This window comes from Esox lucius, chromosome 3 (genome assembly GCF_011004845.1).
Source record: "Esox lucius isolate fEsoLuc1 chromosome 3, fEsoLuc1.pri, whole genome shotgun sequence".
NCBI lineage: Eukaryota > Metazoa > Chordata > Actinopteri > Esociformes > Esocidae > Esox > Esox lucius.
In genome coordinates, this window is record NC_047571.1 from 30,152,729 (window position 1) to 30,296,907 (window position 144,179).

General features: G+C 40.6%; 3 protein-coding genes and 2 long non-coding RNA genes across 6 annotated transcripts in view; all 5 read right to left on the bottom strand.

The window, feature by feature from the left end:
- Positions 1 to 26,395: 26,395 nt before the first annotated feature.
- Positions 26,396 to 43,716, bottom strand: LOC117594241 (butyrophilin subfamily 1 member A1-like). Its single transcript, XM_034291349.1, has 6 exons — positions 43,599 to 43,716; positions 33,995 to 34,140; positions 33,677 to 33,842; positions 33,136 to 33,420; positions 32,837 to 32,977; positions 26,396 to 26,723 (listed from the first exon to the last, which is right to left on the bottom strand). Exons 1-6 carry the CDS (start codon positions 43,714 to 43,716, stop codon positions 26,578 to 26,580), a joined length of 1,002 nt encoding a protein of 333 aa, XP_034147240.1. The 3' UTR covers positions 26,396 to 26,577.
- An 18,150-nt stretch (positions 43,717 to 61,866) lies between these two features.
- Positions 61,867 to 99,434, bottom strand: LOC105008737 (GTPase IMAP family member 8). Its single transcript, XM_034291350.1, has 5 exons — positions 99,344 to 99,434; positions 93,940 to 94,584; positions 93,788 to 93,856; positions 91,665 to 92,852; positions 61,867 to 62,786 (listed from the first exon to the last, which is right to left on the bottom strand). Exons 1-5 carry the CDS (start codon positions 99,360 to 99,362, stop codon positions 61,867 to 61,869), a joined length of 2,841 nt encoding a protein of 946 aa, XP_034147241.1. The 5' UTR covers positions 99,363 to 99,434.
- A 14,115-nt stretch (positions 99,435 to 113,549) lies between these two features.
- Positions 113,550 to 116,498, bottom strand: LOC109616823. 2 transcript variants are annotated; one of them, XR_004575620.1, is made up of 2 exons: positions 116,126 to 116,498; positions 113,550 to 113,811 (listed from the first exon to the last, which is right to left on the bottom strand). It is a non-coding gene; the product is annotated as an uncharacterized LOC109616823 (long non-coding RNA). The 2 variants fall into 2 exon arrangements; XR_004575619.1 differs by lacking the exon at positions 116,126 to 116,498 and adding an exon at positions 115,665 to 115,691.
- Positions 116,499 to 126,604: 10,106 nt separating this feature from the next.
- Positions 126,605 to 128,853, bottom strand: LOC117594259. Its single transcript, XR_004575621.1, has 3 exons — positions 128,748 to 128,853; positions 128,597 to 128,665; positions 126,605 to 126,954 (listed from the first exon to the last, which is right to left on the bottom strand). It is a non-coding gene; the product is annotated as an uncharacterized LOC117594259 (long non-coding RNA).
- Positions 128,854 to 141,603: 12,750 nt separating this feature from the next.
- Positions 141,604 to 144,179, bottom strand: part of LOC109615260 (putative selection and upkeep of intraepithelial T-cells protein 1 homolog) — an 8,826-nt gene continuing 6,250 nt past the window's right edge. The window contains exons 3-6 of the mRNA XM_020044170.3: positions 143,565 to 143,909; positions 143,018 to 143,302; positions 142,660 to 142,850; positions 141,604 to 141,956 (exon numbers count right to left, since the gene is read on the bottom strand). Coding sequence (XP_019899729.3) covers positions 142,666 to 142,850; positions 143,018 to 143,302; positions 143,565 to 143,909 — 815 coding nt within the window. The 3' untranslated portion in view covers positions 141,604 to 141,956; positions 142,660 to 142,665. The remainder of the gene's footprint in view (positions 141,957 to 142,659; positions 142,851 to 143,017; positions 143,303 to 143,564; positions 143,910 to 144,179) is intronic.

Sequence of the window (144,179 nt, forward strand, 5' to 3'; positions counted from 1 at the left end):
AACTAAGCTGATCTTTCTTGCCTGTTGACCAAAGGTTTCCTCTATGTGGTCTAAAGTGTTCAGCTCCTCTTGTGTGATTCTCCCAATACTTAACACTATGATAAACACATGGGGTCCAACATGGGGTTGACAGGGAAACACGCTTGACTATCTCCAGTTGAACAACTTCATTAGATAATCCTGTGTCAAAAAAGCCCAGTGTGTCCGCAACAGCAACTGTTCTTCCACTAATCTTGCCAACTGCCTTCTGGAAAACTCTTGTTGTAGAATCAATGCTGGTTTCAAACAGAAATTCCTCTCTTCCCAGGATGGTGTTTCCAGAGGCGCTCTTCCCATTCCCAGTTTTCCCAGTCAGCACCACACTCAAACACTCTGTAGTGGAGGACTCTGTTTCAGAAAACATTACACTACATAGAAATCTGGACTTATTTATTTCTTATATAATAAAGTCATTCAGAAATATTAGATTATCCCACGCATCCCTTCCTCCTGAGTGAGATGTGTGAGATACAGAGCAGGCATCTCAACGACAGAGACCAGCTGACCACATTTTTCACCTTCTCTCTTTACACACACCCATATTTGTTATTTCATAGTTTTGATTCCTTCACTACTATTCTACAATATGGAAAACCAAAGAAAAATATATACCCTTGAATTAGCAGGTGTGTCCAAACTTTTGACTGGTACAGTATACAGTATATATCTTCTGGAAGTATCTAGACGCAACAACACCCGCGCCAGGAAGTGGAAAACCACAGAGGGCGGTCACAGAGTGGTGAAGAGCATAGTGTAATAATAAAAAATAGCCACCAAATACTCATCACAGAATCACGCTTCCCCATCCGGCAGTGTTTTATTCTGGTCCCTCTGTGTTAAGCCTATTGCCTAGTGCTTTCGTGTCAGTGACCGAGAGCGTGAACAAGACTATGACAAAGCGGCACATAAGAGGTGTTAGATTACCCGGAGAGCAGACAACCACACTCAAGAGAAAAACTGATGATGAAACCGATATTGAAGAGGAAACAAAGACTGTTCCACGAAATGTGGAGGTCTGGTCGAGAATGCCCGGCTTTTTATTGCGCGCATCACTCACTCCGACACTTCGTCCGTCCATGGGTGTCATTGTTCATGTAATAGAGAAAGGTCTGTTGAATTAGTACAGCTCTAAGTGGTGTCTGTCTGTTTGTCATGTAGCTCCTCTGACAGCCCTGGTGTAGCTCCTCTGACAGCCCTGATGTAGCTCCTCTGACACTCCTAGTGTTGCTCCTTTGACAGCCCTGGTGTAGCTCCTCTGACAGCCCTGATGTAGCTCCTCTGACAGCCCTGGTGTTGCTCCTCTGACAGCCCTGGTGTTGCTCCTCTGACAGCCCTGGTGTTGCTCCTCTGACAGCTCTGGTTTTGCTCCTCTGACAGCCCTGATGTAGCTCCTCTGACAGCCCTGGTGTTGCTCCTCTGACAGCCCTGGTGTTGCTCCTCTGACAGCTCTGGTTTTGCTCCTCTGACACCCCTGGTGTTGCTCCTCTGACACCCCTGGTGTTGCTCCTCTGACACCCCTGGTGTTGCTCCTCTGACACCCCTGGTGTTGCTCCTCTGACAGCCCTGGTGTAGCTCCTCTGACAGCCCTGATGTAGCTCCTCTGACTGCCCTGGTGTTGCTCCTCTGACAGCCCTGGTGTTGCTCCTCTGACAGCCCTGGTTCTGCTCCTCTGACAGCCCTGGTTCTGCTCCTCTGACAGCCCTGGTGTTGCTCCTCTGACAGCTCTGGTGTTGCTCCTGTCACACTGGCTTCAATAGTTGTCATCCTCAGCCTGTCCCAGGTGGCGTCACTCACCGGCCTGCCTTTGAATCTGGGCTCCATTGCTGTGGCCTCATACAGGTCCTCATTCCAGTTTTTGGAGGATGGGTGTGATCTGTCTACAGGTGACATTCTTTTCACATGACACACAGTGTGGATGTATAGAGGATTCTCATGAGCTGGACAAACTCCTCAGCCTTATGGAAGTCCTTTCCAGGTTGTCCTTGGTCATTGCTCGTCACAGTCATGGGCCCAAGGCTGATGGAGGGAGGGGTACATTTGGGGTTGAGTGCCTTGCTCATCTCCCTACAGTAAAAATGTGTTGGACTTTCATTATTGAATTATTGTGTTGCTGTGAATTGTATTGTGGAGTGATGGTACATACAACCCTTTTATAATACTATATCCTAAAAATGTATACAACTCAATATATACTGGCATATGTTACCTAAAGCCCTTAGCCTCCACTGTTGCAAAGGGGTGTAGGCCTTTCACTATGAACTTGATGGTGGCATCATTCATTCATCCTCTCCTCAGTCATCCTCTCCTCAGTCATCCTCTCACTCGCTACCAGCAAGGTGCTTTGGGCTTGTCTTTGGTTTGGACCAGCAGTCCATTAGAGGGAAGAGTGGGTTGGTTCATTGTAGCTGTAACTTTGACAAAAAAGTTGCAACATTTTTAAATGGGTGATTGAATTTATGAACGCACCCATAGCTAAACAATCAGCTGGCTAATGGTTACTTTTGATCATGAACCCATGTTCGCATCATTTAGTTATCTCTGTGTGTGTGGTCTAGGCTGCTAGCATACATACCTAACATAGATCTAGCAACGAGAGATGAACAACAAGCTAGGCAGTCGGAAACCTACGCGGTCTCGTAAAGGGGAGGGCGCTCATTCTAGGAACGCCCCCACCAACCGCGTTGTGCTGAAGTCACATCCAAAGGAAACAAGGTGAAACTCCCACAATACAAACAATACCCCCAAAACACTGTTCATCAATAAAACCAATGTTTCATCAATGGACCATTCATTCTTCCCCAGGACAGGTCACTTTCATAGTGAAACAAAGTCAGTCAGTCAGACAGACACATACACAAACTCCCAGACCCAGACAGACAGACAGACGGTAACAAAGAAAGACAGTCACACACTCAACCAGGCGTGTTATTCAGTAAGCTGCATAGTGCAAAGTTCCAATACAAAACCACAAATAGCAGAGGACCCCCTAACTTCCAGTTTCAGTTGATTAAATGTTAACAGAATTCAGTTTCCTGTCATTAGGCTACAGTATAGCCGATAGATACGCAAATGTGGAAATTACGAGGGACCGAGAAAGCGGGATTGTGAAAAACACTGAAATCACCTGGAATAAAGTTGATAATACAGCTCAGAAAAGGGTTCAGCATCCTAGCATATGTCACGGAAGGCAACTAAGACTACACTTTGATTCATTTTCCATTAATTAATTACTCAACTTTTGTCTAGTATTTATGAGTTAGTGTTTGTTGTTATAATAATTTGCAGTGTTTTAATGTGTAAATTATTTTAGTTTGGCGGCATGGTATTGTGTGTATGGGTTGGTCATATGAGTTGTTTTGGGTTCGTACGCATGTGTTTTGTTTTGGTGGCATGGACTTAGTTTTTGTTGCAGTTTTGACAGCTCTTGGTTTGCCACGCCCACTCCGCTTGATCGACATCTGCCTTCAACTAACGCAGCTAATGAGACTGCTGCAATGATTGGCCAAGCAGCGAATAAAAGGATATTTGAAATCCTAGCGATGGAAGAGGGGGAGAACGAACGGGCCAACCCAAACCAGAGAAAACCACTACCTGCGGGGTACAGCCAGTAGATCCCTGGAGATCACACAAATAGCGATTTGTTGGACATCAGGCGAGTACCTGTTTTATGCGCTCTGTCAAATCAAGTCTTGTAAAAGGCCGATCGGGGGTGCTCTCTCTTCCTCTCTTCTCTCCCCGGTCAAGAGAGACCGGCGACGCAAGACAGACGACTGCGACTTCATTAAGTGAGCCCGGCTTTGTACTTTGCTAGTTTGTGCCCACCCTTAAAGAGACAGTACCGACGTCTACAGCTCTGCCTCTTTGACCATGGAATCCCGGATGTCCGTTTTAAGAATGTTTTAACTATTGTGGATACAGACTTTGTTCACCTTTTTTGAGTAACTTTTAATATATTTATTAATACATTTTTCTGAGTGAATTATTGGTCTGTGTGTGTGGCAAAATCCAGAATAGAACCAGATTTAGTTCTCTAGTCTAGTGTAACCCTAGGTGGTGACACATACACTGTTGACATTTATTTGGTTTGCCTTGATTTGTTTGGATCTACAAGGAACAGCCTTCAAGTCATAAAGGAGGGGTTTTGGCACCACCTGCTGGATGAAAGGTATTACACACATTGACTGGCTCCCAGTACTCAATTTAGACTGCTCACTTTTAAAACATCCAGGAACGGAGGCAAAGTTTCAGGAGAAGGACCTACAAGCCGTCTCACAGAGAGCAACACTGAACCACATCTGCACTGCCTGGAAGTCTGCAGTGTTCAGCGCCCAATTACACCCAATTACCTCACAGCGAACGGCCGGACCGTGTTTTAAATGCCCAAACCTTAACCCTAACCATTGGCCAGGAGATCACTTGTGTTTATCTATGGGATTTCATCTCCCTTGACTGTAACATAATTTCCAATAGAAAGTGTTGTGTGAACTATGAAGCAACTGAGCAGTGACAGTATACATGTAGAAGCAGGCGGTTGAGTCGCCTATTCTGTGTGTGTGTGTGTCTTTAAAAAAACAATACACAGGACTCACAGGAAGACATACAGGAATGGATCGGTTCACACAACGTTCCACCCAAATGGCTTCCCCAATCCTACAGTCACCGAATTCAGACTGCATAACTTATCCATAGCCCATTCATTGGGTATGGTAATGTTATAGAAATGTATCAAGCTGATGTATTATGAACTCTAAAAATATATAATTACAACAAATATCTAAGGGAGTAGAGAATTACTAGTTTAGTATTGGGCTGATTAGAAAGGTAACAAGCCTGTTCTTAGACAAGTGGGAGGAATGTAAGATGTTTTAATGGTGTCTTAATTAGGAGAGTGACAACACATGGGTGGACAATTGAATTCAAGAGGTATTTCTAAAATGCAGGTGGGCAATTTGCATTTGGGTAAATTCTAGGGTGGAGAGTGAATGTCATAAGAGGAATAAGCCTAATTGGTTTAGACCTGATAAACACGTATTGATGACATTTCTGTAATCTTGTGAGCTGTTGTCACACCTTACCTATATAAAAATTAGTTTTTTTAACAGTACTTCAGACAGACTTTTTCTGATCGTGTCTCTCTGTCTCTATTTGCAAATAATTGTAAACCTGTTATAGAGTATTTTGATCTCTGTCTCACCTATCTTAATGAGTTCTGATCGATCAATTTGAGAGTTTGTCCAGTTTTCCTAATTTGACCTTGCACCTGGTTACATCGTGCCCGGCCAGGGAGGTGTAGCCTTGTACGTGGTGTAGTGGGGAGCGCTGGTCTGGAGTGGGTTGTGTGGGGTGTAGTGAGGAGCACTGGTCTGGAGTGGGTTGTGTGGGCTGTAGTATGGGCCTCACATTTACGGCCACTTCCTTAGGTAACAAGACAGCTTCCAAAAGTTTACGAATAAGTTGGCCATGTTGGATCTGTGCACCAGAAGAAATAATAAACCCCCCCATTTTCCACAATGTACCAAAGTCATGTTCAACACCAAAAGCATATCTACTGTCCGTGTAAATGGTAACACATTGACTCTCAGCCAGGATGCAAGCTCGAGTGAGAGCAAACAGCTCCGCCGCCTGAGCAGAGAGTTGGTGTGGCAATCTGTGATCCTCAACCACATCATGATCAGTGACAATGGCATAACCTACATTATTAAGAGGAGAAGTAGGAGATTTACAGGCAGACCCATCAACATAAAAAACAAGATCACTATTTGGTAGAGGTTCATCAGACAGTTCATCAGACAAATCAGACAAATCACCTTTTCTCATAGAGCTCCACTCCTGTGGAATGATCTGCCAATTAAGGTTAGAAATGCAAACTCAGTGCAAACTTTCAAGTGTCTACTAAAAACTCATCTCTACAGCACGGTTTATAATTAGGTGTAGCCTGGCCCGGGGGCGTGAAGGTGACCAGTAGGCTTGATACTGTCCACCCTCGCTGTCTTGCCAGGTGGGCTCTCGTCGCCACTGGGATGCCCTCCCTCCAATGCCCTTCGGGGGAAGAGTCACTGGCTTGTTGTTGACTCTCTATTGCGCACTTGTGCAGTTGGGCTGTACGCTGCTAGCAATACTCGGCCCTCATTCAGGGGGGTTGCGGTTGGTGGGTGTCCCTTTGGTTGATGCCTGGCAATGTGGTTGGATTGATTTCCTGCCTGTTGGGCCCTGTCCGGGGCCTCCCCCGGGTAGGGCCACAGTGTCGCCGGACCCCCCCGTCTCAGTTTCCAAGGTGTTACGCTGCTATATTATTGTGCTGGGGGACATGAGGGATGTACTACTAACTTTTCTCAGTTTCCTCCAATTTTAAATTTTAGAAGGAGATGAGGTCCTGGTCCACACCTGCGGATTACCTGGTTTGGGGGGACCGTTGCTGTCCCTGTCCTTGTCCACCTGGTCATACTTCTGACCTAGTCTAAAATCGAATATACTCTGGATTTAGCCAAGAGAAATTTATTTATTATTCCAATTGGACTCTTAATATCTCACCCGGCACAGCCAGAAGAGGACTGGTCACCCCTCTGAGCCTGGGTCCTCTCTAGGTTTCTTCCTAAAATTTGACCTTCTTAGGGAGTTTTTCCTAGCCACTGAAATTCAACACTGCTGTTGTTTGCTCCTTGGGGTTTAAGGCCGGGTGTCTCTGTAAAGCACTTTGTGACAACTGCTGTTGTAAAAAGCGCTTTATAAATAAATTTTGATTGATTGATTGATTGATCACGAGGGGTACACTGTTGATTAATAGCAGAGAGGCAGTCATGCGGCTCACCATCCACCTCTGTGGGGAGGAAAGTGGCCAGGTTCAAAACAGGACTCCTTACAACAGTGACATGGGGTAATGACAGTAAAATGTTATGGTAATGCAGAAACCTAGCACCTGACAGATGACTAGTCTTGTGTTCCAACAAAATAGAGGCAACAGAGTGAGGAACTCGTAGCTCGAGTGGGTGATAACACACCAGAGGCCGTGACCGCAAAACAGCATCCGCTCCCGATGTCACAGCCTTCAGACAATAGGCATCCAGTTTAGAAGAGAAATATGCAATTGGCCTCAACTTATCACCATGTTTCTGCATTAAGACAGAGGACATATAACCATCCTTCTCACACACTGCTTGAATAAACGTCTTCTTAGGATCAGGGAGCCCTAAAGTAGGAGAGGTAGCCAAGGCCTGTTTCAAAGATGTAAAAGAAGCATCCCCCTCAGGAGTCCACACTACTCTATCATGTGATTCAAGCCTCTGGCCGTGGGCCATGTCCTGTAAGGGCTGTACCAAACAAGCATATTCAGGAACCCATTGTCTACAGAAACCTGTCATGCCCAGAAATGACAGAAGTTGGGTTTTAGTGAGAGGTCTTGAGATGCCAACAATGGCTTCTATCCTGTCTTTAATGAGACTTTTACCCTCTGGCGTTAGTTTATGGCCCAGAAAAATAACTTCCTTCTGGACTAGCTATAGCTTATGTAAACTGGATTTATGACCTTGTGAGGCCAAGTACTGTAACAACAGCACAGTGTCTTTTTCACACATATCTTTATCTGGGGAACAGACAAGAAGATCATCAACATATTGGATAAGGGTGCTGCCATGTTTAAATTGGAACCCTTCCAAGTTATCTTTTAGCGCGGATGCAAAACAGCAGGAGATTCACAATAACCTTGAGGCAATCTGGTCCACGTGTACAATTGACCGGAGAATTCAAATGCAAACCAAAATTGTGAATCTTTGTGCACAGGAATGCTAAAGAAAGCGATGGCTAAGTCGACCACTGAGAAAAACTGACTATTGCTCAGGACTTGAGTCATGATTGTATATGGATCAGATACAATCGGTGCGCGCGCATATACAGCCTTTAAAAACGGGAGCTATCCCTTCAATAGCCTCTGCTTTCAGTGGGTATTGAGCCTGGCATGGTCTATGGGGTCCTCTAGGTGTAACTACAAGAGGCTGTGCATTGTTAGTCAACCCAACATCATATTTATGCTGTGCCTACAAGGAGGGTGGAACTTCCACTAACCTAGGATCTGTAGCAGCCACCTGGACTGCACAAACCTGACAGACCCAGTCATCATGCGGCACTAGATGTACTTCCTGTTTACCCAAAACGATGCACCCAAACCTCTCTCTATAGGCCTGGGCTGCCACGGAAAATTCCACTCCCACCGGGACCCAGCCCACTATTTCATTGCACCCCCTCACCCAAGGACCCAAGCTTGCCCACGTGCCAAACACAGGTTTATCTAGCGGGACATGGGGGTCTGACCCCTCGACATTGAAAAGGCGAGACACCTCTCTCACATTTCAAATAGACCATGCACAAAAACCTTCCAAAGACCAGTATACATATTCAAACGTCAAAAAATCTTATCTTCCGTTGTCAAACCAGACTTTCTCAAAACCAACATCCTGACTTTCTGAAACCTTCGCCGATCAACGCAAGTCGCCCACATCCATAAACAGAGCTGAACCCCTCTCTACTCTATTCATCGCCTTATTTACCAACTCATGTGAAACAGCTCTAGGCCCTGTTCTTTCTAAATCCCACGAATAACAATAATCAACAGGATGCGCACCATTTTGAACTGCTTGCAAAATAGTATGTTTAATTCGCATGCCTTTGTCTGAACATTCTAGAGTGATCCCTAACTGTGTCATCAAATCCCTAGCTAACAAATTAACTGGACAACAATTGGAAAACAGAAATGAATGTCTTGGATAACGCTTGCCCTCGTCGTCTACAACCGACAGAGGGATAGTGAATTGCTCAGTGGTCTGTCCGCCCCCACTAGCCCCTACCGTAATTATGGTTCTACCACTCAATTTCGGAAGCGGATCCCATTCCTGGACTCTAAGGACAGAATATCCCGCCCCAGAATCAACCAAAAATTCTATCTGTTTACCATCAATTGTAAGAAACATTGTGGGTTTAACTTGGTACTCTACGTGTTCTCTAAATGCTTGTATATTAAGTGTCTGCATAACATCAATATATGCGGGGTCATGTAATGGATTGATCTCACCGGTAGATGTGTCCCTTCCTGCCCCCTCTGACAATATCCTTCCTTTTGGTTGGTCCCGTTCCTCATCTTACACTGTTGTTCCCAGGGAGAATCATAAGCCCCATCTGGTTTGCGGCCCATCCCGCTGTGAATTTCAAATTCTTTCTCAGATCTATTATGATAGTCCGTTATTTTTTCTCCCTGTTTCTGTTTGCAGTCGGAAATTATCTCCCAGTTCATCCGTCTCTGGGAAAAAAACACCTATCCGTCCACACAGTGCCATGATTGTTAAATTATATTGAGAACCAGAGTCCCCATTGTACGGGGCATTCTGTACGGGCCAGTCTCCTTTCACCCGTCCCCAGCTGAGCTGTAGGGCTTTTATCATTTCCACTTCGACGATATTTGGTTTATATTGTTCAGGCATCTGGAGAAATACACGATTTAATTCTTCTCCTTCTTTTTCCGGGTTGGGTAGCGAGGCGGCCACGTCTTTCAGGTCGGCAGGCGACCATGGGCGGTAGACAAAAATATTTGGGGGCGCGTAGTCTTCACCTCCTGGTAACGGATTAGCTACTTCTACCATCGGGAAATGACCTTCAGGCTTCCCAAACGATGTGACGCTCCTGGTCCTCCCAGCAATTGGGGATGTCGCACCAAGGTCGGCCGCGAGCGAAGGATAAATCTTCCGGGCAGGAGGGGGACTATCTCGAAACAGCTTTGGCGACATTTCTGCTCGTGGTTCAGGACCTGCTGCAAACTTACGAACTGAGGAAGCAGCATATGACGGAGGTCGGCCAGACGGGGGGCAGTCAAGGTCCACATCTACTTTGGTAGGAGAAGCCAGAACACATTGGTCAGTAGTCCCTACACTACTCTGCCTAAATCTTTTATCAGTCTCTTCTTTCCATATACCATAAGCTTTCCAATCTACTTTCCGTCTCCCCTTGTGCATTTTCTTAATTTTCCCCTGCTGGTATTCCTCCAACTTCTCTTTCAACCCATGCAACTCTTTAGTCTTTGGCTAAAGCTGCCATTTTTCGGAAAATCTAAAAACTCCCAGAGATACAATTGTTCACAAGACCATACTTATCTTTCATTATTTCAGCCTGTCCAACATAACTCTGAGGGACGATGGTTTACTGCCGCACTTACCCATGTTCCAGATTTACCCAGTAAATCCTTTACTGTAGATCTAAAGAGATCCAATCCCTCAAAAGGCCCAGCCTTTGCTACAGATTTTGAAAGGTCTAACCTTACTGCAGGTCTAAAGAGATCCAATCTCTCAAAAGGCCCAATCTTTGCTGCAGATTTAATCGATAAGGTCCGACCTTAACTGCAGATTTTTTGTGCGGACCTAACTGAACTGTATTGTGCTCTTACCTCCAAAATTCAATTTCCTCGAGAAGCCTGTACTGACCAGGCACGAGTCACGGCTCCAGACAGGCACTCTTTCTCAACCCCTCAAAGGATAGCCCTCTTTCGGGGGATACTAGAGCTCCAGAGACCTCTCTCTGGCCGTGCACGGTTAACCTGTTTGGAAAAAGACTTGAATCGAGCAGGATTAGGATCCCGAATGAGCACCCCAAATGTGATGGCAATTTCTAAAGTCAAAACGATTTACGAAATGGGGGTAAGACAGAGGAAAACTCAAATGCAAAATTAACAGTTTATTCTTGCAAGGAGAGAATACAAATGTTACAAAGTAACAATGAATAATCTCTAAATAAGTACAGGACAATCGTCAGTATATAAGGGAGGAAAAGGGGTGTGGCAAGATGCTGCCCATCTGTCTTATGTCAATACAACACATTCCCTTTGTTCTATTACATATCCTAGGCTTCACACAAGTCACATGTTGTCCTCCCCCACCTGGGTAACCTTCTCAACCCTTGAGGAGGACTTAAAGCATCTGTACAATCTACAGATAGACACTAATGGGTTAGGCAGATTTACGATTAACCCTATAATCTGCTGATATCAGTCAAGAATGCCCCCTTAGACAAATACCAGATGCCCCTCTCCCACATTCCTCTACTTATCTAAACAATGGGACTCAGTCCTTTAATCAGTAAGACTACATCCGTTTAAGAAATCTCCCTGACACACCAAATCCTCTATAATTGGTATCTGCATCAATCATCAGCTCTAATAAATCCAAGTCGGTCGACCACTAATCACAGGTGACATATCCTCCTCCATTGTCCTTCACCATCTGGTCAATACATGTCATTAGGTGATTACGGTCACTGAGGTTAACCAGGCATGGCCTTCCTCTACATTCTTGGATCATCAGGTTCAGAGCTTGATTTCAATGATTGTGTTCTTCCTTTTCTTCATGAGTTGTCAGTACCATTGAGTAGTCTAAGGATCGGTCACTGAGTTTGTTTAAGATGTTCTTTATTCTGTTTCTCTCTTCTGTGAATAATTCAGGCTGCAGCACCAACAGGAACACATGAGGTCCAGGTTCAGAAAGAGTTTTAATCAAATTCAGTTCCTCTGAGAGTTTGTCACGTGAGATGTCAGGGTCTAACAGGTCTGGAGTGTTGATCACAGCTATGAGTCTTCGGTCCACTGGATGACTGGCTTTCAGACATCGTTTGTATTCAAGGTCCTGGTAGAATGCATCAATGTCCAGGATGAGGTTTCCAAAAGTCCTCTTCCCAGAGACACTCCTACCCAGCAGAACAATCCTTAGATCTGTAGGACTTTCAGACACTGAAACATAAACAGCATCACAAACAAATGTTACAAATTCGACAGTAAAACATATTGAGCATGTAGTTACACTATGAACAACACTGCACAGTACATACAACAACACCTCTGTATAATATTATCCGGTCAATATAGAGATGTTTTATGCTGTTCCTCTTTTACCCCATACTATAACATCTTATATTTAAATGTCACAATACTGCACAATAAAACAATCCAGGCATTCCTGTGCTTGGCAGACAGCAGTGACCACCCTCTAGGTTGTGTCCTGCACAATTATGCCCTAACTGTTTGCCTACAGAGCCAACAGGTCTGTGGATGACATGGTCAACATGGCTCTTTACTTCATCCTCCAGCATCTGGACTCCCCTGGAACCTACACAAGAAGAATCCTGTTTTTGGATTTCAGTTCCGCATTCAACACCATAATTCCCGCTTTGCTCCAAGAAAGCCAGGCAGGCGGATCACAGCCTTCCTGTCCAACAGGAGGCAGCATGTGAGGCTGGGGAAGAAACTGTCCGATCCCCTGACCATGAGCACTGGCTCCCCTCAAGACTGTGTCCGGTCCCGCCTACTCCTCTCCCTGGACCCCAACAGCTGCACCTCCAGTCACCACTCTGTCAAGCTCCTGAAGTTTGTGAATGACACCACCCTCATCTGACTTATTTCTGATGGAGACGAGATTGGAGAGTGACCATCTGCTGTCCTTGTACACTGCCAAAGTCAAGGGCAGACTGCAATACACCATCCACTCTGCAGAGAGGGTGATTGGTTGCAATCTGCCGTCTCTACATGACCTGCACACCTCCAGGACACAGAGGTGAGCAGCAAATTTTGGGGCAGTTCCCACTCTCTCTGCAAATTGATTAGTCACAACTCTCCCCTCTGGCGGTCTATCAGGACCAAAACCTTTTGCCACAAGAAAAGTTTATTTCCTACAACTGTAGGCTTTATGAACATGCCCCCAGAGCCAAACTGACTATAGCCCACTCCCCACATACAAACACAACCCTCAACTAGACAAATCTATAACCCCTCCCCACATACACACACAACCCTCTACTGGACAAATCTATAACCCCTCCCCACATACACACACAACCCTCAACTAGACAAATCTATAACCCCTCCCCACATACACACACAACCCTCAACTGGACAAATCTATAACCCCTCCCCATATACACACAACCCTCAACTGGACAAATCTATAACCCCTCCCCACATACACACAACCCTCAACTGGAAAATTCTTGCACCTTCCATATTTTTTAGTGTAATTTTTTGTAATTCATAGTAGCTCAGTCTACTTTTTTTATGCTCAGTCCACTATTATTATTATTATTATTTATTTATTTTGTATAAATTGCTGCACTAATGGACCAGAACAAATAAACAAATAGTTTGTTGTGAAACTTACATGGCAATGAAACTCTTTCTGATTCTGAACAGAAGCAATATCAAAGACAACGTCTCAGAACATAGTCGATACAATATGTTTTGCTCAAGCATTGCAATGGTCAGTCAATTGTAATGTACCCTAACATAATGTATCATGCAATTTCGGGTGTTACAGATTTACAGTTATTCAGTTAGATCAGCGGTTCCCAAACTATTTTTCCTGCGCACCCCCTTCTATGTCCCAACCGAGCTGGCGCACCCCCAATCCCCACTTCAAAAAAAAATAAAAACGCAACAAAGCTTTGTTTTATCGCCATATAAAGACTCATGTGATATCATGCGCAAATAACCAGAACACGCATGACAATAACAACATCAACAAAGTTTCAATATAATGCAAAAAAGCTACGCACAAGCATACTTTTAAGAGGACAAGTGACAGACAGGCTCAGAAAGCACGGTTATTTTCAGCTGCGTAAAAGAAACATTGCAGCAATAGCAGGCTAGGCCTATTTAATGACCGTGGAGCTAGCATCATCATCATCATAACACAACGGTTATGGAAATTAGAACGACAGACAGTACAATACATTGAATTAAATTGCCATGTTTCGTGTGCAGGTGACGACGGAGATAAGACGGCTTCAGACAGCTGTTTGCTAGAACTTCACTGCACAACCCGCACTGAGGCTTCGGGCAATCTGTATCGCCGATCCAAGTGAAGCCCAGAACCAGATAATTGTCATCATATTTCCTTCTTTTTTTCCCCGTCTGGTGTTCACCCTCATCACCTTTTTTTGCCATCTCCTTCCCTCCTCTTCGGTTTCCTCCGGCGCAACTTCTGACTCCCGCTCATTTTCTTTATTTTCTCCGTCCCCGTTGCCTCCAAATCCTCACTCTCTCTTGGTTCCTCTCCTCTTTCGTGACTAACAACTTTATCATTTGACGTCCCACTTGACAGTTTCCCTGATTTCAGCCAGTTAAGCATATTTATTATATGTATATGGAATGAATGAATGAATGAAACGAGTCGGCACGCTTATAGCGGCTGCAGTGCATAAAAGAAAAGCAGTGCGTAGAAGAAGACAGCAGCTGGGGGTGCGCGTACCACACTTTGGGAATCCCTGATCTAGAGTGACTCATAGTGCAACTACATTTTGCTGTATGAAGTACATATCCAATAACACATCTGAGGAATTTGTTTACACTACATGTTTGGTAGATCTAGGTTGGCCACCCCCACCCCATAATTCAAGACAGAATGCCAAGCATTTCCTCTGGTGCATCAATTTTGTAAGTCCACCTTTGCTATGAAATATGTCCTCCAATTGAGGGCACCAGTAACCAAAGAAACCTGAGAGTCACGTGTCAATACTGTAGTTTATCAAGGAAAACACTTTACTGTATTTGTAAAATATACTTTTTAAATTAAGTCTAAATCTTCTTGAAATATGTTCAGAATTATTTTTGTATATATTGTTATGATACACTTCTGACTGCACCTCACACTGGAAAAACATTTTAATTAATCTTGATGGTTATTTGGTTTTTCTAAAAATGTATTTCTACTGATATATTTCAATATTATGGAAAAAGCCTTTAGCTGAAAATGTAGCTATCTGGCAGGGTGTGTATAAGATAGGACCCTTCTTTGTGATAATTAGACATGCCTACATCAGGGTGTTCAAACCAACACCAGGGAGTCCAAACCAACATCAAGGTGTCCAAACCAATAGCTGGGTGTCCATACCAACAACAGGGTGTCTATATCAACAACAGGGTGTCCATACAATGAATGGAACAGATACGACACACATAGTGACTCAGTTTGTGGACAATTCTTCTAATTAACCAAACACAACATGCTGATAACATTAAACACCATAGGGCCACAACATTCACTCAACATTAAAAACACATTTTATTCAAACAACTTCCTTTATGATGGCACTTTTACTGGGTGTTGTTGTTCATGTAATGTAGAAACGTCTGTTGAATTAGTACAGCTCTAAATGGTGTCTGTCTGTTTATGATGCTTCAATGTCTCTGTAAGCAGAAGAGCAATTAGCTCTGAATTAGCAGAACCCAGCACGGTCCCTCAAAATCTGTTTGTGGAGGTGATTATAATGCCTGTTGAGAAGAAAATAACATTAACCAGATTTTTGTCAGGTCCTGTCTGGGGGCCTCTAGGCATCTCTATGTGCCTGGGGGCCACAGCCAGAGCCAGACAGCAGAGGTGCCTCTAGGTGTCTCTGCGCTGCCGTTTTGGTGCTCCCTAATTAGAGGCAGCTGCAACGGGTTCCAGTTATCCCACAGTCGGTGTGGTTCATTGTTTGTGTGATAGTGTGTTACACTGTGTTTTAGATGGGTTCATACCTTTCTTTATGTTGTTGATCAAAATAAAGGAATGTTCTAGTGCAGCTCTGCTCTACGTGTCCTGCCTACCTCCATATGTGACAATTATAACACTTCTGTTGAAGTCTGTTTATAAAGCAAGCAAGTTTATTTATATAGCACAATACATACAGAGAAGCAATTCAATGTGCTTTACAATGAAAAGATAAATATAAAAATGCAATAGAATTAAAACAGTCAGATTGTTACAATCCTTGTTACAGCCCATGCTGACCCGTCTGCCGAAAGCACCTACAATGGGCACGTGAGCATCAGAACTGGACCACGGAGCAATGGACAAACCAAAGAAGGTGTCCTGGTCTGATGAATCACGTTTCCTTTTACATCACGTGGACGGCCGGGTGCGTGTGCGTCACTTACCTGGAGAACACATGGCACCAAGATGCATTATGGGAAGAAGGCAAGCCGGTGGAGGCAGTGTGATGCTTTGGGCAATGTTCTGCTGGGAAACCTTGGGTCCTGCCATTTATGTGGATGTTACTTTGACACGTACCACCTACCTGAGCATTGTTGCAGACCATGTGCACCCTTTCAAGGCAACAGTATTCCCTGATGGCATTAGCCTCTTTCAGGAACAGATTAACATTCCCTTTCCAATAATTAGCAACAATGTTTTAGCACTTTATTGAGCCAAACTGAATGACAGCATTTAGGGACATTTGGGAGGGACATTGGCCATCAAACATTCTGAATTTATCAATATAATCTTATTGATATCATCATGATCATACCCATGTCTGGTCGGACATTATATGATCAAACCCATGTCTGGTCGGACATCATATGATCAAACCCATGTCTGGTCGTACATCATATGATCAAACCCATGTCTGGTCGTACATCATATGATCAAACCCATGTCTGGTCGGACATCATAATATAAACCAACGTCATGAAGTTAGATAATGCATAATTCACCATAACACCATAATTATCACAAAAATCTGCAATCATAACAGCATTAACAACAACAACCACAATTACAATAATAATAAAAAGTGAAAAATTATGATTGTCTAAGGTGATGATTGTCTTTGGAGTCTTTACACAAAGCATATTTTAGGTGTTTGGAAAATGACACATTGTACATTAAGAAAAGTAAGAAATAATTTGTTTTATTAAGCTGCCTTAACATTATTAGTCCACTGCTGCTCACAATACTACAGTAAATTCATTGCATGTTCTTGCGCATCTATCAAATATTTTGTCTTTTCTTCATATTTTGTGTCATGGTATTATGTTGTCTCTTCATTGTAGGTGAGGTATCTACATTCGTTCTCTTCTACCATCTTTTTTATCTTTCCTGTTAACTCTTTGTGGTCACTTCCTTTTGAGTCCATGCGGTAAAACCTTCCTCCACATTCGTCTATAACTTGATTCAGTTGAGGATTTCCTGCTTCCTCCTTGTGAGTAATGACCACCATTGAGTGTTTGAAGGCATCTTTACCAAACAGATTCGGGATCCACTTCAAAGTGTTTCTTTTCTGTTCTGTGAACTCTTCAGGCTTCAACACCAACAGAAGAACATGAGGTCCAGGGGCTGTCAGGGTCTTACAGTTCTCCATCTCCTTCATCATGGACTCCACAGACATAGAAAACAGGTCTGGAGTCTTTATGACAGTTATTGACTTGTCATTTACCTTTACACTGGCTGACTTACTTTGCTGTTCATAGGGTAAGAAACGAGACATAGCCTTAAATGTTTTTTTTTGTAGGATCATGTTGCCCAGCTTTTTCTTCTTATCGTCACTCTTGAAGACACTATAAATCACATTAATAAACACAGTAATAAATATAAAGATTTGCAGATGAAACATTGTAATGTACCTGTTTACCAAAGTATTCACACTTATCCAAGGGAATAATTATTCACCTTCACAAGTCACTTTTCATTATTCCATTGTCGTAACATGTTAGCTCATCAATATTACCCACTCCATTGTACATGGTGTCTTTCATTATTTATGTGTAACTGAGTGTTGTCTTGTAATTGTTATGCCTTTGGCCATGTTGTCATATTAAGTGAGAAACAAACAGGATGTGTAATAAACAAAGACCAAACCTTACTCAGTTGTAGCCAACAGCTCTTCATATATGGTGAAAACATTTAGGATGTTTTGAGCGCATTGAAGTATACATGTGAAACACAAAACCATTGCCAATTGAATCATTTAAACTCAAATGGAATAACTTTTTCGTCCCTTTCCAAATTCGCCAGGAGTTGGAGATTTTGTGTAAATTAGTCTGTCGTTAAAATTTGACCCACATTTGTTTCCAATGCTGGGTTGTTCATATTTTTTTCTGAAATGATGCCAATCTTTTTTTCTGAAGTGATGCCAATCTTTTTTTCTGAAGTGATGCCAAATTTTGCAATAAAACACATTTACTATTTAATTACACTATGAACAATACTGCATGGTAAATACAACACTTCGATTGTAAAATATTAGCCTGTCAATATTGACATTTTGTGAGGTTATGTCTTGTTCTGTAAAAAAAATTATGTTGTTTTGTAATATAGCCTGTCTTTTTGGTTATGATTGTTTTCACCTGTTTGTTGTTTAGTCCTAATTAGCTCCCTATTTAGTTTGCCATATCCTGTTAGCCCTTTGTGAGTCATTATGTTTTTGTGCCTCTACCTTGCCACCAGTATGTGGTTTTCCTGCCTGCCTGTTTTCATGCCGTTTTCCTGGTTGTTCCTGTCTCTGTTAAACCTTTTTTAGTGCGGTCTGCGTGTGGGTCCGTCTTCCCAGAATCGTTACACATTTTGAAAACTGATCTTTAAAATAATGTGCACTAAGGACATAAAGTCTCCTTAAACAATTCTCATTATAATAATATTTCATGTTTCATGTCACAGTACATGTTACTGCACATTACATAAACAGAGTTGATCTGGTGGACATTTCATAACACTGATCACTCACATTCAGGGGGCAACAATTCTGCACTGTTGAATCTCTTGAGTCCTGGTTCCCCAACTGAAAATGAATCAAAATTATCTTAATTAGATTGTTGTAAAGTTAAGTGAAATTTATAAAATGTTGCCACACCTTATATGTTTTTCTTGTGTGACATTCATGGGATACATTTTGTTTACCAAGCCTTACAAAAGTATTCAGACTGCAGACCATTTTTATTGGCGAAAGGTCCGTAACATGATTGAGAATAAAAGATCATTCCAGAGAGGATGAGTCTTTCAGAAGTAAAGATGGGGAGGGGTTCACCACTCAGTTAAAGACTGCACATGGAAATAGTGCAACAATTTAAGAATAATGTAATGGGACCTTCCAGTAACAGGTGCATTTGACCTCAAATCATGTGAAACACTTTGATTTCACACAGGCAGATATCATTCAACTAATTACATTAATCCTATATACAATTGGTTGGACCACAGCTCATTCTGGGGTGTCATACAGCAGTACAGGGGTTAAATGCAATAAATTATTTTCTGTTTTATATTTGTAATTCATTTACAACTTATTTTTCCCATTGACATTATGGAACTTTCTGTGTTAATTAGTGGCAAAAACTAATAATTAAATCAATTTCATGCTGTGCCACAAAAACATGGAAGAGACCAAGGGGAGCGAATCCTTTTGAAGGCCACAATAGATTAATGAAGTCTTTATCCTGCTTCAACTACTAGACCTTAAGTGTCTTCAGGTACCAGGTATTGGTCTCTATAATGACATTTATTTACTCACTAGGTGCACGTGCAGCGTACAGTCTAAAGCCTGGGAAAATAAGGACATGAACAGGAATAGGAGTGTAAACACTCAAGTAAACATACGCCAGTATAAGTGAAGTCCAGTTGGGTCTCATATCTACTCACACCTTAGTCCCGTGGGGACTCTTGCACATGTGCAGAAGGCACCGAAAGTTCACTCAAGTATGTCCCCTGCCCCTGTATGTAATCAATGTCGGTTATTGGTTGTCCCTTGCTCCCTGAGAACAGATATGAACCATTGGATCTTGATGCCTTGTATTCCGATTGGTGTTCTCTCACATTCTGGTGTGTAAAGATGCCACGTTCACTGAATCGTGTAGCTCTGTCCGAAACTAATAGAAGGGTACCTCCCCTGTTGTGCGTAGAACGATAGTTACCAGAATTTTTTACTTAATTTCTGTGAGTGGAGTGGAGCCCCATGGGGTTTTAACTCAGTCAGACACCCAGTATCAGCTGAAGACAGCTGAAGACTGACCCCCAGTCAGCTGAAGGAGTGGCACTCATACACAGGGTCTCTTAAATATGCATACATTAAAATCCTCTCAGGCTAAATTCTCAAACCAATGTTGTACACACTTTACACACTGGATAAGATCAAAACTGTCCTTTATTTCTGTTTGTAAAATATGCTGTCATTCCATTCCATTTCAAACATCTCCAAAGTGACTAGTCACAGAGTATGACAAGAAGACTGTCTGCCATGCTGATGAAAACAGAAACGCCCTCCTGATCTTCCGGGAAGGATGCCATTTTAGAGCTTTTTCCACATTCCAGAGCCTTCTATGACAGGTACTGGCACATCTCAGTGAAGCTGACTAACCCAACTGGTTATGTTATGGTTACTGTAATTGGATTGGCACTTGACCAAGTTAAAAACAGATCAATGCTGTGGTAATTTAATGTTTAATAAAAAAATGAATAAATCATTATCTAGATTGTCATCAAGAAAAATCTACTCTAAACTACTCTGGTTGGAAATGGAAAGTGATGCCTATTATTTATTATAAATTATCAATCATAAATAACCAGGTGGATCATAATTCTGATATTAGCTTAAGGGCTGTTGATTTTATACAACAAAAAATAAATAATTCACTGCCTCCAAGGCTGGTTCCTTGACTTAGTTCAAATGCTACATTACTTGATAACATGCAGAAAGTAAATTTGAAACCTTTGAACATTTCCAGGGATTACACTGTAAATATACTCTACTCTAATGGTTCCTGTGTAGTGAAAGCCTCATTGAGAACCCCTTGTTTCAGGTATTCCCAGTTAATGTAGCGACATATTCCAGTTATAATGTCTCATAGAGACTAGTGTAGGCCATTTTCAATGTAAACGTTAGAGCCGTTGTCCAAAATGAGCCAGCAAAATAAATGTAGTCTGTTCGTTAAATTCAGTTGGAAATGTGGGCCAACAATGCAAAAGGGAAATTACAGACAAAAATAAAGTAAATATATTAATATATATTTTACCTTTTCCTCCAAAATATTTGCCCTCCGCCATTTCATCCAGTTAATGTCTCCACTGACACAGATAGATGAAAGTGAAACCTTTTGTTCCTACAGTACCTGTCAAAGTGGTTGAACAGGTTTTAGCGACCGCAATCTACCTATTGAATAACTTGTTACCAAACTACAAATGTCCGCATTTCTAAGACTGAATTTTCTCCTCTCATTTTACTAAAAATCGCCAGTGTATTAATTACATGAATATTTTAATTCAAATGTATTTTAATTCAAATTTAATTAAATGTAAAAGGAAAAGACATGTGCTGTACTGTATATGACCTACACAACAAGAAAAATATATTTGTTAGAATAACAAACAATGGCTTCAAAATGTTACTTTAGTTTGCAGTCACAGTTTACCATAATATGTAAAAATTGCGTGGTGTGGTCTGTGTCCAGTTCACGTTTCCGTGCACTCCACCTGTCATCCAGATCCGACTCACTCCCTGAATCCCAACCTTCCCAACCACCTGAACGCTGCGCTCTTCCTGCCTCACGTCACCTGAACACACATCACCTGTTGTCACCTACCTGTTCCTATGTTTGTCACAGTATTCAGTTCTGTCTCACCCCCCTGTCTGATTGTGAGGTGTTGTTTTGTACATTACTAAGTTGTTTTTAGTGTTTGTTTTCCTCTTTGTGCTTTTGGATTAGTAAATTCATAGCTTGTTCCTGCATGTCCAACAATTTGTTTTTCATTTATTCATAGTTCTCTCTATAATTATTCAATTCCTTTGCATGTCTTCTGGCCTTTTCTTTATATTTCACTCTCATCGCCTTGCTTTTGCCACCATTTCCTTAATTTTTTTCTGCTCCTGTGTCCTCCTGGCTTTATCGTCCTTCTATCTCCTCTTCCTCACATTCTTGTCTGAAATGTTCCTCCACTTCCTTCAGTCTTCTCTCTTCCTCCTTTCTTTGATTTAGATCATCCTGATGTCTCCTTTCCCATTCCTCTCTACATTGTCTCTCCAAGTCTTCCTGCTGCTGGGTCAGTTTGTTTGTCCACTCTCTCCGCTTTTTCTTTGTACTCTATGTTTCTGGTCCCGATTTCTCCTCTGCTTATTCTCATTCAAAATTCTTCATTCAGTCTCTTTCGCTCTTTCAAACTCCTCTCTGTCTCCTCTTTTGTTTCTCTTGTTGTTTAAAACAGTCCTCAAAAAAATTAAGGGGATACTTAAATCACACATTGGGTCTCGATTATCAAAATATTTACTGTACATTGTGTAATTCGTTGAGAACGAAATGATGTGACAATGGTCAATGGAAACCAAAGTCACCAAACGATTGAGGGCTGGATTCAAACTCACACCAAAAATCTAAGTAATTATCCTCATTATCCTCCACCAGGATGAACCCAGTACCCACTGTGTCAGCGTGAGGTCTGACGATGGGTCTGACGATGGGTCTGAGGATGGGTCTGATGATGGGTCTGAGGAGTTGTCTGACAATGGGTCTGAGGATTTCATCCCGGTACCTAACAGCAGTCAATCTGGGTATCGTTGGCTAGCATGTGGAGGTCTGTGTGACCCTCCAACTATATGCCTCCCACCTAGAGACCATCACTGACCCACCGCCAAACCGGTCATGCTGGATGATGTTGCAGGCAGCATAACGTTCACCACGGCGTCTCCAGACTCTTTCATGTCTTTCACATGTAACTTAAGCTCCTGCTATCCGGGCCCCAATAATAAACCCTCTTTGAAAGACTCTTAGATCCTTTCCTCTTGCCATCTTGATCCAAAATCTAAGTCAACTGGGCAGTTTTATACATGACACTGATAGGTTTTTAATTGCTTGATTGTATCATGCAGTACACCTGTATGGAATCTTCTACATTCGTTATGTTCCTCCACCAATTTATTGCATGTTTTCCTTAAAGTTTTCACCCGTCTGTTGGTTCACTTATTTATGAAACAGAATGTAAAGAACTTATTCTTTACCGAAGTACAACGTCCATAAAACAATTTGACATAATGTGACAATTGACAGTGTATTTTGTATTGCAAAACGTTGTTCAAAAACAAAATACACGTTTGTTCATTCAGATTATTTTTATTAAATATAAAGTTGTTGAAGACGTGAAAATATTGACAGAAAAATGCATAAAATCTGGAAGGTATTTTACAGCATTGTACCTACATCATCTTAGCATGTAACACATGACAGAACCATTGTTATGAGTATTTGTACACTATGGTCGCTTCAAGAGTTATAGCTGATGTCCTAAAAATTATTGATAGTAAAAATAAACTACATGAATCACATACAAATGTTTATAATGTCATAAAATTTTATATTGGCTCTATTCGGATTAGTTCTGAAGGACACCTAATAAACAATTTAAACATACCGTGCTTTCTCCCATCTCCAGTCTTTAATAAAAGATTGATACCACCATCAAATCCATCTGCAAAAGATAGGAGTACTGTACTGTAATGGAGGTTTCATGAATAGACCTGCTAGATTTACTCATTCCAGATGCAGGTTATAAGAATAGTGGTTTGGCCCACCAGGACCTGAAATGACTTGTAAGGGCTTCAAGATGTTTTGTAAAAATGCTTATGTAAAATTTTATTCAATTCAAATAAATTTTGTACTTTTGTTGTTTTTGCAAAACCAGTATAAACATTTGGAGTTGACAAATAATCTTCTTAAACATCATGGTTCTGTGTTTAATCCTGATTTGTCCAGCAGAGAGAAGTGCACCAAGTTGTACTCCTTAATGGTCATTCAGAATAATGTCTGGTGGATATTAGCACCACCTGGTGGTTTTATAGTGTTACAGCTATAGAGGACTGAGGTGTTATACATTGACATTTTTGGCTTGTGTTTATCTATTGCAGGAGGTGAACTGAAATGAAGAACAGTTAAAGGAAGCAGGTATCATTACAATGAGGACAGCTGGTATCATTATGCTACGTTACAATGAGGAGAGCTGGTATCATTATGCTATGTTACAATGAGGAGAGCTGGTATCATTATGCTATGTTACAATGAGGAGCATACAGGTGCTGGTCATAAAATTTGAATATCATCAAAAAGTTGATTTATTTCAGTAATTCCATTCAAAAAGTGAAACTTGTATAATGTATACATTCATTCCATACAGACTGATATATTTCAAGTGTTTATTTCTTTTAATGTTGTTGATTATAACTGACAACTAATGAAAACCCCAAATTCAGTATCTCAGAAAATTAGAATATTGTGAAAAAGTTCAATATTGAAGACACCTGGTGCCACACTCACACAACTCACACAAGCAGCTAATTAACCCAAAACACCTGCAAAGGTCTTTAAATGGTCTCCCAGTCTAGTTCTGTAGGCAACACAATCATGGGGAAGACTGCTGACATGATAGCTGTCCAAAAGACGACCATTGACACCTTGCACAAGGAGGGCAAGACACAAAAGGTCATTGCTAAAGAGGCTGGCTGTTCACAGAGCTCTGTGTCCAAGCACATTAATAAAGAGGCAAAGGGAAGGAAAAGATGTGGTAGAAAAAAGTATACAAGCAATAGGGATAACCACACCCTGGAGAGGATTGTGAAACAAAACTCATTAAAAAATGTGGGGGAGATTCACAAAAAGTGGACTGCAGCTGGAGTCAGTACTTCAAGAACCACCACGCACAGATGTATGCAAGACATGGGTTTCAGCTGTCGCATTCCTTGTGTCAAGCCACTCTTGAACAAGACACAGCGTCAGAAGCGTCTCGTCTGGGAGAGGACTGGACTGCTGCTGAATGGTCCAAAGTTATGTTCTCTGATGAAAGTAAATTTTGCATTTCCTTTGGAAATCAAGGTCCCAGAGTCTGGAGGAAGAGAGGAGAGGCACAGAATCCACATTGCTTGAAGTCCAGTGTAAAGTATCCACAGTCAGTGATGGTTTGGGGTGCCATGTCATCTGCTGGTGTTGGTCCACTGTGTTTTCTGAGGTCCAAGGTCAACGCAGCCGTCTACCAGGAAGTTTTAGAGCACTTCATGCTCCCTGCTGCTGACCAACTTTATGGAGATGCAGATTTCATTTTCCAACAGGACTTGGCACCTGCACACAGTGCCAAAGCTTCCAGTACCTGGTTTAAGGACCATGGTATCCCTCTTCTTAATTGGCCAACAAACTCGCCTGACCTCAACCCTATAGAAAATCAATGGGGTATTGTGAAGAGGAAGATGCGATACGCCAGACCCAACAATGCAGAAGAGCTGAAGGTCACTATCAGAGCAAACTGGGCTCTCATAACACCTGAGAAGTGCCACAGACTGATCAACTCCATGCCACGCCACATTTCTGCAGTAATTCAGGCAAAAGGAGCCCCAACTAAGTATTGAGTGCTGTACATGCTCATACTTTGGGATTTTCATTAGTTGTCGGTTATAATCATCAGAATTAAAAGAAAAACACTTGAAACATATCAGTTTCACTTTTTGAATGGAATTACTGAAATAAATCAACTTTCTGATGATATTCTAATTTTATGACCAGCACCTGTAATTGTAACCCAAATTGTTTTACCATTAAACCCTAAGACAGTAACAGCCTGTTTTCCCCCCATTTGACCCAACAGGGTTTAAGGGAAACAAAATAACATCAAATGTTCATTTGGACTCAACTCATTTGGACATACACAGTAAAATACATATTGAAAAAAATACTTTATTTCCTGATGTAAAACTGTAACAGTAAACCTTTACATTTTTGGCTGGAAACCTTCGTTTTATTTATAAATACTGCACTGATTAATATATAGAGATGATCATACATTAAATTCACATTGTAAAAAACATTGCAACTCCATTACAGCTTTTGTATTCATAATAATAATAATGGTAAAAACGAATATATTGTAAAACTAGCAGTACCATATTTACGACTTACCCTTTAATGTCCTGTTTGTTCCAAGGTGCTAAATATACAAATACAGTTTTGAATAATGCCAGTTAGGGTTTTCAAACCGTTGTGCTCATAAATTTGCATAGCTTTAAATTCCTCACTCAACTCCTGGTTGGGTTAAATAATAATAATAATAAATTCTTTGTATTGCACTTTACATTTTATCAAAGTGTTACAAAGCATATAAAAATACAATAGAACAACTATCCTGTAGGTTCACTGTGTTCCAGGGTGCTTTAACTAGCTGCTATTGTATCATACAGTACAGAACCTGCAGTGTGTTACTGGGACAGTTATTAACAAAACGGGCAGGAGCAAGTCTGGGTGTCTTATACATTCAGAGAAGGGATAGTTACAATATCTATGTACGTTTCATTGTAGGTGAATGTGCCTAGATAATGAGAACAACAGAAACATCTCTGTTTAGATTATCTCTCTGTAGGTTGTGCTCTAATGACCATAGGAATGTTTAGTGACCATCTGGCATGGGGGTTGACTTCTAAAAACATGATCTGTGCTAGGTAGAAATGCCCTTAATGTATAGACTAGCTGGCAACTAACATTACATTGAGAAGATAATGGAACATTCACAGAATGACATCTGTGCTGCAATTTTCCAATAAAGGTGAGCCAACTTCCCCCTCGATTTGATACGTGTTCTACATTATTTGACCACAATACGTAATCGCCGATTTCTAACAATAGTAACCAGTTAAATGGCAGCTGTCTGGTCAAAACTTCTTCCCTGAGCCATGTCCGGACATCACTTTCCTATTAGATAATTCCAGGTGCAGCAGGAATACTGAAGAGCTGCTGGAATCCGTGTCCTAGACACTGTCATCGGCATGTGGAATGTCACCGTTCAGCAGATTCCCGTTGGTCCTTCCATTCCCATTCAACAGGGAATTCTGATTCTCCTGTGGATTTTCATTCCGCTCTGACGTCCCATTTGTCTGAGAATTCTCGTTAAATCCTGAATAGAATGAGAAAGTGATTAGAAATGGCCAGCTAGGTAAGTGTTACCTACACTAATAGGAACTAAATAAACAGTCAATATGGGCAACAAGCAAAGATTTTGTAAAAAAAAATGCAGAGCAAAATACCCACGGAAAATGATTTCTCTAAATGAATGACTGAACTAAAACTTTTTGTAACTAAACCAGGAAACATTGGACATATTTTTTGTCTGTTATCTTATTTTCTATTAGATCCTGCATTTATCTCAAGATCCGACTGTCACACACTCTCTCACAACCTTTTCATCAAACCTTTTTAAATACAACTAATCAAACCAAATCTAATGGTCTGAGCCAGAGCTCATCAGAGTAAAATTATATTGACAGTAGCCCATGAGCTGTCCAACGCTCCAAGTTGATGTGCTTCTCATATCAGAGTCAAATCACATTTAAACACAGCAAGTAGGATGAAATAAAATAACATCAAACATACCAGTCATAAAGTGGGAAGAAACATTATGAAAACATACATTTTTGATTTTATTAAAGGTCCTGGGACCTCATGTATCAATCTTGCGTATGTTTCTAACTAAACTTGGGCGTATGTGGAAATCCTACATTTGAAATGGCTTGCTGCATTGCAGTACAGAAGCAGTTACAGAAAGTTTGGGCTTGTGGATGTGTTTGATTTTTTGTTTTCAAATACCTGGTCTGTAGTATTCTCTATTGGAGTTTAAGTAAATGTTCGTACCACACTATTAAAGTGTGTGTGTCCTTTATACTTATATTCTGCATCTCTCAATAGAGTCAGTGGTTGGAGTTGGGTTAATACTCCTTGTCAAGTTCTGTTGCTGCTTTCTGATTATGTTTCTGGCTACATTAAATAATTGTTGACAAAGTGCTGAATTGTTTGTTTTCAACTTCCAAATAGGTGTCCAATGATTGATAAGTAATCGATAAATGATTGTACCCTAATTGTAGCTGTTTAATATCCTATTAAAAAGTGGCTGTTTAATAGGATCATGATTTTGCATATCAGTGCATGAATGACTGCCTGACACATAATTTATACTGCACCACTGGATTACAGTATGCCCACTTCTCCGGGTACCACTATACAACTGGATTACAGTATACCCACTTCTCCGGGTACCACTATACCACTGGATTACAGTATACCCACTTCTTCGGGTACCACTATACCACTGGATTACAGTATCAAGGTTATGGTCAACGAAAACGAACGAAAAAACATTGTCGTTAACTGAAATAAAAACAAAAACGAGGCATTACAAAAAAACGATAACTAAAACTGTAGTGTGGTTGACAAAACTAACTAAAATAAAATTATAGAGTAAATGTTCTTAGTTTTCGTCTTTGTCAATGTCTTTCCTTTTTTAACGCTATTTAAAACACGCAGAATATTCGCTCAGCTGTGTTTCCTTTCCCTGCTCTCCCTCCGTCTCTCGGTCACTCACTCACACACACACACCTCCCCTCCGTGCACACCGCGTCTCCATGAGAACGAGTGTTCGACGTTGAAGCAAGTTCGCGAAAGGTTGGTATCTCGTGAACACCTTTACACAATCACACATTAAAAAGTGGTATAAAAATATTTTTAATTCTGAATATCATTTCGTCAGTGTGTTAATGTCTACCCGAGAAGGGATTGCGCCTTCTTTAGAAAGTTAACTAGTCGCAAGTTTGAGGTAAAATGCACTTGGGTTGTCGATGTCAAAACACAATAAGCTGTGATTCAAATATTAAATAATGTTATGTCATTTTTATTTTTACACTGAATGTTTGCTGCTTCAATCCAGATGAGTAGGCAGAAGGCTATTGTATACATTTAGAATAGGCGTACAGCTGTGGTATTTGTATAGAGTGTAAATTCGGTTTAGAAGATGTGTAACGTTAGATTTTTGGTACGGCGTGTGGATTAACGTTAACGTTAACGTTAAAGGAATTTCAATGGGGTGTGAATTTGGTAGGCCTCTAGGGTGTTAAATGTGTTTTAATTATCCCTTTCAGATACTTTTTTCAAAACATTAAAGCAAATCTACTAAATAGCGATCAGATGGCTAAAAACTTAGAACTCAAAATGCAGATTATCTATTTTTGCTCTCGGCAAAGGTCATAACAAAACTAGTGCTAGACATATAAATGTATGATGATTCATGGTTATCACAGGTTTTGAGTGCTAACATCTGTGAATCTGTGCCTTGCTCCAAATATACATATCATAACACTTTGCCCCAAAACAACATAGTTTTTGTTGAGTTATTATTACACAATACTTTTTCTGACCTTTTTGAATCTTGCCCCTGACAAATAGCCCATATTACAAAAAAAGACTAAAACTAACACTAAAACTAATAAAAACTAAACTAAAACTAAGCATTTTCACAAAATAAAAACTAAACTAGCAAAACCCACTTTAAAAACGAATTAAAACTAAACTGAATTTGAAAACAAAAAGTCAAAACGAAATAAAAATAATTACGAATAAAAAATGCTTAACTATAATAACCTTGTACAGTATACCCACGTCTCCGGGCGTAGGTGTGATCGAGGCGTCAGACCCATACTATACTTCTGCGTACGTGAACAAGCTTACGGTCTCCGCCTAAAGAACACCTAAACTTACCCATATAAGGTATCCAAATTAGCCCTATTGACTATAATTTCAGTTGATACATGAGGCAAGGTGGAGACCGTTCTGAATTTTTTTTTCAAACATTTAGTGAGAAATTAATGTAAATTCATGCAATAACTTTTCCAAGAGTAGTGTTCTGCTGTACTCAGAATTACAAAACAATAACATCTTAAATGTTAAATATAAATGTTTAATATAATGTTAAAATGTTAAATATAAATGTTAAAATGTTAAATATAAATGTTAATGCTAAATATAAATGTTAATGCTAAATATAAATGTTATTTTAAATGTAAATGTTACATGTTAAATCTAAAATCTTCAAAACGGGCTACAGATTCTCGTCTTGACTCCACTTCTGGATGAGAGTATCTGCTGGCTTCGCGTTGGATTGCCGCTTCTCTTGGAACTGTCTAACTCTAACAAAGTGAATCTGTCTTCTCTAAAATGTTCAGTCGTTTTACAGTTTTTTGTTTTGTATTGCCTGCTGCCGGTGCGCCTGTCATCTGTTAATCGTCCGTGTCTCGACTGCGTTGCTGTGATTACCTCCAACTGGATAACTCACCTGATCGCGGTACTACTCATTGTGATCCTGTCTACCCTCTCTGCCCTGTCCTGGAATATACTACTGTTAGATTTCCACGTCTCCTTCTCTGGAATACCACTATTTGACTCCCTTTGTGAACTCTCCATCTCGTTTTAAAGTCTCTTGTCAACAACTCCGCTACCACACATGCCGAATGGCTACCTAGCTCCACGACATCTCCACTGTTCAATTCCCTCGGGCTCACGCTGGCAAGCAGGTCTTGCCATCACCTGGGTCCCAGCCGTCAATTACACTCAGTAAGTCCCCACTTTCCCTTTGGTTTTCTCTGTTGGTCTGGGTTGGTGTTCAGAACGTGGTTTAACAGTGGCTGCTAGTGTTAAATGATAGGTGGTTGCGTTGTGGGCTGATTGAATGTCCGATTGGCAGAGGAGGTTCCCCTGTGAGTAACTCAACTACTATTGATTTATTCTCGCTGCCATGTATCTGCCGGTTGACTCTTAATCTACTCCTTTTGGCAATCCTCTATCCAGCACTACTGTGGTTCCCACCAGACGTTTTCTTTCTAACAAAGTATTGCTCGCCTGACGATCTCACAGTCCATAAACGATTGCATTTCTTGATGTAATGGCGCATGCCCGTTCGTCTGGCATCCTATGTCGATGCCCCTACTTACACAGAGGCTCACGCAGCAAACTGTGTGTTAACTCCAGTCCTTCAGGCAAAATTACCTCCGAAAATCGGGGCTCACTGTTCACACTGATGTCTACAAACACCACCTTTCAGCTAACAGAGATGCCCTCAGTGCTGCTAGGTCCGCCTACATCTCAAACAAAACAACGGGTCCTTTATGAACTCCTGGACCCTCTTCTCTACTTCAGCCCTGCAATGACATTTCTTACCGTTTTTTAAAGATAAAATAAACAACAAACTCCTCACCATCTACCACAGCCCCCCATACTGTTAACCTCCATATTTGTCCACCTGCTCCCCAGGACTCTCACCACTCCTCATTCAGTCTGGTTGATTCCCCTTTACATCACAACTTATAATGACATCCAGAAATAAGACCTGCTCTCATGATCCTCTTCCCAGATCTCTGTCCACACATCACAAGCATAGACAACCTCTCCCTCACCAACGGTACTGTCCTCTCCTGCTAAACTCTTTTATTAGGAGGTAGGCTTGGAGCTGAGGAAACAATTCTTTTAAGAGTTTTTGCCAGGAAGGGAAGGTTGGAAATGGGGCAGAAATTATTAAGGATATTGTTGTCTAGTCCAGGTTTCTTTAGGATGTAGCAGGGGTGTTGTTCTGACTCAGTTTTCAGATTTTTTGTTAAAAAGAGAGAAACAATCTTTCATCCTTAATAAGGGCATACTGTATTTCATGGTAAATGCATGACAATTTAAACAGTTGACCTTGCTTTAGCCAAATCACATTTCTCCTAATTGGGATAACTGATAACCAGAAAACTTAACATAAAACACTGCAGTGTCATTCTAGCTGTCATTCTGAGAGCATATCCACTTATGATGTTTGGTTTTCATTGAACAGGTCTTAGTTGCCTCATCATATGTGACTGAGCCATATGGAATTTCTTTTGGCCTCACAATAACAAGGTCCAGTGTCGGCCAAATTCAGCTGATCACTCCTGTCTTAGTAGTGCATGGGGAAAAGTATATCTTAGCAGCCTGCATGAAGCAGGTGATCTGGTACTAGTTGGATACTTTTTAACATATGTGGGGCCCACTTGGTTTTTATTTCATCCCTTAATGGATTCCCACCCAGTCCTCCCTGACCTTTAACAGGTCCCATGGGGCTCATGGGTACAACCAGGAAGCACCGGTCTGCAGGAGTCTGTTGACAGCACAGTGTTGTAACTATATATCCATCCTACAAAGGACTTTTTGTCCAAATGCAGTATGATTCTAGTCATGCTGCCACTAACCAGCCACCCTCACCTTCAGTCTGACATTTACCAATATAGCTGCTTATCAATTTTAGTGATATTAGTTTCGATCTGAGTTGGTTTCAAAGTGAATCGTTTTTGCTGCAATTCACCCAACTTCCACATGGAGAGTAAATCCTACATACATCCCCTTTCAATGTAATCCTTTACAGTAATGACGTTTTGATATAGTCTCTGCAGTTCAGTTTCTGAGTTAATGTATAAGCACACACAGTGATCAATAATTTAAGCAACACTGAATTGTTTCCACATTTTATAATAATTTTGTACTATTGTTAAATCGCCCGGATTTGCCGTTTTGTGGCAATAGCCTGATGTGGCCGATTACCGTAATGTCAGTAATATTCCGTTTTGAAGATTTACCATTTACATTTAGATTTAAGATATTTTATAATTTGCATTAATGCAGAATTTTGCATTACTGGAAAAATTATTGCATGAATCTTCATGAATTTCTCACTAAATGGTTGAAAAAGTGACAGTTGAAAATTGTAATGCATTTTTTTACATTTGGCAATGCTAAATGTGAAAACACTGAGCAGGATTATAGAACGTGCAACATTTTACAAATGACAACCCATACGCTAGTAGCCTAAAAGCCTATGATGTTGCAGTTTGCGCATCCCTTTAGGCAATTCATATTTCTATTGATAAGATTTTCCCCATGTGTTTCAGTTGACAATCCTCTACCAGCTTTTCCAAAATAGCATGGTATTTCTTCAATTCTTCATGTGCATACGCATGGGTTGAACGATGCGTAGAGATACACACACTTTCCTGTCAAGTTCAACAAAGGCCAACTTTTGCGTCAAAACTGGCGTATTCATGGTTTACGTACGCACGAGGCCCCTGGAGTCATTTAAAATTTCAAAGTGTCTGCTTCTCCAATAACAAGAACAAGACAAGAACATTTTAAAATTATAAATCAGCACCTGGTGAGGAACTCCCATCAATGACTTACCTTTAAGTAGACCTTTTCTCTTCAGGATGTAGAGAACTACAACAATCAGACCTAAGATAAGACCCCAGGTCAGACCACCAAACCCCCAGCCCCACCACCAGCCATTCCACCAGGACTGGGATGTGTCAGGAAACATTCGATCTGAAACACATAAGCCACGTAGAACAATTATAAAAGCCTAATAGTTATATTATAAAACCCTATTATATAATAAAGACACATCCCCAAACACCAAGCGGAATCCATCAGGAAAAAAAAAGGTTGATGATATTAAATGAATGTATCAAAAAACACCTCACCTTTAACACAAATCTCTGTCTCCATTGTGTGGTTGATCTGCTGCTGTAGAACTCTACAGGTGAACGTGTTGTTGTCAGTCCTCTGGACGGTGACATGTCCTCTCACAGTGTATCGACCCTCTGAGTCGGTCTCGATCTCTGTAGGTCCATCAGCAGGGAGGATGTTTCCATCACTGTCCCACCAGGTCATCTCAGGTCTGTAGATCAACCCTCTGGCCTCACAATCCAGGACCACGCCAGTGTAATCAATGCCAACCATAGAGACGTCTGGCTGAGATACTGCACCTTCACAGATATGGATATCTGACCTCGTAAAGGGTTAGGGTGGCTGTGCTAACAACATTAAGTCATTAAGTGTACTATAATTTTTAGTGAGTGACTGTGTGCTTGCTTTGTAGCTAAAGGCATGATCCTGAAAAGGCTTGACATAAGGAGGACAAATGCTTGAATAGTTATTAGTTATTTATTTAGGGTGTATATTTGACAGACTACCCAAGATAAACCTCTGACAATCCATGTTGCCAAAGTTTAAATAACTCACCAATAATGAGTTGAACCATGGCTTTTTGAAAAGGGCTCTTCAGTGTTGGAATGAAGCAGGTGTAGTTTCCAGCATCAGACTGTTTCACTCCGGTCAGTTTTAAGGAGACGCTCCCGTTTTTCATTTCTCCTTTGAAAAGAGCCGTTCTTCCTGTGTAGGATGGATTCTGGTCATCAAAAAATCAATCAATCAAAATTTATTTATAAAGCGCTTTTTACAACAGCAGTTGTCACAAAGTGCTTTACAGAGACACCCGGCCTTAAACCCCAAGGAAAGCATGTCATCATTGTAGTCGTCACGGTTACGGTAGAAATGCACCTCTTTTGGTTGGAGGTCAAGTCTCTGCCACTCCACTGATTCCTCAACAGCGTTGACGGTGCTGCTGGAGGTTCTCAGAGTACAAGGGAGGATGACATCATCACCTACGTTGGCAACAACTGGTTCAGTCTGACCAACAACCTGAACTGGAACAGAAATAACAGATGACATTATGACAAACATTTATAACACTTGTTTATTATTTATATCATGGATGCAGATTGTCAGTTATTCTGTCATGTCTTGATCAAAGACAGATCTACATTCTATGGGGCCCCAGGGCATGAGCATCTTTGAATATTATTTATTATTGGCTCACATTCATGGACAAATCTAATATGAATACTGTATATAATATTAAATACATAATATTAAAAATATCTATTATCTAACATGCTGCCAGTTAGAGGCCCCGGTATTGGTTGTGGCGGGACCAAGGGGCCCCTATATAGGTTGTGGCAGGACCCAGGTGGAGTTGTGGAGGGTCCTTAGTATGGGTTCAGGTGAAGCTGAGGGACCCTGGTATGGGTTCAGGTGAAGCTGAGGGGCCCTGGTATGGGTTCAGGTGAAGCTGAGGGGCCCTGGTATGGGTTCAGGTGAAGCTGAGGGGCCCTGGTATGGGTTCAGGTGAAGCTGAGGGGCCTTGGTATGGGTTGTGGAGTCTGAGGCCCTGGTAGTCAGGGGGCACTTGGAGCACCATTGGTTTTTTCATTCACAGTAGATTGTCACAGAGGCCTTGGACCATTAGGGTTTGATTTTAATCAGATAAGGGGTGGTGAGAGGGTCTTCTGCTATTCATTCAAGCATTTTTTTCCATTGGGGATATACGGCTCAGGAAAATATTAAGAGACCACTGCACCTTTTCCTTTCCAAAAAATTTGAAACTTTCCAGAGCTGTATAATAGTCTAGTGTGTTTGTGTTTCAGTGTTACCTTCATACTGTGCTCTGCAGACAGGGAGAAATGTCAGAAGACAGATAACTTGCATCCAATTATCCTCCATTTCAGCGTTGAAGTCAACAACAACACAAATTAAATCCAGTGTAGGGAAGGACCTGTGGGACCGGAGTTTTCAAAGCGTGTTCGTCCCCTGGCCTGATCCTACTGACTGTAGAGGGATGGATATGAAAGTTGACCCAAGTTTCTTGATTCTGTCAGGTTTCTTCCAACTCCAGAGTGAGATATATAAGAAAGAAGTAGTCCACAACTGGATGCAACAGTTTACTCTGTAAACACAGGAAAACATGCAATTGGTCAGTTTGATGTCATTGCTGTCCTTGACCATTTCATTTAACACATTTACAAATGTTGTATTGATTATGATAGCTTTTCAACTAGAGAACGACTTGTAAAATGGATTGGGCCAATATTCGCCATTTCTAGTCAAATGCCTGTCGGCCTGCTTTATCAGCTTGTGATCATCTGCCTTTTTCTCGACATAGCAATCATAGCAAATCCAAGCACATTCAGGTTGCACAGGTAGTCCAGCTCCTCCAGGATGGCACATACAGTATATCACCAAAGTGAGTATACCCCTAACATTTTTGCAAATATTTGATTGTATCATTTCATGTGAAGAAACACTGAAGAAATGACACCTTGTTACAATGTAAAGTAGTGAGTGTACAGTTTGTATAACAGTATAAATTTGCTGTCCCCTCAAAATAACTCAACACACAGCGATTAATGTCTAAACCGCTGGCAACAAAAGTGAGTCCCCCCCTAAATGAAAATGTCCACATTGGGCCCAATTAGCCATTTTCCCTCCCCGGTGTCACGTGACTCGTTAGTGTTACAAGGTCTCATGTGTGAATGGGGAGCAGGTGTGTTAAATTTGGTGTTATCGCTCTCACACTTCCTCATACTGGTCACTGGAAGTTCAACATGGCAAAGAAAATCTGGAAAAAATAATTAATAAAAATGGCCTAGGCTATAAGAAGATTGCCAAAACCCCAAAACTGAGCTGCTGCACGGTGGCCAAGACCATACAGCGGTTTAACAGGACAGGTTCTACTCAGAACAGGCCTCGCCATGGTCGACCAAAAAAGTGGAGTTCCCGTTCTCAGCGTCATATCCAGAGGTTGTCTTTGGGAAATCGACGTATGAGTGCTGCCAGCATTGCTGCAGAGGTTGAAGGGGTGGGGGGTCAGCCTGTCAGTGCTCAGACCATACGCCACACACTGCATCAAATTGGTCTGCATGGCTGTCGTCCCAGAAGGAAGCTTCATCTAAAGATGATGCACAAGAAAGCCCGCAAACAGTTTGCTGAAGACAAGCAGACTAAGGACATGGATTATTGGAACCATGTTGTGTGGTCTGATGAGACCAAGATAAACTTATTTGGTTCAGATGGTGTCAAGCGTGTTGGGCAGCAACCAGGTGAGAAGTACAAAGACAAGTGTGTCTTGCCTAGTCAAGCATGGTGGTGGGAATGTCATGGTCTGGGGTTGCATGAGTGCTGCCGGCACTGGGGAGCTACAGTTCATTGAGGGAACCATGAATGCCAACATGTACTGTGACATACTGAAGCAGAGCATGATCCCCTCCCTTTGGAGACTGGGCCTCAGGGCAGTATTCCAACATGATAACGACCCCAAACACACCTCCAAGATGGCCACTGCCTTGCTAATGATGCTGAGGGTAAAGGTGATGGACTGGCCAAGCATGTCTCCAGGCCTGAACCCTACTGGGCCATCCTCAAACGGAAGGTGTTGGACCGCAAGGTCTCTAACATCCACCAGTTCCGTGATGTCGTCATGGAGGAGTGGAAGAGGATTCCAGTGGCAACCTGTGAAGCTCTGGTGAACTCCATGCCCAAGTGGGGTAACGCAGTGCTGGAAAATGATGGTGGCCACACAGTATTTGACCTGTTGCCCTGCCGTCCCACTTGGGCGGCAGGGCAATCTTCTTATAGCTGTCGCATCTTGCATAATGAGTTTTCAGTAAAGCTGCGGACGCGGCCAGGGTAAACCACTAGGAGCTAAAGCCCCTCTAGGGGGCTCTGCTCCACTCATATAACCGGAGTTACATTCCCAGTAATTAACGGTTAGAATGGTGAATCATTTGATAAGACAAAAATGATACCATTAAGGCTTATTTCATTATTAATTAATTTTCTGTAGACATTCTTGCTATTTCATGATAATTGACATGTACAAAACTATAAAAAAGTGTATTTCACCTTGAGGTGTACATGCTTAGTATACTGCATAAAAAATGACATTGATGTAAGGCTTGTTATATTTGATAACACTTCACAGCAGGCCTGAATATACAACCACACTTTCAAAATGTTAATTGACATATTGATAACATCACTTTTAGCTGTAAATGTACATTTTAGCATTACATTTACAAAATGTGTTTCATCTTAGTCAGCAAGATATTCTTATGTACCTTGGTAAACCACTAGCTTATCCTTGTTTGGAGCAGTGTAGGTCGCCCGACAAGATAGCGGAAATTGCGGGTTCGTAATAGCCATGCATTTATAGTAACGCGTTTTTTCGAAATATATTTAAGGAATCCAATTGCAACACTTTGACATACATTTATCAAATACATTGAAATAATATATTTAAAATACATATTTTCCGTATTGTTAATATTGAGAGAAGTCCAACACATTGAATTGGCAAACTATAAGATCACAGTTACTTTGACTGGCTGTGCTAGCTAACGCAAACATGGCATTTGTCATTGCAACAATACAGTACTAAACCCGTTAAACAACACAATATACTTGCTTTCTGCTGCTATTTAAAAAAAAAAATCGCAAAGATCACAAGGTTAATATTGCAGCGCCAACAAGCTTAGGTTAATTGACGCTTTTTAGAAGGAAGACCATGTCGGGAGCGATCGAGGAGCAACAAGTGCACGAGATATCACACGTTCTGGTGAAATAAATAAATATTCGATAGCAGCGTATGCGCACTTTCGACGGGAAAACTGAATTCGCACGGTCACTGAATTCTTCGAACCACCCGTACCCTGTAGTGGAATAGCGTGATGTGATCTAAACAGTCATGGCCTGTAAAAGTATAAATTTTTACCGGCTTGTGCTCTAGCTTTATGGAATTCCCAGAGTTAGAAGCCATCTTTTAAACATTTTTGCCCACCAGTCAGACAGTTGCAGTGTTTTTCAACTCTGCTCCTGGAGGGACCCCGCCCTGCATGTTTTAGAGCTCTCTGCCCTCTCATACCTGATATGGCTCTTACAGGACTTGATAATGATCTCATCATTTGAATCAGGTGTGATAGAACAGGGAGAGATCTAAAACTTGCAGTGCAGGGGGCCTCCAGGAGCAGGGTTGAAAAACATCGAGTTAACGGAATCACGCGACTGAAATAAACGGTGGCAGGTGGACTATCCATTATAGCCGGCGCTAGGTAGCTTACCTAATAACAAACCTCACTCCTAGTTAGCCAGTTTGGTCATTACCGGTGTACTTTGAGGAGTGCATCTATTTAATATAAATAAAATCGTTAAAACAAAAATACAACTAAGACAATTGGTAGAAACAAAATACGGCTGGCGAAGGCAGTTAAACAGAGTAGGGTTGTAAATCTAAAGTTAACTGTGTAAAGTACAGAACATACAACAACATACCTCTAACTGTGGTTAAGTAGCCTACAGTACGTACGTACATACACACGGAAGACGGCAAAAAAGAGAAACTTCTCTGACGTGGAGTTTGAGACGAAATAAATAAAATTGTTTTATTTGTCAGTTTAAAAAGCGGAATAAAAGATGATGATGTGATGTGGAGTGCCATTCATTCACATTAATAATTGCATGACAATTTGTAATATTCGTTTTATTATTTTATGATATTTATTATTAATGACGTTTATTGTTATTTAGAAGAAGAATGTCGTTATTATTATTATTTCTATTATTATTCTTATTATTTAAAAGAAGAAGAATGTCATTTTTATTATTTTGTCAGTCTGAATTATATTTTGGTCATTAAAAGCATAGACTTATTTAAAGGCTAGAAGTCTCAATGCGCAGTCACTTCCGGCATCACCGGTGGCCATCTTGTCAAAGGCAGGCTTCCTGGTGGGCTCTATGGTACCTAATATAAGGTGAGTGATCAGCACTAACACAAATACTCTTATCTCGCTGAAACCTTGACGTATTTACAAACGGTTTGGTTTCTTACAAACGTTATTAACGTGGCTATAATTCTGAATGCTTGAAAATGTTGAAATTGCACATTTTCTTTTCTAAAAACGTCTAAATCGTGCAGCATAGTTGGATCACGGCTACTTGTGCAAGTTATCAAGGCAGATGTCACAAACGAGCTGTTCGATTATAAAGGTTTTACTGACACCAATAAGATTTTGTGACCACTAATCTTTTGTCTAAATTACAATATTTGTGGATGTGGTTGTAGTTATTTGCTGGCTAATAACAATAAGCTTTGAGTGAGACCTATGGCAGCTAACGTTACAGTTTAGCTGCTAACCAGCAAAGTTGCACATGCTTTTCAATCCGGTTGGTTCCTGTGTTGCTTGAAGGACAGCGATATGTCCTGACCTACAGGTTCAGCCAGGACCACTTGGAGCTTCTCTTCAACTCCATCAGAGTATCTGGTAGGGTTCATAATTTATATTTACCAGCCGCAACACTAAGTGACTTGTATTGTTTTCAGTTTGTCGGTCCATATGTTTTTTTTTACTTTTGGTAACATGTGTTTTCGGCAGACATACACCATACCTGGAAGTGTCACAAACCATTTTGAGTATTTAGAAAAATGCCTGTGTTTGACTATTTGTTTGCAGAACTTCATCACTGATACAGTCTGAATTGTATGAGAATGTCATACAGGGGTGGCTAGTTCTAATTAGTCTTTTTTTGTAAAAATGTTTTAAGCATAAAATATTTTAAAGCATGTATTGAATATCTGTGTACAATTCTTGTATATCTTTTTTTTTTTCCTTAAACGAATAACAACCCTAATGCCAGCCAGTTCAAGTACATCTTTAGGATGTAAAGCTGATGGCCCAGTGTGGGGTTGTTAAACCATGCAATGTGACGGCACAGGATGACACAGAGTCCCTACCAGCTGTCATCAACACCTCTACAAGCCTGTCAGCTGTAGATGTGTCCTCTGCAGCAGGAGGAGATCTTCCATCCCCGTTTGCTGACATTCCTGCCCTAGTACATGATCACAGCTACCTTCCCGTCCACTTCGATGGTCTTGTGGACAACGCTCTCATGTACATTTCAGGTGAAGGCTAACTGAAAGTCGATTTTTCCCTATAACCAAAAGTGCCAATAGTCACAATCTGGGGAAAAACAATCTCACGATAGTCCAAAAAGGGAAGTGTTCCCTTAATTTCCCCATGCTTATTAATTATTATTGTTATGATATTACTAACTCGAATTTCAGGATTTGTTGTGCGATAGGCTCTGAAGAAGCTGTCGTGTGATGTCTGTCGTGCCAGCCTGGTGACAGATGCTGCATCTGCCATCAAGGACCAGAGCTACCACCTGCTGAATTTAAAAAACAATGGATGTCTGGTGATTCCATTAGAGGGGACCGTGAGTTTCGTCAGGGCAGCAGAGTGGGTCATTCAGCAGTCATCAGGCAGTACCAGACGATCACAGCCCATCAAACTGCTTGACGTTGTTTACATTGTCTGAAAAAGGATCGGTTCAGAGGATGTTTGTGATGGGATAGACATCCACCACCATAGGCTGTTAAATAATTCTGTCCCTGTTTTTTAAGTTAAGGCTGCACCACATCGCCAGAATTACAATCATCAGCTTACAGAGCAACAACATGCAACAGAAACTTAATAAAACTGTCCTTTTCAAAGGGCATTAGCCCAAGGTATGTGTTTTCAAGGTACTGTCCTCTTTTACTTCAACAGTAGTGTAGTGCTCTCTACAGCATTTCTTTTTTTGGATATTTGTAAAGGGGAATCATGTACCTAGTTTTTTGTGTGCAAATAAATGTCACTCTTATAATAGTTTAAAAATAGAGACTTGTGTAAGTCATTCTATATCAGAACCCCTGACATACAATCCAAATAGTCTACAAGTAACATCAGTGTTACCTTTGATTTGATTTCATTATGCTTCTACACGAGGAGGTTGCCCCACAGTAAGCATTTTATTGTCAGCATTTTGTCTGGCAAAGTCCTATGGGGAGTTTTCATAGGGCATTTTACAATACGCATGACCGTACCTTGGCAAATAATGGTCTAAAGTACTCAATTTCATTCTATATTGATCTGCTTTTGCACACAGCTTCACAAGACCTGGTGCTAGGGCTCAGTTGTGTTTCTAAAGTCATATCAAGTGACCTAGAGGGCTGAAATGTGGTCAGTTCAGAGAAGCTTGTTATCCGGCAGAAAGAAAAAACATGTAGTAATTAAAATTATTTTATAATCGTAATTTTATTAGAATAGTACAAAAGTGTATATGTCTTGTTGCCATTCTGTAGCCTATTTATTGATTTAACATACATACCTTGTTTATTCATTACACCTATCTGGTTCTGTTCAAGGATATTTTCATATGGAAGTCCATGGTTTTAATGGTTCATATGTATGCAGTGTCATAACTTTATCTCTGACGTTTATAACAAACCAAACCGTTTGAAAATCGGTAGAAAATTTTTGAAGTTATGGTTATTTAAAAAGTACATGCACCATAAAACACAAAGTTGAGTGAGCGAGCGGTCTGTTGCAAGATGGCCGCCATGTGCGGACGTCGACCTCCATTAGCCAACAGCGCGGACAAGGTATATAGCCTTTATATATGATGTCTATGATTAAAAGCCTTTTATTACTGAAACCAGTCCGTACGCAACTGCCGGGCCTAACCCTGAAACGTCATGTAAAGCGCACAGGCTCGCATCTGAAGGAATACATATAAATCAAATGCTTTGGTAAAGTCACACAAATTAAACATTGAAGTCCATGTTGCACAAAAATACTGTAATTATGTTGTTGTTTTTTACAGTGGGTCATAATATATCATTTAGTTTGTCAGTGCGTTAGGAATATTTTTTCTGCGCATTTCCGCACTAACTAAAAACGTGCGTACACCACCTCCTGAGCTGGCGTAGGATTTGAGAGTGCCGTACGCCAACGTCCATATTGATAAATCTCAAAGTCACAGTGGTTTTGGGTGTACGCCAGGTGTACGCTGGAAATTTGGTGTACGCACTTTTGATCAATGAGGGCCAATGTGCGTGATCATCTAAAAGTTAACTTCATATGGTGATATCCACCGTCCAATGGTGATGGGCATTCCGATTAGCGTCATGCTGGCAACATTAGAGATTCCTTAGCAACATTAAAACTTTGCGGATTTTGCCTTCAAAATAGAAGTCCGCGGTAAAACGGGATTTTAATTATATTAAATGTATCTATTTTGACACTTTGCTTAGTGTATATGGTAAAAATGTATTGTAGGAAATGTTCAGGAGAGTGGATAGAATAATTATATGCAAAGAAATCAAGGGGCACTCTGTATTTGCAATTGTTGCTGGCATTTTACTCCACCCATCCTAGATCCTATTGGCCACAATGTAACTCAATGGATATGAAATAAATATTGGGCTATAAAAAAAAAAACTATTCTATATGCCGCAGTGAATGTATTGTTGGAAATGTTCAGGAGACTCTATAGATTGATTATATACAAATAAATCGAAGGGGCACTGTGTATTTGCAATTGTTTCTGGCATTTTACTCCGCCCATCCCATTGATTACTTTGCATATAATCGCTCTATAGAGTCTCCTGAACATTTCCTACAATACATTCATTGCGGCGTATAGAATAGTTTTTTCTGTATGAGACAATATGTATTTCATATCCATTGAGTTACATTGTGGCCAATGGGATGGGTGGAGTAAAACACCAGCAACAATTGCAAATACACAGTGCCCCTTGATTTATTTGCATATAATCAAACTATAGAGTCTCCTGAACATTTCCTACAATATATTCACTGCGGCATATAGAATAGTTTTTTCTGTACAGGGCAATATAAATTCCATTTCCATTGAGTTACATTGTGGCCAATGGTATGAGCGCAGTCAAAAATCTAGTCAAAATCCTTTCCTCCTTCCTACTCCTAACTGCCCTCCTTCCATCCCCAATCTCACCCTGTATCTGGAACAAGTGCCGTCCTTTGGTGTCCACATTCCACTGGTCCTGCCACATCTTCCTCACCTCATTCCACACCACCACCTTGGTCTATGTCCTGCTCAAGGGCACCACCATGTCCACCCCCCCCTCACCAGGGCCTGTTTCGCTAGTTTATTGGCTGCTTCGTTTCCCGCCACCCCAGCATGAGGTTTCCCGCCACCGCCACCTGCATCCCATCTCTTCTTAGTCTATCCTGTGCTTCCAACACTCTGTTTAAAATGTCCTGCCGCCTAGTGGACTTGAAAGACTGCAAACTAACCAACAACTCACATGAATCAGAGCAAATAATCACCCTATTCGGCTTTGTGTCCTCCACCCACCTCAATGCAAACTACACCACCAAAAGTTCAGCAGTGTAAACCGCCAAGTGATCCGTAACCCTTTTAGTGACACTCACACCCGTTCCCCTAACTACAAAAGCTGCCCCCGTCCGACCCGTCCCTGGGACCTTTGAACCATCCGTGAACACCACTACACTCTCCGGGTACCCACCCTCCAGGCGTCTCTTAACCACCTCGGCAAAGCAGAGGCCCAACCGATCCTCTCTCACCATCTCCAATATTCCCAAATCCACCACTGGAGGCAAAAGCACCCAAGGAGGTCTCAATGTCAAATCCACTGTCGGACTAAATTTCCTCCCTCCGAAACCTACCTCTCTGGCCAGGGCATCCCCCACCCACACAAAGCTCATGATCTCCCTCCCACCATGTTCCCAGCACCCCAACAGCACCTCTTTTGTAGGGTGCAAACTGACCCAGTAATTTATCAACAATTGTCTTCTCCTCAAGTGTAATTGTATCTCCCCCACCTCCACCTGCAGGGCTGATACCGGTGATGTCTGAAATGCCCCACTACATACTTGAAGCCCCTGTGCCTGCACTCCATCCAACCTTTCCAGAGTGCTCACTGCTGCTGACCCATACGCTATACACCCATAGTCCACCACCGATCGAATTAATGACACATACATGGTCCTCAACGCAGCTCTACCAGCCCCACAACTTTTCCCCGTCAGGCATCACATTCAAAACCTTCTTGCACCTCACCACCACCCTCTCAGTGTGCTCTCCCCACGTCATTCAGGCATCAAAGACGACACCCCGGTCAGGTCATAGGTCAGCCGCCACATGAGGTAAACAAACACAGCTGCGTTAATTTCGTTATTTTTTTTAACTGATCATCATCTTTCGCTTATCCGGGGCCAGGTCGCGGGGGCAGCAGTCAAAGCAGAGATGCCCAGACTTCCTTCTCCCCAGACACTTCCTCCAGCTCTTCCGGGGGGACAGCGAGGCGTTCCCAGGCCAGCAGGGAGACATAGTCCCTCCAGCGTTTCCTAGGTCTTCCCCGGGGTCTCCTCCCGGTGGGACGGGACCGGAACACCTTCCCAGGAAGGCGCTCCGGAGGCATCCGGAACAGATGCCCAAGCCACCTCAGCTGACCCCTCTCAATGTGGAGGAGCAGCGGCTCTACTCTGAGCTCCTCCCGGGTGACCGAGCTTCTCACCCTATCTTTAAGGGATCGCTGATTCTCATCCCCACCGCTTCACACTCGGCTGCAAACCGTCCCAGTGCATGCTTGAAGGTCCTGGTTTGAAGGAGCCAACACGACAACATCATCCGCAAAGAGCAGAGACGAAATCGTGTGGTCCCCAAACCTGACACCCTCCGGCCCCTGGCTGCGCCTAGAAATTCTGTCCATAAAAATTACGAACAGAACCGGCAACAAATATTGCGGCGAGTTAAATATTTAAATATTAACGCATAAATTAACACATTAATTTTGACAGCCCTAATATATATATATATATATATATATATATATATATATATATATATATATATATATATATATATATATATATATATAATATAAAATACAGGATAACATTTTGAAATATCTGCTTACTATACCTCTCTCTACTGATCTCCAAAGGAACCTGCTCAAATGGCTCCAGGACTCTACATACCTCCTCCACCACCTCCCATTCCTCTTGAGTCAGAGGATCAACAGGTGGATTGACAATGGCCAGGGTAGAGATGACGGCATCTTTTGACTCAAGAAACTTATAAAATGTTGAATTCCACCTTGTAGTGCAGTCTTGTTTAGGCCTTAACTCAGGCATTTCCATCTGGCGTTGTGTAGACTTTAGTTTTTCAGCACCTACTGTGCTCCTGTGGAAGTATTCCAAAGCTGCTTTCACTTTGTCCACAGTGGGCTTCATCACCTTCAGAGCATCTCTTACGATCAGGTTGATTCTGTGGGCAAGAATTTAAAATGTTCACAGCTTTGGTTATGTTAGCTGCATTGTCACTAACACAACAGACCACTTTTCCATCCACATGCCATTCTTTTGCCGCTCTCAACAGTTCCTCTGCCAAGTTCTCTGAGGTGTGTCTGTCGCTGAACTCAAAGCAGAAGACAGTTTGACATTGAAAAATCTTCAGTGAAGTGACAATTAACTGACATTAATTAGTGGTAATCCTTGATGTCCTGCAGTCAGTGGTAAGGCAAACTGCAGTAGCTTTTTTGACTCTTTCCTGCACTGAAGCCCTTGTGCTATCATACAGTTGTGGAATAAGTGATTTTGAAATAACTTTCCTGCTTGGAATTGCGTACATTGTCCTCCACGATCGAAAAATGGCTGGAAATCGGTGGCAAACATTTTAGCCAATGCAATATCAATTTGTCCTTGTTTTGCTACAGATATTGACTTTTGCATAAACTGGTCCATTATAGAAGACTGCGTTGCTGTGGGTCACGGAGTAGGCCTACTTGACTGAGAGGATACATCTCCACGTTGGAGGTTCTGGCTCCAGTCGCTCCACCACTATCACTAGTGGGACCGCTAGTGGGACCGCTAGTTTCTCGAAGCTCCACTAGCTTCACAGTTGGGTGCACAGTTTTCATATGCCGGTGAAGGTTGTGTGTAGAACCAGCTTTATATGAGATTTTCTACACTGTGCTTTAACATTGTCTAAATCATTAAAATTATTCAAAATACTGCGGTGCTTCCGACTCATTTTTCTGTTTGTTTTCACAGCTTTTTTTCCTCTCCTCTGAGTTTCAACTACTCGTCTGACTGTGTGTGTGTGTGTGTGTGTGTGTGTGAGAGTTGGCTCGGCCCTCCCTCATGCAGTATAATTGGTTGACACCACGTGTATGATTGACAGAAGCAGAATGTGAGGCTGATTGTGTGTGCGCCTTTAGGCCTATACATTTTTGTTGTTGTTGTTGGAATTAGTCAAATATTTTAAATAAAATAAAAAGTATTCGTTTAATTTCTATAGGCTATTTTTTTTTTAATAGAGCCGGCTCTTCAGATATGCGAGACAGCTCCCGACGTTCACCTACAAGAGTCGGCTCTTAGAGCCAGGTCATTCGCGAACGACCCATCACTACCCTCCAAACCTGTTTGGTTGGTTATGCGCACAGTAGAAGCAAGAGGATGTGTTTTTTGTAGCAGTGAGGTTAGTTGCAGTGGTGTATAAGGGACCAAGAGTATAAGAGACCAATAGTCTTCCCTGTCTTCGGCTGCAAGAGTAGATGTTCCGCGTTTATTCCAGAGTGCGTGATACGTACTGAACGTTAATCGATACACTTTGTTGTATGCATCGTGGGCAATTGTTTTGCAGCATCAACTGTGGAAGTTGAGAAGGTGACAATTGCCCAGCTTTGGTGCTTTGGTAGCACAAGTTCAGAGCTGTCTTAGCGCATGAAGTGCCACTTATGTCTGCCCAATGGTGATGTGCAGTTTCACGATTCGTTAGTTTTGAACGAATCCTTTTAGTAACTCGAGACCCACGAGTCCGTTTTGCTAGATTGCGTAAGCGGAGCAAGTGTAGTCCCGAAAACCTCACCCCTGCCGAATACCCGCCCACGCTTGGCGTGAACGCGCACTCTCGATTCTCATTGCTGAGACTTGTTTGTTGAGAGCAGAGCCTACATATTTCACACTAGTAGCAAAAAGCTTTACTTTAATTGTGTATATCAAGGCAGCAATCGATGACCACGTTAGACTGCGTTTCATTAGATTTATTAAGGCAGGTTGATCGCGTGGGATTAGGCACTGTCTGCAGTTTTCGGATGGCTAGAGCCTATTTGTTTCAAGGGAATTATTATAAACAAATCATTGGCAAAATCGGTCATATCTCCCATTTCTTATTCAACTAGTGTTTTGTAAAGTGTAGGGATAATAATTCAGCAATCATTGCTCTGAAATGTTTATACCATTTTATAAATTATTATTATAACGTGCTCCTATTGTAACTATACAGTCAAATTTGGAAAAGACCACATTCTTGCCTGCCAAAATCAGTAGTGCCACAAAAAATACCTGACTTTAGTCACACTTTCCTGCCTATTTTCCTGTTTTCATAGTGTTTCTTCCTCCTGATGTCTGTCTCTCTGTCTTCAACTGCTCCACCCATTAATTTCTTCCTCCTGTTTCTTTTAAGGTCTGCAAGCTGCCTCTCTTTTATTTCCTCTAGCCTTATTCTATATCCTGAAGTCATTTCTCTTTGTTGTTGTTCCAACTTGTCTTTCTGAGTTTTTATCTCTTCTATTTTCTCTTTTTCTTCCTCCCATTTTATCCTTTGTAACATTCCTTGTTCTTTCCTATTTTATCTTCCACCCTCCTTTCTTCTTTCTCTTCTTTCTCCTTTTCTTCATGATCTTTTTGTGATAAAGATAAATGTTTTTCTCTCTGTCTTTCCTCCTGAACCCTTGCTCTCCTTTTCAACTTCGACATAATCTTTTCTATTTCTGTTTAATGAAGGACCTTCACTTCCTCCATGTCAGCTTTTATCTCCATCATTTTACTCTTCCAATATTTTTCCTGTTTTTGTTTAATGGATGCCATCTGGAACATGTCATTTGTGTAGAAAGTGCCTTTGTTCTAAGACCCAATTTTGTCAATCTTGTTATAAAGCTCACTGACCTGAGTACAGCCTTTGACATTTTTGTTGTTGAAGACATGGAATCTGTTCTCACAATATCTGATCACCTTTTTCAGTTTAGTATTTTTACTGCTTTGAATGAAATTTTGAACAGACTTTTTCAATTAATTTCCTCTGGTAAACAGAACTAAACTGAACTGTCTTGCCTGTTGACCAAAGGTTTTCTCTATGAGGTCCAAAGTGTCCAGCTCCTCTTGTGTGATTCTCCCAATACATAACACTATGATAAACACATGGGGTCCCGGGGCTGACAGGGAAATACAGTTCACTATCTCCTGCTAAACTTCTTCATTAGATAATCCTCTGTCAAATAGACCAGTTGTGTCCACCACAGCCACTGTTCCTCCATTCACTTTGTCGATTTCCTTCTGACAAACTGTTATTGTAGAATCAGTGCTGGATTCAGACTGAAATTCCTCTCTTCCCAGGATTTTTTTTTTTTCCAGAGGCGCTCTTCCCATTTCTAGTTTTCCCAATCAGCACCATCCTCACATACTCAGTGGTATATATACACTCGCCTAAAGGATTATTAGGAACACCATACTAATACTGTGTTTGACCCTCTTTCGTCTTCAGAACTGTCTTCATTCTACGTGGCATTGATTCAACAAGGTGCTGAAAGCATTCTTTAGAAACGTTGGCCCATATTGATAGGATAGCATCTTGCAGTTGATGGAGATTTGTGGGATGCACATCCAGGGCACGAAGCTCCCGCTCCACCACATCCCAAAGATGCTCTGTTGGGTTGAGATCTGGTGGCTGTGGGGGCCATTTTAGTACAGTGAACTCATTGTCATGTTCAAGTAGCCTTCAGAGGATGGGTACGTGGTGGTCATGAAGGTCAGAAACAATGCTCAGGTAGGTCGTGGCATTTAAAAGATGCCCAATTGGCACTAAAGGGGCCTAAAGTGTGCCAAGAAAACATCCCCCACACCATTACACCACCACCACCAGCCTGCACAGTGGTAACAAGGCATGATGGATCCATGTTCTCATTCTGTTTACGCCAAATTCTGACTCTACCATCTGAATGTCTCAACAGAAATCGAGAATCATCAGACCAGGCAACATTCTTCCAGTCTTCAACTGTCTAATTTTGGTGAGCTTGTGCAAATTGTAGCCTCTTTTTCCTATTTGTAGTGGAGATGAGTGGAACCCGGTGGGGTCGTCTGCTGTTGTAGCCCATTTGCCTCAAGGTTGTGCGTGTTGTGGCTTCACAAATGCTTTGCTGCATTCCTCGGTTGTAACGAGTGGTTATTTCAGTCAAAGTTGCTCTTCCTTTAGCTTGAAACAGTCGGCCCATTCTCCTCTGACCTCTAGCATCAACAAGGCATTTTCGCCCACAGGACTGCCGCATACTGGATGTTTTTCCCTTTTCACACCATTCTTTGTAAATCCTAGAAATGGTTGTGCGTGAAAATCCCAGTAACTGAGCAGATCTTTCTTTCCCATTCTGACATTCAGTTTGGAGTTTAGGAGATTGTCTTGACCAGGACCACACCCCTAAATGCATTGAAGCAACTGCCATGTGATTGGTTGATTAGATAATTGCATTAATGAGAAATTGAACAGGTGTTCGTAATAATCCTTTAGGTGAGTGAGTGTATACTGAACAAAATTATAAACGCAACACTTCTTTTTGCCCCCATTTATCATGAGCTGAGCTCAAAGATCTAAGGCTTTCTCTATGTACACAAAAGGCCTATTTCTCTCTGATATTGTTCACAAACCTGTCTAAATCTGTGTTAGTGAGCACTTCGGCTTTGGCGAGATAATCCATCCACCACACAGGTGTGGCATATCAAAATGCTGATCAGAGAGCATGATTATTACACAGGTGTGCCTTAGGCTGGCCACACCTGTGAGGTGGATGGATGATCTCGGCAAAGGAGAGGTGCTCACTAACACAGATTTGCAGGCATAGAAAACCAATCTGGAGTCTTTACAACAGCTACTGACAATTAAAAAAAAAACTATTTTTTAATTGTAATAATTATTAATTATTACAATTAATACTCTTAATATGTTCACCCGGCACAGCCAGAAGAGGACTGGTCACCCCTCTGAGCCTGGGTCCTTAGGGAGTTTTTCCTAGTCACTAAAATTCAACACTACTCTTGTTTGCTCCTTGGGGTTTAAGGCTGGTTGTTTTGTAAAAGCACTTTGTGACAACTGCTGATGTAAAAAGGGCTTTATAAATACATTTGATTGATTGTAGGTATGGTGTGTCTGAGGCATTAGCAGTGTTAGGTTAGCAACGGGGAGCACTTTCCTTTGAAATTTAAGGGGGGAGTAAAAAAATGTGTTTTACTTTTAGTTTGACCAGTCCTGTAATTCCTTAACCCAAAAACTTAAACCTAACATTATTCCCAGTACTGTGATCCCTTAACCCTAACCATAAATTTAATTTGTCACATTTGTCACAGTTATTTATATATTCGGGAATGTTATCCAGTAACGTCCTCAGTTGGACATAAGATCACTTCGACATCGCCTTCACATTTCGCATTAATATTTTATTGTCGAAGGTAATTAACTGCAGGCTGAAACTTGCCCAACTCAGCATTCAGGTGTCAGAGGCAGAACAATGGCAACACCACTAATGTACCAACCACAAGAGAGTCCAGCACCAAAACATTCCTGTGCTTGGCGGACAGCAGATAAGTGACCACCCTCTAGGTGGTGTTTGTATATGGTCGCTACAATATGTTTTGCTCAAGCATTGTAATGTACCTTAACAAAAGGTATCATACAAATTCGGGCGTTTCGGGTTTACAATTATTATTTACCCCGAGACCAGGTTAAGCAGTTGTCCAAACTGTTTTATTATAATCGGGTTGCTGCGTCAAATGAAAATAAAAACAAATGAGTCAAATGATGTGCAAATAATCTATCCCTATATTTAAGTGCAAATAGTAAAAAGACTACAAATCATGTTGAAACTGAGAAATGTTTTGGGAAAACTACATGCCCATTTTGAATTTGATGCCAGCAACGTGTTTCAAAAAAGTTGGAACAGGGGCGTGGTTTACCACTGTATTGCATCACCTCTTCTTTTAATAATACTCTGTAAGGGTTTGGGAACTGAGGAGGCCAATTGCTGTAGGTTTGAATAATCCACCAGGTTTAGTTTTTTATCATTACACAACTTTTCCAAATTTTTTTTAAACATGTTACTGGCATCTAATTTAAAGTGGCCATTTATCTTCATAGAAATAAAAACATTTCTCAGCTTCAACATGTTATATGTTGTCTTTGTACTAGTTTCAATATAGACATATTAAATGATTTGCACATCATTGCACTTCTTTTTTATTTAGATTTTACCCAACATCCCCACTTTTTGGGAAACAGGGTTGTAGAATCAAATGATTAATATTAAAGTAATGGCTAAGTGTCAGGTTTGGGGACCACACGATTTCGTCTCTGCTCTTTGCGGATGATGTTGTCGTGTTGGCCCCTTCAAGCTAGGACCTTCAGCATGCACTGGGACGGTTTGCAGCCAAGTGTGAAGCGGTGGGGATGAGAATCAGTACCTCCAAATCCGAGGCCATGGTCCTCAGTCGGAAAAGGGTGGCTTGCCCGCTTCAGGTTGGTGGAGAGTTCCTGTCTCAAGTGGAGGAGTTTAAGAATCTAGGGGTCTTGTTCACGAGTGAAGGAAGGACGGAACGGGAGATTGACAGACGGATCGGTGCAGCTTCTGCTGTAATGCGGTCAATGTATCGGTCTGTCGTGGTGAAGAAAGAGCAGAGCCGCAAGGCGAAGCTCTCGATTTATCGGTCAATCTACGTTCCTACTCTCACCTATGGTCATGAGCTTTGGGTCATGACCGAAAGGACAAGATCCCGGATACAGGCGGCCGAAATGAGCTTTCTCCGCAGGGTGGCTGGGCGATCCCTTAGAGATAGGGTGAGAAGCTCGGTCACCCAGGAGGAGCTCAGAGTAGAGCCGCTGCTCCTCCACATCGAGAGGGGTCAGCTGAGGTGGCTTGGGCATCTGTTCCGGATGCCTCCTGGACGCCTTCCCGGGAAGGTGTTCCAGGCCCGTCCCACCGGGAGGAGACCCCGGGGAAGACCTAGGAAACGCTGGAGGGACTATGTCTCCCTGCTGGCCTGGGAACGCCTCGGTGTCCCCCCGGAAGAGCTGGAGGAAGTGTCTGGGTAGAGGGAAGTCTGGGCATTTCTGCTTAGACTGCTGCCCCCGCGACCCGGCCCCGGATGAAGCGGAAGAAGATGAATGAATGAATGTTGTTTGCTCCTTGGGGTTTAAGGCCGGGAGTTTTGTAAAAGCACTTTGTGACAACTGCTGATGTAAAAAGGGCTTTATAAATGAATTTGATTGATTGGCAGGGCATTTTATTTTTCAATACAGGACGATCCTGTATTATAGATGCGAGGCGAGTAGAGTCGTGCTGGCACAATGCAGTGGAAAAGCCCAATTTTTATCCGGAACAATTCTTCTGGCAGATTTGGCTGAAATCTTTCTTGGTCTACCTGACCTTGGCTTGGTATCGAGAGATCCCTGAATTTTCCATTTCTTAATATGTGATTGTACAGTACTGACTGAAATTTGTAAGGATGTTTTTATATCCTTTTCCATATTTATTAAGTTCCATTATTTTGTTACGCAGCTCTTTTGGCAGTTATGTTCTGCTCCCCATGGCTCAGTATCTAGTCTGTTCAGTGTGTTAGAAAATCGGTGGTTTCGTATAGTGGTCAAATAATGTAGAAGCCGTATAAAATCGAGGGAGAAGTTCGCACACGTTTATTGGAAAATTGCAGCACAGATGTCATTCGGTGAACGTTCCATTATCTTCTCACTGTAAAGATAGTTGCCAGCTAACATATACATTAAGCACCGCAGCTAATAATCATTAAGCATTTTTTTCAGGACATTTTATGAGCCATTTTGGAAAATGAAACTGTAGCACATTTACAAAACAAAAATCATCTTTATATGTACAAGTCATCTTTAAAAGGAAAGGGAGATTGAACAAGGGTACAGAAAGAAAATGGAACTAAATGAAAATCAATCCCACAAAATAAGTTTAGAAATATTAACAATCAGGCAGAAGTACATGTGCTAAGGCTACTCTGGTGCTTAAAATTCTCCATGGGGGGCCAGTATGAATGAAGTGTACAGACTACTGCAAGTTGCCCTGGATAAGAGGGTCTGCTTAATGACTTAAATGTCAACGTTGTATCACACTCTACCTCAGTCTTTCCTATACTGTTGGTCACAAAGCAGAAGTCTCAGTTTATCATCTTTTCAATGTCAAGCATTAATGTTATACCATTTCTATTCAAATATTATAGATTCTTACTTTACACCACATCCCCATGAAGAGCTTTTATAGTTCCAAGTTTTAAAAATATTTTTGTAATAATTAAATTCTTCTGCATTTTCTTCATATTTTTTCCTAGTTTCTTTTGTTTTGCTTTCGTACTCTGCATCTTTTTCCTTCAATCGCTTCTCTTCTTGTTCTGTCCTGAATTTATTTTCCTTTCCCTCCTTATGTTCTGTTCTTGTCTGAACTTTTTCTCCAGTTCCATCAGTTCCTTTTTCCGATTCAGATCCTCTTGTTGTCTCCTTTCCAATTCCTCTCTACGTTGCGTCTCCCAGTCTTCCTGCATCATGGTCATTTTGTTTGTCAACTCTGTCCTATTTTCTTCAAGCTCTTCTATTCTGTCTCTTTCTTTCTTCTCCATCTCTCTTCTCTGCTCTTCTAATTCATGGTTCTTTATTCTCTCTCCCACTCCCTCTCTCTAAATCTCCTCTGTTGATCTGCTTGTTGTTTACTAGTTTCAGTCTCCTTCTGTCTCCTTAGTCTTTCTTCCTGTTGCTTGACTCCCTCTTTCTTCCGCTGTTCCTCCCATTTCCTGTTTTTCTCTCAGCATGACCTGTTGCATTTTTGTTTGACCTTATTCTGCTTCCTGAATTTTTCTCTGCCACTCTTGTCTTTGTTTCTCTTCATTATTCCTCCTCTCCCGCTCTCCTTTCTCTCTCCTTTCCATTTCCACCTTCTGTTTCCTTTTAAGGTCTGCAAGCTGCTTCTCTTGTTCTTTAATTTCTTTTCTGCCCTTCTCTTGTTGTCTTTGTTTCTCCAGGTTTATTCTATGTTCTTCATCTTTTTTCTTCTTATAAAGCTTATAAAGTCTTTGTCCTCTTTGTTGATGAAGACCTGGAATCTGTCCCCACAATCTCTGATCAGTTTTTTTTAGTTTGGCATTGGATTGATTGACCTGGATTAATCAACACTGACAGCTTGTATACAGAATACCAAAAGTATTTGGACAGTGATTTCTGTTTGCTTAATGCTCTATTCCAGCACTTAAAGTTGACTTAGTTATTCAATGACTATTCAGTTAACAATTGGCTTCACCGCTGTCTCTTACTAAGCTTTTTTTCTGCATTGTTAGTTCATGTACAAGAGAACAGTGAATATCTACTCTGTAGCCATTAGGTCTGTAACGGTACACATATTCTAAAGAAATTACAATTGCTCTCGTCAGGCATCATATAATCATCCTGGATTAGTGTTGCATCTTTTGTCAAATAAACTTAAAGCTGATCTTCAGAAAGGGTTGACAATATATTTTTACGTGGTATTGAAACCATATCGAACCATGACCCTCTAATCGCAATTCATACTGTTCAGCTATGTTCTGTACAGATATTCTGGTTTGTCTTTTCAGGGTATATGCTCACATACATTCATGATAGAATAACGGAAACACCTAACAATATTTTAATATCAAGGACCGAATAAGGAGTTGGGTCACCCTTCAGAACAATTCCAATCCCTCTTGAAATGCTGTCACACAAGTTCTGAACTGTGTTGAGGAATATTGCACCATTTTTCAAGATGAAAAGGCTACAGATCTTTAAGGGTTGAAGGATGTAGAAATCTACTTTGCACTCTGCAATCTAGATCTTAATGGTTCGATTATGTTCAGATGTGGCAATTGGGGAGGCCATGGAAGACGTTTGATGAGATCCTGTGACGTGATCTCTTAGTTCCCAGGGTAGACAACGCTTGACATTAACTTATTTGCTCATCAGCCACCTTGGCTACTGGTTTTCCAAAGTTACTAGCCACTCAGCATTTTCACTAGCCATCATTTTGTTGTTGGGAAATAAGGTTTAATTTGATTAAAGTTGACTATGATGTGCTACTTTATGTAATATGTGGCTACACACTTGAGAAAGACTATTATAGCGTTAAATCTGCCCTGTTGTCCATTTGAGCATTTGATCAGTTATTCCGTCGACAACAAAAACAGGCTGTTGAGGCTGATGTTGTGTCAATGGATGCAGATATGCAAATGCCAGAATCAATTCCAGCTGTAGAAAATTGGGAGCCTGAAAGTTTGGCATCTGGAGGTCGAAGCAGCCAATTGCCAGAGTCACCCAGTGCTCAAAGAAGGCCTGAATTGACACAAACCTCAGCTAGAAAAGGGCCCGAGAGTGAACCCTCTGGATGTCTACGACCTTCAGGAAGAGAGAAAAAACCACCAGCATATTTTGGGATATAGAAGAGAAAAATAATGAGTAAAAAATTAAATAAAAAAGGAACATTTGAATATATATATATATATATATTGACTCATTAATGTTATGAATTGAATGTAGAAAAAAATTGAAAAAGAAAAGAATGTTGTCACTGTGCAGTTGTTTTTCAAGATTTGGGGCCTTGGGGGAAGGATTGCTTCTGAGTTAAGTGGAGGGGAAATGTTATATGTTAAGGGCGGTATTGGAGTTTTCCAGGAGGGGGCGGTGGCGCACCATGTTTGTGGGCGGTAGCACTGTTAAAAGCAGAGAAGAACGCGCCGTGTGGGGTGTTTGTGTGTGTATTGCTGGCTACAGAGATGAGTCCTAATAAAGAGAGACCATTTGGAAGTTCCCGTTGTGTGTGAGTTTCTCTTTGGAATCTACGATACAACTATTATTATTATTATTATTATAGTACAGGCCTGGGAGAGCATCTCTAGCAAATAAACCCTGTGCCTGGTGACGTCTATGGCCTAGTACAAAACATGATTACTATTTTGTACATAATGTTCTGCCCAAATACCTTTGGCACCCTAAAATTAGAGGATTATGTACAAAATGTGCTGTCATTTCTAAATGTTTAATCCAATGGATGAAAATATACTCAAGTTAAAGCACACCATCTGTGATTTAACCCCATAGTCAAGGAGTTGAATTACAATACTTTACATTGTAATTCCATCCTTAAAATACTGCCAACTACCATTCACAGAGTCACTGCTTTGTTTTAACATAAATTATTATTATTATAATGAGTATAAATGTGCCTTGGCAGAATATATTTAGAATTGTTTATAATAATACTACCAACTGTTATTAATTTCAGGTAAAAAACATAGCACTGCATATAAATGTGTCTTATTTTGTACATTTAAAATAGGGAAATGTACAGTCATTCAGAAATATTATGTCCTTCTATTTAGATTATTAGATTCTAACTCACCTTTTGACACGTTGCTGATTTTTTCCTCCAAATCCAGGATTCTTCTGTTCTGTGCCTTCACATACATGTATGGAGTGTAGCATGTTTTGTTTCGATCCATTAATAAAAATAAAAAAATCTACAAACTCTGTCACCTGTTTGGTATTCTTAATCTCTGAGGCATCAAAGATGTTGTACCTCCCTCCGCATGTCTTGATCAGTTGCTTTGTGTCTTCATTTTGTTCCACAAAGTCCACTGTTGTTTTATCAACTGGAATGTAATCCTGTCTAAACAGAACCATGGTAAAGTCATTAACTTCTAGGCCCAGAATGTTCTGGATGGTCTTCATCTCTCCTTTGTCTTCATCCTTCAGTGGACCCACAGGGACGACCAGGAGGAAAACATGGACTCCAGGCTCACAGAGAGAGACACAGTGGAAACTCTCACGCATCACTTCCTCCTGAGTGAGATGTGTGAGATACAGAGCAGGCATCTCAACGACAGAGACTAGCTGACCACTGTGATGGTAATTTTATCGATCAGAACTCTTTAGGAAGGAAGTACAGAGACAAAATTCTCTTGGCACAATTAACAGTTTATCATTATTATTTGCAGATAAGAGAGACGCGTCAAACGCTTACAAAGATAATCATCCGAGGAGTCTCTAACTCTATACAGGTCATTCAACAGTATATAAGGGAGGAAAGGGGTTCTGGTTAGATGCTGCCCATCTGTCTTGTCACATAAGAGTTTACCAAAAGGGCGGGCTGCCCCCCCCCCCACGGGTAACGTCATTCCTGAAGAGGTTACCCATGTGGGGGAGGACAGCTTGCCCCTAGGTAGTAATAGAACAAAGGGAATGTGTTCTGTTTAGGACAGCAATTTACCACACCCCTTTTTCCTCTATAAATACGAACTGCTCATGTATTAAGTTAGAGACTCTTCGGATGATTATTTTGTAAGCATTTGACGCGTCTCTCTATTTGCAAATAAACTTAATTATGTCAAGATAATTTTGTCTCTGTACTTCCTCCTTTAAGAGTTCTGATCGATGAAATTGCCATCACAGACTATAGCCATTATCATATGGTATGTGACCTTTGTATATGAAATTTTTTTGAAAGTGAAAATCAGCTGCAATTCTAATAAGGCTGCCCCTCTCTACCGGTAGTGTAAATACTTAACTTAGCTAACGTTAACTAGCCTCTCCACTGCACTGAATAACGTTTGCTAGCTGATCGAAAAGTGGGAGCAAATCTATAAATTAGCCGATTCTTAAACAAAATAAGCAAATATTCAGAGACTCCAATGCCCATTCCTCATTCAGGGTGGTTGTGGTTGGTGGGTGTCCCTTTGGTTGATGCTTGGCAATGTGGGTGGATTGACTTCCTGCCTTTTGGACCCTGTCCAGGGCCTCCCCCAGATCAGGCCACAGTGTCACCGGACCCCACTGTAAGCTCTGAATTAGAAGGACCCCAGCACGGTCCCTCAACATCTGTTTATGGAGGTGAGCATTTTCTCTAGTCTTCAGTCCGTGTGGTATTATAGCCAGGAAGTTAATAATGAAATGCTTTATACATTTTAATCGGGATGGAGGGGTTATGTAGAATATTTTTAATGTGTTGCATTGAGTTGTTAAGTGTATACACTTAAATCTAACAGAACATTGCAACAGTTATGGGGATAATTCTATTCTTATACATTTTCACTGTTTTCGCCGGTATCAGGTGTAGATGTAGTTGTCTGGCAGATGAAAATATCAACGGCCAAAATGTCTGGTGGGAAATATGCCAAATGAATAAATAAATAGATTTAGAGCATATTAAATAGCCTAGTATTGTGTGACCTACATGATATGATCTGACTGAACATATATATAGGCTATTTATAGGCCATAGGCCTAGATTTGAATGCACATTATCTCATTAGAATATATGGTGGGAAACAGGTGTTGCTAGGATCACAATACATTCGGGGCTTAGCCCCCTCACTTCTTTACCACACATTTTTCCTGGATGTCCCTATGGTGCTGGCTCACGTCTTGATTTCAACACCAGTGCATAGGTCCAAATCGAAAGGAGTTTGGTAGAATGCGATCGCCTAAATTATGAGTCTGGTCCTATACAGTTGCACTGAAATTAACCAATTTCAATGCCAGGACCAGAGGCGTCACTAGGATCACAATACATTTGGGATTACATTTGGGATCTGCATTATATGGTATATCTGCAGACCGCAAGTCAGGGGCGTTACTTAATATTGGGGGTTCCTGAATATTAAGTTACGCACACATAATATTAAGTTACGCCCACTGATGTTCACCATTGGTCAGTTTAAATGGGGGTTCCTGAATATTAGGGTACACCCACTGATGTTCGCCATTGGTCAGTTTGGGTACATCCTGGTTTGACACACGGTTGGATGCTAGAAGTCATGTATGGGTATGACGACATTACGTTGAGTGTGCTAATGGAGGAAGAAGAGTTAACTAATATTACAACTTTTATCTCAGAATCCATGTGATTTCAGTCAATATCTTTTGTCAAGATATAACACTAGGTTCAAGTGGTTCAAGCACTGATATAAAAAACAAAAGTGTACTTGCTTTGACTACATGCTGAAAAATCATTCTAGTCTGATTATGCTTCTACCAAGTATGTAAAATGAAATGGTATTTTCCAATACCCAGACAATAAGTTATGCCCCCGACTTGCAGTTTGCAGATATACCCTCCTCTGTTACTGTATTCCCATTGATGTCGTCATTAACAAGAAACCAGAAAAGGGTATGCTGTCGTTTGATTTTTATTTTTTTTAAATTAATTTCCTTACTCAAAATGATTTTACGTTAGAAGAGATTTTCTGTGTTTTCTGTTGATACGAGAATAGAAACGTCCTTGAAAGTGATAATGATGTCGAGGTGGGTAAGAAATAATCTGTGGCTATACGTTTTGTGTTGTCCATACTTTATGCTGTGAAATGTTGGTAATATCTTTTAGATGACAACAGCAACCCTGTCGGGATAACTTGATAGACAAGCACATCAGCAGTGGAGCAGTGGTTGCTTTTGTTGTTTTCATGAGAATAACCTTTCCCAGTTGAAGCATTGCTTTAACTAAGAAAACACGGAGAATCTGCGATAGACATTACAGTAATGTTGTCTTTTGAAAATTGAACACAACAGCGAAAACGGGAGTGTTGCTAATTGCTAATTGATGTAATTGCTGTCTTCTGCCAGGTTTTGTTGATAAGGTTTTGACGACCAAAGTCAGAATCTTGAATATAAATCTAACTTCACCACAGTAATCAGAGCTCTACTTTGTCAAAAATCACACAAGTTATATGAAGCACCGAAGCACACCAAACAGAATGGTCTTCATTTCTATGGTTGGCACCCAAAAACCACCATAATCCCCAAAACACGTGTACCACTGTACATAAATTACAAGATGCCACAAAATAAATCTGTCACCTTCTTATCAATTTCAACCAACATAAACATTAACAAAATGTACAGTTGTAGAGCATGCACATACTCCTTATTAATACAGTTTATTTTTGTAAACAGTGATTAAACATTTTTTGGACAAACTGATTATTCTTGTGTTCCCTATAACAGACTTTTCCAATTATTTTAGAGGAAAAAAGTTGAATTATGTTTTTTAACTCTAATTTAAAGGTTTACTGTCATTCTGAAATACAAAAAATGTCATGTAAACATTTAAATTAAATTACCATAAAATAACTTACACTGTAGGAAGAAATCAAGAGAATAACACAGCATGCTGTGGCATGTGATGTTAGTTAAACAATTAGCGACACTAGACAGTTGCTTATTCAGACATGCAGCCTCAAAAACAACAACCACAATTATAATATTAAGCAATATAAAATTAGATGACGAATGTCTAAGATGATGATTGGAAAATGCATATTGATATGTTTGAGAACTGTACATTTACAAAAGTAGAAATCTGTATCAGAGTGATGTGAACTCCCAGGCACAAACACAAAGCCAAAGATGCTCTAAATGCTCAGACCTCACAGTTCCAGCCTCTCAAGTTGCTCTGGATAAATAATTTGTTTTATTATGCTGCCTTTGTATTATTAGTTCACTGCAGCTCACATCACTGCAGTCTCAGTGTAGAAGATAAGTGGTGGATATCTGGTATGAACTACTTTGGGTTATAATATTCCTAGTGATTGTTATAGATTCTTACTGTATTACACATTTTCCTGGCTTTTGTTGATTCAATCCTTTTATCTCATCTTCATGCTTTTTTTCCAATTCTTTAATTCTGTCTGTCAGTTGCTTTTTATCATGACTAGAGATTCTTTAATTGGTCATTCTCCTCTTTGTGCTTTTGCATTAATAAATTCATAGCTTGTTCCTGCACATCCAAGAATTTTATGTTCATTTCTTCATATTTTTCTTTGAAGTCATTAACTTCCTCTGCAAGTCTTCTGGCCTCTTCTTCATATTTAATAATCATTTCTTTTCTTTGGCTTTCGTTCTCTGCCTCCATTTCCTTCCATTTCTTCTCTTGTTCTCTCCTGACTTTATCTTCGTACTCCCTCCTCATGTTCTCTTCCTCACGTTCTTGTCTGAATTGTTCCTCCAGTTCCATCAGTCTTTGCTCTTCCTCCTTTCTTCGATTCAGATCCTCCTGTTGTCTCCTTTCCTCTTCCTCTCCACGTTGTTTCTCCCAGTCTTCCTGCATCATGGTTATTTTGTTGGTCAACTCTCTCCTCTTTTCTTCAAACTCTTTTTCTATTCTGTCTCTTTCATTCTGCTCCACCTCTCTCATCTGCTTTTCTAATTCACAGTTCTTTATTCTATATTTTTCTCTCACTCTTTCAAACTCCTCTCTCAGTTTCCTCTTGTGTTCCTCTTGTTGTTTAATAGTTTCAGTCTCCTTCTGTCTCCTTGGTCTTTCTTCTTCCTGTTGTCTGTCTCTCTCTTTCTTCAACTGTTCCTCCCATTCTTTTTCTCTCAACATGACCTGTTGCATTTCTGTTTGACCTTTCTCTGCTTCCTCAATTTTTCTCTGCCACTCTTGTCTTTGTTCCTCTTCTTTCTTCTTCCTCTCCTGCTCTACTTTCTCTCTCCTTTCCATCTCTTCTACCTGTTTCCTTTTAAGGTCTGCCAACTGTCTCTCTTCTACTTTAAAACGTTCTTCTATGTCCTTCTCTTCTTGTCTTTGTTTCTCCAGCCTCATTCTATATTCTTTATCAATTTCTCTTTGATGTTGTTCCAAATTTTCTTTCTTTGTTTTTATCTCTGTTTCCATTTTCTGTAACGAGGACGCGAGTGGAGGACGTGTGCCAGTTTGTTTATCGCCCCCCTGCTCCGTGACATTTTCTCTTTTTCTTTCTCCCATTGAATCCTTTGTAACACTTTTTTCTCCTTTTCGTCATGTTCTTTTCTGATAACTTCCTCTCTTTCCTTCTGAACTTTCAATCTCTCTTCTTCCAACTTTGACTTAATCTTCTCCATTTCTGTTTCATGCTGGACCATCAGTTTCTCCATGTCAGCTTTTATCTCCATCTCTTTCTCCTTCAGTATTTCTTCCTGTTTTTGTGTAATGGAAGCCTCTGCCTTCTGGAACATGTTACTGGTGTAGAAACTGCCTTTGTTCTCTAACACCATTTTATCAATCTTCTTGAAAAGCTCAGTGACCTGTGTACAGTCTTTCGTCTCTTTGTTGTTGAAGACATGGAATCTGTCCCCACAATCTCTGATCAGTTTTTTAAGTTTGGCATTCTTGCTTGTCTCAACAAAGTCTTGAATCGACTTCTTTCCCAAGTCATCTCCTCTGGTAAACAGAACTAAGCTGAACTGTCTTGACTGTTGACCAAAGGTTTCCTCTATGAGGTCCAAAGTGTCCAGCTCCTCTTGTGTGATTCTCCCAATACATAACACTATGATAAACACATGTGGTCCCGGGGCTGACAGGGAAATACATTTCACTATCTCCTGTTGAACATCTTTATTAGATAATCCTGTGTCAAATAGACCAGGTGTGTCCACCACAGCAACTGTTCTTCCATCCAATTTGCCAAGTCCCTTCTGGCAAACTGCTGTTGTAGAATCAGTGCTGGTTTCAGACGGAAATTCCTCTCTTCCCAGGATGGTGTTTCCGGAGGCGCTCTTCCCATTCCCAGTTTTCCCAATCATCACCACCCTCAAACACTCTGTTTCAGAAAAAGAAATGTTATTTTGATATAAAGATATTAAATACTTAATGGATTGATATATGTATTGATACCAAATGCTCATGTACTGTGGAATACTCTCTTTGTGTTTCATGTGTTGGTCCTGTAAAGTATTAACTGAAGTCTGAATATGATTGCTTAGCAGGGGTGGTTTACTGAACATTTGTCATGGTAAATTTTTAAAGCTCATTGTTGGACTGGCTGCCTGTTTGCATCTCCCACTCTGTAAGAGTGAGACAAAACTGAAGTGTGTCACCTCACCAGCTTGTATGTTCACTAAGTAAGAGCTTCGAAATGCTTAACAGGTAAATTATGCCCATTTTTATTCATTGTCAAAATACAAAACTGTTATTCCTTCTTGGGAAAAAACATTAAACTAAATAGAAATGTGTTCTTATTTATGTATTAAATAAAATAGTAAAATATCAATTAGTTTAACCCAGTATTTACATGAAAAATTCAACTCACCTTGTGGCACCTTGATTCTTTCCTCCAAATCCATGATTCTTCTCTTCTGTGCCGCCACATACATGTATGGATTGTAGCATGTTTTGTTTCTATCCATCAACTTATTAACAATTTCTTCTACAAGCTCTTTCATCTTCCGGACGTTGTCAATCTTTGAAGCATCAAAGAATGTGTACCGGCCTCCACATGTCTTGATCAGTTGCTTTGTGTCTTCATTCTGTTCCACAAATTCAATGGCAGTTTTAACAACTGGAATGTTATCCTGTCTGAACAGAACCATGGTAAAGTCATTGACTTGTGGGCCCAGAATGTTCTGGAGGGTCTCCATCTCTCCTTTGTCTTCATCAGTGAGTGGACCCACAGGGACGACCAAGAGGAAAACATGGACTCCAGACTCACAGAGAGAGACACAGCGGAAACTCTCATCCATCACTTCCTCCTGAGTGAGATGTGTGAGATACAGAGCAGGCATCTCAATGATGGAGACCAGCTGACCGCATATCTCTCCTTCTCTCTTAACTGAAGAGCAAACAGACCCAGTTTGACCCAGCATGTCATTGGCTACAGACGTCTTCCCAGCTCCTCTTCTGCCACACAGGACCAAGTTAAACCTTTGACCCTTTGGTGACATTGTGTCTTGCGTCGTCTGGTCAATGTAGGTGAGGAATCGACCTTCATTCACCCTCACCATCTTTTCAATTTTGTCTGTTAACTCTTTATTGTCACAGGCTTTTTTGTACACTGTGTGATGCCTTCCCCCACACTCTGTGATCATTTGGTTTAGATGAGGATTTTCTGCATCTCCCTTGTGAGTAATGATCACCATTGAGTGTTTGAAGGCTTCTTTACCAAATAGACTCATAATCATGTTCAAGGTGTTTCTGTTCTGTTCTGTGAACTCTTCAGGCTTCAACACCAGCAGAAGAACATGAGGTCCAGGGGCTGTCAAGGACTTACAGTTCTCTATCTCTTTCATCATGGACTCCACCGACAGACGGTTAGAGAAGAAGTCTGGAGTCTTTACTACAGTTACTGACTTGCCATTCACTTTTCCACTGGCTGACTGACACTGTGGTTCATTGTTTAGGAAATTATACATAGATAACTTAAAAGCATCTTTCTGTAGAATCATGTTGCCAACCACTTTCTTCTTATCGTCACTCTTCCCCAAAAGAACAATCCTGAGTGAAGACACTGTAAATCACATCAACACAGTAATTAATACAAGGATATGTGGATAAAACTTTGTAATGTACCTGTTTACTAAAGTTTTCACAGTGTTGTCTAGCAATTCTTATGCCTTTGGCCATGTCATCATTTTAACTTAGAAAGGTGAAATAACTCTTGGTAAACAGTCCTGGGGGATGGGTCATTTATTGATGCACCAGTGCAAAATCTACACAAATGGATTAGAAAGGTTTAAGGAACAAGAAACCAGGCAAGCCTAGTTCAGCCGGACCGCAATAGAAAGTATTGTCCTCTTGAGATTCAAACCCCAGATGCCCATGTGAAAGGTGGTGTTGCTAACCACTACACCACAGAGCTCTATGTTCAATCGGTGTCTTTATAGCCTCTTGTGTTTATCCCGGGACAAATCTTCTTTTGTCACTGGCCATTTTAACAGCTAATTGACCATTCGTGAATGATATTGATGCAGGTAAACTGATTAACGTTTCTTATTAAGTTTACCTCCAACACAAAAAGCGTCTATGTACTGTTAGCTTTTGCCACTGGCCAAGCTGCGCAACAGATGCAATGAGACGGCATATTTTCCAGTCGATCACACATCAGAGATGATTGCACAGAACCTGAGGATGCTTTCTGCGTGGGAACTCATGGAAGTGAACCTTGTGCCCATAACGACAGACAACGGTGCTAATGTTGTCAAAGCTGGATGGACACAGCTATAATATTCAGTAATCTAACTGGGGATATCTGGGTGGTGACTGGCTGCTATAATCTTTCTGTGTTTGTTTCTATGTGTTATAAATGATCATGTCTATATGTTTTTTTATGACTTTTTTATTCTCCTTTTCTTTCTGTGCTGATTTTCTTGTTAAGCACTTTTACATGTGTTTAAAAAGGTGCTATATTTTACTTCAGCACACTATATAAATTCTGTGACAACAATAAAAAAAACTGTTCATATAGCATCTTTCTTCATGTTAAAATGTGCTTGATATTACAATGTTACAATGTAAGCCTCACATTACAAAATATAGCAAGAAAAATAAATATAAAAATCATTCAATAATTGTAATCGAAGTAAAATGTTAAATTAATTGTGATTTTGATTTTAGGTCATATCATCCAGTCCTTTAGACAACCATGACCTTTTTACTTAATAAAAAGAGGGTGAAATGCTCTGAAGCAGAATGTGACCTCTGCAACTGACTGCCTTTCCCAACCCCACACCCATGTCCCTCAAACTCACTCCCCCATTCCAAGATTTATTCAGAAATAACAAAAAAATGCCTAGATTTCTGTCATAAGGTAACTCACTGCCTTTACTGCACACGGACCAATCATGCTTACTGTCGTGCGTAGTCACCCCCCAAAGGCCCATTCTGAGCCAGGAAAAACCCTGTATATACACACACACAATCACACACACAATAACACACTGGCTACTACATTAGGAACACCTTTTCAACTGCTTTTTCATGTACATATGTAATCAGCCAATCATATGGCAGACCTCAGTGCATGTAGGCATGTCTACTTGGTCAAGATGATCTGCTGAAGTTTAAACCAAGCATCAGAATGGGGAAGGTGACATAGTTGTTAGTGCCAGACGGGCTTGTTTGAGTATTTCAGAAAGTGCTGATCTACTGGGATTTTCCCACCCAACCATCTCTAGGGTTTTACAGAGAACAGTCGGAAAAAGTGAGCAGCAGTTCTCGAGCCAGACTGGTTCCAGCTGATAGAAAGGCAACAGATACTCAAATAACCACTCATTACAACCAAGGTATACAGAAGAGCATCTCTGAACGCATAAAACGTCAAACCTTGCTCCAGCAGCAGAAGAATACATCGACTGCCACTGTTAGCTAAGAACAGGAATATTAGGCTACAATTCGCACAGGTTTACCTAATGAATTAGCAAGGTGTACCTAAGGAAGTAGCAAGGTGTAACTAAGGAAGTAGCAAGGTGTAACTAAGGAAGTAGCAAGGTGTACCTAATGAAGTAGCAAGGTGTAACTAAGGAAGTAGCAAGGTGTAACTAAGGAAGTAGCAAGGTGTAACTAAGGAAGTAGCAAGGTGTACCTAATGAAGTAGCAAGGTGTAACTAAGGAAGTAGCAAGGTGTAACTAAGGAAGTAGCAAGGTGTACCTAAGGAAGCAGCAAACTAATAAGAACTGACAACAAGCAAAATAATGTTATTGTAGGCCCACAAAATATATACTTTTGTGCAAAATGCTTCAACACTCAACAGTCAGCAGCATCCCTAGGACCTCTAATGGACACACGGCCCCATAATTAACTGTATGGCACACGGGTCCTAATCTGCAGGAAGGACCCATGTTATAAGGCTCAGGGGGCCCAATTCAGACAGATTTGGGCTGGAAAACAACATAAACCATGACTTTACAATAGTGTTCTGGGCAATATGTAAAGTTGTTGACAGTATCATTGGAGATTCTGATGTAAAACCTTTTCTATTTAGTTTCACTATGAACAATACTGGACCGAACATACAACACCACTGGTGTACAGTAGTATCCTGTCAATATAGACATTTTGGAAACAGATCTTAAAGATAATGTAAGTTGTAGCTGTTTCTCTTTAAACCCATAATATAATATTTTAGATTGCATGTTAATACTGCATAATACATAAATAGTTGATCTGGTGGACATTTAATGATATGGATCACTCACTTAGAGGGGGCAACCATTCTGAGCTGTTGCATCTCTTGAGTCCTGGCTCTCCGACTGAAAGCAAAATCAAATTCATTTAAAATCATTTTTGTAAAGTTTAGTGAACAATAACATTATAATTTAAAGTAATATACATGTACTGTATGGCATATATAAAAGACCTGTACAGCAAAAAAGAAATATCTGTCAGTATAACAAACATCATCATCATCATCATCATCTTCCGCTTATCCGGGGCCGGGTCGCGGGGGCAGCAGTCTAAGCAGAGATGCCCAGACTTCCCTCTCCCTAGACACTTCCTCCAGCTCTTCCGGGGGGACACCGAGGCGTTCCCAGGCCAGCCGGGAGACATAGTCCCTCCAGCGTGTCCTAGGTCTTCCCCGGGGTCTCCTCCCAGTGGGACTGGACCGGAACACCTTACCAGGAAGGCTTTCCGGAGGCATCCGAAACAGATGCCCAAGCCACCTCAGCTGACCCCTCTCGATGTGGAGGAGCAGCGGCTCTACTCTGAGCTCCTCCCGGGTGACCGAGCTTCTCACCCTATCTCTAAGGGATCGCCCAGCCACCCTGCGGAGAAAGCTCATTTCGGCCGCCTGTATCCGGGATCTTGTCCTTAGGTGAGAGTAGGAACGTAGATTGACCGCCTAAATCGAGAGCTTCGCCTTGCGGCTCAGCTCTTTTTTCACCACGACAGACCGATACATCGACCGCATTACTGCAGAAGCTGCACCGATCCGTCTGTCAATCTCCCGTTCTATCCTTCCCTCACTCGTGAACAAGACCCCTAGATACTTAAACTCCTCCACTTGAGGCAGGCACTCTCCACCAACCTGAAGTGGGCAAGCCACCCTTTTCCGCTTCACACTCGGCTGCAAACCGTCCCAGTGCATGCTGAAGGTCCTGGTTTGAAGGGGCCAACACGACAATATCATCCGCAAAGAGCAGAGACGAAATTGTGTGGTCCCCAAACCTGACACCCTCCGGCCCCTGGCTGCGCCTAGAAATTCTGTCCATAAAAATTACAAACAGAACCGGCGACAAAGGGTAGCCCTGCCGGAGTCCAACATGCACTGCGAACAAGTCTGACTTACTACCGGCAATGCGGACCAAGCTCCTGCTTCGGTCGTACAGGGACCTGACAGCCCTTAGCAAAGGACCCAGGACCCCATACTCCCGAAGCACTCTCCACAGGATGCCCCGAGGGACACAGTCGAATGCCTTCTCCAAATCCACAAAACACATGTGGATTGGTTGGGCAAACTCCCATGAACCCTCCAGCACCCCGTAGAGGGTATAGAGCTGATCCAGTGTTCCACGGCCTGGACGAAAACCACACTGTTCCTCGTGAATCCGAGGTTCTACTAGTAGTAGAACCTCGGTATAACAAACAATGGAATCAAAATGTTGCTTTAGTTTTCAGTCACAGTTTAGCATAATGTGTAAACATTGTATTTGTAACTATATTGTAACTTTCCTTGACAATATATTTTTTTACTTTTACTCCAGTAGCTTCATAAGGTTACTTTTACTTGAGAGTGTGTGGATGTTGATATTGAAGTAATTTAGTGTGTAGTGTGTTTCATTTGGAAAGTGTTGGGTCCATAAACCAATAGGAGCTTAGCTGCCCTAATGGGCGTGACTTCAACATATATCACAATAGTTAACAGAGTTAGTAAAATCATTTCTGTGAGTGGAGAGGTGCCCCATAGGGGTTTTAAACCTGTCAGACCCCCAGTCAGCTGAAGACTTTAGGGATGATGAGTGACCAGAGTAGCCCTCTTACATAGGGCCTCTTATATATGCTTACATTAAAATTCTCTCAGGCTATTGGCTGCTGTAGCAGCCTGGGGCAAACTAAAGTCATACATAATAGCTGAAGCACTTGATGAGAACTGTCCTTTATTTCTGCTTGTAAAAAAACTGACATTCCAATCCAAAACATTTCTAAAATGAGTAGTCATAGAGTATGACAACAAGACTCTTTGCCAAGTTGATGAAAACAGAAACGCCCTCCTGATCTTACGGGAAGGATGCCACTTTAAAACTTTTTCCTCATTCCTGAACCTTCAATGACATGTTTTGGTAAATCTTAGTGATGCATACTTATCCAACTAGCAGGGCTACAGTTACTGTAATGTGATCAGCACTTGACACTTTAAAACAGATCAATGATGTGGTCATTTTAAGAAACAAATACCCAGATTGTCATCAAAGTAAAATCTTCTTTCAACTAAACCACTTAGAAATGTACAGTGACACACAGGGTCGTTCCCAGACATAAGTGACATGAGCGGTGGCTTAAGGACCCTGACGGGTAGGAGAGATGAGGCCCCAAATCACCTGTTGATCATTATCAATAATAAATAAGCAGGTGGATCATAATTCTGATATTAGCTTATGGGCTGTTGATTTAATTAAAAATATACATGTAATGTCACAGCCTCCAAGGCTGCTTCCCTGACTTAATTCAAATCCTATATTGCTTGATAACATGCAGAAAGTACATTTAAAACCAACAAACATTTGTAGGAATTGTATTGTTAATCAACTGTAAAACTCTAATGGTTCCTGCACAGTGAAAGCCTCATCCAGAACCCCTTGTTTCAGGTGTTTCCAGTAAATGTAGCTACATATTCCAGTGATAATGTCTCATAGTGATTTGTGTTCTGTCACCAATCTTAACATTAGAGCCGTTGTCCAAGATGAGCCAACAAAACAAATATAGAGTCTGTTTGGCAAATTCTGTTGGACATCTGGGCCAACAATGCAAATAGTAAATTACCCTATAAATAAAGTAAATATATGAATATATGTCTGACCTTTTCCTCCCAAAGCCTTAACGTCCGCCATGTCATCCAGTTCATGTCTCCAGTGGCACAGATAGATGAAAGTGAAACATTTTGTTCTTACAGTACCCATCAAAGCAGTTTAACAGGTTTTGGTCACCGCAATGTACACCTTGAATAACCTGTTTACAGACTACTAAGTTTAGCATTGTTTTAACTTGATGTTCACCCCTCATTATACTACAAAATACCTGTGTATTAATTATGTCAATGTGAGACTCACTATCATTTAAATTTTATTGAATGTAAAAAGTAATAGACATGTACTGTGTGGCATATGTTAAAGACCTGTACAGCAAAAAAGAAATATCTGTCAGAATAACAAACAATGGAATCAAAATGTTGCTTTAGTTTTCAGTCACAGTTTGCCATAATGTGTTCAAATTGCATTTGTAACTAGTGCTAACTTTCCTTGACAGTACATCTTTTAGATTTTACTCCAGTAGCTTCATAAGGTTACTTTTACTTGAGAGTGTGTGGATGTTGATATTGAAGTCAAGCAGTGTGTAGTGTGTTTCATTTGGAAAGTGTTGGGTCCATAAACCAATAGGAGCTTAGCTCCCCTAATGGGCGTGGCTTCAAGATATATAACAATAGTTACCAGAGTTAGTAAAATCATTTCTGTGAGTGGAGCGGTGCCCCATAGGGCTTTTAACCCTGTCAGACCCCCAGTCAGCTGAAGACTTTAGGGAGGATGAGTGACCAGAGTAGCCCTCTTACATAGGACCTCTTACATATTGTTACGCACGCTTCCCGGAGGAGAGAACATAACACCCCGCTACACGTAAAGCACCCTAGGACTTGACAGAATGGGTATGGGGTTGCGGGTGCAAGTATGGATGACAGAGACAGGACTACCGTTCACAGGACTATTTAATTAATGTAACGGTAATTCAGTAAAAAGGGGCTGGACGGAACCAAAGCAAAGAACATAAAAGTAAACCCAAACCCTCTAATCCTACCTTACCTGTCAAACCGAGATCTTACCTGACTAGCACCTCTTGCGCCGGTGCTCTAACCAAACTACAGGGGGTGGTCCGCCCAGGTCTGACCTAGTGGTTTTAGACAGAGTAAAGCTACGGGGGGTGTATGCCCCAGGTCTGACCTAGTGGTTTTAGACAGAGTAAAGCTACGGGAGGTGTATGCCCCAGGTCTGACCTAGTGGTTTTAGACAGAGTAAAGCTACGGGAGGTGTATGCCCCAGGGCCTCTTGCCTAAAGCACAATGGCTTTCCCCTTCCCCCTGGAAACAAATGGAAAAGATTTAAACACAAACAAATGCCACAACACACAATGCACTTAAAGTTTGAACACAGACACTTGCCACAACACTTAATCACAAACGTTCTTTCTCCCTTACAGATATCAACACATATCAAAAGCAACAGCAGGTGTCACTCCCCTGTGAGATACCAGAACTGTGGCTTATATGCAGGCTAAACCAGCTGCAACCACTGACGAGCGAGCGTAGGGGCTCTCCGATCATCCCAAAACCGACCAATCAGCTGCAACCGGTGATCAGGAAGCCAATTAGCCTGCAACCACCACATAGAACACCAAGGGACAAAAGCACTGGGGACGTAACACATATGCTTACATAAGAATTCTCTCAGGCTTTTGGCTGCTTTAGCAGCCTGGGGCAAACCAAAGTAATACATAATAGCTGAAGTACTTGATGAGAACTGTCTTTTATTTCTGCTTGTAAAAAAGCTGACATTCCATTCCAAAACATCTCTAAAATGACTAGTCATAGAGTATGACAACAAGACTCTTTGCCAAGGGGGCATTTTAAGTTTCCCTATATACAGTTGTGCACAAAAGTTTGCATTACCTTAAAGAATTGGTAATATATGTACCATTTGTAAAGAAAACAAGTGAGCTGGCAAAACACGTCATTTATTTTATATGGGATTCATATTCAACTGTAGGTCATAACAGAATGGCACAATCATAAAACAAAACATGGCAACATAGAAAAAACATTAACTGACCCTTGTTCAAAAGTCTGCATACCCTTAGTTATTAATTCTGTGCATTGCCCCCTTTTGCATCAATGACAGCGTGCAGTCTTTTGAAATAGTTGTCTATGAGGCCCTGAATTCTTGCAGGTGGTATAGATGCCCATGCCCAGGGCATGCAAAGTATTTGGTTGTCTTGCATGAACCTCACATTCAATATTTCCCCAGAATGGCTCGATGATATTAAGGTCAGGAGACTGATGGCCACTCAAGAACCTTCACCTTTTTCCGCTGTAACCACTGGAGGGTCAACTTGGCCTTGTGCTTTGTGTCATTCTCGCTGAAAAGTCCAAGAGTGTCCCATGCGCAGCTTTTGTGGAGAGGAATGCAAACTGTCTACTAGTATTTTCTGATAACATGCTGCATTCAACTTGCCATCAATTTTCACAAGATTCCCCATGCCTTTAGAGCTCACAAACACCCAAAACATCAGTGAGCCCCCACCATGCTTCACAGTAGGAATGTTATTCTGTTCACTATAGGCCTTGCTGACCCCTCTCCAAACATAATGCTTATAGTTGTGACCATAAAGCTCTATTTTGGTCACTCAAAATGACAGTGTGCCTGAAGCTGTGAGGCGTGTCAAGGTGTTTGTGGGCATGTTCTAACCGGGCTTTTTTGTGGCATTGGCACAATAAAAGCTTCTTTCTGTCAACATGACCATGCAGCTCATTTTTGATCAAGTATCGTCGTATTTTGTTCCTTGAAACAACCACACAGTCTTTTTCCAGAGCAGCCTGTTTATCCTGAGGTTACCTGTGGAAAAATGGCTTTTCCTCTGCATGGTACCAGCTTGTCTCTACTCGTCTCACCTCTACATAAATGTAAAATGTTCTTTGTCTAAAATAAATCACTGCACAAAAATAAATCCCTGCACTTGACTCACACAGCCTCAGTCACTCACCTTGCCCACTGTGTGTGTGCCTCTCTGTGACATAAACTAAACATCTAGCTGGCTAGCTCATCATGTCTCAGTCTAAACTGTACACAAAAAAAATACTGAAAGGAGTGGGAATCAAACCCTGAATTCAAAGGCTGGTTGAAGCCGTTTATTGGAGTTGATACATAGCATTAGCTATCACTGAACACTATTCCATGCTGGCATGTGGTCCCATTGGAAAAGCATGTAGAGCTACTTTCTCTACCATGACGTTATTCCTCTCTCCTATAGCATCCATCACAATTACATGCCCATGGCCAATTATGCAAATTAGGTGATGACGTCATTTAGCGACTTCTAGCAACTTTTAGGACAGTCAATAGCTACTTTCCTTACAGAGGAGTTGGCAACACTGGCTGTTAACTGTCCAGTGTCAGAGAATGGTGCTATGAGACAAAAACAGCGCAACTTTGCGGGTGTGTCCCAGGAGTCCTTGCATTGAAATGTGTTAATTTCAGTGCCAGTGCACAGGACCAGATTTGTAAATTAAGCAATCGTATTTTCCCAAAACTCCTCTCAGCTAGGACCTATGAAGTGGCGTTGAAATCAACTCATTAATCCTCGTGAGAGACCTACAAAGACACGCTGTTTCTGTAGCTTACAAAAGGACCTCGTCTTTTTCCTCCTCTGGGTTTTTCTAGGCTATCTGTTATACATTGCGCTGGTAAAAGTAATAATGTCAAGCCAAACAGAAGCAGCCTACCAAGCTTCCTAACCATTTTTGCAGTCTGCAATCAATTAAGACCATTTTCAATGCCCTGGCCGAGGGAAGGAGGTTCTAACCCAAAATTTGACAGTACATGGCCCCGTCCATCGTCCCTTTGATGCGAAGGGTTCCTGTCCCCTTTGCAGAAAAACACCCTCAAAGCATTATGTTTCCATCACCATGTTTGACAATGGGGATGCTGTTTTGGGGGTCTTCTCCAAACACTGCGAGTTGAGTTGATTCCAAAGAGCTTGATTTTGGTCTCATCTGACCACAACACTTTCACACAGTTGTCCTGTGAATCTTGCAGAAACACTGCCGATTTTGCAGGTTTTCCCACTTACAAAGCATGTAAAAGTCTGTAATTTTTTTTATCATAGGTACACTTCAACTGTGAGTGACGGAATCTAAAATAAAAATCCAGAAAATCACATTGTATAATTTTTAAGTAATTAATTTGTATTTTATTGCATGACATAAGTATTTGATACATCAGAAAAGCAGAACTTAATATTTGGTACAGAAACCTTCATTTGCAATTACAGAGATCATACGTTTCCTGTAGTTCTTGACCAGGTTTGCACATACTGCAGCAGGGATTTTGGCCCACTCCTCCATACAGACCTTCTCCAGATCCTTCAGGTTTCGGGGCTGTCGCGGGGCAATACGGACTTTCAGCTCCCTCCAAAGATTTTCTATTGGGTTCAGGTCTGGAGACTGGCTAGGCCACTCCAGGGCCTTGAGATGCTTCTTACGGAGCCACTCCTTAGTTGCCCTGGCTGTGTGTTTCGGGTCGTTGTCATGCTGGAAGACTCAGCCACGACCCATCTTCAATGCTCTTACTGAGGGAAGGAGGTTGTTGGCCAAGATCTCGCAAGCCGGAATTCTTACTGGTTGGGAGGTGATCAAATACTTATGTCATGCAATAAAATGCAAATTAATTATTATACAGCATTTTTGTTTTAGAATCCGTCTCTCACAGTTGAAGTGTACCTATTATAAAAATGGCAAACCCTTTGAGCCTGGTTCTTCTCTAGGTTTCTTCTTGAATTTCGGCCTTCTTATGGAGTTTTTCCTAGCCACTGAAATTCAACAATACTGTTGTTCCCTCCTTGGGTTTTAAGGTCGGGAGTTTTGTAAAAGCACTTTGTGACAACAGCCGATGTAAAAAGGGCTTTATAAATAAATGTGATTGATTGATTGACCATGCAGTGGAAAAGCGCAATTTTTATCCAGAACAATTCTTCTGGCAGATTTGGCTGAAATCTTTCTTGGTGTACCTGACCTTGGCTTGGTATCGAGAGATCCCTGAATTTTCCACTTCTTAATATGTGATTGTACAGTACTGACTGGCCTTTGTAAGGATGTTTTTATATCCTTTTCCATATTTATAAAGTTTCATTTGTTACGAAGGTCTTTTGGCAGTTATATTCTGCTCCCCAAGGCTCAGTATCTAGCCTGCTCAGTGCATCCATGTGAGAGCGACCAAACTCATAAACTATTTATACACAGACACTAATTGCAATTTAATAAGCCAATAATGTGGGGAATTGGCTCAAGCCACCCTTCACTCCCATATGGACATTGAAACATATACTTCTTCCGTTCTGGATTACATCAACATCTGCATCAACAACGACACCACCCATAAACTAATAAAGACCTTCCCCCACCAGAAGCCTTGGAGGAACAGAGGTCCGACAACTGCCAAAGGCACATTACTGTGTTTTCAGATCCAGCGATGAAGAGGCCTACAGCTCATCCAGGGTCATCCTGAAAAAGGGGCATCTAGATGGCTTAACATGATCACAAACTGAGGATTGAGGAGTACTTCAACAACAACTCCGAACCTCTACTAATTTGGCAGGGCATCCTAGCCATCACAGACTACCAGCCAAAGAACCCTAACCCCACAGCAACATCTCCATCCGCGACAAGTTAAACAGGTTCTACACTCACTTCAACAGGGGAAACAAAGAACCAGCCATTAAAACTGAGCTCCCCCCAGCCAACCTCCCCCTCAGACTATCCATCGCAGATGGTGTGCGTGTGCTTAGCTGCTGGCCGAGGCCTTTACTGACATTTTCAACCAGTCACTGGCCCAGGTGGTTGTTCCCACATGATTCAAGACCACAACCATTGTGCCAGTGACGAAGCAGTCAACTGAGTCAAGCCTGAATAACTTCCAACCTGTTGCACTCCCCCCCACAATCACGAAGTGCTTCAAAAGGCTGGTCCTGGCCCACCTTAATTCCTGCCTCCCCCAACACTGGATCCCTACCAGTTTGACTACTGATCGAACAGATCTACAGAGGATGCCATCTCCACAGCTTTACACTCTGTCCTGACCCATCTGGACAAAACCAACACCTATGTGAGAATGCTGTTCATAGATTTTAGCTCAGCATTCAATACGGTCATCCCCTATAGGCTGGTCAACATACTCCATGACCTGGGGAACAGCCCCTCTCTCTGAACGGGACTTTGGACTTCCTAACCAACAGACCCTTCACCTCCTCCACCCTGATCCTGTGTTCCACAAGGCTGTGTGCTGAGCCCACTCCTGTACTCCCTCTTCACCCATGACTGCGTTCCTGTACACACTTCCAACACCATCGTCAAGTTCACAGACGACACCATGATGAGTGACAATGACGAGTCAGCCTACAGGGAGGAATACAAGCGCCTGGAGGCTTTGTGTGCTGATAACAACCTGGCCCTCAATGCAAAGAAAACCAAGGAGTTCATTGTGGATTACAGGAAGTCTAAAGGCTGCTGTCATCCCCCAGTTCTCATTAATGGCACTGAGGTTGAGCGGGTATCCAGCTTCAAATTCCTGGGTGTCCACATCTTCGAGGACCTCTCCTGGACACCTCAGCCCTGGTCAAAAGGACGAACCAGTGCCTGTACATTTTGAGGCTGAAGAAGGTCTGTCCTCCAAGATCCTTGTGAAAATGTTTACTTATTTTGAGGAGTATGCCCAGACCCCCCAAAACGAGGCTTAGCCCCCCCATCCATGATTTTCTATTGACGTCCCTGGTCAGCGCCACTATCAACTGCACCATTGCTGGACATAGAATGCTAAAATAAATGACTAAATAAGGTGACCAGTAGAGGGTGCTGTTGGAAAGTCACAGACACCGAACCGCACGAATAACCATAGAAACTTGCATTTTACAAAGAGGCTTTGGAAAAAGCACGTGATCAAACCAGACTTCAGACGTCATCATGTGGTATTACACCAATGCAAGCCTCTGCCTTTTGACATTGGATCGGAATGGCCTGAAATTTCAAAGCAAGCCACGATCTGAGAATTTTGTCAAATCTCCTAATCAACAATACTTTAAAAACCTTTGCAAGACATAATATTAACATAACTTATACGAAAATAAATATAATTATTTCAATAAGTGTGCTGTCACATAAAATCAAAACTTAAAGCAGACTGTTATGTCAGATTATCAAATTCCGATTGTTTATGTGCAATATATGGGAAGCACTTGTAAATAACTTGCCATGGAGGAAGGCCTCAGTGCCTATCAGTAGAGATTTATGTCTGCAGTCCATTTCGAGAATGAATGGGATCAAACAAAGCTTCGGACATCATTAATCATCTGGTGATCATACATCTGAATGATACATCTCTATGTAGAAATGCTGGAGTTAAACAATCATAAAATATTCCACATCAGGAATACATAAGATCACCACACGATCACAGAGGTCAGGAGCGAATATTCCTGACGTAGAAATTACAAATGCATTGTTGCCAGAGTCATCAGGAAAACAATATAAGAAAAAGTTATCATTGAGACTCGAACCGGGCTCTCTAAAACAGCTAAATATCCATCTACAGCTCTACAAGTTGCGCTAATGGCCAGCTGACGTTCCTCCCAAAATTATAAGCCAATGCTAACATTAGTCTACGGTATTGTGGATACCAGTTTGTTACTGATTGTCATGGTGCGGTGAGCAGCAGCGCCACCGTGCCATAAGTACCCATATCTTACGAACACATCCCGAACTGTCACGTTTCCTATCTTCCACGCCAGGTCCCAATTTGTATCGTTTGTATGTGTTTAAATGTTTCCTCTCTGCTCCCCACATTGTGGATCATTGTTGCTGTCTGTATTCTGGTGAGTGTTGTTTGTGCTACTGTTTGTATGTTAGTTGTTAAGTCGCGTTGTTGCGCACTTTATTTTCATTCAGTAGATTAGTTATTGTTTTCTGTTCGTGTTTGGTTTGTTTGTTGTTTAATAAAACCAACGAACGTGATATCTGCCTGTGCCTGGTTCCCTTAACCAACACGACACCAAGAGAAGTTTATTTTTATCTCATGCTTTATTAACAATAGATCACAACAAAGAGTAAAGTCACAGTCATAAGAAATTATAACTTTGCACATTGCCAGGGTATTTAAATTAAAATATTATACTTAAACAAAATACTGATATTATATATATTGGTTGGGCAAACTCCCATGAACCCTCCAACACCCCGTAGAGCAGGGGTGTCAAACCGGTTCCACGGAGGGCCGAGTGTCTGCAGGTCTTTGGGTTTTCCTTTAAATTGGTTCCCAGGTCAGACCTGAACAACCAGGTGGGGGTAGAAATTAACCAATTAGTGAACTAATTAATCAATCAGGTACAAGGTGAGAGCGAAAACCTGCAGACACTCGGCCCTCCGTGGAACCGGTTTGACACCTGTGCCGTAGAGGGTATAGAGCTGGTCCAGGGTTCCACGGCCCGGACGAAAACCACACTGTTCCTCCTGAATCCGAGGTTCTACTATCGGCCTTTATTACTTTATTACTTATATAATATTTGTTATAAACCTTACACACATTTTCCTAATTAAAATTTTCGAAAATAGGGGTCTAAATTAATCTCACTGGAGGGAACGTGGCATTGACAATAAGATTTCTGATACTTTTATTACAACATTTATCTTTAAGAATATTTACATTTCCAACATAAATACATCTGTATCAATCGAAGTGCCATAAGCAATGTCAACATTTCTTAATAAAATGAATGTCCCCTTCGGAATAGCACCAAACACTACAGCATATTCTTTTGGTGAATTTTGAATTTTAAATGTATCTAGAAATTCTGTATAGGATAGACCACTACTATTCAACAATTGTCCAACTAAAATAATGCTGTTTTCAACCCAATTTGGGAAATGTTTTGATTTATTCTTAAGCCGTATATCATTGTTGTTCCATATGTAATATTCATATGGGGGAAAATTATGTTTACAGGTGCTGGTCATAATTAGAATACAAAATTTCTAAATTTCTGTTATTTTCTGTCAAAATGGGGTGCTGAGTGTACATTAATGAGAAATAAAATGAACTTTTTTGATTTCAGGAAATGGCTGCAAAGAGTGAAAAATGTAAAGGGGTCTGAATACTTTCCGTACCCACTGTATATACAGGTGCTGGTCATATAATTAGAATATCATTAAAAAGTTGATTTATTCCAGTAATTCCATTCAAAAAGTGAAACTTGTATGATGTATACATTCATTCCACACAGACTGATATATTTCAAGTGTTTATTTCTTTTCATTTTGATTATTATTACTGACAACTAATGAAAACCCCAGTATCTCAGAAAATTTGAATATTCTGAAAAGGTTCAATATTGAAGACACCTGGTGTCACACTCTAATCAGCTAATTAACTCAAAACACCTGCAAAGGCCTTTAAATGGTCTCTCAGTCTAGTTCTGTAGGCTACACAATCATGGGGAAGACTGCTGACTTGACAGCTGTCCAGAAGACAGCCATTGACTACATTGCACAAGGAGGGCAAGACACAAAAGGTCATTGCTAAAGAGGCTGGCTGTTCACAGAGCTCTGTGTCCAAGCACATTAATAGAGAGGCGAAGGGAAGGAAAAGATGTGGTAGAAAAAAGTATACAAGCAATAGGGATAACCGCACCCTGGAGAGGATTGTGAAACAAAACCCAATCATGTGGGGGAGATTCACGAAGAGTGGACTGCAGCTGGAGTCAGTGCTTCAAGAACCACCACGCACAGACGTATGCAAGACATGGGTTTCAGCTGTCGCATTCCTTGTGTCAAGCCACTCTTGAACAAGACACAACGTCAGAAGCGTCTCGTCTGGACTGCTGCTGAGACAAAAAGGACTGGACCTCTGCTGAGTTATGTTCTCTGATGAAAGTAAATTTTGCATTTCCTTTGGAAATCAAGGTCCCAGAGTCTGGAGGAAGAGAAGAGAGGCACAGAATCCACGTTGCTTGAAGTCCAGTGTAAAGTTTCCACAGTCAGTGATGGTTTGGGGTGCAATGTCATTTGCTGGTGTTGGTCCACTGTGTTTTCTGAGGTCCAAGGTCAACGCAGCCGTCTACCAGGAAGTTTTAGAGCACTTCATGCTTCCTGCTGCTGACCAACTTTATGGAGATGCAGATTTCATTTTCCAACAGGACTTGGTTTAAGGACCATGGTATCCCTGTTCTTAATTGGCCAGCAAACTCACCTGACCTTAACCCTATAGAAAATCTATGGGATATTGTGAAGAGGAAGATGCGATACGCCAGACCCAACAATGCAGAAGAGCTGAAGGCCACTATCAGATCAACCTGGGCTCTCATAACACCTGAGCAGTGCCACAGACTTATCGACTCCATGCCACGCCACATTGCTGCAGTAATTCAGGCAAAAGGAGCCCCAACTAAGTATTGAGTGCTGTACATGTTCATACTTTTCATGTTCATACTTTTCATTTGGCCAACATTTCTAAACATTTTTTTTTGTATTGGTCTTAAGTAATATTCAAATTTTCTGAGATACTGAATTTGGGATTTTCATTAGTTGTCAGTTATAATCATCACAATTAAAAGAAATATCAGTCTGTGTGTAATTAATGAATATAATATACAAGTTTCACTTTTTGAATGGAAATACTGAAATAAATCAACTTTTTGATTATATTCTAATTATATGACCAGCACCTGTATAAACTAATGACCAAGCTACAAGAGCCTGTTTATGAAAGTCGGACAGTTTTCAGTTAATCTTATTAACAGAATAATTGCTGTTTAAAGTACATTTCACTAGGACACTAGGAATGCGACACTTGCAGCCCATTCTATAACTGAATGGGTCCCTCTATACAAATACCTTGGAATTTGTATTGACAGCGACCATTCATTTAATGGTAATTTAGAATTATGTCCTGTGGTTATTACCACCACCTGGTGGTTTTATAGTGTTACAGCTATAGAGGACAGAGGTGTTATACATTGACATTTTGCCTCGTGTTTATCTATTGCAGGAGGTGAACTGAAATGAATGAGAGTTAATGGAAGCTGGTATCATTGCGCTATGTGACAATGAGGAGTGCTGGTATCATTATGATACATTACAATGAGGAGAGCTGGTATCATTATGCTATGTTACAATGAGGAGAGCTGGTATCATTATGCTATGTTACAATGAGGAGAGCTGGTATCATTATGCTACGTTACAATGAGGAGAGCTGGTATCATTATGCTACGTTACAATGAGGACAGCTGGTATCATTATGCTACGTTACAATGAGGACAGCTGGTATCATTATGCTACGTTACAATGAGGACAGCTGGTATCATTATGCTACGTTACAATGAGGACAGCTGGTATCATCAGGGGCGTCGGACTGGGGGTAAAACCGATACTGATTCCCAAGGCCCAAGGCGAGAGAGGGCCCTTGAAAAGTCTGGAATATATTTTATTTCACCTGAATATTTTCATTTCCTAATAACATTTCATAATGCATGTCAGATGAAATGTAAAGTGTATTGGCTGAATAACTCGGTTGATTGACTGACTACATTTTGTATACAAAAAAGACTACCTAAGGTCTCACTCACCCCTTGCTAATGCGCCAAATGGTTTAGTCCACCTGCACGCATTTTGTTTAGTTCAGTTGAGCACGTGGAGCGCTAGGTGGAGCGCCAACTTCTAGTATAGAAATGTCTTTCTCAAAGAAAGCCAAATCAGGCTGCCAGAAAAGAAAGGAAAGGCAGGATAAAATAGAAAACTAAATGAGGGAAAGCAATTGCTGACTGACTTCTTTTCAAAGAAAGGTGAGCACAAACTAGAAAACGAAATGGTGCTAAACTACTTGAATATCTCCGCGACCGTTAGTGCTGAAAACGGACTGAGACAACCCATATGAAGGGCAGAACATAGACTTTCAAATTATAATTTGGTTATACGTGTAATCTGAGGTAAAGGTTAAATAAATAAACTACACTAACAATGCTGTTTGCATACAACACACCATTATAAAAGCCTAATGTGAAACATGTTTAATTTTAAATTAATAGGCTATAATGTCTATAATTAGCAATAATAGGCTAATCAGTGTCATAGGTAGCTTGGTAGCTAATCAGTACGTACATAGCATGTCAGCATTATAGTTATGTCAGATTCCGTAGAAGCATATGTTAACATTGTGAACACATGGCCCTCAGTTTCAGAAACTGTCACAGCAGGGACTGGAGTAGCAACAGACCCCTCAGCCTCCTCTTTGGATTTGATACAAGGTGAGCTTATATCAATATTAAAACAAACCATGTTTAGCCATTTTGACTGAAATGTGTTAAGTAACACTAATATCTTAATGTATTTTATTATATAACATTACAATTAGGATAAGAGGTTAATATCAAATGTATCCTTCATAGAGAAAGATGATAGAGAAGATGATTGAGGATGATGGGAGTGAAGACAGCCGGGAGCATGTATACAGAGGCCTGATTATTATTATAAAAAAATAATGGGGGGCCCAGGGTCTTGTGCTACACCCCTGGGTATCATTATGCTACGTTCCAATGAGGAAAGCTGGTATCATTTTGCTATGTTACAATGAGGAGAGCTGGTATCATTATGCTACGTTCCAATGAGGAAAGCTGGTATCATTTTGCTATGTTACAATGAGGAGAGCTGGTATCATTATGCTATGTTACAATGAGGACAGCTTGTATCATTACACTGTTACAATGAGGACAGCTGGTATCATTATGCTACGTTCCAATGAGGAAAGCTGGTATCATTTTGCTATGTTACAATGAGGAGAGCTGGTATCATTATGCTATGTTACAATGAGGACAGCTGGTATCATTATGCTACGTTACAATGAGGACAGCTGGTATCATTATGCTACGTTACAATGAGGACAGCTGGTATCATTACACTATGTTACAATGAGGACAGCTGGTATCATTACACTATGTTACAATGAGGACAGCTGGTATCATTATGCTACATTCAAACCCACAGTCAAGGTCTCAGATGGAGTGATTATGCTCTGCTACTAAAGCGTATCGCTAACTAGCTAGCCAGTTCACACTGTTCACATAGACCCAGTGTTATAGACAATATAGCAGGCCTCTCTCACTAACATAATCCCAATAATATTACCGTTATTCCTAAATTTAACCTAACCGTAATGTCCAACCCAAAATGTTACACCCAATGCCTTAACCTCAACCCTGAATACTAATGCTAACCTTAATAGTTTACCCTAAAACCCTAAGACAGTAACAACCTGTTTGCCCCCCCCCCCCCCCCCCCCCATTTGACCCAACAGGGTTTAAGGGAAACAAAATAACATCAAATGTTCATATGGACTCATCTCATTTGGACATACACATTAAGAAACACATTGAAGGTATGGTTCACTGTAAGTAAAAAAACAATGTATTTCCTGAATTTTTAGCTGGTACATTTTTTTAAATAAATAGTGCACTGATTCATATACAGGATTGATCATACATTAAATTCACATTGTAAAATCATGACAATCTAATTTGGTTTTATATTTACAATAATAACGGTTAAAAAAAATAACATACTGCAAAAATAGCAGTATCATGATTCCCATTTACCGTTTAATGTTCTCCTTTAATGTCATGTTTGTACCAAATAGGTTCATATAAAGACACAAATACAGTTTTGAATAATTCCAGTTAGGGTTTTCATATTTACAAAGATAGAAAAGCATGTGTGTTTGTGTGAGATGTAGGCAGGCTATGCAGTCCTGGTTAGATTAAATGACCATCCTGCCGGTTCACTCTCCCTTCAGTCTTCCAGGGTGGTTGAACTAGCTGCCATTGTATCATACAGTACAGAACTTGCAGTGTGTTACTGGGACCATTATTTACAACACAGGGCAGTACCAAGTCTGGGTGTCTTTTACATTCAGAGGAGGGAAAGTGGTTTTAACGGCAGCTGTTTGGAAAATATTGTAAAAATATCTGTCACCATGTGTCGGTGGCAGAATCTCGAGCTTGGTAAGAGATACTTTCATAATTCTTTCTGATTTAAATAGGTGAGAATTATTGGTCCATTTAAGTACATCCATGTTTGTGTATCTCGTTTAGAAAATACCTGTCCATTGTAGCTGGTTATGAAAAATGACAAAATATCCTGTTGCTATGGTTACTCCAGTTACAGTGTGGAGTCTGGAGTTTGGTTTGAGATTGTCCTACTTCTTTCTCATTCATGTAGCTGTAAAGTAGAGGTACATTTAGGTAAAGCCATGTTTGTGCATTTGGTTCAGAAAGTACTATCCATTGAAAAGGTTTTTGAAAAGTTGGAAACAATCCTGTTTTAAATGTGTAATGAAAGTAAAAAAAACATTAGAGATATAAAAAGGTTGTGTGCAGGCAACTTAATCCGGATCAGTCTACACATTTTAAAGTTTGAACTAAGTTTCTAGCATAAACAATGTAGGAGCAGTAGCGTTCTAAAGAATAAGAAGTGTGCCGAAGAACTAACTAGAGGCTTCTGCTGAGCAGGCTCCAGTAATAACTGTTCAGTTCCACTACAGGATCAACCAGTGTCATCCCCCCTGCTCAAAACATCTTCCCTGAGCCATGTCCGGACATCGCAATCATATTAGATAATTCTAGGTCCAGCAGGAAGAGCAGCTGGCATCCGTTTCCTAGACAACACGGTCAGCATCATTTTGCAAAGTGCCTTTCTGCAGATTCAATGTTGGACTGTCACATTCAACAATGAAATCTCGGTCTGCTCTGACATCTCATTAGTCGGGAGTTTCTCCTTTAATACTCCTGAACAGAATAGAATGAGAAAGTGATTAGAAATGGCCAGTTGGCTAATAGTATGTTTTCAATATTAATATGAACTAAATAAACAGTCGATATGGGCAACTACCAAAATACCTACATAAAATTGAACACACTCAGTGATTTACCTAAAATAAAGACTGAACTAAAACTTGTTGTAGCTAAACCGGGAAACACTGGACATTTTTGTCTTATGTTATTTTCCATTAGATCCCTCATTTATCTCAAGACAACACTGTCACACACTCTAGATAAACCTTTTTCATCAGTCCCTTTTAAATGCAACTAATCAAACCCAAATCTAACTGGCTGAGGCATAGCTCATCAGAGTAAAATGATATTGCAAGAAGCCCACAAACTGTCTGTCCAACGTTCCAAGTTGATGTGCTTTTCATATCAGAGTCAAATCACATTAAATTTAAAGTGCATTTAAAATCTCAACATAATACCATAAACACAGCAAATAGGATGAAATAAAATGACAACAAACATACCAGTCATAAAGTATAAAAAAGTGGGTAGAAGAATTATGAAAACATATATTTCTGATTTTAGTCCTGGAGTCATTTAAAATCTCAGAGTATATGCTTCTCCAAATATACAAGACAAGAATATTATGAGGAATGCAAAATCATAAATCAGCCACTGGTGAGGAACTCCCATCAATGATTTACCTTTTCGACCGACCAGTGTCAGTAGACCTTTTCTCTTCAGGATGTAGAGAAAAGGACCCCAGGTCAGAACCAAGATCAGACCACCAAACCACAAACCACTCCTCCAGCCACTCCTCCAGCCACTCCTCCAGCCACTCCACCAGCCACTCCACCAGCCACTCCTCCAGCCACTCCTCCAGCCACTCCTCCAGCCACTCCACCAGCCACTCCACCAGCCACTCCCTCAGCCACTCCCTCAGCCACTCCCTCAGCCACTCCCTCAGCCACTCCTCCTGCCACTCCTCCAGGACTGGGATGTCTCAGGAAACATTTGATCTGAAACAAATAAGCCACGTAGAACAATTATAAAAGCCTAATGTTTATATTATAAAAACCTATTACATAATAAAGACACATCCCCAAACACCAAGCTGAATCCTTCAGGAAAAAGGGTTGATGATATTAAATGAATGTATCAAAAAACAGCTCACCTTTAACATGAGTCTCTGTCTCCATCGTGTGGTTGATCTGCTGCTGTAGAACTCTACAGGTGAACGTGTTGTTGTCAGTCCTCTGGACGGTGACATGTCCTCTCACAATGTATCGACCCTCTGAGTTGGTCTCGATCTCTGTAGGTCCATCAGCAGGAAGGATGTTTCCATCACTGTCCCGCCAGGTCATCTCAGGTATGCACATCAACCCTCCAGCCTTACACTCCAGGACCACGCCAGTGTAATCAATGCCAACCATAGAGACGTCTGGCTGAGATACTGCACCTTCACAGATATGGATATCTGACCTCGTAAAGGGTTAGGGTGGCTGTGCTAACAACATGTCATTAAGTGTACTATAATATTCAGTGAGTGACTGTGCTTGCTTTGTAGCTAAAGGCATGATCATGAAAAGACTTGACATAAAGAGGACAAATGCTTGAATAGTTATTTGTTATTTAATTAGGGTGTATTTTTGAAGTTTAAATAACTCACCAACAATGAGTTGAACAGTGGCTTTTTGAAAAGGGCTCTTTAGTGTTGGAATGAAGCAGGTGTAGTTTTTAGCATCAGACAGTTTCACTCCGGTCAGTTTTAAGGAGACGCTCCCGTTCTTAATTTCTCCTTTGAAAAGTGACGTTCTTCCTCTGTATGATGGATTCTGGTCATCATTGTAATCGTCAAGGTTACGGTAGAAAAGCACCTCTTTTGGTTGGAGGTGAAGTCTCTGCCACTCCACTGATTCCTCAACAGCGTTGACGGTGCTGCTGGAGGTTCTCAGAGTACAAGGGAGGATGACATCATCACCTACGTTGGCAACAACTAGTTCAGTCTGACCAACAACCTGAACTGGAACAGAAAGAAATGACAAACACCTAAACACTTAAAATACTTGTTTTTATTAGTTATATCATGGACATGGATGTGGTCAGTTATTCAGCCATGCACGGCAGAAAGGATACACCAGAACATTCCAAAATATAATTTGTGTTTTCATGCAAGTTGGACAGAGATAATACAGGAAATATCAGTTGTCAATGTACAAAATAGAGGAAACAACTGTCATGTCTTGATCAAAGACCGATCTACATTCTATGGGGCCCCAGGGCACGAGTGTCTTTGAGTATTATTTATTATTGGCTCACATTCATGGAAAAATCAAATATGAATATACTTTATATAATATTAAATACATAATATTAAAAAGATCTAATATCTAACATGCTGCCAGTTAGAGGCCCTATATAGGTTGTGGTAGGACTCTGGTATGAGTTGTGGAGGAGGGTCCTTAGTGTAGTTTGTGGAGAAGTCCTGGTAAGAGTGTAGCTGAAGCTGGGGGGCCCTGGTCTGGTATGGGTTGAGGTGGAGCCGGGGGCCCTGGTATGGGTTCAGGTGGAGCTGAGGGGCCCTGGTATGGGTTGTGGAGCCTGGGGCCCTGGTAGTCAGGGGGCACTTGGAGCACCATTGGTCTATCTATCTACATTTTGCATTCACAGTACATTGTCCCAGAGGCCTTGTACCATTAGGGTCTTCTGGGTGTTTTGTAGCCCAAGGCCCCTAATGCTCAAAGGCCCCTGGACCCAGGCCCCATTTGCCCGGTCCATAATCCCAATAAGGTATATCTGCAGACCGCAAGTCGGGGGCGTTACTTAATATGGGGGTTCCTGAATATTAAGTTACGCCCACAGAATATTAAGTTACGCCCACTGATGTTCACCATTAGTCAGTTTAAATGGGGGTTCCTGAATATTAGGTTACGCCCACTGATGTTCGCCATTGGTCAGTTTGGGTACATCCTGGTTTGACACACGGTTGGATGCTAGAAGTCATGTATGGGTATGACGACATTCCATTGAGCATGCTAATGGAGGAAGAAGAGTTAACTGACATTACAACTTTATCTCAGAATCCATGTGATTTCAGTCAATATCCTTTTTCAAGATATTACACTAGGTTCAACTGGTTCAAGCACTGATATAGAAAATAAAAGTGTATTTGCTTTGACTACATGCTGAAAAAGCATTCTAGTCTGATTATGCTTCTACCAAGTATGTACAATTCAATGTTTTTTTCCAATTCCCTGACAACAAGTTATGCCCCTGACTTGAGGTTTGCAGATATACCCTCCTCTGTTACTGTATTCCCATTGCTGTCGTTATTAACAAGAAACCAGAAAAGGGTATGCTGTCATTTTACTTTTTTATTTTTATTAATTTCCTTACTCAAAATGCATTTACGTTAGAAGAGATTTTCTGTGTTTTCTGTTGATACGAGTATAGAAATGTCCTTGAAAGCGATAATGAGGTCGAGGTGGGTACGAAATAATCTGTGGCTATAGGTTTTGTGTTGTCCATACTTTATTCTGTGAAATGTTGGTAATATCTTTTAGATGACCAAAAACCTTTCTTGATAACTTGATAGACAAGCACATCAGCAGTGGAGCTCAAATGGTTGCTTTTGTTGTTTTCATGAGAATAACCTTTCGCAGTTGAAAAAAAAAAAAATCTGTCACCTTCTTATCAATTTCAACAAACATAAACATTAACAAAATGTACAGTTGCAAAGCATGCAAATACCCCTTATTAAAACAGTTTTTTTTTGTAAACAGTCAATATAATTCTTTTGGAAAAACAGATTATTCTTGTGTTCTCTATAACAGACTTTTCCAGTTATTTTACAGGACAAATGTTGAATTACGTTTTTTAAATCTTATCTAAAACAGAGGTTTACTGTCATTCTGAAATACAGAAATGTTCATGTAAACATTTAAATAAAATTACCATAAAATAACTTAGTGTAGGAAGAAACCAAGAGAAGAACCAGACTTGACAACACAGCATGTTGTGTGGCATGTGATGTTAGTTTAACAATTAGCGACACTAGACAGTTGCTTATTCAGACATGCAGCCTCAAAAACAACAACCACAATTATAATATTAAGCAATATAAAATTAGATGACAAATGTCTAAGATGATGATTGGAAAATGCATATTGACATTTTTGAGAACTGTACATTTACAAAAGTGGATATCTGTATCAGAGTGATCAGAGTGAACTCCCAGGCACAAACACAAAGCCAGAGATGCTCTTAATCAGACCTCACAATTGTAGTCTCTCAAGTTTCTCTGGATAAATCATTTGTTTTATTATTCATCCTTTATATTATTAGTTCACTGCTGCTCACATCACTGCAGTCTCAGTGTAGAAGATATGTGGTGGATATCTGGTATGAACTACTTTGGGTTATAACATTCCTAGTGATTGTTATAGATTCTTACTGTATTACACATTTTCCTGGCTTTTGTTGATTCAATGCTTTCATCTGATCTTCATGCCTTTTTTCCAATTCTTTAATTCGGTCTGTCAGTTGCTTTTTATCATGACTATAGAGATTCTTTAATTGGTCATTCTCCTCTTTGTGCTTTTGCATTAATAAATCCCTAGCTTGTTCCTGCACTTCCAACAATTTGATGTTCACTTCTTCATATTTTTCTTTGAAGTCATTAACTTCCTCTGCAAGTCTTCTGGCCTCTTCTTCATATTTAATAATCATTTCTTTTCTTTGCCTTTCATACTCTGCCTCCATTTCCTTCCATTTCTTCTCTTGTTCTCTCCTGACTTTATCTTCGTTCTCCCTCCTCATGTTCTCTTCCTCACGTTCTTGTCTGAATTGATCCTCCAGTTCCATCAGTCTTTGCTCTTCCTCCTTTCTTCGATTCAGATCCTCCTGTTGTCTCCTTTCCTCTTCCTCTCCACGTTGTTTCTCCCATTGTTCCTGCATCATGGTCATTTTGTTGGTCAACTCTCTCCTTTTTTCTTCAAACTCTTTTTCTATTCTGTCTCTTTCATTCTGCTCCACCTCTCTCATCTGCTTTTCTAATTCACAGTTCTTTATTCTATATTTTTCTCTCTCTCTTTCAAACTCCTCTCTCAGTTTCCTCTGTTGTTCCTCTTGTTGTTTAATAGTTTCAGTCTCCTTCTGTCTCCTAAGTCTTTCTTCTTCCTGTTGTCTGTCTCTCTCTCTCTTCAACTGTTCCTCCCATTCCTCCTTTTCTCTCAACATGACCTGCTGCATTTCTGTTTGACCTTTCTCTGCTTCCTGAATTTTTCTCTGCCACTCTTGTCTTTGTTCCTCTTCTTTCTTCTTCCTCTCCTGCTCTTCTTTCTCTCTCCTTTCCATTTCTTCTGCCTGTTTCCTTTGAAGATCTGCAAACTGTCTCTCTTCTACTTTAAAAAGTTCTTCTCTGTCCTTCTCTTCTTGTCTTTGTTTCTCCAGCCTCATTCTATATTCTGTATCAATTTCTCTTTGTTGTTGTTCCAACTTTTCTTTCTGAGTTTGTATCTCTTTTTCCATTTTCTCTTTTTCTTCCTCCCATTTTATCCTTTGCAACATTTCTTGTTCTTTCCTTTTAACATCCTCCAACCTTTCTTTTTTCTCCTTTTCTTCATGTTCTTTTCTGATAACTTCCTCTGTTTCCTTTAAAATGTTTTCTCTTATCTCTCTTTCCTCCTGAACTTTCAATCTCTCCTCTTCCAACTTTGAGTTAATCTTCTCCATTTCAGTTTCATGTTGGACCTTCTGTTTCTCCATTTCAGCTTTTATCTCAGTCTCTTTCTGTTTCAGTATTTCAACCTGTTTTTGTGTAATGGCTGCCTCTGCCTCCTGGAACATGTCATTGGTATAGAAAGTGCTGTTGTTCTCTAACACCATTTTATCAATCTTTTTATAAAGCTCAGTGACCTGTGTACGGTCTTTCATGTCTTTGTTGTTGAAGACATGGAATCTGTCCCCACAATCTCTGATCATTTTCTTTAGTTTGGCATTCTTGCTTGTCTCAACAAAGTCTTGAATCGACTTCTTTCCCAAGTCATCTCCTCTGGTAAACAGAACTAAGCTGAACTGTCTTGACTGTTGACCAAAGGTTTTCTCTATGAGGTCCAAAGTGTCCAGCTCCTCTTGTGTGATTCTCCCAATACATAACACTATGATAAACACATGGGGTCCCGGGGCTGACAGGGAAACACATTTCACTATCTCCTGTTGAACATCTTTATTAGATAATCCTGTGTCAAATAGACCAGGTGTGTCCACCACAGCAACTGTTCTTCCATCCAATTTGCCAAGTCCCTTCTGGCAAACTGCTGTTGTAGAATCAGTGCTGGTTTCAGACGGAAATTCCTCTCTTCCCAGGATGGTGTTTCCGGAGGCACTCTTCCCATTCCCAGTTTTCCCAATCATCACCACCCTCAAACACTCTGTTTCAGAAAAAGAAATGTTATTTTGATATAAAGATATTAAATACTTAATGGATTAATATATGTATTGATATCAAACCCTCATGTACTGTGGAATACTCTATTTGTGTTTCATGTGTTGGTCCTGTAAAGTATTAACTGAAGTCTGAATAGGATTGCTTAGCAGGGGTGGTTTACTGAACATTTGTCACGGTACATTTATTAAAGCTCATTGTTGGACTGGCTGTCTGTTTGCATCTACCACTCTGTAAGAGTGAGACAAAACTAAAGTGTGTCACCTCACCAGCTTGTATGTTCACTAAGTAAGAGCTTCGAAATGCTTAACAAGTAAATTATGCCAATTTTTATTCTTTGTAATAATACAAAACTGTTATTCATTCTTGGGAAAAAACATTAAAATGAATAGAAATGTGGTCTTATTTATATTTTGTATAAAATAGTAAAATATCAATTAGATTAACCCAGTATTTACATTAAAAAAATGCTAACTCACCTTGTGGCATCTTGATTCTTTCCTCCAAATCCGTGATTCTTCTGTTCTGTGCCGCCACATACATGTATGGATTGTAGCATGTTTTGTTTCTATCTATCAACTTATTAACAATTTCTTTTACAAGCTCTTTCATCTTCAGGTTGTCAGACTCTGAAGCATCAAAGAATGTGTACCGGCCTCCACATGTCTTGATCAGTTGCTTTGTGTCTGCATTTTGTTCCAGAAAGTCCACTGTTGTCTTATTAACTGGAATGTAATCCTGTCTAAACAGAACCATGGTAAAGTCATTGACTTGTGGGCCCAGAATGTTCTGGAGGGTCTCCACCTCTCCTTTGTCTTCATAATTGAGTGGACCCACAGGGACGACCAAGAGGAAAACATGGACTCCAGGCTCACAGAGAGAGACACAGCGGAAACTCTCACGCATCACTTTCTCCTGAGTGAGATGTGTTCCATACAGAGCAGGCATCTCAACAATGGTGACCAGCTGACCACATATCTCTCCTTCTCTCTTTACTGATGAGCAAACAGACCCAGTTTGACCCAGGAGGGCATTGGCTAAAGACGTCTTCCCAGCTCCTCTTTTGCCACACAGGACCAAGTTTAACCTTTGACCCTTTGGTGACATTGTGTCTTGCGTCGTCTGGTCAATGTAGGTGAGGAATCGACCTTCATTCTCCCTCACCATATTCTCAATTTTGTCTGTTAACTCTTTTTTGTCACTGGCTTTTTTGTACGTGTGATGCCTTCCCCCACACTCTTTGATCATTTGGTTTAGATAAGGATTTTCTGCATCTCCCTTGTGAGGAATGATCACCATTGAGTGTTTGAAGGCTTCTTTACCAAACAGACTCATAATCAAGTTCAAGGTGTTTCTGTTCCCTTCTGTGAACTCTTCAGGCTTCAACACCAGCAGAAGAACATGAGGTCCAGGGGCTGTCAGGTACTTACAGTTCTCTATCTCCTTCATCAGGAACTCCACAGACAGACGGTTAGAGAAGAAGTCTGGAGTCTTTACTACAGTTACTGACTTGCCATTCACTTTTCCACTGGCTGACTGACACTGTGGTTCATTGTTTAGGAAATTATACATAGAAAACTTAAAAGCATCTTTCTGTAGAATCATGTTGCCAACCACTTTCTTCTTGTCGTCACTCTTCCCCAAAAGAACAATCCTGAGTGAAGACACTGTAAATCACATCAACACAGTAATTAATAAGAATATGTAGATAACACTTTGTAATGTGCCTGTTTTCACAGTTTTGTCTAGCAATTGTTTTTTCCTTTGGCCATGTCATAATTTAAACTGAGAAAGGTGAAATAGCTATTGGTTAACAGTCCTGGGGGATGGGTAATTTATTGATGCACCAGTTCAAAATTTACACCAATGGATGAGAGGTTTAAGGAACAAGAAATTAGGCAAGCCCAGTTCAGCCGGCCTGCAATAGAAAGCATTGCCCTCTTGAGATTGACTCTCTGTTGCGCACTTGTGCAATTGGGCTGTACGCTATTGGCAATACTCGGCCCTCATTCAGGGGGTTGCGGTTGGTGGGTGTCCTTTTGGTTGATGCCTGGCAATGTGGGTGGATTGATTTCCTGCCTGTTGGGCCCTGTCCGGGGCCTCAAAACGTCAAACCTTGCTCCAGCAGCAGAAGACCACATTGGGTGCCACTACTGTCAGCTAAGAACAGGAAAATGAGACTACAATTCGACCTCTAATGGACACACGGCCCCATAATTAACTGTATGGCTACACACAGGTGCTAATCTGCAGGAAGACCCATGTTATATGGCTCAGGGGGCCCAATTCAGACAGATTAGGGGTGGAAAACAACATAAACCATGACTTTACAATAGTGTTCTGGGCAATATGTAAAGTTATTGACAGTATCATTGTGTATCTTAGGCCCCTGGGCATGTGCCTGGTATTCCCGTTCAGTTATCCATCCCTGGTGAAAACATTTAGGATGTTTTGAGTGCATTGAAAGAAAAACTTTAAACATAAAAAACTTTGCCAATTGAATCCTTCAAAACTCAAAGTAGCCAAAGGTTTTGTCCATTTCCGTACTTGGGGTATTTGGTAGCTTTGTGTAAATTAGTCATTATTTTTACATTTTACTCACATTCTTTATCACGCCTGGATTGTTCCACACTTGTTCCAGGTCTGGATTGTTCCTCAAGTGATCCCAATCCTGAAAAGAAAGTTGACGGTTTCAATCTTTGCATTTTATATGTTAATGATGTAAGTCATATTCAATGTTTATGTTTATCATACCAGGTTGTTTAACTTTCTCCCAGTTTGTTTTTTTGTTTTCTCTTTGTTCCAAAATCTCCTTTCCATTGCGTACTTCTGTATTCCCTTGTATCATGCTACTTGTGGTATCATTAAATATCTCACAGGAGACATATCCTCCTCTATTGTCCTCCACTATGTGGTCAAGACATGTCATTAGGTAATTATGGTCACTGAGGTTAATCAGACACTGCCTTCCTCTACATTCTCTGATCATCAGGTTTAGAGCTTGATTCTCATGCAGGTGTCCCCTTTTGTCTCCATCAGTTGTCAGTACCATTGAGTGGTCAAAGGACTGGTCATTGAGGTTGTTTAAGATGTTCCTTATTCTGTTTCTCTCTTCTTCTGTGAAGAATTCAGACTGAAGCACCAACAAGAACACATGAGGTCCAGGTTCAGGAAGAGATTTAATCAAACGCATATCCTCAGAGAGTTTGTCATGTGAGATGTCTAACAGGTCTGGGGTGTTGATCACAGTTATGAGTCTTCCCTCTACCAGAAGACTAACTTTAACGTATTGGTTTGGATCAGAATCATGGCGAAATGCATCAGTGTCCAGGATGATGTTTCCAACTGCATTCTTCCAGGAGACACTGCTACCCAGCAGAACAATCCTTAGATCAGACACTGAAACATAAACAGCATCACAAATAAATGAGAGAAATTCTGATGTAAAACATATTAATTTAGTTACACTATGAACAATACTGCACCGAACATACAAAACCTTTATTTTAAATAATGTGCCCTGAGGACAAAACAGAGCTGTAGCTGTTCCTCTTTAACCCCATACTTTAATATTTTATATTTCATGTCACAATATTGCACAATAAATCCACAGAGTTGATGTGGTAGATATTTCATGATAATGAAAAGTCACTTTCAGGGGGCAACCATTTTGAACTGTTGCTCTTGAGTCCTGTTTTTTTGACTAAAAACAAATTAAAATTAATTGAATATGATTTTTGTAAAGTTGTTGAAGTTCAGTGAACATGAATCTGAATTTTGCCAATGCCATAAATGCTTATTTTTGTTGTTGTGACACTGATGGAATACATGTTGTTTACCATGCCTCCTAAAGGTATTCAAATCCCTGACCTATTCACTCATATTCCTGAAGCAGTTGGTGGTGTGGCCTCCATCATCAGGTTTGGACAAGTTTATAATTCCACCAAGAGGTGTATAAACTAACAAGTAAAAGTAATCAACTGGGTTTGGCTGTGTTCACCACTTTAGGGAAGTATCTAATTAAGATCTAAGTAACCAGGTAAAGGGAGTTCAAATCTAACCAGTGATTAATTAAATAAAGGAAGAGTGTAAATGATCAATTAAGGTCACTGGTTAGTTATGAACTCGATTTACCTGGTCATTTAGCACTTCCACCCGTTTTAACTTCCCTAAACTGGTGAACACAGCCAGTACTTTTACTTGGTACTTTCTACACCTCTGATTCCACTCACAGAGTGGCTGCTTCTGCTGCTCTTTTCAGTGGGTTAGGAGTAAAGGATATTTGCAAGGGTGATGTTGTGGTTGAGATTTTGGCCTTTTATCCATTTCAATCTTGTGGACATGTCCTAATATCTTGCTCAGTCTGTTCTTGGTAGTACTGCATGGAGGATTAGACGAGAGTGTGTGGATGTCAATATTGTAGTTAGGTAGTTTGGAAATTGTTGGGTCCGTAAACCAATAGGAGCATAGAGTGGAGCCCCATGGGGCCATTAAACCTCTCAGACCCCCAGTCAGCTGATGACTTTAGGGATGATGAGTGACAGGAGTAGCCCTCTTACACAGGGTCTCTCACATACACATAAATTACAATTCTCTCAGGCTATTGGCTACTGTAGCAGCCTGGGGCAAACCAAAGTTATACATAATAGCTGAAGCACTGGACAAGAACTGTCCTTTATTTCTGCTCGTAAAAGAAGCTCACATTCCGTTTCAAACATCTCTATAATTGCTAGTCACAGAGTATGACAAGAATCTCTGCCAAGCTGAGGAAAACAGAAACTAACTCCTGATCCTACGGGAAGGGTGCAATTTTTGAGCTTTTTCCTCATTCCAGAGCCTTCTATGACAGGTACAAGCACAATGATGCAGACTAACCCAACTGGCTGGACTACGATTACTGTAATGAGATCGGCACTTCACAAAGTTTATAACAGATCAATGCTGTAGTCATTTTAATTGTTATCAAACTCAAATCTACTCTCAAATAAACTACTTAGAAATGTAAAGTGACGACCAGGGCCGGTTCTAGATGTAAGACACATAAGTGGTCACTTAGGGCCCCCAACCACTACGGGAAAGGGGGCCCCAAATCACCTACTGATCTTTATTAATAATAAATAAGCAGGGGGATCACAATTTTGATATTTGCTTGTGGGCTGTTGATTTAATTCAAAATATATACAGTTAGGTCCGAAATTATTGGATACTGGCACAGGTTTTGTTATTTTGGTTGTTTCTCATAATATATATATATTAAATAATGAATATGGGCTTAAAGTGCAGTCTCTCCTCTTTTGTGGATATTCACATCCAAATTTGATGAATGGTTTAGGAATTACAGCTATTTAATATGCGGCCCCCTCTTTTTAAAGGGTAATTGTGAAAATTGACTCAAAAGCTGTTTCATTGACAGCTGTGGGCTATTCCTTCGTTATATCTTCATCAATTAAGCAGATAAAAGTGGCATTTGCATTTGGAAGCTGTTGCTGTGAATCCACAACATGCGATCAAAGGAGCTCTCAATACAAGTGAAACAGGCCTTTCTTAGGCAGCAAGAAATCCATCAGAGAGATAGCAGGAACATTAGGAGTGGCCAAATCAACAGTTTGGTACATTCTGAGAGAAAAAAGAATGCACTAGTGCAACACAAAATGGCCTGGATGTCCACAGAAAACAACAGTGGATGATCGTAGGATCCTTTACATGGTAAAGATAACCCTTCACAACATCCAGCCAAGTGAAGAATACTCCCCAGGAGGTAGGCATATCATTATCCAAGTCTAACATAGATAGAAGACTTCACAGAAGGCAAATACAGAGAGTTCACCACAAGGTGCAAACCATTCATAAGCCACAAGAATAGAAAGGTCAGTTTAGACTTTGCCAAAAAGCCAGCCCAGTTCTGGAAGGACATTCTGTGGACAGATTAAATTTATATCAACCTGTACCAAAATTATGGGAAGAAAGAAGTATGGAGAAGACTTGGAACAGCTCATGATCTGAAGCATACCACATCATCTGTAAAATATGGTGGAGGCAGTGTGATGACATGGGCATGCATGGCTTCCAATGGCATTGGGTCATTAGTGTTTATTGATGATGTGACAGAAGAAGTTTAAAGTGTATATGGATATATTTTTTGCTCAGATTCAGCCAAATTCAGCAAAGTTGATTGGAAAGCACTTCACTTTACAGATGGACAATGACCCAAAACATACTGCGAAAGCAACCCAGGAGTTCTTTAAGGCAAAGATATGGAATATTCAACAATGGCCGAGTCAATCACCTGATCTCAACCCGATCAAGCACGCATTTCACCTCCTGAAGACAAAACTTAAGGCAGAAAGACCCACGAATAAACTACAACTGAAGACAACTGCGGTAAAGTCCTGGCAAAGCATCACAAAAGTGAAAACCCAGCGTTTGGTTATGTCCATGCGTTCCAGACTTCAAGCAGTCATTTCCTGCAAAGCATTCTCGACAAAGTGTTAAAACTGAACATTTAATTCGTGATTGTGTTCATTTGTCCGATTACATTTGAGCCCATTAAATAAAAGGACTGGTTGCAATTCCTAAACATTTCATACAATATTTTAGTTCAAACCCCTTGAATTAAACCAGTTGCATCTTGGTTGTTTCATTTCAAATCCATTCTGTTGGTGTACAGTTTGGACACTGACACAGAAAATATTTCCAGGCCTAACTGTACATACTGTCACAGGCTCCAAGGCTGATTCCTTTTCTTAGTTCAAATACTGCATTCCTTGATAACATGCAGGAAGTACATTTGAAATCAACAAAAAAAATTGTTGCCATTTCTTTGTTAATACATTTTAAAACTCTGATGGTTCCTGCACAGTGAAAGTCTCATCCAGAACTCCTTGTTTCAGGTGTTTCCAGTAAATGTAGCTACATATTCCAGTGATAATGTCTCATAGTGATTTGTGTTCTGTCACCAATCTTAACATTAGAGCCGTTGTCCAAGATGAGCCAACAAAATCAATATGTAGTCTGTTCGATAAATTGAGTTGGACATGTGGGTAAACAATGCAAATGATAAATTACAGTTAAATATAAAGTAAATATATGAATATATATCTGACCTATTCCTCCCAAATCTTTAACGTTCGCCATTTCTTCCAATTAATGTGTCCACTGACACAGATAGATGACAGTGAAATGTTTTGTTCCTACAGTTCCTGTCAAAGTGGCTTAACAGGTTGAAACAACCGCCATCTACATATTGAATAACTTTTCAAATATTATCATTTCTAAGCCTGAATGTTCTCTCATTATACTACAAATTGCCAATGTATTAATGACATTAATATGACATTTCCCATACCTCGTAAAGAAAGTTATTTGTATCTGGCCATTTTGAGCCTGTAATCAAACCCAAAATCGCTGATGCTCCATATCACAGGTATCGAACAGGCTCCACAGTGGGCCGGGGGTCTGCAGGTCTTTGCTCTCACCTTGAACTTTATTGATTAATTACATCACTAATTATTTAGGTTCTACCCTCACCTGGTTGTTTAGGTCTGAACTGGGAATCGATTTAAATGAAAAAACCAAAACCAGCCTACACTATAGGCCCTCCGTAGAGTCGGTTTGACACCTGTGCTCTAGATACTTAACTAATCTAAAGAAAGCCAGTTTAAATACTTAATTAATCAGCACAACAGTCTTCGCCTGTGCTAACATCATTGCCATAGGGCTTTCTAATGACCTCATTGCCTTTTAAAACTAAAAATACTAGGTAACTGCAAGGAAAGTTGTGGGGAAAAAGCTTTGTAACTGAGACGGCAACACTATGTAACATAATGCTAGTCACCCATTTATCATTTGTTTGTTTATGCTGAAATAACAAGGAAAGTAAGGAAAGTTCCACGAAACAATACAGAATAAAAATCGCTACTACCACGTCAGAATGTGTCTATTAACCATCAACAGTTGATTTGTTGCACTCCGGTATTTAATTTACTTCCTGACATTACTGTTATTTCAGCACAACTCAATGTTAAATTCCCCTGTATTTAAAACACAATGTAGATTTACTGTAATGCTGTTGTATTATTAACATGCAATACAGCATTATCCTTCTCCTTTTTCAGATGTTGTTAACCTTGTATTTCATGTAGATTTCCAGTGTACCTACCAGTTCCTTGGCTATTCATTGTTCTTTCCACAAACGGTCACAAACGATGGATGTCGATATTGAAGTTGTGTAGTGTGTTTTATGTTGAAAGTGGTCCATAAACCAGCGTAGCGAGTGTTTAATAACCAAAGGGTATTGCACACTAGCTCAAGCCGTTGAAAAGAACTGTCTTTTATTTCTGCTGGTAAAATAAGCTTGACATTCCATTAGATTTTTCCTCATTCCAGAGCCTTTTATTTTGGCACATCTCAGTGATGCAGACTAACCCAACTGGCTTGGCTATGCTTACTGCAATATAATTGGCACCTGATAAAGTTTATAACAGATTAATACAATTCGATAATTCTTTACTCAAATTTTAAGAAAGAAAATGTCTCTACTCTCAACTAAACTGAACTCTCAACTAAACTACTTAGAAATGTAAAGTGACACACAGGGCCGGTTCTAGGCATAAGACACATGCGGTCACTTAGGGCCCCGATAGGGGAGAGGGGGCCCCAAATCACCTATTGATTATTGTAAGTAATAAATAGGCATGTCAAATTAGCTGTTGATTTAGGCTGTTGATTTAATAAAAAATATATAGATATTGTCACAGCCTCCAAGGCTGCTTCCTTGTGTTAGTTTAAATACTATATTACTTGATAACATGCAGAAACCAACAAACATTTGTAGGAATTTCATTGTTAATAAAATATAAAACTGCAATGGTGCTTGTTCAGTGAAACCCTTGGTTTCAGTTATTTGCAGTAAATGTAGCTACAACCCCGTTTTCTTTGATTGAGAAATATTATTCTTAAATTGTTGCACTTTTTTCCTGCACACTGTTTCACAGAGTGGTGAACCCCTCGCCATCTTTACTTTTTAAAGACTCATCCTCTCTGGGATGCTCTTTTTATACCCAATCAAGTTACTCCTGTTGCCAATTAACCTTAATTTTTAGCATTACAAACATTTCTAATCTTTTGTAGCCTATACATTTCATGAAATGTGTTGATGGCATCAAATTCAAAGCGGGCATTTCTTTTTCATGAAAAAATAAAATTTCCCAGTTTCAACATTTAATATGTTGCCTTTGTACTATTTTATATTAAATATAGAGTTTACAAGATTAGCACATCATTGCATTATGTTTTTATTTCCATTTAACACAGTGTCACAACTTTTTTGGAAATGGGATTGTACATATTGTAGTGATAATGTCTCATAGAGATTTGATGTGGGCTGTTGCTAGTCTTAATGGTCTTAAAGGCATCAGTACAGAATAAAAACATTGTTTGGTGTAACTTTCTAGCTGATATTCCATTACAAAACATCTCTAGATTGGCTTGTCATAGAGTATGACAACAAGACTTTTTGCCAAGCTGATGAAAACCGATACTCCCTCCTGATCATACAGGAAGGATGCCACTTTAAAGCTTTTTCCTCATTCCAGAACCTTCTATGACATGTTTTGGTACATCTTAGTGATGCATACTTATCCAACTGGCTGAGCTACAGTTACTGTAATGTGATCAGCACTTAATGCTGTCGTAATTTTAAGAAACAAATACCTAGATTTTCATCAAAGTAAAATCTTCTTTCAACTGAACCACTTAGAAATGTAAAGTGACTCACAGGGTCGTTTCCAGACATAAGTGACATGAGCGGTGGCTTAGGGCCCCTGACGGGTAGGGGAGATGAGGCCCCAAATCACCTGTTGATCATTATCAATAATAAATAAGCAGAGGGATCATAATTCTGATATTAGCTTAACACATTTAATAAAAAATATACATATATTGTCACAGCCTCTAAGGCTGCGTCCCTGACTTAGTTCAAATTCTATATTGCTTGATATATTGCTTTATTTAAATATCTGACTTTTTCCTCCCAAAGCCTTAATCATGTATACCAACCTGGCGGCACGGCACAGAGGGCATTGCCCTCCAGCGAGGGTACTCCCCCCCAAAAAAATTGTTTGGGTAATATTTCTAATCAGAGGCGTTGTTAGCAGTGGCGTCGTTAGGCCTGGGCATCCAGGGCTTTAGCCCTGAATCTTTTATGAATATCCCCGGATCTCAAATTGACCGAAAATATAATAATGGCAAATATCCTCTGATCTATTCATCGATAACACTGTCATTAATATAAGGATATTATGATAAAATATTTTAACAGACCTATTTACTAAAGTCTTCAGTGTTGACTTGCAGTTGTTGTGCCATGTTGTCAATTTAAATGAAAATGGTTAAATAACAAACACATTTTACGAAAATTAATTATGTGCCTGTAACAGTGTAGTGAGGATGAAGGAGGAAAAAGGTGCAAGAGTAACGCAGATGTTTATTCTGTGAGGCAAGGAAGGTAACACAACGAGAGCATAAACTACTGTGTAAAGCAGGAAAAGGTACTTGTATCAACATTTGGGCTGAGCGAAAGGCTACTGCATAAGCTGGCACAATATATATATATATATATTTATATAGATTTATGGAATGGTGACGACTAGTAGGCACGCGACGAGGAACGTTGTCGCGTGCCTACGCTGTGAAGTGCGAGAGGGAAGAATGGCCATGGGCCAAACCATGACAATGCCCTGAAGACCTATTCAGTTGCAGCCAACCCCCCTTCATACATGGTGGAAATACTTAAGATGTTTTTAGCGCATTGAATGATACATGTGAAACCTAAAACCTTTGCCAATTTAATAATTTAAAATCCACATTGTCCAAAAGTTTTCTCCCTTTCAAAATACTTTGGGAGTTTGAGCTTTTGTGTAAATGAGTATGATGTTTACATTTTACCCACATTTGTTTCCACTGCTGGGTTGTTCCTCCTTTTGTTTCAGAAGTGAATGCAATCCTGAAAAAAAGTTGATAGTTTCAATCTTTGCAATTTATGTACTTAAACTGTAAGTCCTATTCAATATTTGTCTTATTATGACTTTTGTCCGTTTTCTGTTCATCATATGTGATGACCAGTTTGTTTAATTTTCTCCCAGTTCGGTTCTGTTGATTCCCTTTGTTCCAAAATCTCCTTTCCAGTGTAATGGTCCCTTCCTGCAGGGACTGTTCCACTTCATGTTTTCTGTTTGTCCTTGTCTTGTCCTTGTATGGTCTTTCCTGTTCTTGTTTCAGTTGATCGGTATATTCATTTCTCCTGGTGTTTAGCCCTCACCTGTTTCTGTTCTCCTCGTTTGTCTGTGTATTTAGTTCAGCCATTTTCTCCCTGTTACTGTTGGTCATTGTGCTTTGTTTGCCTGTTATGTTTGTGTGCTCCTGTGCTCCTGTGCTCCTGTGCTCCTGTGCTCCTGTGCTCCTGTGCTCCTGTGCTCCTGTGCTCCTGTGCTCCTGTGCTCCTGTGCTCCTGTGCATTTTTGCAGTGCCTGGCACTCCGTTTGGTTTTCTTTAATTTTTGTTAAATTAAAAGGGGAAACCCTCAACTTTCTGCGCCTGCCTCCGTCTCCTACTCTACAAACGTGACATCCAGCTTGTTTTTCCATTTTCCCTTGTATCAGGCCAATTGCATTTAATATCTCACAGGTGACATATCCTCCTCCATTGTCCGTCACCATCTGGTCAATACGTGTCATTAGGTAAATATGGTCACTGAGGTTCATCAGGCACTGCCTTCCTCTACATTCTTTGATCATCAGGTTCAGACATTCATTCTCCTGACGTTGTCCCCTCTTGTCTCCATCAGTTGTCAGAACCATTGAGTATTTAAAGGACCTTTCACTGAGGATATCAAAGATGTTCCTTATTCTGTTTCTCTTTTCTGTGAAGAATTCAGGCTGCAACACCAACAGGAACAAATGAGTTCCAGGTTCAGAAAGAGTTTTAATACGACTCCGTTCCTCTGAGAGTTTGTCATGTGAGATGTTTAACAGATCTGGAGTGTTGATCACAGTTATGAGTCTCCCCTCCACTGGAAGACTAATTTTAACGTATTGGTTTGGATCAGAATCATGGTGAAATGCAGTTTCCAACTGCATATTTCCAAGAGAAACTCCTACCCAGCAGAACAATCCTTAGATCAGACATTGAAACATAAACAGCATCACAAATAAATGTGAGAAATTCTGCTGTAAAATGTATTGTCTCTTTAGTTTCACTATGAACAATACTGCACCAAACATACAACACCTCTGGTGTAAAATAGTATCTTGTCAATGTAGACATTTTGAACACAGATCTTTAAAATAATGTGAGTTGTAGCTGTTTCTCTTTAACCCTATACATTTTAGAATTAATGTTAATACTGCATAATATATAAACAGTTGATCTGGTTGACATTTAATGATAACTCAGAGTGGGAAACCATTCTGAGCTGTTGCATCTCTTGAGTCCTGGCTCTCCAACTGAAAGCAAAATCTAATTAATTTAATATAATTTTTGTAAAGTTTAGTGGACAATAATATTATCATTTTGCCAACACCATAAATATATATATATTTTTTTTTTTCTGACCATATTCCCCCACCATCAAGTGTGGACTCAAAGTTCATAATTCCACTCAGAGTGGCTGCTTCTGCTGCTTTTTTCAGTGGGTTAGGAGTACAAGATAGAGGGGCATTGTGGTGAAAAAAAATTTCTTTTATCATTTTCTATCTTGTGGACATGGTCCTCATGTTTTACTCTGTCTGTTTTTTACTCTACTGCATGGAGGACTTAGACGAGTGTGTGGATGTTGATATTGAAGTAATTTAGTGTGTAGTGTGTTTCATTTGGAAAGTGTTAAACCAATAGGAGCTTAGCTCCCCTAGTGGGCGTGGCTTCAAGATATACAACGATAGTTACCAGAGTTAGAACCATCATTTCTGTGAGCCCCATGGGGGTTTTAACACTGTCAGACCCCCAGAGTCAGCTGATGACTTTAGGGAGGATGAGTAACAGGAGTAGCCCTCTTACATAGGGCCTCTTACATATGCTTACATTAAAATTTTAATTCTTGCAGGCTATTGGCTGCTGTAGCAGCCCAGGGCAAGACAAAGTAATACATAATAGCTGAAGCACTGGATAAGAAATGTCCTTTATTTCTGCTCGTAAAATAGCTGACATTCCATTCCAAAACATCTCTAAAAAGACACTTTGCCAAGCTGATGAAAACCGAAACTCCTTCCTGATCATACAGGAAGGATGCCACTTTAAAGCTTTTTCCTCATTCCAGAACCTTCTATGACATGTTTTGGTACATCTTAGTGATCCATACTTATCCAACTGGCTGGGCTACAGTTACTGTAATGTGATCAGCACTTGACAGTTTAAAACAGATCAATGATGTGGTCATTTTAAGAAACAAATACCCAGATTGTCATCAAAGTAAAATCTACTTTCAATTAAACCACTTAGAAATGTACAGTGACACACAGGGTCGTTCCCAGACATAAGAGACATTACCCTGACGGGTAGGCCTAATAATAAAATATATCCCCTGATCTATTCATCTATAATTCCTATCACGCATTATGACAGTGTAGGCGTGTAAGCCGCTGGCATGTACATCTAGATTTTCCAAATGTACATTACCGTACATTACTTCACTAATTACTGTTGGGAATGTAGGCTGGCTCTCTTGCCTTCATCTTCAAATGCAATCAAAGATGTACTTTACATCACTACAAAGAATGTGTAACTACTGTAGTTAATAAAAGCTTTCGAATTTGACTGGCTGCTGTGTATTTTACTAGTATATAGCTTCAGCAGGCAATGGGTGCAAAAATGATTTGCTTTCCGCCCCTCTTGTTGAAGTTACATATCTATGTAGATATGTAGGATAAGGTGCCCACCCATGGAAATCAAAGGCCTGTCTAATATACGCCTGCACGTATAGCCTACCATGTTAATCCATCTGCCTGGACTGTAAAGCACTTTGGATCAACTCCTGTCTTCTGCCTACATGACTGGCTTGTGTATCTGGGTGAACAGCTCTTCTATAGAATGTAACCACGCGTTTGAGTAACCAGGGCAACGATGACGTTGAATGACAGACCACACGCCTGTCATTCTGAATTACTACTACTTACTACTACTATGAGACTACTTATGTCTCATGAAACTCTTGGTTTGTATTATTTCAGTTCTCCTTCTCCACCATAAATTCCTGTAGATCTAAGGAATGCATTTTCTACATTTTACCTGTCTCCTGCCATTTTAAACTTAGGAGGACATGAGGTCCTGGCCCACACCTGAGGAGTACCAGGCTTGAAAGACCCCTTGCTGTCCCTGTCCAAAGTCCTCCTGGTTGTGTTGCAGATCAAGACGATACCTGATGATTTCAGCTGCCACTGTGCTGACACCTCCCCCTGTGTTGTCCCTGTCCTTGTCCATCTGGTCATGCTTCCGACCTGGACTAAGTTTAAATAGGCTCTGGACTCATCCCACATGCATTTATTAATTATTACAATTTGTACTCTTGATATGTTCACCCGGCACATCCAGAAGAGGACTGGCCACCCCTTTGAGCCGGTGTCCTCTCTAGGTTTCTTCCTAAATTTTGGCCTTCTTATGGAGTTTTTCCTGGCCACTGATTTTCAACACTACTGTTGTTTGCTCCTTGGGGTTTAAGGCCGGGAGTTTTGTAAAAGCACTTTGTGACAACTGCTGATGTAAAAAGGCCTCTGCCTTTTCACATGGATTGGAATGGGTTGAAATTTCAAAGCAAGCCACGATCGGAGAATTTAGTAAATCTCCTGATCAACAATACTTTATAAACGTTTGCATCCTTGGTATAATTGAGACTGTGGAAGACAGAATATTAACAAAACTTATACGAAAATAAATATTATTATTTCAGTATGTGTGCTGTCACATAAAATCAAAACTTAAAGCAGATTCAACATTGTGACAGTTATGTCAGATTATCAAATTCTGATCTTTACCTACTTAGCTATCGTTTATGTGCAATATATGGGAAGCACTTGTAAATAACTTGGCATGGAGGAAGGCCTCAGTGCCTATCAGTAGAGATTGATGTTTTTAGTCCATGTCGAAAATGCATGGGATCAAAAAAAGCTTCAAAAAAAACATCATTAATCACCTGGTGATCATACATCTGAATGATACATCTCTATGTAGAAACGCTGGAGTTATACCATCATAAAATATTCCACATCAGGAATACACAAGACCACCACACGATCACAGAGGTCAGGAGCGAATATTCCTGACGTAGAAATTACAAATGCATTGTTGCCAGAGTCATCAGGAAAACAATATATGAAAAAGTTATCGTTTAGACTCGAACAGGCTCTCTAAAACAGCTAAATATCCATCTACAGCTCTACAAGTTGAACTAACAGCCAGCTGACGTTCCTCCCAAAATTATAAGCCAATGCTGACATTAGTCAACGGTATTGTGGATGCCCGTTTGTTACTGATAATGAATGATGCATAGCCGAAATGTTTTGACATTCACCAGCTTGTGAATTTCATTAGTTCTTGATAATTAGGCTGTAGTGTAATTTTGATTGTTTTAAAGCATGATTGAAAAGCGGCATGTCTTTCTTTTTATTTTATCTCATGCTTTATTAACAATAGATCACAACAAAGCGTAAAGTCACAGTCATAAGAAATTATAACTTTGCACATTGCCAGGGTATCTAAATAAAAATATTATACTTAAACAAAATACTAAAAGTTTTCATTGCTTTCTTGTTTTTCATTTTACATAAAGTGGTGCCATATTGTACAATTTCATTTTCTAAGTGGAAAAAAAGTTTGTTTAGATTCTTACAATATCTGTTTGTGGATATGGAATAATCCCAGTGCAATTTGTAATTAAAAAAACATATGTCTCCCCCAGTGATGTTGTCACCCTCAAAACATAACTGTATATCTCAACTAGGCATCAGCTCCAAGCCCCAAAAAATAGAGGTCCAAAAGAATCTCGCTGGAGGCAATTTGGCATTGACAATAAGATTTCTGCTACTTTTATTACAACATTTATCTTTAAGAATAACATAAATACCAACATCTGCATCAATCAAAGTGCCATAAGCAATGTCAGCATTTTTTTATAAAATGAATGTCCCCTTCGGAATAGCACCAAACACTACAGCATATTCTTTTGGTGAATTTGGAATTTTAAATGTATCTAGAAATTCTGTATAGGATAGACCACTACTATTCAACAATTGTCCAACTAGAATAATGCTGTTTTCAACCCAATTTTGGAAAAATTGTGATTTCTTCTTAAGCCGTATATCGTGGTTTTTCCAAATGTAATATTCATATGGGGAAAAATTATGTTTATAAAGTAATGACCAAGCTACAAGAGCCTATTTATGAAAGTTGGACAGTTTTCAGTTAATCTTATCAACAGAAAAAAAATAAAATTATACATTTTTGGACACTAGGAATGTGACACTTGTAGCCCATTCTATAACTGAATAAGTCCCCTCCATACAAATACCTTGGAATTTGTATTGACAGCGACCATTCATTTAATGGTAATTTAGAATAATGTCTGGTGGTTATTAGCACCACCTGGTGGTGTTATAGTGTTACAGCTATAGAGGACAGAGGTGTTATACATTGACTTTTTTGCCTTGTGTTTATCTATTGCGGGAGGTGAACTGAAATGAATGACAGTTAAAGGAAGCTGGTATCATTGCGCTATGTTACAATGAGAAGAGCTGGTATCATTGCAATGAGGAGAGCTGGTATGATTGCGCTACGTTACAATGAGGAGAGCTGGTATCATTATGCTACGTTACAATGAGGACAGCTGGTATCATTATGCTACGTTACAATGAGGACAGCTTTTATCATTACACTATGTTACAATGAGGACAGCTTTTATCATTACACTATGTTACAATGAGGACAGCTGGTATCATTATGCTACATTCAAACCCACAGTCAAGGTCTCAGATGGAGTGATTATGCTCTGCTACTAAAGCGTATCGCTAACTAGCTAGCCAGTTCACACTGTTCACATAGACCCAGTGTTAGAGACAATATAGCAGGCCTCTCTCACTAATATAATCCCAATAATATAACCGTTATTCCTAAATTTAACCTAACCGTAATGTCCAACCCAAAATGTTACACCCAATGCCGTAAACTTAACCCTGAATACTAATGCTAACCTTAATAGTTTACCCTAAAACCGTAAGACAGTAACAGCCTGTTTGCCCCCCATTTGACCCAACAGGGTTTAAGGGAAACAAAATAACATCAAATGTTCATATGGACTCATCTCATTTGGACATACACATTAAGAAACACATTGAAGGTGTGGTTCACTGTAAGTAAAAAAATAATGTATTTCCTGATGTATAACTGTAACTGTAAATCTGTATTTTTTTTTTATAAATACTGCACTGATTCATATACAGGGGTGATCATACATTAAATTCACATTGTAAAATCATGACAATCCCATTTGGTTTATATTTACAATAATAACGGTAAAAAAATAACATACTGCAAAAATAGCAGTATCATGATTCCCACTTACCCTTTAATGCCCTCCTTTAATATGTCATGTTTTTTACCAAAATGGTTAATATAAAAACACAAATACAGTTTAGGGTTTTCATATTCACAAAGATAGAAAAGCATGTGTGTATTTGTGAGATGTAGGCAGGCTATGCAGTCCTGGTTAGGTTAAATGACCATCCTGCCGGTTCACTCTCCCTTCAGTGTTCCAGGGTGGTTGAACTAGCTGCCATTGAATCATACAGTACAGAACCTGCAGTGTGTTACTGGGACCATTATTTACAACACAGGGCAGTACCAAGTCTGGGTGTCTTTTACATTCAGAGGAGGGAAAGTGGTTTTAACGGCAGCTGTTTGGAAAATATTGTTTAAAAAATCTTTTGCCATGTGTCGGTGGCAAAATCTCGAGCTTGGTAAGAGATATTTTCATAAATCTGATTTAAATAGGTGAGAAATATTGGTCCATTTAAGTACATCCATGTTTGTGTATCTGGTCTAGAAAGTATGTGTCTATTGTCGCTGGTTATGAAAAGTGACAAAATATCCTGTTGCTATGGTTACTCCAGTTACAGTGTGGAGTCTGGAGTTTGGTTTGAGATTGCCCTACTTCTTTCTCATTCATGTAGCTGTAAAGTAGAGGTACATTTAGGTAAAGCCATGTTTGTGCATTTGGTTCAGAAAGTACTATCCATTGAAGCGGTTATTGAAAAGTTGAAAACAATCCTGTTTTAAATGTGTAATGAAAGTAAAAAAACATAAAAGATATAAAAAGGTTGTATGCAGGCAACTTAATCCGGATCAGTCTACACATTATAAAGTTTGAACTAAGTTTCTAGCATAAACAATGTAGGAGGAGTAGCGTTCTAAAGAATAAGTGTGCCGAAGAACTAACTAGGGGCTTCTGCTGAGCAGGCCCAGTAATAACTGTTCAATTCCATTACAGGATCAACCAGTGTCATCCCCCCCTGCTCAAAACATCTTCCCTGAGCCATGTCCAGACATCGCAATCCTATTAGATCATTTCAGGTCCAGCAGGAAGACCTGATGAATCCGTTTCCTAGACAACACGGTGAGCATCATTTTGCAAAGTGCCGTTCTGCAGATTCAATGTTGGACTGTCACATTCAACAATGAATTCTCCATCTGCTTTGACATCTCATTTGTCGGTAGTTTCTCCTTTAATACTCCTGAACAGAATAGAATGAGAAAGTGATTAGAAATGGCCAGTTGGCTAATAGTATGTTTTCTATATTAATATGAACTCAATAAACAGTCGATAAGGGCAACTACAAAAATAAAATTAAAAAAAGAAATACCTACATGAAATTTAACACACTCAGTGATTTACCTAAAATAAAGACTGAACTAAAACTTGTTGTAGCTAAACCTGGAAACACTGGACATTTTTGTCTTATGTTATTTTCCATTAGATCCCTAATTTATCTCAAGACAACACTGTCTCTAGATAAACCTTTTTCATCAGTCCCTTTTAAATGCAACTAATCAAACCGAAAATCTAAATGGATGAGGCAGAGCTCATCAGAGTTAAATTATATTGCAAGAAGCCCAAGTTGATGTGCTTTTCATATCAGAGTCAAATCAAATTAAATTTTAAGTGCATTTAAAATCTCAACATAATACCATAAACACAGCAAATAGGATGAAATTAAATAACAACAAACATACCAGTCATAAAGTATAAAAAAGTGGGTAGAAAAATTATGAAAACATATTTTTAATTTTATTTAAGGTCCTGGAGTCATTTAAAATCTCAAAGTGTCTGCTTCTCCAATATGACAAGACAAGAATATTGTGAGAAATGCAAAATTATAAATCAGCTACTGGTGAGGAACTCCCATCAATGATTTACCTTTTCGACAGACCAGTGTCTGTAGACCTTTTCTCTTCAGAGAAAAGGACCCCAGGTCAGAACCAAGATCAGACCACCAAACCCTGCGCCACTCCTCCAGCCACTCCTCCAGCCACTCCTCCAGCCACTCCACCAGTCACTCCACCAGCCACCCCCTCAGCCACTCCTCCAGGACTGGGATGTGTCAGGAGACATTCAATCTGAAACACATAACCCACGTAGAACAATTATAAAAGCCTAATGTTTATATTATAAATCCCTATTATATAATAAAGACATCCCCAACCACCAAGCTGAATCCTTTATTACCTTCTGGACGAAAAAGGGTTGATGATATTAAATTAATGTATCAAAAAACTGCTCAACTTTAACATGAATCTCTGTCTCCATCATGTGGTTGATCTGCTGCTGTAGAACTCTACAGGTTAACATGTTGTTGTCAGTCTTCTGGGCGAATATTCAGTGAGTGACTGTTGTGGTTGCTTTGTAGCTAAAGGCATAATCATGAAAAGACTTGACATAAGGAGGACAAATGCTTGAATAGTTATTTGTTATTTAATTAGGGTGTATTTTTGAAGTTTAAATAACTCACCAACAATGAGTTGAACCGTGGCTTTTTAAAAGGGCTCTTCAGTGTTGGAATGAAGCAGGTGTAGTTTCCAGCATCAGACAGTTGCACTCTGGTCAGTTTTAGGGAGACGCTCACATTCTTAATTTCTCCTTTGAAAAGAGACGTTCTTCCTCTGTAGGATGGATTCTGGTCATCATTGTAATCGTCAAGGTTACGGTATAAATGCACCTCTTTTGGTTGGAGGTCAAGTCTCTGCCACTCCACTGACTCCTCAACAGCGTTGACGGTGCTGCTGGAGGTTCTCAGAGTACAAGGGAGGATGACATCATCACCTACGGTGGCAACAACTGGTTCAGTCTGACCAACAACCTGAACTGAAACAGAAAGAAATGACATTATGACAAACATTTAAAACACTTGTTTTTATTAGTTATATCATGGACATGGATGTGGTCAGTTATTCGGCCATGCACGACAGAAGGGATACACCAGAACATTCCAAAATATAATTCATGTTTTCATGCAAGTTGGACAGAGATAATACAGGAAATATCAGTTGTGAATGTACAAAATAAAGGAAACAACTGTCATGTCTTGATCAAAGACAGATCTACATTCTATGGGGCCCCAGGGCATGAGTGTCTTTGAATATTATTTATTATTGGCACACATTCATGGAAAAATTTGAAAAATCAAATATGAATATTCTGTATATAATATGAAATACATAATATTAAAAATATCTAATATCTAACATGCTGCCAGGTAGAGGCCCTGGTATTGGTTGTGGCGGGACCAAGGGGGCCCTATATAGGTTGTGGCAGGACCCTGGTGGAGTTGTGGAGGAGGGTCCTTAGTATGGTTTGTGGAGAAGTACTGGTAAGAGTGTAGCTGAAGCTGGGGGGCCCTGGTCTGGTATGGGTTCAGGTGGAGCTGAGGGGCCCTGGTATGGATTGTGGAGCCTGGGCACTTGGAGCACCATTGGTCTATCTATCTACATTTTGCATTCACAGTAGAATATCCCAGAGGCCTTGGACCATTAGGGTCCTTAGGGTGTTTTGTAGCCCAAGGCTCCTAATGCTCAAAGGCCCCTGGTCCCAGACCCCATTTGCCTGGTCCATAATCCCAATAAGGTATATCTGCAGACCGCAAGTCAGGGGCGTTACTTAATATGGGGGATCCTGAATATTATGTTACGCCCACAGAATATTAAGTTACGCCCACTGATGTTCACCATTGGTCAGTTTAAATGGGGGTTCCTGAATATTAGGTTACGCCCACTGATGTTCGCCATTGCTCAGTTTGGGTACATCCTGGTTTGACACACAGTTGGACGCTAGGTGTCATGTATGGGTATGACGACATTACGTTGAGTGTGCTAATGGAGGAAGAAGATTTAACTAACATTACAACTTTATCTCAGAATCCATGTGATTTCAGTCAATATCTTTTGTCAAGATATAACACTAGGTTCATGTGGTTCAAGCACTGATATAGAAAACAAAAGTATATTTGCTTTCACTACATGCTGAAAAATCATTCTAGTCTGTTGGGTTCAGTTCACCAAACTTCTATATAGTCTAATTTGTCTAATGAGAAAGAACCACACCAAGAGTCAGAAAGACGTTTTAGAAGTCACTTCTGCAGAAGGGAGAGAGCCATTGATCTCAACTGAGCCAGGAACGAGCCTGCCAGTAGGATTCAACTCAGCAACTCACACCTTCTCCATGGGTGGACTCGTTTTTATTTAGAAGCACAGCGTTCAGTAGTCATAACACACATGTCCTTTTCCTCTTGGTTATCTCTAGTTGTTATTGCATACTGGAACATCTTGTTATTGAGCGTTATAGGTAGGAAGCATGTGGACAGTAATGAAAACCACATAACTGTTTCAATTGGAACATGTTATTCTAGGCTTATACTGAATGTAATTTAGATAGATTGGTGAAAGCTTTCACAATGATTGAAACAGATCCTATATGAAACATTAACTTCTTACATTTCCCTCCTGTTGTTCCCATTGAAATCAGATGATGCACCTCTCCGGGTTAAGGTTTTCAGTGCAACCTTCATAAAAGGAAAACAGGATAGAAATGCACCAGACAGCACTCTGGGGGAGGCGAAAACCCGAAAGCATATGGGCAAAAATTCCTCCTCCGGCCCTCGGAAGGAGCGACCACCCTAATTTTGGTCAGGCACCGTCTGGTTATTTACATTATTTACACAGTCTAAACATCGTCACATGGTCTCTCATACATTTCTTGTCCATTGAGTTGTTGGTAATGTATCTCTGCATACTGGACCATAGCCCATGACCCTGATGTGAACCAGTCCAACCAACCCTGTGGCTGGTGAGTGAGTGTCTGTTGGTTTCTTCGGCGGACAAGGGTTTTGATACCGTCCGTCTTCCCACTTACTCAAGGGCAGCGTCTGGTGTCAACTTCTTGCACTGAGACTGATGTATCCAGGTGCTTCGTTCTGCGATTTTTACCGCAGTTGGGGTGGTAATGAGTACTCGGAACAGTCCTTCCCACTTGGGTGTCGCCCAGGACTTTCTTTTGATGACCTTTATCAGGATTTCGTCACCCGGTTTCAGGAGAGCCTGTGGAAGAGAAGACAAGGAGACTGGCAAGTTACTGGCATTTTGCACACTCTTTTCTCTAAACATTTTGCACATCCATTCTGTCAATGGGTCCAATTCCCCCTCATTCTCCTGCCATGGTTCCCCCTCCCACAACGGTAATGTGAAAGGTCTCCCATATACTATCTCGAAAGGTGTCAGGCCCGTTGTGTTTGGTACTATTCTCATGTACATTTTGACTAATGGCAGACATTCCGGCCATGTTTTATTTGTTTGTTCCATGGTTTTCCTAAGCCTTAGCTTGATAGTCCCGTTCGTACGCTCAACTAACCCTGCACTTTGGGGGTGGTATGAACAGTGATTTTTTAATGTGATTCCTAAATGTTGACTCATGTTCTGTATGATTTCGTTTACAAAATGAGTCCCATTATCACTCCAGATTACTCTCGGGATACCATGATTTGGAACAATTTCTTTACAGATGGCTTTGGCTACTGTCAATGCGTCTGCTTTTTTAGCTGGTACTATCTCTACCCATTTGGAGAACGTATCTATTAACACTAGACAGTATTTGTATTTATTTGTGCTACTTGTTAATTCTATGAAGTCCATGTGTATGATTTCAAAAGGGTAAGTACCGCTAGGACATCTGCCCCGTTTTGGCCTTATGTTACCTTGAGGGTTGTGCCTACAGCAAATCAAACACTGTCTACAAAAAATTTTTAAATAAGAGTTTAGTCCTGGAGATGCGTGGAACGCATCCCTTATTATTAGTTCCATCCCTCCTGTTGAGACATGGCAGGGACCATGGCTCAATCTTGCAGCCAGAGCGAACATGTTTCTTGGCAGTCAGGGTCTGTCCCCTACAGTGTATATCCCTCCATCGTTCTTCGAGGCACCATCCCGTTCCCATCGTTCTTTTTCCACTATTGATGCGTGCTGTTGCATATCCTTCAATACCTCAATTGGTATGAGGGGGTTGATTTGAGTGTTCAGTGTCAGGGCCGACATAGAGGTGAACAGTGTTCCCGCCTCCTTTGGTTCAATCTTGATGACGTGGGTCTCATCATACTCTGGTTCCTGTATCCGGTCTTGTGTGGGATCAGTCATGTAGACCACACCTGAATCACCCCTCCCCATCTGCCGTCCTACCAGCCAATGTTCTCCAGTGGTGTGTTGTCCCACCATGCTGATCATGATCGGGTGTGTCAGGGCTGCCAATTTCGCTGCAGCGTCGGCCAATGCATTCCCCTTGCTTACATCATCTGTCCCCTTCGTGTGTGCCTTACATTTTACCACGGCCAATGCTCTTGGAAGCTGTATAGTTACTAACAGCTTTATGAGTAACTCCGCACGGGTCTGCCAGTGGAGGTGGTCATGCCTCTTCTTGCCCACTGTGCAGCGTAGACGTGTATGGTTGAATGGGCATACTGGCTGTCAGTGTAGATCGATACCTCTTTTCCTGCATATAAGATGCATGCTTCCGTTAATGCAATTATCTCTGCTGCCTGTTTCTTCATCAGGCTTGATGTTGGCCAACCCCACCAATGCTTTTTCTGCTTTCCGCTTCTTCTTCTCCTCCCTGCATTGTTCCCTCTTCTTTGCTTGTTCTATCCACACAGCTATTGCCGTTAATTGGGCTTGGATTTTTTCCCGTCTTCTTCCCTTGCTTAAAATTTCCTTACTTTGCAAATTTCGCCTAATGAACTGCAGTTCTTCTAATTTAAAGTTGCCTGAAAAATCAAAATGTTTTTTCCATTCCCCTATATACGTTATGGCACCCGGGTGATTATTGCGCATGTATTTTTCATCTGTGGTTAACGTTTTCTCATTACATTGCCCCATTTTGTAATACTAAAATTGCATTTACTTACCTGGGACGTCCCCTCTAATTTTAACTTAAATTCAATAAAAGGTTCTTATCTTGTTTATAGTGAATCCTATCGAATCCACCATTTACTGTCTCTCCACGAAAATCCCAGATCTCAGCGTTTAGGTTGGTTGGAAATCCCCGATTCCCCACCAGGTCCCAGACCTAGACAACGTATCCCTGACACGTTTTTAATCTAACCCACGACTGTCGTTTAGGTTGGCTGGAAATCCCTGATTTCTCCACCAGGTCCCAGACCTAGACAACGTATCCCTGACACATTTTTAATCTAACCCACGACCGTAGAGAGCGTTTAGGTTGGCTAGAAATCCCTGATTTCCCCACCAGGTCCCAGACCTAGACAACGTATCCCAGACACGCTTTTTATCTAACCCACGAATACAGTTTCTTAGTGGTTTCCACACGACTCACTACAATTTTCTAAAAGATAACGAAAACTTTTACCGTTTTTCCGGCTCCCGGTGAGGTCCTGGTTCGACGGGATCCTTCACTGTCCCTCGGGACGGCCGCGGATCAACACCTAGGTGGTCCCCCTCCGTGAAGGTCGGCGGGGCCGTCGACGGTGTTAATGACCTGTTGCTCCTCCGTCGCCCCGACGGGCAGGTATCGGATCCCGGGTTTCGGCACCAATTAATGTTGGGTTCAATTCACCAAACTTCTATATAGTCTATTTTGTCTAATGAGAAAGAACCACACCAAGAGTCAGAAAGACGTTTTAGAAGTCACTTCTGCAGAAGGGAGAGAGCCGTTGATCTCCACTGAGCCAGGAACGAGCCTGCATGTAGGATTCAACTCAGCCACTCACACCTTCTCCATGGGTGGACTCGTTTTTATTTAGAAGCACAGCGTTCAGTAGTCATAACACACATGTCCTTTTCCTCTTGGTTATCTCTAGTTGTTATTGCATACTGGAACATCTTGTTATTGAGCGTTATAGGTAGGAAGCATGTGGACAGTAATGAAAACCACATAACTGTTTCAATTGGAACATGTTATTCTAGGCTTATACTGAATGTAATTTAGATAGATTGGTGAAAGCTTTCACAATGATTGAAACAGATCCTATATGAAACATTAACTTCTTACATAGTCTGATTATGCTTCTACCAAGTATGTAAAATTAAATGGTATTTTCCAATATCCGGACAATAAGTTATGCCCCTGACTTGAGGTTTGCAGATATACCCTCCTCTGTTACTGTATTCCCATTGATGTCGTCATCAACAAGAAACCAGAAAAGGGTATGCTGTCATGACTTTTATTTCCTTACTCAACATGATTTTACATTAGAAGAGATTTTCTGTGTTTTCTGTTGATACGAGAATAGAAATGTCCTTGAAAGCGATAATGATGTCGAGGTGGTTAAGAAATAATCTGTGGCTACTTTGTCAAAAATCACACAAGTTATATGAAGCCAGCGTTGCCAACTCCTCAGTAAGGAAAGTAACTATTGGCTGTCCTAAAAGTCACTAGAAATCGCAAAATGACATCATCGCCTAATTTGCATAATTTGCCATTAGCATAATGAATGGATTATTTTATTTTTTAACATACAAAACTCTCGTTGGGAAAAAGAATATGAATGCGTATTTACAAATGTTGTCGATGTACAAGACATAATCACGTGAGCAAAAAAAACAAAGAACAAATCAAAAAAGGGGGCTCTATTTAAGTCAAAATCAAAAGGCTAGAAAATAAATAAACATTTAGAGCGACACACAAGGGAGATATCATCGTGGTCATGGATTAAGAGAACTGCACCAACTGCATGTGATGCTGACAGTGATTTATTTTTGTGCAGTGATTTATTTTAGACAAAGAACATTAACATTTTACATTATGGGCAGGGAAAAGCCAGCGATGGAAGAACCAGACTTAACAACACAGCATGTTGTGTGGCATGTGATGTTAGTTAAACAATAAGCAACACTAGACAGTTGTTTATTCAGACATGCAGCCTCAAAAACAACAACCACAATTATAATATTAAGCAATATAAAATTAGATGACAAATGTCTAAGATGATGATTGGAAAATGCTAATTGACATTTTTGAGAACTGTACATTTACAAAAGTGGGAATCTGTATCAGAGTGATGTGAACTCCCAGGCACAAACACAAAGCCACAGATGCTCTAAATCAGACCTCACAGTTCCAGCCTCTCAAGTTGCTCTGGATAAATCATTTGTTTTATTATGCTGCCTTTGTATTATTAGTTCACTGCTGCTCACATCACTGCAGTCTCAGTGTAGAAGATATGTGGTGGATATCTGGTATGAACTACTTTGGGTTATAACATTCCTAGTGATTGTTATGGATTCTTACTGTATTACACATTTTCCTGGCTTTTGTTGATTCAATTCTTTTATCTCATCTTCATGCCTTTTTTCCAATTCTTTAATTATTTCTGTCAGTTGCTTTTTATCATGACTATAGAGATTCTTTAATTGGTCATTCTCCTCTTTGTGCTTTGTTGTTGTTCGAACTTTTCTTTCTGAGTTTGTATCTCTTTTTCCATTTTCCCCTTTTCTTCCTCCAATTTCATTCTTGCAAACTTTCTTGTTCTTTCCTTTTTTCATCCTCCATCCTCCGTTCTTTAGAAGGCTTCTTTACCAAACAGACTCATAATCAAGTTCAAAGTGTTTCTGTTCAGTTCTGTGAACTCTTCAGGCTTCAACACCAGCAGAAGAACATGAGGTCCAGGGGCTGTCAGGGTCTTACACTTCTCCATCTCCTTCATCATGGACTCCACAGACAGATGGTTAGAGAAGAAGTCTGGAGCCTTTACTACAGTTACTGACTTGCCATTCACTTTTCCACTGGCTGACTGGTACTGTGGTTCATTGGTTAAGAAATGAGTCTTAAAAGCTTCTTTCTGTAAAATCATGTTGCCCACCACTTTCTTCTTATCATCACTCGTCCCCAAAAGAACAATCCTGAGTGAAGACACTGTAAACTCAACTCAACACAGTAATTAATACAATAATTAAAAGGATATGTAGATAAAACTTTGTAATGTATTTGTTTTCACTGTTTTGTCTAGCAATTGTTATGCCTTTGGCCATGTCATCATTTAAACTGAGAAAGGTGAAATAACTCTTGGTTGACAGACCTGGGGGATGGGTAATTTATTGATGCACCAGTGCAAAATCTACACAAATGAATAAGAAAGGTTTAAGGAACATAAAAGTCAGTGTTGCTAACCATTACACCACAGAGCTTTATGTTCAATGGTGTCTATCCTGAACAAATCCTCTTTTGCCACTGGCCATCTTAACAGCTAACTGGCCATTCGTGAATGATATTGATGCAGTTAAACTGATTAACGTTTCTTACTAAGTTTAGCTCCACCACAAATAGCATCTACTGTTAGCTTTTACCACTGGCTGTTTGAACAGCTTATTCGCCAGTAATAGGCTTTACCAGTATCAACTAACTTTCTGGAATAGTTATATGAATTGAGCACTTGCTAACGAGTCTGCCAAAGCTATTTCATTTCGTGGCGTAAGAACGTATTTTTCTCTTTCATGGTATAACAACATACTTTTTTCTTTCATTTGTGAATGACATTGATACAATAACTATCAAGAAAGGTGACGATAACCAGGGTTGGGTAGGTTACTTTTTAAATGTAATCCATTACAGTTACAAGTTACTTGTCCACATTTGTAATCAATAACGTAACTTTTTGATTACTCAAACTCAGTAACGTAATCTGATTACTTCCATATTAAGAGGCATTGGAAAAAATTCTAGGAATAGCCTATAACCAACTGCACATCTTTTGCGGGATCAATCAATGTTAGAGTTTACATAGTTGGCCAAAAACGGAATTTGCATTTTACCTTATGGGTTGTGTAAGCTACAGCCTTTGGAAATGGGTTTCTAAACCATTGCTTTTTACTTCAATATGATTGGGCTACATCTCTACATTACACGCTAAAGGTCTGTCAGATATTCATTCATTCCAATTAATCCAATAAACCTCGATCTTCCAGAATCTGACTTTTTATCTGAACATAACCCAAAATAGCCCCTCCAAGAACTGCCACCTTAACGTGGTGGAGGGGTTTGAGTACCCGAGTGACCCTAGGAGCTATGTTGTCTGGGGCTATATGCCCCTGGTAGGGTCTCCCAAGGCAAACAGGTCTTAGGCGACGGGTCAGACTAAGAGCGGTTCAAACCCCCCTTAATGATGAATAAAATTATGAGTACCGTGACGTCGCCCGGTATGGCGCAGCCGGGGCCCCACCCTGGAGCCAGGCCGAGAGGGTCGTTTCCCTGCGCCTACGGGTCGGGGATAGGTCTCTCACTGTTGTTTGTGCCTACGGGCCGAACGGCAGTGCAGAGTACCCGACCTTCTTGGAGTCTCTGGGAGGGGTGCTGGAAAGTGCTCCGACTGGGGACTCTATTGTTCTACTGGGGGACTTCAACGCCCACGTGGGCAACGACAGTGACACCTGGAGGGGCGTGATTGGGAGGAACGGCCCCCCTGATCTGAACCCGAGTGGTGTTCAGTTATTGGACTTCTGTGCTAGTCACAGTTTGTCCATAACGAACACCATGTTCAAGCATAAGGGTGTCCATCAGTGCACGTGGCACCAGGACACCCTAGGCCGCAGGTCGATGATCGACTTTGTTGTCGTCTCATCTGACCTGCGGTCGTATGTCTTGGACACTCGGGTGAAGAGAGGGGCGGAGCTGTCAACTGATCACCACCTGGTGGTGAGTTGGATCCGATGGCGGGGGAGGAAGCTGGACAGACTCGGCAGGCCCAAGCGTACTGTAAGGGTCTGCTGGGAACGTCTGGCCGAGTCTCCTGTCAGAGAGATCTTTAACTCCCACCTCCGGCAGAGCTTCGACTGGATCCCGAGGGAGGCTGGAGATATTGAGTCCGAGTGGACCATGTTCTCCACCGCCATTGTCGAAGCGGCCGCTCAGAGCTGTGGCCGTAAGGTCTCTGGTGCCTGTCGAGGCGGCAATCCCCGAACCCGGTGGTGGACACCGGAAGTAAGGGATGCCGTCAAGCTGAAGAAGGAGTCCTATCAGGCCTGGTTGGCTTGTGGGACTCCTGACGCAGCTGACGGGTACCGACAGGCCAAGCGGGCTGCAGCCCGTGTGGTTGTGGAGGCAAAAACTCGGGCCTGGGAGGAGTTCGGTGAGGCCATGGAGAAGGACTATCGGCTGGCCTCGAAGAGATTCTGGCAAACCATCCGGCGCCTCAGGAGAGGGAAACAGTGCCCTACCAACGCTGTTTACGGTAGAGTTGGGCAGCTGTTGACCTCAACTGAGGATGTCGTCGGGCGGTGGAAGGAGTACTTCGAGGATCTCCTCAATCCCGCTGCCACTTCTTCCATTGAGGAAGCAGAGGATGAGGGCTCAGAGGTGGACTCGTCCATCACCCGGGCTGAAGTCACTGAGGTGGTCAAGAAACTCCTCGGTGGCAAGGCACCGGGGGTGGATGAGATCCGCCCTGAGTACCTCAAGTCTCTGGATGTTGTGGGGCTGTCTTGGTTGACACGCCTGTGCAACATCGCGTGGCGGTCGGGGACAGTGCCTCTGGGATGGCAGACCGGGGTGGTGGTCCCTCTTTTTAAGAAGGGGGACCGGAGGGTGTGTTCCAACTATAGGGGGATCACACTTCTCAGCCTCCCCGGGAAAGTCTATGCCAGGGTTCTGGAGAGGAGAATACGGCCGATAGTAGAACCTCGGATTCAGGAGGAACAGTGTGGTTTTCGTCCGGGCCGTGGAACACTGGACCAGCTCTATACCCTCTACGGGGTGTTGGAGGGTTCATGGGAGTTTGCCCAACCAATCCACATGTGTTTTGTGGATTTGGAGAAGGCATTCGACTGTGTCCCTCACGGCATCTTGTGGAGGGTGCTTGGGGAATATGGGGTCCTGGGTCCTTTGCTAAGGGCTGTCAGGTCCCTGTACAACCGAAGCAGGAGCTTGTTCCGCATTGCCGGCAGTAAGTCAGACTTGTTCCCAGTGCATGTTGGACTCCGGCAGGGCTGCCCTTTGTCACCGGTTCTGTTCGTAATTTTTATGGACAGAATTTCTAGGCGCAGCCAGGGGCCGGAGGGTGTCAGGTTTGGGGACCACACAATTTCGTCTCTGCTCTTTGCAGATGATGTTGTCGTGTTGGCCCCTTCTAACCAGGACCTTCAGCATGCGCTGGGATGGTTTGCAGCCGAGTGTGAAGCGGTGGGGATGAAAATCAGTACCTCCAAATCCGAGGCCATGGTCCTCAGTCGGAAAAGGGTGGCTTGCCCACTTCAGGTTGGTGGAGAGTGCCTGCCTCAAGTGGAGGAGTTTAAGTATCTAGGGGTCTTGTTCACGAGTGAGGGAAGGGTGGAACGGGAGATTGACAGACGGATCGGTGCAGCTTCTGCAGTAATGCAGTCGATGTATCGGTCTGTCGTGGTGAAGAAAGAGCTGAGCCGCAAGGCGAAGCTCTCGATTTACCAGTCAATCTACGTTCCTACTCTTACCTATGGTCATGAGCTTTGGGTCATGACCGAAAGGACAAGATCCCGGATACAGGCGGCCGAAATGAGCTTTCTCCGCAGGGTGGCCGGGCAATCCCTTAGAGATAGGGTGAGAAGCTCGGTCACCCAGGAGGAGCTCAGAGTAGAGCCGCTGCTCCTCCACATCGAGTGGGGTCAGCTGAGGTGGCTTGGGCATCTTTTTCGGATGCCTCCGGAACGCCTTCCTGGGAAGGTGTTCCGGTCCCGTCCCACCGGGAGGAGACCCCGGGGAAGACCTAGGACACGCTGGAGGGACTATGTCTCCCGGCTGGCCTGGGAACGCCTCTGTGTCCCCCCGGAAGAGCTAGAGGAAGTGTCTGGGGAGAGGGAAGTCTGGGCATCCCTGCTTAGACTGCTGCCCCCGCGACCCGGCCCCAGATAAGCGGAAGAAGATGGTATGGTATGGTATGGGTAACCCAAAATCTAATGATGATTAACCCTGTTCTGTTACCTTGTTCATGTTTTTAATTGCTTCAAAACATTGTTGAAAGATAAATGGCAATTACTCGAAAAGGGTATTGATTGTTGTATATAAAAATTAAGATATCCGTAGCTTTTCGTGCATAAACTGCTCTTTAACAAATTGCTGTAAAAATAGGCTACTGGATATTTTGCACAGTAGTGTACCGTTTTCCATTAATACAGTTGAATACTGTAAATTCTGATGTCTTCGAGGAACAAAATATTAACGGCAAGCACCTGTATGATCTTAAGGTAAAAAGCAGTATTTATAAAAAAATTTACAGCAAGCTGCCTATAATCTTACGGTATAATATAGTATTATATTGTTATATATAGTTAACTTTACATTAGCCTTGATCTTCAGTCCGTTTAATAGTTAATCTGAGCAAAATAAAAAATGAAATGAAATAAAAAATAGGCCTACACATCAGTGATTTTATTTGAGATTGAGGACACAATAACAAGAAGATAAATAATTAGTTTTCATCCGGACTCTTAAACTGACAACACCAAACTGGATGGATTTCAGGCATCACCTGCTGCTTTCCTCACCTACTCGCGTCAACTGCGCAGCGCACCCTCATCCTTCCTGTCCCCGTGGCTTTTTTAAGAAGGTAAATATAATCTTGCAAAAGTCAGCATAATGCTAATGTGATTTTGTGTTGGATTAACAATTTATTGACAGTTTTTTGCAGAAATGTCAAAAGTACGTTCTGCATGCACGGTTTATGGGGGTTTATAGGGACAAGCTTGTAATGCATGTTGATGCAAAAAGTTAAACAGTAGCTTAAAATATTGACTAAAGTAATTGACTGTAGTTGACTAGTTGTTGATGTTATTTATTTTTTTCTTGAGAGATTATTTTGCTGTGAAGGCCTGTAGTGAAAACATGATAACTTGCAACGTATGTGATAAAACCTGCAGGAATACATTTGCACGTCAGGCACATGCAAACTCATAGTTGTCTGCCTAATGCATCTTTCAAGTGAGGTTTCCCTGAATGCACAAGAGCTTTTTCTTTGTTTTCGGCCTTTCGCTCTCACACTCATCGCCATAAATATGTAAAGAATGTAACTAAACTGGATAATGCAGGAGATTTAACATGTCATATGGACTTCTGTAGTACAAAATGTGAGGGGTCTTCTCTTGCACCTGAAAAGTCATATAACTGATGACAAGACAGTCTCGTGCCATTTCAGACAATGTGACAAAACATTCACAGTTAAGTCAACATTCACATCCAGAAAGTATAAAGATTACTCTGAAGGAAGTGTAGTTGAGTCCATAGCAAGTACAAGCATTTCAGGCAGATCCTCTGGCTAAGGGCCCTGACTGCACATCACAATCGTATCATAAAAACACTGAGGCTGCGAGTCATAATGTGGAAGCAAGGGGCTGTTGTGGTGTTAAATTTGACAAAATTTTCAATCAACTGGCATATTTCCATGTATGTCAGTCTGGATTACCTCCTTGTCTAGGCCATGACCTTTTTGAGGGTGTGGTCTCTACAGATTTGGCATTGTACCTCAACCACCTTGTTTTAAAAGAAAAAGAGTTTACTTATGTTGAACTGAATCGGCGCATTAACCAGTTTAAATATCTTGGCAATGACGGCAACAACAAACCTTGTGAGGTGAACCCAGGGGCTGGAAAACTCTCTGGACATGCAGTTCAAAATTGGTGTTTTCTGAGAATGTTGCCATTATTAATTGGTGATAAAATAAAAAGCGCCGGAGAGAGTGAGGTGTGGCAGCTAATTTTCCAGCTGAGCGAGATCGTGGAGCTGGTATGTGCTCAAACCATTTCCACAGGCCAGGTAGCATATTTAAAAGTCCTTATATGAGTATTTGTACATCAGAAAGCAGACTTTTGTGGGTCATCCACTCAAACCTAAACATTACTACCTAAATCATTATCCAGAACTCATTGTTCAATTTGGGCCACTCATCCGTCTATGGACACTGAGATTTGAAAGTAAGCACACTTATTTCAAACAGTGTGCAAGAAGGCTGCACAATTTCAAAAACCTCTGTGGAACCCTTGCTGAAAGACATCAGCTTCTGCAGTCTTTTCTAAGTGCTGGAACACTGTTTCCACCATCTGTTGTGGTAGAGAAGGGAACTGAATTTTTTGAGGGAGACTACAATGATAAGGTCAGACAGTCAGTTGCTCATCTTAATTTTGATCATCTAAATACCCTCATTAGTCATGATGTGACAGTAAAAGGGACAACATATAAGAGGACCATGTTTGTTGTTGTAGGTCATAATGATGATGGCCTTGTATTGGGAAAAATCAAAAAGGCTGTCATTCATAAGAATTCAGCCGTGTGCTTCATCACTGAGGTATATCAGGCTGTTCGTCAACCAGAGATGAATGCTTACCACACTTCACCAATGCAGGAAGCCTACTACTGTGTCAGTCAAGCAGAGATCACTACCCACTGCCTGAGTATTCAGTTTGCTAACTCTTCATCATTCTGTCCCAACATTTTAGATTCATGTCATCCATTGGTGATGAAATGAAGGTCATCATCCTCAAGACTTTGCCCAATTTGAAATCTCGGGTGTGGAATCAAAAGAGGACTTCAAATATGTGCAGTAGGATGACCTCAGAGATCGCCTGTTATCCAGCAAAGGAAACTTCTGGAGACATTCAAAATGGGTTAGTATTATCAATATAGTGTTTTCCTGTCCAGTTAAAGGTGCGGTATTTGGTCAAAAATAATACAGTTTACACACAACTGACATATAGAATGAATGCAGAATAAAGTAGTGATATGGGCTGGCCACAGACTATACCATTTTTATTATTGCACTGTAGCTTTAAGTCTATTCAAAACAATAAATGGAATTGCCATACAAATTCACAATCTCTAGTGTGTATGATATGAGTTTGCATGCATATGTGGCAAATATTGTGAAATAGTGATAATAATAACATATTTTATTTCCATGTGTTCTAGAATCTACTACAGTCACACTTGATCTACAAATCTTGCCAGATGACTCCGAACATCAAGACGGTCTGGACACCTGCAGAAGCCAACTGATTCTTACGGATGCACACAATTTCAGCCGGATCCTCCACCTGAAGAAACCAATGAGACAGTGGAGCAGAAGCAGCAACAATTGGTGAACATCTACAGGCAGGAAGGTATTCAAGGTAGTGAGAGGGCAGAAGTGATAAACCTCATGAAAACAACATTCTGTCTTCCGCGTAACCACATCAATCAGACCTTCCATTGAAGATTTAAGAATCCAGTGGCCCTACCTTTTTACCCCAAGGGGTCTGTATTGTCACTTTGAATTACTAACTGACATCACCGTTCTGCGTGCCTTGGAGCTATCCATTGAAGAATGTGGACAAGGAATAGAGATGTATTTAAACTGAAGAACAAAGATGTACAGTCTGAAGATGGGGAATTGACTCTTTGCACCATCCAGTTACTGATGGCCTACATTGATAAGAGAACAGAGGGACTGATACTCTTAGCTGATACAAGTTTTGTTTAGCAATATTTCTTGTGTCTACAATGACTGTACATGAAATTCCATTCTTAAAATACTGTTGTTCTACGTTCTACAGATGTCTGCCACAGCAACCGATGTTGAGCGCACCCTGACCCTCCCAACCAGTCCACGACTTATTCTACTGGGTATGTGTCATAAAAGCATGACATGGAGTATAGAACAAAGTCAGTCTGTCTTTCTGTATCTGTCTCCTAAACTTAAGTTTTATCATGGTCTGTCATGGATGTAGTTCTTTCATCATTCTTTTTGCTGTCTCAAGTTGTGGAAACTAATGATTTGCAATAAGATACTTCAGAGACTCAGTGTACATTTTTATGTTCTGTGTGTTAATCTTTAATGTGTTAATCTGCAAAATACACAGACATTGCAATGAATACATCCAACACATTTCTGTCCGGCTTTCCTATTAGCTCTACAGTTCAATGTGTGTGTATTGACCTAAAACACCAGTTAAACAACAAAAAATAGCTTTAATGCCACACAAACACATCAAGTTGCACAAAACATTACAGTTAAAAAGATAAAACAATCTATAAGAGGTGGCTTTTTCTGTGAACTTCTTATCCTCATATAAGGCCCTTATACCCATATTTATTTTCCATAACTGTTGTCTGCATCAGTTGCTGGTGATGGAGTCAAATTGGGACATTGGATGATCAGCATCGAAAGCCAGGTCATCTGTGAAGGCATCCAAAAAACCTTCATCCCAGGGCTTGCTGCAGTTTTCGCCACATACTATGTGTTCAACCTGCAATACAAAGAAGAAGCTGCAAGGACACTGGAGTTTGTTCAAAGGAACATTTCTGCCAGAAATATTGTTTGAGTATGTTACCCCTCTTCCCAGCTATGTTCAGAAATATTGAATTGTCATTTATTATAAGCCATGCTGGTATATTAACTTTTACAGTTGTTGCACCTATCTCCTGCACATCAAAGCATAGCCTGCTTCCTTTTGGCACCCATCTTAATTAAGGAATGGGGCTGTTCAGATTGGCCATGTCACTCTCTGTGGTGCTCTCACTGAGCAATGTGTCCTTTGCTAACTGCTCTTCTTAAGTTGACAATTGACAAGGACACTAGCAAAGCTCAAAACTAGAGAAGAATCAGTCAGGAAGTATAAGGAGAGAGCAATTGTCTCTGCCCACCACCTGCAAAATCATTCCCTTTTTGGGGGTTGTCTTGCTGTTGTCTCTCCAGTGCACCTGTCACTTTCAAAGGCCCATTCTGAGCCAGGAAAAACCCTGCATATACACACACACAGTCACACACACACAGTCACACACACACTCACTGGCCACTACATTAGGAACACCTTTTCAACTGCTTTTTGATGTACATATGTAATCAGCCAATCATATGGCAGTCCTCAGTGCATTTAGGCATGTCTACTTGGTCAAGATTATCTGCTGAAGTTTAAACCAAGCATCCGAATGGGGAAGGTGACATAGTTGTTGGTGCCAGACGGGCTGGTTTGAGTATTTCAGAAAGTCTGATCTACAGGGATTTTCCCACCGAACCATCTCTAGGGTTTTACAGAGAACAGCCCGAAAAAGTGAGCAGCAGTTCTCTGGCCAGACTGGTTCGAGCTGATAGAAAGGCAACAGTTACTCAAATAACCACTCATTACAACCAAGGTACACAGAAGAGCATCTCTCAAAGCACAAAATGTAAAACCTTGCTCCAGCAGCAGAAGACCACATTGGGTGCCACTACTGTCAGCTAAAAACAGGAAAATGAGGCTACAATTTGCATAGGTGTACCAAATGAAGTAGCAGGTGTACCTAAGGAAGTAGCAGGTGTACCTAATGAATTGGCTGGTGAGTGTATATATAATATATAATCTCAAGAGTTGATTGAATTTGCCATGAAGGAAAACTAATAAGAACTGACAACAAGCAATATAATGTTATTATAGGCCCACAAAATATATAATGTTGTGCAAAATGCTTCAACACTTAACACTCAGCAGCATCCCTAGGACCTATAATGGACACACGGCCCCATAATTAACTGTATGGCTACACACAGGTGCTAATCTGCAGGAAGACCCATGTTATATGGCTCAGGGGGCCCAATTCAGACAGATTAGGGGTGGAAAACAACATAAACCATGACTTTACAATAGTGTTCTGGGCAATATGTAAAGTTATTGAAAGTATCATTGTGTATCTTAGGCCCCTGGGCATGTGCCCGGTATTCCCGTTCAGTTATCCATCCCTGGTGAAAACATTTAGGATGTTTTGAGTGCACTGAAAGAAAAACTTTAAACATAAAAACTTTGCCAATTGAATCATTCAAAACCCAAAGTGGCCAAAGGTTTTGTCCATTTGCGTACTTGGGGTATTTGGAAGCTTTGTGTAAATTAGTCATTATGTTTACATTTTACCCACATTCTTTATCACGCCTGGATTGTTCCTCACTTGTTCCAGGTCTGGATTGTTCCTCAAATGATGCCAATCCTGAAAAGAAAGTTGACAGTTTCAATTTTGCATTTTATATGTTAATGATGTAAGTCATATTCAATGTTTATGTTTATCATACCAGGTTGTTTAACTTTCTCAGAGTTTGTTTTTTTGTTTTCTCTTTTTTCTAAAATGTCCTTTCCATTGTGTACTTCTGTATTCTCTTGTATTGTGCTACTTGTAGTATCTTCAAATATCTCACAGGAGACATATCCTCCTCTATTGTCCTCCACTAACTGGTCAACACATGTCATTAGGTGATTACGGTCACTGAGGTTAATCAGACACTGCCTTCCTCTACATTCTTTGATCATCAGGTTCAGAGCTTGATTCTCATGCAGGTGTCCCCTTTTGTCTCCATCAGTTGTCAGTACCATTGAGTGGTCAAAGGACTGGTCATTGAGTTTGTCTAAGACGTTCTTTATTCTGTTTCTCTCTTCTTCTGTGAAGATTTCAGGCTGAAGCACCAACAAGAACACATGAGGTCCAGGTTCAGGAAGAGATTTAATCAAACACATATCCTCAGAGAGTTTGTCATGTGAGATGACAAACAGGTCTGGGGTGTTGATCACAGTTATGAGTCTCCCCTCCACCGGATGACTAACTTTAACATATTGGTTTGGATCAGAATCATGGTGAAATGAATGGTTTCTCAGGATGATGTTTCCAACTGCATTCTTCCAAGAGAAACTCCTACCCAGCAGAACAATCCTTAGATCTGTAGGACTTTCAGACACTGAAACATAAACAGCATCACAAATAAATGTGAGAAATTCTGCTGTAAAACATATTAATTTAGTTACACTATGAACAATACTGCACCGAACATACAACACCTCTGATATACAAAATTATCCTGTCATTAAAGACATTTTGAAAACTGATCTTTTAAATAATGTGCCCTGAGGACAAAACAGAGCTGTAGCTGTTCCCCTTTAACCCCATACCATAATATTTTATATTTCATGTTACAACATTGCACAACAACTCCACAGGGTTGATGTGGTGGATATTTTATGATAATGATACGTCACTTTCAGGAGGCAACCATTCTGAACTGTTGCTCTTGTGACCTGTTTTTTGACTGAAAACAAATTAAAATTAATTGAATATGATTTTTGTAAAGTTGTTGAAGTTCAGTGAACATGAATCTGAATTTTGCCAATGCCATAAATGCTTATTTTTGTTGTTGTGACACTGATGGAATATATTTTGTTTACCATGCCTCCTAAAGGTATTCAGATCCCTGACCTATTCGCTCATATTCCTGAAGCAGTTGGTGGTGTGGCCTCCATCATCAGGTTTGGACAAGTTTATAATTCCACCAAGAGGTGTATAAACTAACAAGTAAAAGTAATCAACTGGCTGGACTACGATTACTGTAATGAGATCGGCACTTCACAAAGTTTATAACAGATCAATGCTGTAGTCATTTTAATTGTTATCAAAGTCAAATCTACTCTCAAATAAACTACTTAGAAATGTAAAGTGACGACCAGGGCCGGTTCTAGATGTAAGCGACCTAAGTGGTCACTTAGGGCCCCCAACCACTACGGGAAAGGGGGCCCCAAATCACCTACTGATCTTTATTAATAATAAATAAGCATGGGGATCACAATTCTGATATTTGCTTGTGGGCTGTTGATTTAATTCAAAATATATACAGTTAGGTCCGAAATTATCGGATACTGACACAGGTTTTGTTATTTTGGCTGTTTCCCATAATATATATATATTAAATAATGAATATGGGCTTAAAGTGCAGTCTCTCCTCTTTTGTGGGTATTCACATCCAAATTTGAGGAATGGTTTAGGAATTACAGCTCTTTAATATGCGGCCCCCTCTTTTTAAAGGGTAATTGGACAATTGACTCAAAAGATGTTTCATGGACAGCTGTGGGCTATTCCTTCGTTGTTTCTTCATCAATTAAGCAGATAAAAGTGGCATTTGCATTTGGAAGCTGTTGCTGTGAATCCACAACATGCAATCAAAGGAGCTCTCAATACAAGTAAAAGAGGCCTTTCTTAGGCTGCAAAAAATCCATCAGAGAGATAGCAGGAACATTAGGAGTGGCCAAATCAACAGGTACATTCTGAGAGAAAAAAGAATGCACTAGTGCAACACAAAATGGCCTGGACGTCCACGGAAAACAACAGTGGTGGATGATCATAAGATCCTTTTCATGGTAAAGATAACCCTTCACAACATCCAGCCAAGTGAAGAATACTCTCCAGGAGGTAGGCATATCATTATCCAAGTCTAACATAAAGAGAAGACTTCACAGAAGGCAAATACAGAGAGTTCACCACAAGGTGCAAACCATTCATAAGCCACAAGAATAGAAAGGTCAGTTTAGACTTTGCCAAAAAGCCAGCCCAGTTCTGGAAGGACATTCTGTGGACAGATTCAATTAAGATCAACCTGTACCAAAATGATGGGAAGAAAAAAGTATGGAGAAGGCTTGGAACAGCTCATGATCTAAAGCATGCCACATCATCTGTAAAATATGGTGGAGGCAGTGTGATGGCATGGGCATGCATAGCTTCCAATGGCACTGGGTCACTAGTGTTTATTGATCATGTGACAGAAGACAGATAAAGGCGGATTAATTCTGAAGTATATAGGGATCTATTTTTTGCCAAATTCAGCAAAGTTGATTGGATCGCACTTCACTTTACAGATGGACAATGACCCAAAACATACTGCAAAAGCAACCTAGGATTATTTTAAGGCAAAGATGTGGAATATTCTACAATGGCCGAGTCAATCACCCGATCTCAACCCGATCAAGCATGCATTTCACCTCCTGAAGACAAAACTTAAAGCAGAAAGACCTGTGAATAAACAACTGAAGACAGCTGCAGAAATATTCCTGGCAAAGCATCACAAAAGTGGAAACCCAGTGTTTGTTTATGTCTATGCGTTTCAGACTTCAAGCAGTCAATTCCTGCAAAGGAATCTCGACAAAGTGTTAAAAATGAACATTTAATTTATGATTGTGTTAATTTGTCCGATTACATTTGAGCCCATTAAATAAAGGGACTGGTTGCAATTTCTAAACATTTCATACAATATTTTTGTTCAAACCCTTGAATTAAAGCAATTGCATCTTGGTTGTTTTATTTCAAATCCATTGTGTTGGTGTACAGTTTGGACACTGACACAGAAAATTGTATCAGTGTCCAAATATTTCCAGGCCTAACTGTACACACTGTCACAAGCTCCAAGGCTGACTCCAAGGCAGATAGATGAAAGTGAAATGTTTTGTTCCTACAGTTCCTGTCAAAGTGGCTTAACAGGTTGCTCTCACCTTGAACTTTATTGATTAATTAGGTCACTAATTAGTTAAGTTCTGACCTCACCTGGTTGTTTAGGTCTGAACTGGGAATCGATTTTAAATGAAAAAACAAAACCAGCTACACTATAGGGCCTCCGTAGAGTCCGTTGGACACCTGTGCTCTAGATACTCAACTAATCTAAAGAAAGCCAGTTTAAATACTTCATTAATCAGCACAACAGTCTTCGCCTGTGCTAACATCATTGCCATAGGGCTTTCTAATGACCTCATTGCCTTTTAAAACGATAAACTTGGCTTAGAAAACGCAACGTGCCGTTGGAACCCAGGACTGATGGTTGCTGACAATGGGTCTCTGTACACCTATGTAGATATTACATGACAAATTAGCCGTTTCTTGCTACAATAATCATTTATAACATTAGTAATGTCTATACTATATTTCTGATCAAAACTGATGTCATTTTAATTGGCAAAATAATAGCTTTTCTTTCAAATAAAAGGACATTTCGGTACCACTTTATTTGGCAGGATGGAAATATAGAGGTAATAACTAGGTTAACTCCAGGAAACAACAAAGAAACAAGGAGGAAACAACTGGGTAACAACATGGTAACGACACATCAATAGTAAGCAAGTTTCTGCGGAAAATACTAGTTAAATGCAAGGAAAGTTGTGGGGAAAAAGCTTTGTAACTGAGACGGCAACACTATGTAACATAATGCTAGTCACCCATGTATCATTTGTTTGTTTATGCTGAAATAACAAGGAAACTGTAAGGAAAGTTCCACGAAACAATACAGAATAAAAATCGCTACTACCATGTCAGAATGTGTCTGTTAACCATCAACAGTTCATATGTTGCACTCCGGTATTTCATTTACTTCCTGACATTACTGTTATTTCAGCACAACTCAATTTTAAATTCCCCTGTATTTAAAACACAATGTAGATTTACTGCAATGCTGTTGTATTATTAACATGCAATACAGCATTATCCTTCTCCCTTTTCAAATGTTGTTAACCTTGTATTTCATGTAGATTTCCAGTGTACCTACCAGTTTCTTGGATATTCATTGTTCTTTCCACAAACGGTCACAAACGATGGATGTCGATATTGAAGTCGTGTAGTGTGTTTTATGTTGAAAGTGGTCCATAAACCAATAGGAGCGTAGCTAGTGTTTAATAACCAAAGGGTATTGCACACTAGCTCAAGCAGCGGATAAGAACTGTCTTTTATTTCTGCTGGTAAAATAAGCTTGACATTCCATTACATCTTTCCTCATTCCAAAGCCTTTTATTTTGGCACATCTCAGTGATGCAGACTAACCCAACTGGCTTGGCTATGCTTGCTGCAATGTAATTGGCACCTGATAAAGTTTACAACAGATTAATACAATTCGAATATTCTTTTCTCAAATTTTAAGAAAGAAAATGTCTCTACTCTCAACTAAACTGAACTTTCAACTAAACTACTTCGAAATGTAAAGTGACACACAGGGCCGGTTCTAGGCATAAGACACATGCGGTCACTTAGGGCCCCCCGACCGATAGGGGAGAGGGGGCCCCAAATCACCTATTGATTATTGTAAGTAATAAATAGGCATGTCGAATTAGCTTTAGGCTGTTGATTTAATAAAAAATATATAGATATTGTCACAGCCTCCAAGGCTGCTTCCTTGTGTTAGTTTAAATACTATATTACTTGATAACATGCAGAAACCAACAAACATTTGTAGGAATTTCATTGTTAATAAAATATAAAACTGCAATGGTGCTTGTTCAGTGAAACCCTTGGTTTCAGTTATTTGCAGTAAATGTAGCTACAACCCCGTTTTCTTTGATTGAGAAATATTATTCTTAAATTGTTGCACTTTTTTCCTGCACACTGTTTCACAGAGTGGTGAACCCCTCGCCATCTTTACTTTTTTAAGACTCATCCTCTCTGGGATGCTCTTTTTATACCCAATCAAGTTACTCCTGTTGCCAATTAACCTTAATTTTTAGCATTACAAACATTTCTAATCTTTTGTAGCCTATACATTTCATGAAATGTGTTGATGGCATCAAATTCAAAGCGGGCATTTCTTTTTCATGAAAAAATAACATTTCCCAGTTTCAACATTTAATATGTTGCCTTTGTACTATTTTATATTAAATATAGAGTTTACAAGATTAGCACATCATTGCATTATGTTTTTATTTCCATTTTACATAGTGTCACAACTTTTTTGGAAATGGGATTGTACATATTGTAGTGATAATGTCTCATAGAGATTTGATGTGGGCTGTTGCTAGTCTTAATGGTCTTAAAGGCATCAGTACAGAATAAAAACATTGTTTGGTGTAACTTTCTAGCTGACATTCCATTACAAAACATCTCTAGATTGGCTTGTCATAGAGTATGACAACAAGACTTTTTGCCAAGCTGATGAAAACCGATACTCCCTCCTGATCATACAGGAAGGATGCCACTTTAAAGCTTTTTCCTCATTCCAGAACCTTCTAAGACATGTTTTGGTACATCTTAGTGATGCATACTTATCCAACTGGCTGAGCTACAGTTACTGTAATGTGATCAGCACTTAATGCTGTCGTAATTTTAAGAAACAAATACCTAGATTTTCATCAAAGTAAAATCTACTTTCAACTAAACCACTTAGAAATGTAAAGTGACTCACAGGGTCGTTCCCAGACATAAGTGACATGAGCGGTGGCTTAGGGCCCCTGACGGGTAGGGGAGATGAGGCCCCAAATCACCTGTTGATCATTATCAATAATAAATAAGCAGAGGGATCATAATTCTGATATTAGCTTAACACATTTAATAAAAAATATACATATATTGTCACAGCCTCTAAGGCTGCGTCCCTGACTTAGTTCAAATTCTATATTGCTTGATATATTGCTTTATTTAAATATCTGACTTTTTCCTCCCAAAGCCTTAATCATGTATACCAACCTGGCAGCTCGGCACGGAGGGCATTGCCCTCCAGCGAGAATGCTTTCCCCCCAAAAAATTGTTTGGGTAATATTTCTAATCAGAGGCGTTGTTAGCAGTGGCGTCGTTAGGCCTGGGCATCCAGGGCTTTAGCCCTGAATCTTCTATGAATATCCCCGGATCTCAAATTGACCGAAAATATAATAATGGCAAATATCCTCTGATCTATTCATCGATAACACTGTCATTAATATAAGGATATTATGATAAAATATTTTAACAGACCTATTTACTAAAGTCTTCAGTGTTGACTAGCAAATGTTGTGCCATGTTGTCAATTTAAATGAAAATGGTTAAATAACAAACAAATTTTACGAAAATTAATTATGTGCCTGTAACAGTGTAGTGAGGATGAAGGAGGAAAAAGGTGCAAGAGTAATGCAGATGTTTATTCTGTGAGGCAAGGAAGGTAACACAACGAGAGCATAAACTACTGTGTAAAGCAGGAAAAGATAATTGTTTCAACATTTGGGCTGAGCGAAAGGCTACTGCATAAGCTGGCACAATATATATATATATATATATATATATATATTTATATACATTTATGGAATGGTGGTGACTAGTAGGCACGCGACCAGGAACGTTGTCGCGTGCCTAAGCTGTGAAGTGCGAGAGGGAAGAATGGCCATGGGCCAAACCATGACAATGCCCTGAAGACCTATTCAGTTGCAGCCAACCCCCCTTCATACATGGTGGAAATACTTAAGATGTTTTTAGCGCATTGAATGATACATGTGAAACCTAAAACCTTTGCCAATTTAATAATTTAAAATCCAAATTGGCCAAAAGTTTTCTCCCTTTCAAAATACTTTGGGAGTTTGAGCTTTTGTGTAAATGAGTATGATGTTTACATTTTACCCACATTTGTTTCCACTGCTGGGTTGTTCCTCCTTTTGTTTCAGAAGTGAATGCAATCCTGAAAAAAAGTTGACAGTTTCAATCTTTGCAATTTATGTACTTAAACTGTAAGTCCTATTCAATATTTATCTTATTATGACTTTTGTCCGTTTTCTGTTCATCATATGTGATGACCAGTTTGTTTAATTTTCTCCCAGTTCGGTTCTGTTGATTCCCTTTGTTCCAAAATCTCCTTTCCAGTGTAATGGTCCCTTCCTGAAGGGACTGTTCCACTTCATGTTTTCTGTTTGTTCTTGTCTTGTCCTTGTATGGTCTTTCCTGTTCTTGTTTCAGTTGATCGGTATATTCATTTCTCCTGGTGTTTAGCCCTCACCTGTTTCTGTTCTCCTCGTTTGTCTGTGTATTTAGTTCAGCCATTTTCTCCCAGTCACTGTTGGTCATTGTGCTTTGTTTGCCTGTTATGTTTGTGTGCGCCTGTGCGCCTGTGCGCCTGTGCGCCTGTGCGCCTGTGCGCCTGTGCGCCTGTGCGCCTGTGCATTTTTGCAGTGCCGGCACTCCATTTGGTTTTCTTAAATTTTTGTTAAATAAAAAGGGGAAACCCTCAACTTTCTGCGCCTGCCTCCATCTCCTACTCTACAAACGTGACATCCAGCTAGTTTTTCCATTTTCCCTTGTATCAAGCCACTTGCATTTAATATCTGACAGGTGACATATCCTCCTCTATTGTCCTTCACCATCTGGTCAATACATGTCATTAGGTAATTATGGTCACTGAGGTAAACCAGGCACTGCCTTCCTCTACATTCTTTGATCATCAGGTTCAGAGCTTCATTCTTCTGACGTTGGCCCCTCTTGTCTCCATCAGTTGTCAGAACCATTGAGTATTTAAAGGACCGTTCACTGAGGATATCGAAGATGTTCCTTATTCTGTTTCTCTCTTCTGTGAAGAATTCAGGCTGCAACACCAACAGGAACAAATGAGTTCCAGGTTCAGAAAGAGTTTTAATACGACTCCGTTCCTCTGAGAGTTTGTCATGTGAGATGTTTAACAGATCTGGAGTGTTGATCGCAGTTATGAGTCTCCCCTCCACTGGAAGACTAACTTTAACGTATTGGTTTGGATCAGAATCATGGTGAAATGCATCAGTGTCATGATGATGTTTCCAACTGCATATTTCCAAGAGAAACTCCTACCCAGCAGAACAATCCTTAGATCAGACATTGAAACATAAACAGTATCACACATAAATGTGAGAAATTCTGCTGTAAAATGTATTGTCTCTTTAGTTTCACTATGAACAATACTGCACCGAACATACAACACCTCTGGTGTACAATATTATCCTGTCAATATAGACATTTTGAACACAGATCTTTAAAATAATGTGAGTTGTAGCTGTTTCTCTTTAACCCTATACTATAACATTTTAGAATTAATGTTAATACTGCATAATATATAAACAGTTGATCTGGTGGACATTTAATGTTATAGATAACTCACTTAGAGTGGGAAACCATTCTGAGCTGTTGCATCTCTTGAGTCCTGGCTCTCCGACTGAAAGCAAAATCAAATTAATTTAATATAATTTTAGTGTTTAGTGGACAATAATATTATCATTTTGCCAACACCATAAATATATTTTTTATTAAATTTTTTTTTGACCATATTCCCCCACCATCAAGTGTGGACTCAAAGTTCATAATTCCACTCAGAGTGGCTGCTTCTGCTGATTTTTTCGGTGGGTTAGGAGTACAAGATAGAGGGGCATTGTGGTGAAAATGTTTTTCTTTTATCATTTTCTATCTTGTGGACATGGTCCTCATGTTTTACTCTGTCTGTTCTTTACTCTACTGCATGGAGGACTTAGACGAGTGTGTGGATGTTGATATTGAAGTAATTTAGTGTGTAGTGTGTTTCATTTGGAAAGTGTTAAACCAATAGGAGCTTAGCTCCCCTAGTGGGCGTGGCTTCAAGATATACAACGATAGTTACCAGAGTTAGTAACATCATTTCTGTGAGTGGAGCGGAGCCCCATGGGGGTTTTAACACTGTCAGACCCCCAGAGTCAGCTGAAGACTTTAGGGAGGATGATTAACAGGAGTAGCCCTCTTACATATGCTTACATTAAAATTAAAATTCTCGCAGGCTATTGGCTGCTGTAGCAGCCCAGGGCAAGACAAAGTAATGCATAATAGCTGAAGCACTGGATAAGAAATGTCCTTAATTTCTGCTCGTAAAATAGCTGACATTCCATTCCAAAACATCTCTAAAAAGACTCTTGCCAAGCTAATGAAAACCGAAACTCCCTCCTGATCATACAGGAAGGATGCCACTTTAAAGCTTTTTCCTCATTCCTGAACCTTCTATGACATGTTTTGGTACATCTTAGTGATCCATACTTATCCAACTGGCTGGGCTACAGTTACTGTAATGTGATCAGCACTTGACAGTTTAAAACAGATCAATGATGTGCTAATTTTCAGAAACAAATATCCAGATTGTCATCAAAGTAAAATCTACTTTCAACTAAACCACTTAGAAATGTAAAGTGACACACACATAAGACATAAGTGACATGACCCTGACGGGTAGGCCTAATAATAAAATATATCCCCTGATCTATTCATCTATAATTCCTATCACGCATTATGACAGTGTAGGCGTGTAAGCCCCTGGCATGTACATCTAGATTTTCCTAATGTACATTACCGTACATTACTTCACTAATTACTGTTGGGAATGTAGGCTGGCTCTCTTGCCTTCATCTTCAAATGTGATCGAAGATGTACTTTACATCACTACAAAGAATGTGTAACTACTGTAGTTAATAAAAGCTTTCGAATTTGACTGACTGCTGTGTATTTTGCTTGTATATAGCTTCAGCAGGCAATGGGTGCAAAAATGATTTGCTTTCCGCCCTTCGTGTTGAAGTTGGATCAACTCCTGTCTTCTGACTACAGGACTGGCAACTTGTGTATCTGGGTGAACGGCTCTTCTATAGAATGTAACCACGCGTTTGAGTAACCAGGGCAACGATGACGGTGAATGACAGACCACACGCCTGTCATTCTGAATTACTACTACTTACTACTACTATGAGACTACTTATGTCTCATGAAACACTTGGTTTTATTATTTCTCCTGTCAATCCAAGCTTGTGAAAATGTAGTGCATGCAATAGAGTAGGATGTGCAAGAAAATACGGGACAAAGTGTGTCCAATAATGATTCTGTAAGGGACAGTGTGGGTGGATTGATTTCCTGACTGTTGAACCCAGTCCAGAGCTTCCCCCGGATAGGACCACAGTGTCACTGGACCCACCTGTCTCAGCCCAAGGTCTTACGCTGCTATATTATTGTGCTGGGGGAGTAGGGTCAGTTCTCCTTCTCCACTATAAATCCCTGTAGATCTAAGGAATGCATTTTCTACATTTTACCTGTCTCCTGCAGTTTTAAACTTAGGAGGACATGAGGTCTTGGCCCACACCTGAGGAGTACCAGGCTTGAAAGACCCCTTGCTGTCCCTGTCCAAAGTCCTCATGGTTGTGTTGCAGATCAAGACGATACCTGAAGATTTCAGCTGCCATTGTGCTGACACCTCCCCCGGTGTTGTCCCTGTCCTTGTCCATCTGGTCATGCTTCCGACCTGGACTATGTTTAAATAGACTCTGGACTCAGCCCACATGCATTTATTAATTATTACAATTTGTACTCTTGATATGTTCACCCAGCACAGCCAGAAGAGGACTGGCCACCCTTTTGAGCCTGCGTCCACTCTAGGTTTCTTCCTAAATTTTGGCATTCTTAGGCAATTTTTCCTTGCCACTGAAATTCAACATTACTGTTGTTTGCTCCTTGGGGTTTAAGGCCGGGTGTTTTGTAAAAGCACTTTGTGACAACTGCTGATGTAAAAAGGGCTTTATAAATACATTTGATTGATTGATTGACAGTGCATTTTATTTTTCAATACAGTACATTTAAAGCACATTTCACTAGCACACTAGGAATGCGACACTTGGATTGACAGCGACTGTTCATTTAATGGTCATTTAGAATGTCTGGTGGTTATTAGCACCACCTGGTGGTTTTATAGTGTTACAGCTATAGCAGACTGAGGTGTTATACATTGAAATTTTTGCCTTGTGTTTATCTATTGCGGGAGGTGAACTGAAATGAATGACAGTAAAAGGAAGCTGGTATCATTACAATGAGGAGAGCTGGTATCATTGCGCTACTTTACAATGAGGACAGCTGGTATCATTATGCTATGTTACAATGAGGACAGCTGGTATCATTATGCTATGTTACAATGAGGACAGCTGGTATCATTATGCTGTTACAATGAGGACAGCTGGTATCATTATGCTGCGTTACAATGAGGACAGCTGGTATCATTATGCTGCGTTACAATGAGGACAGCTGGTATCATTATGCTACGTTACAATGAGGACAGCTGGTATCATTATGCTACGTTACAATGAGGACAGCTGGTATCATTATGCTGCGTTACAATGAGGACAGCTGGTATCATTATGCTACGTTACAATGAGGACAGCTGGTATCATTATGCTACGTTACAATGAGGACAGCTGGTATCACTATGCTACATTCAAACCCACAGTCAAGGTCTCAGATGGAGTGATTATGCTCTGCTACTAACTAGCTAGCCAGTTCACACTGTTCACATAGACCCAGTGTTATAGACAATATAGCAGGTCTCTCTCACTAACATAATCCCAATAATATAACCGTTATTCCTAAATTTAACCTAACCGTAATGTCCAACCCAAAATGTTACACCCAATGCCTTAAACTTAACCCTGAATACTAATGCTAACCTTAATAGTTTACCCTGAAACCCTAAGACAGTAACAACCTGTTTGCCCCTCCATTTGACCCAACAGGGTTTAAGGGAAACAAAATAACATCAAATGTTCATATGGACTCATCTCATTTGGACATACACATTAAGAAACACATTGAAGGTATGGTTCACTGTAAGTAAAAAAAAGAGTTTATTTCCTGTTGTATAATTGTAACTATAAATCTGTAATTGTTTTTATAAATACTGCACTGATTCATATACAGGGGTGATCATACATTAAATACACATTGTAAAATCATGACAATCCCATTTACAATAATAACAGTTAAAAAAAATAACAGTATCATGATTCCCACTTGCCCTCCTTTAATATTTCAAGTTTGTACCAAAATGGTTCATATAAAAACACAAATACAGTTTTGAATAATGCCAGTTAGAGTTTTCATATTTACAAAGATAGAAAAGCATGTGTGTATGTGTGAGATGTAGGCAGGCTATGCAGTCCTGGTTAGATTAAATGACCATCCTGCCGGTTCACTCTCCCTTCAGTGTTCCAGGGTGGTTGAACTAGCTGCCATTGAATCATACAGTACAGAACCTGCAGTGTGTTACTGGGACCATTATTTACAACACAGGGCAGTACCAAGTCTGGGTGTCTTTTACATTCAGAGGAGGGAAAGTGGTTTTAACAGCAGCTGTTTGGAAAATATTATTAAAAAATCTGTCGCCATGTGTCGGTGGCAAAATCTCAAGCTTGGTAAGAGACATTTTCATAATTATTTCCGATTTAAATAGGTGAGAACTATTGGTCCATTTAAGTACATCCATGTTTGTCCTTTGCTAAGGGCTGTCAGGTCCCTGTACGACCGAAGCAGGAGCTTGGTCCGCATTGCCGGCAGTAAGTCAGACTTGTTCCCGGTGCATGTTGGACTCCGGCAGGGCTGCCCTTTGTCGCCGGTTCTGTTTGTAATTTTTATGGACAGAATTTCTAGGTGCAGCCAGGGGCCGGAGGGTGTCAGGTGAGCAAGCTCCTGTAATAACTGTTCAATTCCACTACAGGATCAACCAGTGTCATCCCCCCCTGCTCAAAACATCTTCCCTGAGCCATGTCCAGACATCGATATCCTATTAGATAGTTCCAGGTCCAGCAGGAAGAGCAGCTGGCATCCGTTTCCTAGACAACACGGTCAGCATCATTTTGCAAAGTGCCGTTCTGCAGATTCAGTGTTGGACTGTCACATTCAACAATGGATTCTCCGTCTGCGCTGACATCTCATTGGTCCTTTAGTTTCTCCTTTAATACTCCTGAACAGAATAGAATGAGAAAGTGATTAGAAATGGCCAGTTGGCTAATAGTATGTTTTCTGTATTAATATGAACTAAATAAACTGTCGATATGGGCAACTACCAAAATTTTGCAAAAAAACAGCAGAGCAAAATACCTACATAAAATTGACCACACTCAGTGATTTACCTAAAATAAAGACTGAACTAAAACTTGTTGTAGATAAACCTGGAAACATTGGACATTTTTTGTCTTATGTTATTTTCCATTATATCCCTAATTTATCTCAAGACCACACTGTCACACATCTAGATAAACCTTTTTCATCAGTCCCTTTTACATGCAACTAATCAAACCCAAATCAAAATGGCTGAGGCAGAGCTCATCAGAGTAAAATTATATTGAAAGTAGCCCACAAACTGTCTGTTCAACGCTCCAAGTTGATGTGCTTTTCATATCAGAGTCAAATCAAATTTAATTTAAGGTGCTATATCATAATACCATAAACACAGAAAATAGGATGGAATAAAATAACATAAAACATACCAGTCAAAGTATAAAAAAGTGGGTAGAAGAATTGTCATTTTTTATTTTATTTTAGGTCCTGGAGTCATTTAAAATCTCAAAGTGTCTGCTTTGAGATTTTAAGACAAGACAAGAATATTGTGAGAAATGTAAAATAATAAATCAGACACAGGTGAGGAACTCCCATCAATGATTTACCTTTTTTCAACAGACCAGTGTCTGTAGACCTTTTCTCTTCAGGATGTAGAGAAAAGGACCCCATGTCAGAACCAAGATCAGACCACTAAACCCCACGCCACTCCACCAGCCACTCCACCAGCCACTCCACCAGCCACTCCTCCAGCCACTCCTCCAGCCACTCCTCCAGGACATCTCAGGAAACATTCGATCTGAAACACATAAGCCATGTAGAACAATTATAAAAGCCTCATGTTTATATTATAAAAACCTATTATATAATAAAGACATCCCCAACCACCAAGCTGAATCCTTTATTACCTTCTGGACAAAAAGGGTTGATGATATTAATAAATGAATCTATCAAAAAACACCTCACCTTTTACATGAATCTCTGTCTCCATCGTGTGGTTGATCTGCTGCTGTAGAACTCTACAGGTGAACGTGTTGTTGTCAGTCCTCTGGACGGTGACATGTCCTCTCACAATGTATCGACCCGCTGAGTCGGTCTCAGTCTCTGTAGGTCCATCAGCAGGGAGGATGTTTCCATCACTGTCCTGCCAGGTCATCTCAGGTCTGTAGATCAACCCTCTGGCCTCACACTCCAGGACCACTCCAATGGCATCAATGCCAACTATAGACACCTCTGGCCGAGATACTTCACCTTCACAGACACAATTGTACGGATGTCTGATGACTCTTAAAGGGGATAGGATGGCTGGGCTGACCAAATGTCATGATGTGAACTAAAACATGAATGAGTGACTGTGTGCTCGCTTTCTAGCTAAAGGCATGATCCTGAAAAGGCTTGACATAAGGAGGACAAACACTTGAATAGTTATTTGTTATTAATTAGGGTGTATTTTTGACAGACTACCCAAGACAAACCCCTAATAATCCATGTTGTCAATGTTTAAATAACTCACCAACAATGAGTTGAACCATGGCTTTTTGAAAAGGGCTCTTCAGTGTTGGAATGAAGCAGGTGTAGTTTCCAGCATCAGACAGTTTCACTCCGGTCAGTTTTAAGGACATGTTCCCGTTCTTCATTTCACCTTTAAACAGTGACGTCCTTTCTTTGTAGGACGGATTCTGTTCAACATTGTAGTCATCACGATAGAAATGCACCTCTTTTGGTTGGAGGTCAAGTCTCTGCCACTCCACTTTTTCCTCAACAGCGTTGACGGTGCTGCTGGAGGTTCTCAGAGTACAAGGGAGGATGACATCACCTACGGTGGCAACAACTGGTTCAGTCTGACCAACAACCTGAACTGGAACAGAAAGAAATGACAAACACCTAAACACTTGTTTTTATTAGTTATATCATGGACATGGACGTGGTCGGTTATTTGGCCATGCGCGACAGAAGGGATACTATATTTTGGAATGATCTGGTGTATGTCCATGCAAGTTGGACATAATACAGGAAATATCAGTTGTGAATGTACGAAATAGAAGAAACAACTGTCATGATCTACATTCTATGGGGCTCCAGGTCACAAATGTCTTTGAATATTTTTTATTATTGTCTCACATTCATG

Coding starts and splice junctions, on each gene's coding strand:
- LOC117594241 (XM_034291349.1), bottom strand. CDS start 43,716: ATGGTGAGAGAGGATCGGTTGGGCCTCTGCTTTGCCGAGGTGGTTAAG. Junction 34,141..43,598: donor TTCAAAGGTCCCAGGGACGG/GTCGGACGGGGG, acceptor TTTCTGTTCCAG/TTCAGGTTGTTGGTCAGACT. Junction 26,724..32,836: donor GAGAAAAGGTCTACTTAAAG/GTAAGTCATTGA, acceptor CATTCTATTCAG/GATTTAACGAGAATTCTCAG.
- LOC105008737 (XM_034291350.1), bottom strand. Junction 92,853..93,787: donor ATCCAGGCGTGATAAAGAAT/GTGAGTAAAATG, acceptor TGTGATTTACAG/TGTCTTCACTCAGGATTGTT. Junction 62,787..91,664: donor AAGAATCAAGATGCCACAAG/GTGAGTTAGCAT, acceptor TTTCTGAAACAG/AGTGTTTGAGGGTGGTGATG.